At 35.6% G+C, this 141,839-nt stretch overlaps 14 protein-coding genes, 1 long non-coding RNA gene and 1 pseudogene across 23 annotated transcripts in view; 11 read left to right on the top strand and 5 right to left on the bottom strand.

The window, feature by feature from the left end:
• Positions 1-1,806, top strand: part of LOC125186332 (histone-lysine N-methyltransferase ASHH3) — a 4,140-nt gene extending 2,334 nt beyond the window's left edge. The window contains exons 9-13 of one of the 2 annotated variants that reach the window (XM_089058109.1): positions 357-387; positions 480-591; positions 1,003-1,051; positions 1,137-1,219; positions 1,558-1,806. In XM_089058109.1, coding sequence (XP_088914235.1) covers positions 357-387; positions 480-591; positions 1,003-1,051; positions 1,137-1,208 — 264 coding nt within the window. In that variant the 3' untranslated portion in view covers positions 1,209-1,219; positions 1,558-1,806. The remainder of the gene's footprint in view (positions 1-356; positions 388-479; positions 592-1,002; positions 1,052-1,136; positions 1,220-1,557) is intronic. The other variant, XM_048082682.2, reaches the window with a different exon arrangement.
• Positions 1,807-6,587: 4,781 nt separating this feature from the next.
• Positions 6,588-10,981, top strand: LOC125189183 (bifunctional purple acid phosphatase 26-like). The gene is made up of 10 exons (XM_048086440.1): positions 6,588-6,733; positions 7,129-7,305; positions 7,458-7,658; positions 7,789-7,900; positions 8,164-8,390; positions 8,985-9,123; positions 9,820-10,040; positions 10,121-10,233; positions 10,316-10,477; positions 10,797-10,981. Exons 1-10 carry the CDS (start codon positions 6,686-6,688, stop codon positions 10,840-10,842), a joined length of 1,446 nt encoding a protein of 481 aa, XP_047942397.1. The 5' UTR covers positions 6,588-6,685; the 3' UTR covers positions 10,843-10,981.
• A 70-nt stretch (positions 10,982-11,051) lies between these two features.
• Positions 11,052-18,168, bottom strand: LOC125189180 (synaptotagmin-5-like). Its single transcript, XM_048086436.2, has 13 exons — positions 17,800-18,168; positions 17,615-17,719; positions 17,483-17,533; positions 17,223-17,343; positions 16,277-16,398; positions 15,281-15,382; positions 14,947-15,021; positions 13,991-14,070; positions 13,092-13,242; positions 12,760-12,990; positions 11,869-12,165; positions 11,573-11,686; positions 11,052-11,404 (listed from the first exon to the last, which is right to left on the bottom strand). Exons 1-13 carry the CDS (start codon positions 17,902-17,904, stop codon positions 11,261-11,263), a joined length of 1,698 nt encoding a protein of 565 aa, XP_047942393.1. The 5' UTR covers positions 17,905-18,168; the 3' UTR covers positions 11,052-11,260.
• A 4,385-nt stretch (positions 18,169-22,553) lies between these two features.
• On the bottom strand, positions 22,554-27,157 carry LOC125189181 (calmodulin-binding receptor-like cytoplasmic kinase 3). Of its 3 annotated transcripts, none has more exons than XM_048086437.2 (8): positions 26,905-27,157; positions 25,925-26,373; positions 25,557-25,805; positions 24,521-24,804; positions 23,600-23,765; positions 23,427-23,516; positions 22,960-23,255; positions 22,554-22,836 (listed from the first exon to the last, which is right to left on the bottom strand). In XM_048086437.2, exons 2-8 carry the CDS (start codon positions 26,172-26,174, stop codon positions 22,627-22,629), a joined length of 1,545 nt encoding a protein of 514 aa, XP_047942394.1. In that variant the 5' UTR covers positions 26,175-26,373; positions 26,905-27,157; the 3' UTR covers positions 22,554-22,626. The 3 variants fall into 3 exon arrangements, with proteins under 3 accessions (XP_047942394.1, XP_047942396.1, XP_047942395.1); XM_048086439.2 differs by having other exon boundaries at positions 25,925-26,370; XM_048086438.2 differs by lacking the exon at positions 26,905-27,157 and adding an exon at positions 26,709-26,848.
• Positions 27,158-31,356: 4,199 nt separating this feature from the next.
• LOC125188736 (putative sucrose-phosphate synthase 1) lies at positions 31,357-38,700 on the top strand. 2 transcript variants are annotated; one of them, XM_048085762.2, is made up of 13 exons: positions 31,357-31,713; positions 31,802-31,891; positions 32,842-33,083; positions 33,359-33,422; positions 33,508-34,206; positions 34,847-34,960; positions 35,119-35,250; positions 35,336-35,512; positions 36,420-36,473; positions 36,555-36,617; positions 36,719-37,648; positions 37,824-37,951; positions 38,275-38,700. In XM_048085762.2, exons 1-13 carry the CDS (start codon positions 31,531-31,533, stop codon positions 38,549-38,551), a joined length of 3,153 nt encoding a protein of 1,050 aa, XP_047941719.2. In that variant the 5' UTR covers positions 31,357-31,530; the 3' UTR covers positions 38,552-38,700. The 2 variants fall into 2 exon arrangements, with proteins under 2 accessions (XP_047941719.2, XP_047941720.2); XM_048085763.2 differs by lacking the exons at positions 31,357-31,713; positions 31,802-31,891 and having other exon boundaries at positions 32,950-33,083; positions 33,349-33,422.
• A 3,604-nt stretch (positions 38,701-42,304) lies between these two features.
• Positions 42,305-45,560, top strand: LOC125187834 (uncharacterized). Its single transcript, XM_048084481.2, has 7 exons — positions 42,305-42,745; positions 42,922-43,416; positions 43,511-43,660; positions 43,839-43,970; positions 44,101-44,148; positions 44,247-44,683; positions 44,813-45,560. The coding sequence occupies exons 1-7, from the start codon at positions 42,370-42,372 to the stop codon at positions 45,425-45,427; spliced, it is 2,253 nt and encodes a 750-aa protein (XP_047940438.2). The 5' UTR covers positions 42,305-42,369; the 3' UTR covers positions 45,428-45,560.
• A 15,233-nt stretch (positions 45,561-60,793) lies between these two features.
• LOC125190837 (uncharacterized) lies at positions 60,794-65,892 on the top strand (annotated as a pseudogene). The gene is made up of 6 exons (XR_016130781.1): positions 60,794-61,170; positions 63,029-63,122; positions 63,565-63,621; positions 63,936-64,052; positions 65,226-65,390; positions 65,483-65,892. The product of XR_016130781.1 is annotated as an uncharacterized LOC125190837 (transcript).
• A 6,651-nt stretch (positions 65,893-72,543) lies between these two features.
• On the top strand, positions 72,544-76,776 carry LOC125189455 (uncharacterized). Its single transcript, XM_089057905.1, has 7 exons — positions 72,544-72,922; positions 73,550-74,035; positions 74,130-74,282; positions 75,096-75,222; positions 75,356-75,405; positions 75,488-75,924; positions 76,054-76,776. The coding sequence occupies exons 1-7, from the start codon at positions 72,547-72,549 to the stop codon at positions 76,663-76,665; spliced, it is 2,241 nt and encodes a 746-aa protein (XP_088914031.1). The 5' UTR covers positions 72,544-72,546; the 3' UTR covers positions 76,666-76,776.
• Positions 76,777-81,531: 4,755 nt separating this feature from the next.
• On the bottom strand, positions 81,532-85,480 carry LOC125186283 (uncharacterized). 3 transcript variants are annotated; one of them, XM_089059788.1, is made up of 3 exons: positions 84,732-85,480; positions 83,964-84,120; positions 81,532-82,796 (listed from the first exon to the last, which is right to left on the bottom strand). In XM_089059788.1, exons 1-3 carry the CDS (start codon positions 85,335-85,337, stop codon positions 82,552-82,554), a joined length of 1,008 nt encoding a protein of 335 aa, XP_088915914.1. In that variant the 5' UTR covers positions 85,338-85,480; the 3' UTR covers positions 81,532-82,551. The 3 variants fall into 3 exon arrangements, 2 of the variants coding, with proteins under 2 accessions (XP_088915914.1, XP_088915915.1); XM_089059789.1 differs by having other exon boundaries at positions 83,984-84,120; XR_016130969.1 differs by having other exon boundaries at positions 81,532-84,120; positions 84,373-85,480.
• Positions 85,481-89,525: 4,045 nt separating this feature from the next.
• LOC125189456 (uncharacterized) lies at positions 89,526-93,219 on the top strand. Its single transcript, XM_089059228.1, has 5 exons — positions 89,526-89,799; positions 90,996-91,478; positions 91,573-91,722; positions 92,082-92,515; positions 92,665-93,219. The coding sequence occupies exons 1-5, from the start codon at positions 89,526-89,528 to the stop codon at positions 93,217-93,219; spliced, it is 1,896 nt and encodes a 631-aa protein (XP_088915354.1).
• Positions 93,220-97,711: 4,492 nt separating this feature from the next.
• Positions 97,712-108,460, top strand: LOC125189457 (uncharacterized). The gene is made up of 16 exons (XM_089059463.1): positions 97,712-98,060; positions 98,505-98,572; positions 101,297-101,452; positions 101,537-101,704; positions 102,556-102,706; positions 102,974-103,053; positions 103,679-103,951; positions 104,043-104,186; positions 105,443-105,577; positions 105,690-105,788; positions 106,348-106,404; positions 106,535-106,739; positions 106,839-106,957; positions 107,393-107,461; positions 107,783-107,881; positions 107,956-108,460. The coding sequence occupies exons 1-16, from the start codon at positions 97,946-97,948 to the stop codon at positions 108,193-108,195; spliced, it is 2,178 nt and encodes a 725-aa protein (XP_088915589.1). The 5' UTR covers positions 97,712-97,945; the 3' UTR covers positions 108,196-108,460.
• A 2,432-nt stretch (positions 108,461-110,892) lies between these two features.
• Positions 110,893-115,794, top strand: LOC125190362 (putative clathrin assembly protein At5g35200). The gene is made up of 16 exons (XM_048087642.2): positions 110,893-111,143; positions 111,721-111,833; positions 111,921-111,990; positions 112,093-112,190; positions 112,740-112,881; positions 112,972-113,072; positions 113,259-113,342; positions 113,504-113,554; positions 113,641-113,706; positions 113,787-113,852; positions 113,944-114,024; positions 114,119-114,196; positions 114,273-114,425; positions 114,531-114,606; positions 115,066-115,175; positions 115,262-115,794. The coding sequence occupies exons 2-16, from the start codon at positions 111,735-111,737 to the stop codon at positions 115,604-115,606; spliced, it is 1,620 nt and encodes a 539-aa protein (XP_047943599.2). The 5' UTR covers positions 110,893-111,143; positions 111,721-111,734; the 3' UTR covers positions 115,607-115,794.
• A 142-nt stretch (positions 115,795-115,936) lies between these two features.
• LOC125190364 (Polynucleotidyl transferase, ribonuclease H-like superfamily protein) lies at positions 115,937-117,504 on the bottom strand. The gene is made up of 7 exons (XM_048087647.2): positions 117,192-117,504; positions 117,041-117,100; positions 116,850-116,962; positions 116,683-116,751; positions 116,554-116,605; positions 116,337-116,476; positions 115,937-116,230 (listed from the first exon to the last, which is right to left on the bottom strand). Exons 1-6 carry the CDS (start codon positions 117,450-117,452, stop codon positions 116,339-116,341), a joined length of 693 nt encoding a protein of 230 aa, XP_047943604.2. The 5' UTR covers positions 117,453-117,504; the 3' UTR covers positions 115,937-116,230; positions 116,337-116,338.
• Positions 117,505-117,639: 135 nt separating this feature from the next.
• LOC125190363 (uncharacterized) lies at positions 117,640-121,896 on the top strand. Of its 2 annotated transcripts, none has more exons than XM_048087646.2 (5): positions 117,640-118,074; positions 119,616-119,712; positions 120,624-120,838; positions 121,045-121,218; positions 121,615-121,896. In XM_048087646.2, exons 1-5 carry the CDS (start codon positions 117,877-117,879, stop codon positions 121,699-121,701), a joined length of 771 nt encoding a protein of 256 aa, XP_047943603.2. In that variant the 5' UTR covers positions 117,640-117,876; the 3' UTR covers positions 121,702-121,896. The 2 variants fall into 2 exon arrangements, with proteins under 2 accessions (XP_047943603.2, XP_047943602.2); XM_048087645.2 differs by having other exon boundaries at positions 117,643-118,074; positions 119,616-119,751.
• Positions 121,897-123,535: 1,639 nt separating this feature from the next.
• LOC125186907 (calmodulin-like protein 3) lies at positions 123,536-124,603 on the bottom strand. Its single transcript, XM_048083394.2, has one exon. The coding sequence runs from the start codon at positions 124,481-124,483 to the stop codon at positions 123,866-123,868; it is 618 nt and encodes a 205-aa protein (XP_047939351.1). The 5' UTR covers positions 124,484-124,603; the 3' UTR covers positions 123,536-123,865.
• Positions 124,604-135,748: 11,145 nt separating this feature from the next.
• LOC125187619 (uncharacterized) lies at positions 135,749-137,710 on the top strand. Its single transcript, XR_007170642.2, has 2 exons — positions 135,749-136,116; positions 136,484-137,710. It is a non-coding gene; the product is annotated as an uncharacterized LOC125187619 (long non-coding RNA).
• Positions 137,711-141,839: the final 4,129 nt, after the last annotated feature.

Here is a 141,839-nt window from a genome sequence, read left to right as displayed (position 1 = left end):
TTGTAAAAATAAGAAAAGCTAGATCTGGCTATAGAAACAAATAGATGGCAGGGGAACTAGGAATGCCGTTTACGGTGATACAGACAAAGTGGAAATACTAATGCCATTGCAAAAGCTGATTATGCTGCATAGATGGCTGTGGTTACATGTGATTTAGGTTGAAGCCTTACTATGCGAACATTTTAGGGGATTCTTTGTCTTACTTCATTTCCTTCTGAGTGTGTCTAGGGTGATTGCTATTTTATAACTTGGTGTTTGATTCACATATGCTCTATCATTATAATGAGTCCTTTTCTCCTGTTTTTGATGATTTCTTTACTGGGAATTTGGGACTGAATTCCTGCTTTTTTTGGAAGGTCAATGTGAATGGAGTTCCTGTCACAGCAGGTATACTGATCTGGCTACTCAATGCTCCATCCTCCTTTTACTTTTTAATTTCATCAAAAATAGCTTGCATTCACACTGTTTTAATAGTTTAGGTTGTCATGATTTGTTTTCAGAATGTTTGAGTCAGGATCCTTCAAAGTGGAAAAAGAGGCGCCTGAATTGCATTGGTTCCGTAATTAGAATTGATCAAATATCAGATAGAAGGTACACACTATGCAATCTTATAGGAGTAGTACTATATTGGTATAACTGGTTGAATTTGTAATATTTCTTCAAGTGGCACATTCTAATACATATGTAGTGGGCAGTCTCTACTCTCTAATAACTAATACTTATGTCATTACTCATTACCCAAGGATCATGTTGCACACAATTGCTTATAGTCTGTCTCAAACTTGGTATATTTACTTTCTGAGTCACATCCATGAAACCGAGTGTCTTCAGTTCGAAACATAAACTTCCTCATCACACAAATTGTCCCTGATCTACGATTACGAACTAAAAGAATGAAACTTGATGAATATACTATTCGATTCAGTGTCAATGCTCTCAGCTGCCACTCTGTGTGTATCTGTTTCATCGGTTTTCTGATTACGTATGCTGTATCTTGTTCAGGTCCTTCGGGATAATAAGACGCTTTGATAATGATAGGAGAAAACATTTGGTGAGAAAGCAAGTTACCTGTGCAAATTTTTTTTTTTTCAACTTGCATTTTTCTTTATTTGTTCTTTGCCTGTTGTGATGTACAGATCATGTTTGAAGATGGGAATTCTGAGTTCCTGGACCTCTCAAAAGAAGAATGGGAATTTTGTAATTTTTAAATATGATTCAGGTAACAACCATCTATGCCCATCTCAGCAGTAGGGATATTGTAGTTGACTAGTTGTACAGAGTTTGGTCCTGGTTGTTTGAGTTATAAAAAAAAAGTGAAACATAGTGCTGGTAAATTACTAAAGGTTAAGTCAGGATTTCGTTGAATCGTATACCAAAAAGCATCTACTGAACCTGTAAGTCGTACTGATAGTGAGTCTGTAGAACTGAAAAAGGCGAACGTTGAGTTATGAGACTAAATTTTCACCATGAGATTTATGATTAGTCGTTAATTACGTTTTATTACTGGATTGTAAGGTTAAGTTTGTTCTTTTTGGTTTTTGTTTTACTTTTTTTCAGGGGAGCATCGACTGTTTAGAGTAGAAGTTGGAAGATTGTTTGTTATACACACACAATAGGTATACTGTGAGCCCGTGAGGCCGTCTTCTAGTAAATGTCGATTTCCCAAAAGTTAGATGATATTTTCTGTACTAATGTCCAGTCCAATATGTTGTACTATTATGTACTTTGATTGTAATAGCATAGAGTGTAATATTACCTAAAATATTTTTAATTGAAACTACATACTACTAATTGAGTATTGTCTCATGGAATTTTGTCTTGGATTTGAATTTATATGATCATCCCACACATTTTAGTTGAATAATATTATTAAGTTAATTTGATTAATTTCATTGAACCGTGATACACATTGCAGTTGTACAAACGGGTGCTGCGGGGAAAGTGAAATGTCATGACTCGTGAGTTAATTTAACTTAGTTTCACTATTTTATTGGAACCAACTACCAAGTTATGTATTGCTGTTGGTTGGAAAGTGATTTAAAATGTTTTATTGATTAAAAAAAGAGTAGAGAGAGAGATGTTACTTATTCTCAAGTCTAAATTATGATATTAACTGTTATAATTTAAATCTATTTATCCTTATTACATATAACCATCCAAATTTCAAAATTTTAAGAAAGAAGCATACTGTAAAAAAAAAAAAAAAAAATTCAATGGTTGAATACACGTGTGTGCCTCCTTTATGGTGCAGTGATGTACTACTATGTAACTCATGTCACGTGATTAGAAAAGTGTTAACATTTTCTAAAAAATTTAAATTTCAAGTGTTAAAAAAAAAAATCAAAATAAGCGTATAAAGTAGTAGTGTGTACGTATTTTTTTCATTTTGCTATGTTTACAAAAATGGCTTATAAAATTGAAAAAAATATCGATAAGATAGCTTGTTTTGTTATAGTAACAATGTTTGTAGAATAGTACTTCATTTATATACAAAGTCATTATCAAGTAATTTTCAGAAATTTTCATGTTTGTTTAAATCATATGCACAAGGAAAGTTATATTTCTACGTCTAACGACTATTTTTCAGTTAGTCAAAAAATTTAGTGTTTTTGATTTTTTGTCCAATCACTATATCTCTGAATCATTATCATGCTACTAACATTAATAGAAATAAATTTGTACTATTAAAAATTGATGTTGATTATCTATACAAATATAAAGCCCCAGTTTTTATGGACCCCATCTTTGCCGTCCAGTTTAATGATTTTTTGTTGATCATATTTTATATTCTTTGACTCATACCTTATATAATTTTGGTTTATGCTTTAGAAGGCAATTTCGGACTCATAAAAAAAGAATTTATTACAAGTTATACCAAAGAGTAAATATTCTTGAGAAGTGTGATAATTGTATTGAGCAACGTGCATGAATCTGATCAATGTGAAATGAAAGGTGAAAAGGAGTCAAGTCAGTCTTGACTCAATGAATGCAGATTTATAGAAATGATATACTACTTGATTAATCAAATTAGTAACATACATTTAAACACACGTTCTAATTAAAATCTATAATGTATAATCTATAAAGCCACAGTTTGGCTATTCCCTTTTTCCCGCCAAAGTTCATAAGATGATACCCAAATCTTAGTTTAGAACTTTAATCATATCTAAAATATTATAATACATTCTTTTAGAGTGTCATTTAACACACATCAAATCGACACAAATAATTGTCCATAGACTACTAAACACACTGGATAATAACACATTTATTACAAAGCTGCCAATTTTATATATTGGATAATAGAGATGATAGTATTACAGAAACATTTATCAATCTTCGGCCATGTGCTCTGAATCAATATATTACAATTCTGTCAATCAGCCTGAACAATTGTACTTCAGGGGCTTGCGTTTGCTTATGAAATAAGCCTATCAGAAAATTATTGAAGGAAGAACTGAATTTATTAAAAATAAAATCCATTCAAAATGGAGGTAAAATAACTAAAACTTTGCCTATAAATACCAGCTCGCAGAAACGAGTGCGTGCATATTTTCAAAACAAGAAATCAACTTCTTTTTCAATTTGCTGTAAAAAAATTAATGGTTCAAATTTTAGAAGATTATGAACCTGTTTTAGTTGTTTTTTTTTCTTTCAATGCTGTTTTTTGCACTGATGTAAATGTAAATGCGGTAGATAATTAGAAAAATATTTACAAATTTAAGGAGAACAAGAGGAAGACGAAGATGTGTTCAAAAGGAGAACAGTCAAGATGAAAATTTTCAGATGTGGAAGAGGTAACTGGAAAAAATATTTTCGAAAGAGGTCAAAAAGAGAAGAATATCAAAGAGAAATACCTGCAAGCAGACTAAACATTATAAAGGTAAAGAAAGATCATTTTCAAAGAAATAGAATTGAAATTATATAATGATCTCATTTCCACTACATTTCTATGAAAAGAAGTTCATTATACTAAACGCTTTTATTTGGGTAGAATCAACTGGAAGAATGGCTAAAACAATTACCACCATGACAGATTTCAGAACAAAATCATCCATGGTAAGTCCAAAAGGCAAAAATAACAACCCCACAAGAAAAAAGATTATTTGGAAGAGAATAAGGATGAAACAAGAATTTTTCAAATTGAAAAATTTTACGTATATGAATGAAAAATAAATGAGAATATAAAATAAAAAAACTTAGCTTTGATCAATTGGCAGAGCACTTTGTTTGCCCTGATCGACATAGAGGGAATGTAGTGTAGATCTTGGTATATACAGTTTAGTGACAGGCACAAATAAGCTGTTGATAAATAACAGTAGAAAAATGATAATTATCAAAAACTACTATGATAATCAAGAGAAATACGAAAAAAAAAAATCGGATCAAATTCCTGCAAAAATTACAATACAATTTATTGTGCAGGGCTTGATCGAAACTCCAAATAATAAAATATTGAGTTGAAAAAATCAATATATATACAGATTAAAATGTATATTTAAAAATTAATTTTATGATCGAGATGGGATCTACTTTAAATTGGCATTAGTTGCCCAAGTTCCATAAAAATACAATTTCTATTGTAGATATTGACTCCAAATATAAATACAGTAGAATCCCAAATAAAATGAAATACAACTAAATGAAAAATAATACCCTAATTAAACGGAAAAACAATTCAATATATAAAAAGTAAGTAATTTTATAGATCTATGTTTCTTGGCATTGTAATTTGCCAAATTATATAATTTGGGCGTAGATTTTGAAGGGATTAGTTTTATGAAAGACGAATGCAATATTTAACCAAAAATGTGTAAGGATTGATCAGATCTTGAAATATATAAAACTGAAATAGTAGAATGGAACGATTGAATCTACAAATCGTCTGGTGATGAGTGTGTGTTGTATACGGCTGAGGAGAGGATTTGGGCGGCGCTTTTTTCTCACTATAACCCTAGAAAGAAAAAAACTTGGTATATATACTTGCCACGGTTATGGACTGATTGGTGTTTCTATCAAAGCCCAAAAATGAGAAAATAATGAAAGCCTTTTACTTATGCACAATAAAAAATTGTACTTTGACTTTATATAATGACCGTTTTAAGTGAAAGAAAAATGAAGATAGTGAACTTATTTTATTTATTTCTTTATTTCTCAATAAATTTAATATGAATGTATATTGGTCCACACTAATTGAATGAAATTATATGATTTCATGAAGTACTTATCATTTCTAAAATTCTAACTAATCTACACTAAATTCTGATTAAACAATACGAGTACTATTAATTAAAATTAAGTCTACAAAAATACATTATAGTCCACATAAAGTATTACTTTTATACGGTTAGTTGTCTACAAACGGAAAATTCAAGTCAAGAAGCCAATTATTATAAGACTAATTCAGTGGTTGTTTAATGATCCTCTCATTCTTCTTTAGTTTGATTAGTGCTTTCCTTCGAATTTCGAAATGTTTTGTTGTTACAGTGAAAAGAATAGTAGGCCAGAGGAAAGCAAAATGAATGCAAAGTATGAGCACTCACCTATTGGAACTGAATATCTCACCATCTCAGCTACCGGACATTAACTCCAATGCCGCAAAAAAACAGAAAATAAACAGACATTTGCTCATTAACCAAATTTGTAAAAGAGTAATGTCCAGGAGTTGTGATCTTTTATAAACACCAGTTCCAAAACCATTTTTATGACTATATTTGAAGTGAAATGGAAAGAAACATTGTACTATGTTGAATAGAGAAGAACAAGGAAGGTTATATATTAAGCCCTCCAAACTCAATGGAGGACTAAAAGCTGGTGGTTAACAAAAAAAATCTAATTTTTGTGCAGATCTCGAAAAAATTAAAGGAAAAGGAGAAGTTTACTAAATATACAATGAAATTTATGAAAGTACAACGAAATTTTGTCCAATACACAATCCAACATTACAATGACAAATTGTACTAAAAATCCAATTTTTGCGTAGATTCGAAAAAATTGAGGAAATTGCGAATGAAATAAAATAAAATATACCGATATTGTATATCAAATTTTTTTTCTACGACCCCTAAGTCATGAAATAAAATGAAAAACATCGAATAGAAAATGCTCTACTTAGAGTGAGACTGAAAAGGTAAAAGTCTTTTTTTATAACGCATGCATATTGATATTAGTGAATTATTTAGAATTTGTATTAATTAAGGGAAAATTACATGACTCGTGCATAGCACGGGTGCTAATACTAGTTATACAAAAAGTGAGAGTATATCCCCAAATTCCCAATTCCCAATTCCCAATAACAAAACCGGCACGTTTATGATGCTGAAAAATTCGACAGAAAAATCGGCTGGACATTTTTCCCGGTCCGCTACAGCCAGTGCCACCGCGACACGTATCTAGCTTCCCGCCGGTTCCGTCTCTAAAATGCGCCTGTTTACATCACCTACCTAACCTGCGCCTTTCTCAAATATAGTACTATCATCAAAGCAAACACTCCCTTGGCGTGCAATTTCAGGTATGCGGACTCTCCTTTTCCGACTACTATGCCTATTTCATTCGTTTGCTTCTACGTAATGCTGCTTCTCTTCCAGTAGTCCGTGTATATATGCAAACGATGAATGCAAATCGGTGTCCAGAACTGAGACTCAGATCAGTTGTGTGTTAATGTTATTGTCGATGTGAATGAGTAATGAATCCATCTTGTGCTGACTGTGTGCAGCTGCAATTCAATTTTCAGGTTCATGTCTGGTTTTTGGTATTGCTGTTTGTAGATTCCTACTGGTTTGGTAGAGATCGGAAGTTTTCTGCGTTTTTTATTTGGTTGATTTTTGCTGAGGTGCTGGTGATCGATGTAGATTTCTTATTTGTTGCATTGTGATTATTATTATTATTATTATACTTCTGCCGATTGTAGATTGTTTGTTTTTCTATTTGTTCTACTACTATATACTGCATTGTCAGTGATTGAATGATGTTGGAGCTTCTTAAAATGGTGTTTTCACCATGTATGTTTTGCTTGAAGGCATACAATAGTAACAATACCACTTCTGTTTTGTTGTAGTTAGTGATTGCTACTATTGATATTGTTTTCTAGCTATAGTAATCTTATCATGGTTGTGATCTCATGATTAGGGGAAAGAGTTGATGACGATTAAACTGCTGCTTTTGTCATGTCTTCTGTTGACCAGCATAAGCAGTGGGTGTGCTGGTCTAACCAGTGCCTTTATCCGTAATGAGTGGCCATCTATTGATATTCCTCTCAACAATGAAGTTTTTGCAGTTCCCAAAGGTTACAATGCTCCACATCAAGTAAGCCTTCATGTCCCTTTATAGTCTCATCAATTAGTTTGTAAAGAGGCTATTTTATTTGACAAGTTGATGATTTATTATCATGTTACTGAAAAACTCCACTGGTTTTAAGATCAGTCTTCGTCTAAAAGATCCATGCCGTGTTTCTTTAGGTGCATATTACACAGGGTGACTATGATGGCAAAGCTGTGATAATCACATGGGTAACAGCTAGTGAACCTGGGTCCAACATAGTTCGATATGGCTTGTCAGAAGGAAAATACGATTTCACTGCCAAGGGAACAGTGCAAAACTACACGTTTTACAACTATAAATCTGGATATATTCATCAATGTCTAGTTGATGGTCTTCAGGTAAAAATGGCTTCAACTGCTAATTTTGCAGTAACAGTTGATGGGTGCTGTTCATCAATGTATAGGATAGTCTTCAGGTTCTGTTTGATTACAGACCAACTATCTATTGAGGTGGGTGTTCTTTTTGCAGTATAACACAAAGTACTACTATGAGATTGGAAGTGGTGAAACCTCTAGAAATTTTTGGTTTCAAACACCTCCGGCAATTGATCCAGATTCTTCTCACAAATTTGCAATAATTGGTCAGTGTTTCATACATTTCCAAATATCTGTGCTCTGAATGTCTTTTTTGATAGAGAGTGATACTTTCTTAATTGATCTATCGAATTCAAAGTCTAAGTAAATGCTAATTTGGCAAACTAAGTTTTGATTGAGAAAAAAAAGTAGTTCGGTTGTCTATTTATGTTCCATGTATTTATATACTACTAATATTCTTGTCTCTGATGCATCTTTTAGTTGCAATGTCCTTCTGTGAACTAATATCTTCTATTGTTACTTGTTATAGGTGATCTTGGTCAAACATACAATTCTCTTTCCACCCTTGAGCATTGTATGCAGACTGGTGCTCAGACTATATTATTCGTTGGAGATCTTTCTTATGCTGATAGATACGACAATCATGACATCGGTGTCCGTTGGGACTCTTGGGGTCAATTTGTTGAACGAAGTGCAGCATATCACCCATGGCTCTGGTCAACCGGAAATCATGAAATTGAGTACTTCCCACATCTGGTAAACTGTGGAGACAACTCTTATCTAATTCCTTTGTTATATCTTTAACTTTTGCGATAGGGTTTTTTTTGAGTCTCGTGACTGTTCTTTTCTACTTTGTTGATTCATACTGTTTCTGAGGAGTAACATTTTGTGTTACTGTTGATCTTCATTTCCAGTTGCAAAATGTCTTCGGTTGAATGCATCAATGAACGAATGCAAATGCTTCTTTCTTTATTTTTTTCCTGTTCTGTATTTGCCTCCACATTTGCAAAATCTAGCCTAAGAACAGCTGAATCCTTATTTATTTCCCTAAAGCCTCGAGTAGAATGCCATGGAACCTTGGTTGATTCTGTGCCCTAATAGACAATTAGTAAGAAAAATTGCTCATACTAGTTTCCTTCAACTGCACTGCTTCTATATTTCTGGTGGAGAAATCTTTGTTGCTCTCTCATGTTTATATCTGAAATACTGGCACTAACCTTCTAATTACTCATGCTTCATCTGTGTACTAAACTTTGTAGATGCTGGATACTTTTTCCAACATTGACTTAATTTCACACCTATATAACTTCTGTGCATGGCCACTTATTACATGTTTTTTTTGACATTCAGGGTGAGGTTACACCCTTCAGAAATTATCTTCACAGGTATCCTACACCTTTTTCTGCCAGCAAAAGCAGTAGTCCTCTGTGGTATGCCGTGAGACGGGCATCAGCTCACATCATCGTCCTCTCCAGCTACTCTCCATTTGGTAATTTGTTTGCCAGGTTTAGTATTCTTGTTTTGGTGATCAGAAAGAAGCTGAGAATGCTGTAAGAACTTCACATCATAACTTGTGTATGCAGTACAAAGATACAATCCATTCATTCCAGTTAGATTAAAAATGATGAAAATCTCTTCCACCCTAAGTGATAACATGAAAATCCCTATTTTGTATTCTCCTACAGGGTTTGCAGGGTTCACAGGGGTAAATGGGGAACCATTATTGATCCTCCTTTTTTTTTGGAAAAAAACTACTGCATTCTCAGACTTAGTCTTTGGAGCCTTAGAAATGCTACATCGTGGTTTTCTCCAATAACTCTATTGCTCCTACATAAGCCTACTTGTTTCCATAGGCTTTCTAGGTAGCCATATGTTTCCTGGTACTTCCATATAATGTAAGTACATTGGTAGAAAAAAACTAGAAGATGGCTCAAACTCTTTGATATGTGCTTTATGATCATGGAAATCTCACATTGTTGGAAGCCATAACTCATTAGTAATTCCAGTCCCTGATTTAATTTTTTATATTCCTAGTTCCATACCGAAAACATGAGATGCTGTTCACGCTTGTGCACAAGTAGAGCTCTTGCATAGGTTAATTAGTACATGTCATCTCTGTATAGCTTTTGTCTGCATCATCCATACCTTCATTATGTAATTTGCATATTCCTCAAACTCATGACAGTGAAATATACTCCACAATGGAAATGGCTTGAACAAGAGCTGAAAAAAGTTGACCGGGAGAAGACTCCCTGGCTTATTGTTCTGATGCATGCCCCTATTTACAACAGTAATCAGGCTCATTTCTTGGAGGCGGAAAGCATGAAAGTGGTGTTTGAGAGCTGGTTTTGTCACTATAAAGTTGATGTTATATTTGCTGGTCATGTGCATGCCTACGAGAGATCGGTATGCCACGTCACACAACTTCCCTCTTTTTAAACACTAGCTTTCCGCTGAGGCCCTGATCACTCATCGTTTAATTTCAGTACCGTATCTCAAGCATACAATCAAATGTTTCATCGTCTCCGTCATCTGATAAGTCAGCCCCAGTTTACATAACCGTCGGGGATGGAGGAAACCAGGAGGGTCTCGCTAATAGGTGAATCTTGATTTTTGATATATTTTCCATTATATATTTACTTGACATAAACAGCAAACTTGGTGGTCTATCGTCTATGCAGATTTAGAGATCCCCAACCAGATTATTCTGCTTTTCGAGAAGCAAGTTATGGGCACTCTACATTAGAGATAAAGAACAGAACTCACGCCTTTTACCATTGGAATCGGAATGACGATGGGAAGAGAGTGCCAACAGACGAATTCGTGCTACACAACCAGTACTGGTTAGTGCACACTACTCGCTTCATACTCTCCTGCAGTTTATGGTTTGCTTCATCTATTACTCAATCACTAAGGCCCTTCTTGGTATGATGGAGTAGAATGTGATTCCTATATCCATTCTATTCATTTGTTTGTTACAATGGAATGAAATGAAAAAGCAAAAGAAATGCAAAAAAATTGTCATTTCATCCCTATTCCCATTCCATTCCCCTCATTTCATTCTATCATACCACGAAGGGCCTAATATTCTCGGTCTGTGTTAAATCAGTGTGGATTCTTATATAGCATTGGAAGAGACTTTTGAATTTGATGTTGATGCAGGGGAGACAGCCGTAGAAGAAGAAAACTGGAGAGAGATTCTATGTAAAGGAGTGTTATTTTTTCTGGTCAGCCAAGAAGAATTGCTATACACGTACTTCGCTAATAAGATAATCATCATTTGTAATTTACCTTTCAATATAATGTCACAGTACAGTCTTATAATATAAGCGAAGTTTTCCTGGGCATTTTTAAAATATTGCAATTCTAAATCACGTTATTGCAATATATGCATCCTTAGGAATGATATCCATCCAGTGTGCAACGCCAAATTTTGTACCATTGCTTGAATCTTTGTATATACAACAGAAGACATTTTACACACAAAAATCACTTCTAAAATCACATCACTAGACGATTATTGGTTCATGTATCTGGGAAGAATATGACTATGCCTTTCTCTCTCTGTATACATATATATATAGATGGGCACGTCCTATCTAGTGCTTGCTTGGATGTGGTAGATGCTACATTCGGTATATGGGTTGCGGAGTCCACTTGAGATTGACATTGAGCTTTCCTGACTTAGCTCCGTCAAGAGGGAAGCAATCTTTGTATTCGCCCTCCATTAGAACCCTCGTCAATGTTAAAATGCATCTTCCCATGTAATCCTGTAATTAAAACCAATCATGCTAAGACCACAATCTTTGGGCGCCAAACAAGAATCAAGCAGATTATCAGGCGAATTCATGTTTACGTATTGGAAATACCAATATTTTCATACTCATCTATGATTTACTGGTATAGCACACCAAATAATAGTGTAGCAAAGAAGGTACCTTCCCAAATGTATCATGGTCCCATACTTCGAGAGTGAGCATATCGTGTAGTCCATCCTCGACAACAAAATCAAAAGTCTGATTCCAGACAGGATTCAGACATTCGTTCACAACCTAGAAGCAAAAAGGTAATGCGCTGATTAGAATAATTGACACGGAACATATTGACAATCAGGATAGCCATGAATATCTAATCCAAGATATGGTACTATAAAACACAGAAAAGGCAACGAGGAGAGAAAAATATATGCTTGACTATATTTTTGGGTAAAAAAAAGCTCAACTAAAGAACATACCCTGGTTTTATTTTTCGATTCAGTTTTCTTCATAGTGAGAACTACATAAGGGTCAGCCTTCCCCATGAGGTCAGCTGGTGCCAAGTCTTCGGCTGAAATGATCGTGACAGAGAGTACCCCTCTTACGATGACATCCCTTCCATTGTTTCCTTCACCACCATTTCCATTCATATTATTTCCGCCATCTGCTCCATTTTTGAATACCTTCTCCAGTGAAGTCATAGAGTATTTTTGGGCAAAGGGATTGATTAACCCACTCTGCATGCCATTTGGGCAATACAAAAGCTCCAAGTGCACCTAGAACAGAGAACACGACACTTGAGAACTTTACACTAGGGGTGAGATGCTGGTGTGCACCTTTTCGAAGTGAGGTGCACAAAAGTTGATGGATAAACAAAATTTTAATACAATATGCATAGTAAGAGCTAAGGCCTAGCAGAAACAAGTGTGAGACAGATACTTATGTACTGAATAATATGATCAGTAAAGCACATCCAGTTAGAAGTTTGCTCATCATCATTGAGGTGAATATAGTTAATTAGTCATCTTCATTGTCTTCTTAATCAATTTCTTTGATTCCCCCCTAGTCAATTTCAATCCCATCATCATAATCTTCTCCGTGATCACTCTCTTCTCTGGTACAAGGGCAGCTTTTATAATCATCAGTCTGATTTTATTGTAAGTAAAAAGAATCAAAACAATCAAGTTTTGCCATAAAAAGCCTTTCTTTGATTAACAAAGTTAGCATGTAACCTATACGTTCAAGTAGTCCCTTCCCATTTTCCCCATGTTGTCTACACTCACTTATTCTAAACAGATAAATCTGCCTATTTTGTGAATAGAAAAAGAACTCTGGAAAAAAATAGGTGAAAAATATGGTTAATCTATTACCTCGCCCCTATTTTTAGTGTCTCTTTGAATCTCTAAATCTTTCACCAGTTTGAGCCACACATCCTTCACCTTGCCAGGCTGAAGCTCAGAAAGCTGCACTTGAGCGGCTCCAATTAGTTCAGCTGCCTGAAGCCCTTCGTCATCATAGATTTTTACGGTCAAATGTTGAGTTGCAAGATCTTCAATTACAAACTCAAAATGTTCATTCCAGACTGGACTCAACTGGTTGTTCTGCAGAAAAAGTAAAAAATGAATAAAACTAAGACTCTATGCTCTGGAGTGATGAAAGAATCATCGAGAGCTATATAACCTAAGCAGATTAATAGTCTTACAATAGTCCTGCTTTTCTTCATTCTATCACGCAAAGGCCGCACATATAAAATAGCATAAGGGTCAGATTTCCCTATAATGTCTTTATTTGTTAACTCCTTTGCCTGCACAAGCTTCACCTCCAACTTCCCAACAGGCTTCAGTTCAAGGTCGCTGAGGTACAGGAATTTGAATTTCAATAAAAGCTACTCCAAAAGTGGAAAAATGATATCTTTTGTGGGACAAATAAAAAGGAAAGTGAGACATCTACTTCGGGACGAATGGAGTAATTCATAAGAGCTACTAAACTTAATATTACCAGCAACCTTTACCCAAATAGTAATGCCTCTGATTTATTTATTTATATATTATTTTATTTGAGTTGGGAGAGGGGAGAGTAGTGAGGAATAATCTTGAAACCTCTTCTTTTAAAGGGAGGTTCACCACTTGGGTTTCCCAAAAGGATGTAATGGCCTCTAAAGCTTGTTGATGAGAAATTGTGACTAATGCAGGAAAACAAACTTTCATAGTAAAGGGTGTCAAACTGCTAGCTAGACAATGCATTACAACAACATTAGAATATCATCCCCTTGTCTTTGCAGTTCTTGAAAATAAAATGCAAACCAACTGAATTGAAAGAACTTCAAATATGGGCCTACTAAAATTGCCTAGTATCTACTTTAAGTTTTCATATATATTTGTTTCATAAAGCAATTCGCTTGATTGGAAAAATATCCATACATATGGACTACTAAAATTGATATGAGGCAGGTTTTAATCACTAATGGCACTGGTGCAGAATAAACTCTTGCTTTATTTCAGTTCTCTTTCAAGACCTTTATTCTCATATTGGACAATTTTTGTTACCATGGTTATTGAGAAAATAAAAGGAAAATAATAAGTTAATGAACATGTGACTTACCTGTAATCTCCAGGTATTATAGGGATTACTTTTCGAACTGGCCATGTAATAGAATCTTCTACAGCATCTCTTATTGTACTCTGTATATGAAATATTCCTCAATCATCCATTTGAAAAAGATATTCAAGAAATTCAATAAATAAATCAAAAGGAGAATGATGTGAAAGAACTAATAAGGTTGCAATGGGTTGCTTATGTCTAATTATAGAAAATACTAGTTCAGAAAATCATCAAGCAGAATCAGGCAGTAAAAAAACCAGACTTTTGACCATCAGCTATAGCTATTAAATGATAATAATTGTAAATGCACATCAAGTAGAGTCACTTTCTTTTGTTGTTTATAACACAAAGAGTCTGTACAACATATTCAACATTTTGGCAACTAAGTATATGCAAAAGAATAATCTAAAAACCATTTGCTGCATTTATTTTGTATGGCCCAATAATGAATACAGTACCCAGAATTTTACATGCATAAAAACATGAGAATGTACTGATTAACCACATCATTGACAAGCTACACATGCAGATTATTGAATTGGACAAAATAAAGAGAAACAACGGTGAAAGAATTATAATAGTGGGTGAAGACTGAAGGTCTATGGTATTTCAATTAGAAAAAAATAAATTAAAAATTAAGTTGTCAACCTTTAGATCCAACTACTAAATCATAGGAGTAATTTGAGATTTGGCAATTCATATGAAAAGTTCTCAACTTCGGCCTCCCTAAATTTCCTCATAAGTAATGATACCAAATCTTTTACATCTCTGTTAGCCTTTGTTTGCCCTACATGCAGTTCTTATATCCTGAACCGAGCCAGAAATAATGAATTAACAACGAGTTCAATATCTTGCCAATGAATTCCTTATATAGTTATATTTTATTAAAAACATCCTCAGCCCAATTAATGCAGACCTAGAAACAGTCATGCGAAATTAAGACAAGGTATACAGACCTCAATGGCATCAGAAAGGCCAGGTATTGTTGATATGTCTCCTCCCACAACTTTGAGTGTGAAATCCAGCTTTGTCTAAAAGTCAAAAAAAGGATTTGATTGAGATGCTTTCAAGTCATTAATGATCAACAAATCCCCCTACATATAAATGTGCAACATAATATCTAGTTGATTTTGCACTAGTGCATGCTACAAAAACTTAAATTATTATTAACATGACCACTAAGGTGTCATCATGGAGAAAGTATTGATATACCGTGCTATTTCATGATAATAACAATTCCAAAATTTTACATAAAGAAGAACCAAAAGACTGGATGGAAAAATACTATACCTTGTGACGTAATGAAAAGCAAACAGCTCCAAAGCAAGGAATCTCATCCACTAATGGTCTGAATATCAACCTGAAGACACCAGTGAACCCAATATTTTTCACCTAAACAAAGAAATAATTATTACATAATCAAGACTCTGCAGTTTCAATCAAAATAATACCTAATAAATTAATAGTGAACATAAAATGGTGAAATGACAGTACATCAAAATATAAAAGGCGCAAGTAAGTGACCAAATGGAAATGTATTGGGTATTTTATACTCATTCATGATGCAACATAAAAGTTGAATGAGGTTATGAATGAATACACTAGATCCTCCAATGTTCATGACTGATTCTATATGCAAACATTCTTTTACATGCAAACACACACCCAAGCTAAGTTGCTAAGTGCAAGCAGACTCTGATGGGAATCATGAGATAATATAATAAAAAGGTAGCTGATACTGAAGATATAACCAGATAAAGCAAAAATTGCTGACGAAGTTCATGAACGGACTAACTATATAATCTATGAATCATCCCTAATGACAAGGAATGATTTTCTAATTGAGCACCAAAGCAGTTCACCAATAATATTATTACAGACACCTACATAGAAAAGGAAAAAAAATCTTGGTTCATTTTGTACATTTAGAATCTTAGATTAAAGAATTTGTTATCAGTGTCAACATGACATACTGTGCAGATATATCAGGCTTCCAGTTGAAGAGTTTTTATATATGCTATCACCGATAGAAAGGTAAGACAAGGCATGAGAAATGCTTATAGGAACCAAAAATATATGTTAAGTAAAAGACCAAGATTACACACGCAGTTTGCACACCAAAAAAGCAACTGTTGGTTGAAAGCTGAAACTTGATACCACAGTATTTGTAACCACATGCACTTCAGATTCGGAAAATCCTAATGGTTTGGTCTTCAAATCACCCTGTTGGGCTTATTCCAACAACAATGTACAAAGAAATTTTGAAAGACACAGAATAGTTGATACCTGCACAGGAAGACCAACACCAAGATAAGTCTTGATATCAAGTACTATATTGGGGTTTCCATCCCATTGCATTTCTAACTCCATAGTGATTCCTTCACTTCCATCTTCAATTATTGAAACTCCTGAAGCATCATAACTAGTAAGTGTCTCATTGTAATTTGCAAAAACAAACCAAATGGCAGCACTTCAAATCTTTCAGCTTGAGCAGAGTGAACGAGATGAAGTATCATGATCATTAGTTGGAGACATTGCCACATGCATAGATCATTAGAAAAGAACTTGCATTCTAGGTTTATAAACCACCAAAGTGTGGCCTGTGTATTGAGCTCTAATTGTATAGACTATGGTGTTGCTAGGTCATATTTAAGTCAACATTTCATTATTGGCAATTAAAGGGCAGCGTTTTGCATCCACCAATACTACCTTTTTGCATGCACTATATGGCAGCAGATTTTATACAAATCAAAAGTCCATGAACTTATTATTCTCAAAATTCTGTTCTGAGTCATGCTCCATCAAGTTACTCCCTAGGGTAATAGTATATGCTCTGTTACAGCGAGAAAAAACATGGCATCATCAAATACTCTCACCAATGAGTTGCAGGTGCAAAAAAGTCAACAGCGAACTTCAATAATAACCAAACAAGACAGCTGCATTGTTGAGCAAACAGGCTTCTAATAAACCACATGAAGCTGCTGACTCAACATACCAGCTTATATGAATCTATTTACTTGTTTCTAGAGCAGAAGTGAAGAGTGAAAAAATTCATGGGTAAATATTGAACCACTTTCTTCGAATATCCTAATTTTTCACATTTCATTTTCTTTTTCCAGCCTTCAGCAATAACTCTCAACTGCCCACCCATTTTTTGTTGTGGTAGGGAAAAAAAGATCACGAATAAGACCAGACAAAGTTGATATCAAGAAAGGGAAATGCACAATCACACCTGTGAACTGCGGGGCCACAGTTCCAAGCGTGAACTTGGAAAAGGTCAAAGAAGCTAATATAACTGGCCTATATTGCTCGAGGACTGGCTCCACATTAGCCTTTATCAGCTCCGACGCAGCCTTGAAACCGCAATACAATCCAAACATCAACACAATGCAGCATCAAACGAAAACTCAACTCATCCTCAATAATTACAAAACAGGAATTAAATAAAATTACAAATACTCAAATAGTCAAATTGCAGCGAAAAATTCGCACCTCATTCACGTATGGCCAGATCTTCTCGAGCTGAACATTAAGCCAAGTCAACTGAGTTTCAATTAAAAAAAAAACATCAGCCTCAACGAATCCGCATCGATACGAATCGAACAAGCAAAACACGAAGCAAACCTTCTGGCGCTGCGAAAACACCACCCAGGAAGGATAGTACTCCGGCGACAACAACTTCCTCGAATCCTCCACCGTCATTCTCGCTAACGAGGTTACCGTAGCAGCCTAATTTTATTCAAAAAATTAGATGAACACATAAGCACAAAATCACATTTGCAGAGTGAAAAGGTCAAAAATGAAGTTACGAGGTCGGAGCGTTGCTTAGATCGGGCATTTTCGGAGCGGACGAAAGCAACAATGAGCGCTAAGCCGACGACCAATCCGATCACCAAACCAGCTACGAACGACATGTCAAAAAAAAAACAAAAAGTAGCTCTGCGGCTTCTGATTTCCGAATCCGAAGCAGCTGCCGCTATCTTCGTTGTCGCTGTTCACTTTTTTGTTTGCGACAAATGGAAGTGAGAGTTGTGGATGTGGACTTGATTCTGATTGCTGATTAATGGCGGATTAGAGTTTTTGATCGCTGATTAGTACAGTAGGTTTACCGATTCTAATTCCTCCGTTGCAATCAATGCAAAAAGGTCGGCCAAACAATAAGCAAACAGCCAAAAATAAGGCCAAATCATTTATTAGCAGCTGTGAGCCCACACACATTATATAGTCATATGCATATTAGTAGTTCACATTTACTACTCCCTCCATCCCCATAGATTATCACAATTTGACCCGACACTAAATTTTAAGAAATGTAATAGAAAGTGGGTTAAAAAAGTTAGTAGCACGTGGGTCCTATTTTTATATATTAATTTTATAATAAAATATGAGTGATAATGAGTTAGTGGAATATGAGGTCCACTATCAAAAATGGTAAAAATGAAAGGTGATAAATTTTTAGGGATGGACGAAAAAGGAAATATGTGACAAATTTTTAGGAAACGGAGGGAGGGAGTACTATAGAATTATCCATTGCTATGTTTAAGCTCATCAAACTTCAAATTATAGGGTAATTCTCACATTTTAAATTTTAAGAGATTTTATTATTGTTAAAAGTTGTAATTGTATCAGCAATTACAATAGGTATTTTAGAATTACTTGGGGTGAATAATATTTTAAAAGTTATAGCTATCTTACTTTAATGATCATTCTGTGTTTAAAAGTTACTACTACTAGAATTAAGAACCTAAAATACTGGTTAATGTATTTGTTAATTCCAAGTCAAGTTGGGGTCATTCAATTTCTTTTATTTATATGTATGATTATAAAGCTATACCATTTTTATTTCAAAGGCTATATTATGATTCAAGAAGAAAACCCTACAAAGAAATTCATATAAAAATCTTTTTTATTTGACATGCATGTAAAGATTAAGTAAACTTGAAGCCCTAAAAAAGTGAAGTTAAACTATGTCGACTGCACAGTATTAGATACCTCCTTTTTTTTATTTTTAGACTTTCTATGCTTTTTTTTTTTTAGATTTTCTATGCTTTGAAGTTTGAACAAAAGCCTTTTGCATTTGCCGACACTTGAGTTGACCACATACCAAAATTGTGAACACTAGCCATTAAGGAGCCGCCACCTCATCACTACGAGATAGTTAGAAAACTAAAAATTATTCCATTTTCTAATAAATATATTCGTCCCGTCCAACCAATAATTTTTTTTTCCATTTTCTTGACAAAAGTTAGTCTCTTACGTTTTTATAACAAAATTTAGTCAAACCCACAATTTAAAATGGACCGATTATTGAAATAATTTTGAGATTTTTCTTAATTATCACAATCTTGGATTTAGAAGAAGTTAGAGCACTCCCAATGGTCTCCCTTATTTCTCCCTAACTCCTGCCACATCAGCACCAAAATTTATCCCCAGTTTTTAGCCAACTTTTAGCCAACCTCTGCAATGGTTTCTCCCTTATTTCTCCCTTATTTCTCCCTAACTCAACATTTCATTTTTACATCATCACTAATTTAATTGTTTTATTTTAATATATAATAAAGCTAGCTTATTTAATTTATAAGTACAAAACAAATAATAGTAATAAAGTTCGTTGTATTAAACACGGGTACACATTACAACGAAGAAAATTAAAAAAAAAAAAAAGTACACGAATGGAAAAAAAATCAAAAAAAAAATTCAAAGAAAAAAAAAATCAAGGGCGGTGGGCGCGGTTTCTATTTGCCCACAATTCTTCGATGATATCGTGTTGTAGTGCTTGATGGGCCTCCTTCTGGTGTATGTCCATGAACGCCTGGAACCGTTCATGTTCGTTGTGCGGTACACCCTGGCGGGCGGACTCGGTTGAGACACCGTGACTCGATGATGCAACACTTGGGTCGTTGGTGACGTCGAGGACGCCTTCGTGTTCATCTTCGATGATCATGTTATGCATGATGATGCACGCATACATGATATCGGCAATATCCCCCTGGTAGAAAAAGCGCGTCGGGCCCTTTACCAGTGCAAATCGCGATTGGAGCACCCCAAATGCCCTCTCCACGTCCTTGCGCGCAGACTCTTGCGCTCGGGCAAAATACCTTCTTCTATCTCCGAGTGGGCATCTGATCGTCTTCAGAAACACGGGCCATTGCGGATAGATGCCGTCAGCCAGGTAGTACCCCATGTTATGCACATTGCCATTGGCCGTGAATTCGATGGAGGGGCCTAACCCGTTGATCCGCTCGTTGAAAAGGGGCGAGGAATTGAGAACATTTAGGTCGTTGTTCGACCCGGCTATACCAAAATAAGCATGCTAAATCCAAAGCCGTTGGTCGGCAACGGCTTCAAGAATGATGGTGGGATGCGTACCTTTGTAGCCGGTAGTGAACTGGCCTCGCCACGCGGTTGGGCAGTTCTTCCACTGCCAGTGCATACAGTCGATGCTGCCGAGCATCCCCGGAAAGCCGTGGGTCCTCCAGTGCCAATCCATTAGGAACTGGCAGTCAGCTGCGTCCGGCGAGCGAAGGTAGTGCTCCCCAAATATCTCTCGCACGCCCTGACAGAAATTCTTCAGGCACTCGTTGCCAGTCGTCTCGCCGCAGTGCAGATACTCATCGAACATGTCGGCGGACCCTCCGTATGCCAACTGCCGGATGGCAACAGTGCATTTCTGTAGGGGCGATAGTCCGGGCTTCCCTGCTGCGTCTCGCTGGAGCCGGAACTCGGGGTAACGCGCGGACAACGCATTAACAATGCGCAGGAAGAGGGAGCGGCGCATTCTGAACCGGCGACGAAATACATCTGCCGGATAACGTGGTTCCTCCGTGAAATAATCGGCGAACAGCCGATCGTGCGCACCAGTGTGGTCGCGAGGGATGTATCGGCGCCGCCGGCGGATTGGCCGTTGGGGGGGTGGCTGCTGCATTCGAGCGATCTCGCTTTGTATGCGGCGGGAGATATAGTTGTTGATTGGGTTGTTGGCGAAACCCGCTACATCCCATCCGGTGGGAGCGGGAGGTACCTCTTCTTCGGAAGAAGAATGTGATATTTCCTCGTCGGACTGAGCACGAGACGATGAATCAGAACTCATTTAATAAAGATGGAGAGAAAAAAGATTGAAAATTTGTGTGAATGAAGTTTGTGGGTGATGAATGGAGGAAGAGGATGAAATATTTATAGGGGTGGAATTTAGAATATGACCGTTGAAGGGAAAAAAAAAAAAAATTTTGATCATCGCCGGATTATCGCCGAACAGCTCCCCACAGTGGCCGGCGATGATCCGGCGATTTTTCGGCGATAAAACGCCGCTTGGCGTAAATTCGGTAGGAAATTCGCCGAAAAATCGCCGACCTTCTCCCAATGGCCGGCGATAAGTCGGCGATATCCGGCGAAAAATCGCCGGATTATCGCCGTCGCCATTGGGAGTGCTCTTATATATGACGTGGCAAATATTCTAGTTAGTCACATTTTTTAATTTCAGCACCCAAATCACGTAAATAAATCTAAACAGAACATTTAGGCCATGCTTGATATAATAGAATGAAATGAGGATAAAATGAAATGGATGGTTAGAATGGAACGAAGATATGAATGAAATATTAATTTTTTTGGATTTTCTTTGCATTTTCGTCTTCACCCATTCATTCTATCACACCAAATAAATAAATAGAATGGAAGTAGGAATCACATTCTATTCCACCATTCCATTCCATCATACGCAGGTGCGAGACAATTGAAAAAATATTAAAATTAAATATAATATGACAATTTACCCTACACATTTTTTAACATGGTCCACCTTATTTATATATCGTTTTTCTGCTTCTAATTTGTATTCCCTATTTAATACTGTACTAGTAACAATCAACAATAATTGTGTTTTCACTTCATCATATTTTACTTATTTTATCATATCTTTGCCCACCCCACTCTGAAAATTACCTCGTTCACATATGGCCAGATTAACTTTTATTTTACTATGTCCTTGTATCTATTGTTTGTGTTTCAATAAATTCCTTTTAACGCTAAAATATAGCTGCGTATGTGAATAGGGATCCAAAGATGTTTGCCCTAGAAAATAGTAGTATGCCAATAAAAAATAGTCTCATTTATGAATGCCGCATGTTTTAATGAGAATTTAGTAAAATAATAGATAAGGAGAAAAATTAGGTAAAATAGGAAAGATAGGAAGAAAAAATGGATAAATATGAGAGAGGAAAAAAGGTGAGAAAATACGAGAAAGAAACTTTCCATTTTTAAAAATTGAACTAAAAATGGCAAAATGATACAGAGGGAGTAGTAGTAGTAACTAGATTCAATCAACCTATTTGTAAATCAGTCACTGCATGACTTTTAACTAACTTGTCTTTATGAAAAATAATTAATAATCTATTTTCAAAATTTTAAATAATTAATATTTTCATTACCAAATCTGAAAATCTCATTCGGAGCAGGATAAACCACTAAACTTGACCAAACATATATCTATTAGCCTTCCATCAACAAACCTACAACATTATGAAATATGGAGAGAGCGAGAGAGAGCAGTTTATAAGGGCAAGTGTGAATAAAAATCGGTATAAGAAATAATAATAGTGGTTGAGCAGGAACATGAAAAGCATCCACCACAACTTAGTTCACTCTCTCCTCTCACTCTTGAAGTAGTCTATTCTAATCCCCCACAACTGCTCTCCCACGGCTTTCATATCCGGCCGGTCTGCTCTCGTTGGCGCCACGCAATGTATCGCCAAACCAAACATCTTCGCCAAGATCTCCTTATCTATCTTCTCATGCATCAGAGGATCCACCATCTCCCAAAATCTCCCTTCGTTGTACTTGCGAAAAACCTGCATCACCAACCATGTCATGCTCGCAAATGGAACGGGCGTAAACCTTGTCTGCATCCCCAAAATAAGTGTTCCGCAGAAGAATAAAAGAACAGACTAGTGCCGATACAAACATAAACTTACCCATTTCACCGTCACCCTCTCATCCGGCACTCTCTTGAGGTCCACAGGCCTACGCCCAGTTAATATCTCTATAAGCAGTATCCCGAATGAGTACACATCGCTCTTTGTTGTGAGTTGATACGTCTTCATATACTCGGGATCAAGGTAACCCACTGTCCCCTTTACTTTGGTCGATACGTGAGTTTTGTCCGCGTCGTCACCCAGCTTAGCAAATCCAAAATCTGCGACTTTGGCTCTCAAGCTCTCTGTCAGCAGAATGTTCGAAGACTTAACGTCCCTGTGGATTATCTGCTTCTCTGCAAAATTGTTAGCATCATCAGACATCGATACCTCCACAAAATCAAATGAACTAGATACTAAAGCAAGCACAAACTAACAGCAACAATACATGAATCAAGGCACGTGTAAATCGAAATGAACTCAGCTTTGAAGCTGCTAAATCTAGTCCATAGAATTGGAGCTGTTACCGGCATATAGATGGAGATACGTTAGGCCATGAGCAACATCGATGGCAATCTCGAGACGCTGATTGAAATCCAATATCTTTCCCTTGTTCCCTAACAGAAACATTGGCCAAACATTATGTATTTAACATTACCTAAGAAAATAATTGGTATTTTCCCAAGTCTAGAGGCTTTACCATCTAAATATTCCCTAAGGGTACCGTTGGGCACATACTCTGTGATGATCAGACGTTCATTTCCTTTCTCAAGATAACCTAGGAGCTTCACTAGGTTGCGATGCTCAATTTTAGCCAGAAGTTCGACTTCACTTCGGAACTCAGTCCTCAGGGCTTCAAAATGTTCCTGCGCTCATTCCCCACAACAAAAACTAAATATATTGACCAAAACAAGCATTAGTGCATAACATGGGCTCATAACAGGGAAATTTATGATTACTAACATTTGCTCATGATAGGGACGCAGTAGAATAGTCGTATAAATTAGATACTACTATTTCTCTAGCAGGTATTGAGTCGTTTATTAAGTTGTTAGGTTATATTATTGAGTCAAGCCTGTGAGCATATGATCCTAGGGAAGTTTTTCTTATTTATAGGGCTATGTTTCTTACATTTCATTCATTTTAGAGTTCAGCAAATACACGGTGGCCTCTTTGGAGTAATTCAGAGCTCATTTCAGTTACCAATTTATTGTTATTAAAATCAACAAAACTCCACTTTATTTTATCCAATCGCATTAGTTCAAAATAAGATTTACCATCTCATGAGTTCTAAAACAATTCCCGACCTCATAAGTTCTAACTTATATGACAGTTCGAAAAAATGAGAGCTTAAAATATCTCGTGCATAATCTTAGGCAAGAAAGAGAGTCAAAATTCTTATCATAGAAGTTAGCAGAATCACCAAAATGCGTATCTGTTTATGTACATGCAGAAAGACTTCTTTCTTTATTTTTGTAGTTCAGTACTTCAATCCAATGTGAACACAGCAATCAATTTAAGAAATTTCACTAACAATCAGAGCCACGTGTAGTTATCAGTAAACACAAAGCTAAGGTAGCATGAACTGCACATTTAACGCAAAAAAAAAATGATCTGATACCTTTCTTGCTCGTTTGATAGCAACAACCTGGCCATCTGGTAGTTCACCCTTGTACACAGTCCCATACCCTCCTTCACCTATTTGTAAGGAAGAAGAAAAATTTTGGGTCGCCTTCATAACTTGGTGCATATTCATATGAACAGATCCAAGCCTATTGAGTTTCGGTGACATTGAAAATCTTGAAGGACTTGGGGGAACTCTCAAGGGACTTGGCGGCACTCTCTGTGGGCTTCCGATAAACTTCTCAAGTATAGGATTCATTTCTAAAGATGAAACTGAATCAGCTGCAAGAACAGTGCCAATGTCAGTATAAGCAAATCCTTGCAATTTAGATATGAACAGATGCAAGTTCCAATGTGATATACAAAATCTGGAACAGCATATGCATATTTTGTGCAAGATAGATGACAAGATAATCATCAAATTACAGACTAACGAGTCAAGAAACATAATTATGGGCTCATCAAATCAAGGACATCAAATTTCAGGGCTTAATGCAAAACAAGGTGTGTAAATAGCTGTGCAAATTAAACTCCCAACATAAAGAAAAGCTGACAAAATAAGTATAGAATACCATTCCGGTAGACACAGTTAATGCAAAAGAGAAAGGTATGGGATAAAAACTTCCAGATTCTACCCTATGCACGGGTTTGCAACAGTTCAATACTCAGAAACTAGACCTGGAAAAAGTTTCAACAAAGTTCACATGTCAAAAATCGTAGATGCACTGATTGTTTATGTACGAATCCGTGGGTGGTTAAGTGTGCTTCCACTATGATACTCTCAGATAGAGACGTGGTAGAAAACCATACATGATTTTACTTTAGTAAATCAGTTATGAGAGTGCATGATGAAGTGAATCCACCAAACTCAATTATTCTGAAAAGATAGCTTAAGGTTTAAGTTCAACCAAACATAGTTCCGACCTATGCTTATCAAAAGAAAATGAAACTGGCAACAACCAACGTCCAAAAGAAACCAAAAAAACAATTGATAAAATTGCAAACATTGGAACAGAGTTGGTGATGTAACTCACTTGAAATTGGTTCCTTGGATAGAACAGTATGATCAGTATCCTTTTTCCTTGCTTGAAAACACGGACAGATCAAAGTACAACACAGAAGAAAGAAAGCCGGCACTGCCATGGCTAGCACTTTTGGTTTTAATAGAGGATTATCATACTTCTCCTTCCTACCCAAAGTTGTTTTATCAGAATCAATCTCACTATATCCATCTCTAACAACAGTGTGGAGGGATTTTCTACCAGACAGCAAATGCAGTTTCTCTGCAAGATACATGATCAAAAAAGTATTAATAGTATAAAAACAAAATCTAGGTGACTAAAGCATAAACCTCTTTTATAATGAAAAGCCGCAAATATGATATAGATAAGTTTGATGGTACCTAATGACTGGCAGTACTTATCTCTGACATTTTCATGAACAAAGCATTGTCTCTCACGATACTCGAGCATAGCCTTACAAAATAAATACCTATCTACCAATTTTCCGTCAATATAGAAGAGTTGGCTATTAGGATCATCCGAGTTAGTAACATGGTACTTTCCACAACCCGTTTCATGCTCCAGCGACCCAGAGGCAGCTGTTAACGTAGATCCCACGAGCAAGCACAATGTTAGCAAAACTAGTTTCATTTCCTTTGGAAGGGCAGACCAGAATTCTCTAAACAATGAATGTCCACAGCAACACCCAAGCCTAGCTACAGCTTAGCTAGGGAAGTAGTCGAAACAGATGGAGCCATAAGTTCAGTTGCAAAATTAAAACCGAATCTCCATTCAAGGTTCACAAAATCCTTTGCGGAAGCAGGCACAATCAGCCTGATACATCAAACTGCTGCAGAAACCAATAAACCAGACAAATAAGCACGGGTCAAAATTGCATATGCTTATTCCTTCACAATTTTCATGTACCAGTATAACATAAAGTTCCACTAAATACAAACCATAATCAATCAGCTAGAATCATAATTATAGTTTCAAAATCCAAATACTGGATAGAAACCATTAAACTATACAGAATTTCACGCACACAACAGATGATACCCAAAACCACCAATCAAGACTCCACCAGAAAATTAAGATTAGTCAAACCCACAAATAAACCAGACCCGAATCAGAGCACAAACCTTTGAAACCAAAGAAATCCAATCAAACAGAAACCACGCTTACCCGATTCAATATGCCAACCACACACAACTTTTTCCTCTTTAATTACACATAACTTGCAAAGCCCACATAAAATCACCCAATAAAGACTGCAACTTTATCGGAAACACATACTATTTCACTTCAAATTCCAAGACTGATAACAAACATTCTGAATTACTAAATAGGAAAACCATTTATTGAAGTCAAGGGATCAAACCTGATAAAAGGCGGCTGGTAGCAGAGATGCGATGGGTAATTTTATATACATATATACGCGTGTACACAAACGTACATCACTCTATGGCCAGTTTGAATATTATCTAATGATGATTGAAGTGATAATGTTAATGGGAGTTTACACAGACCGGCCGAAGGCGGATGGATCCCGGGAAATTGGTGGGCTCCAATTTGCGTGGACATTATTTTTATTTTCTTATTATGGTCTTGAAAATTCAGAGCTTGATTGATGGCGTACACATCCAAATTTCTTGACTCGATGGTGGAGTTCTTGGTCAATGGTATAGTCTTTGCCAGCTAATTCATGGTGTATTAGCTCAATTTTGATGCCAATTTCATTTTATGCATGTTCAAAATCTATCAAGAATCAAGATCATCCAAAAATAGCTTATCAATGTTTTAGTTTTCTAGACCAGATAGGTTAATTTTATAGTACTAAATACCTCCGTCCACTAAAATTTGTCCCACTTTGACCCGACACGAGTTTTAAGAAATGTAATAAAAAGTGAGTTGAAAAAGTTAGTGGACTGTGGATCCTACTTTTATATATTAGTTTTATAATAAAATGTGAGTAGGAATGAGTTAGTGGAATATGAGGTCCACTGCCAAAAATGGTAAAAATGAAATGAGATAAATTTTGGGGGACGGACGGAAATAGAAAAATGGGACAAATTTTGGTGGACGGAGGTATTATCAAATTAGAGCACATTTATCATTACATTGATTATTAAATTTTAATTATTTTTATTTTTATTTTCATTTTGACGATTAAATGTCGTCCAACTATTTTTAATTTATTTAAACTTATGAACTTATACATATTATAAATTATCATAACAAAATTTTCTCATTCTTTTCAACCTGGAGACTGGCCTCGTCCGATTTCATCTTGCTTTGGTAAGAGTTCGCTTTTGATTAGCTCATTCATAAGGATCTGTCAACTAATTTGCCTGTAATTAGACAAGATTTTGGATCTTTACTGAGAGCTTCTCGATTCTTCATCGAGAAAAGTGTTTATGCTACTTCATATGGCAATTTACAAACACATACCCATATAATTGTAGGTGGTCTTCCAGGTGGGCACTCTGGTACTGGAGCGGATCTCCTACTCCACCTTTCCTACTACGTTCTCGCTCAGCTTGAAAGCTTAAGTTAACAATAACTTCGTCTTCTTTCGATGCCAATGCATGAGACAAATTGTAACACCCAAATTCATATGGTGTATATAGTGAAAATATATAATAAATAAATAAATAAATATAATAAAATTGAAGTATATATAGAGTCATGGGTATAAGGAAGAAGAGTAATTTTCTTGCATAAGGTTAAGGGCTTCATGGTCTTTTAGCGTTGAATCACGTATATAGATTTTTAAGTGTAAAAGCATACTTGGAGTTGCCATATTTTTCATAAATTGTATTGATCAATCAGTGAGGGCACTGTTCGTCTAAAAGTCGACACAAACGTTATGTAGGATCATATTATCAATCAAGTTCGGATGACTCTTCACGTACCATGTAACCTTAAAATTATTGAGGTATCTTATAATCTTCGGGGATCTTCTTCGATCCTCTACTACTCTTGCGCACATACATTGATTCTGTTTTGAAGATTATGTCTCTCGATGGAATCATGCGATTAGGATCAGTGTGTATATATTTTTACTTGGATTTGGGTTTATCATAGCCTCATAGGCACTAAACCAAACACCTATGATATAATGTGTTATTAGGATTCAACCCCATTAATCAATGTTAAATGGATGGCATTGTCTGCGTTGACCGGACTATTATCCAGAAATATTTTTGAGACTATCATTTGGTTGTCAGACCGCATGACATTTCTTTTAAATGGGTTTGGGCTTAGTTCACTAAACTTTTGGTCCATTAATGATTGCTAGTAAATATAAATTCATATTTTATCTATTGATTTTAAGAGTATACCTGCTATATTTGATTAATTTTACTCTGTTATTCTCCATTTGTAGTCTTTTCCTATAGAACATGGAGTATTAGTTCAATGTAATTATTTTTTTTCTAATAGACCATTATATTGTGGAGTATTTGAATTTATGTATTTTATCTTAACCATTATGCTGTGGAGTATTTCAAATATACCATTTGTAGTCTTTTCTAATAAAACATACTAGTAGAGTACTAGTTAACTGTAATTATTTATCTTTTGAATGGGCTTGGGCTTGGGCTTGTTTGGTGAACTTTTGACCCAATATGTTTCTTACCTTTTCTACAGTCAGTATTCTGTATGTTGCCTTTATATAAAGTTCTCTAATTATAAATTAAGCTACCAAATAGTATTATATAGTGAATCTCTAACTTGATATCGCCACAGTTATAGATACATATAGAATCAAATTGGATAAACAATTCAGCATGTTCATTTCTTTTATATTCATGATGATCTATATTAATTATATAAACTTAGAAAAATGATAATTTTCCCTATAAACTTCACCGCATTGAATTGAACCACTGAATTTTGTTGAAGTAAAAGTATAATCGAGTACGCCAAATTTAGGTGGTTCAATCATTAATATATGACTTTTGAATGATAAGGTATTTTCATTTGTTTTTTTTATCTGACCCTCTTTCTTTATCATAATCTAGGAACGCCACAGTCTAGTCATGTAAATGAAGTGGCTAAATTATTAAAAACCCACTGTTTATAAGATCTTCTAACTCAATAATACTGTCATGTCTTCTAACTCAATAATACTGTCATGTCTTATACACACGTCAACTGTGATATTTCGATTAAAAATAAATCGGGTACTCGTTCCGTTTCTTCATAGTTGAGGCGGTACTTTTCGGTACGGAGTTTTAGAAATGAATGTTGGTTGTGTTAAATAAATAGATAAAAAAATAAGAGAAAGGAAAAGGTAGTGAGAATAAAATATAAAGTGAATAAAGTAAAGAGAGTAAAGTAAGAAAGAGGAAAAATGTTACCATATAAGGAAACGACTCAACTATGAAGAAACTTCCTAAATTAGTCAAACGATTCAACTATGAAGAAACTTCCTAAATTAGTAAAACGACTCAACTATAAAGAAACTTCTTAAATTAATAAAATAACTTAACTATGAAGAAACGGAGGGAGTACCACTTAGACGTCAATAAGGTAACGTGAAATTTTCGTATACATGATTGACATGACAAATGAATAAGTGTAGGTATCACCATTTTGTCAAAATTTTACGTGTGGATGTAATCAAATCATGTTTTTTTAATTATTATTATACTCCATTTATTAAACGATATAAGTCTTTTTAACTTATTCATTTACTATATTTATAATTTTAATATATAACTAATACATCAAATTATTAATATAACTTTATTTAAGTTGTACAAAATTTGGTTGTTTATCATTGCTCTTTTTAAAATGAAATTAATTTTCAATCATGGTTTAGATTTTAGCATTTCGTACTTGGAATTTCAGTCCACAATTATGATAATAGTATTAAACCATAATTTGTTTGAAGTACTTCTCTCTACAACAAGTTTGCCAAACACAAACAATGTCGACACATGTTAGATATTGATTGGTTAAGATTAGAACGAACACATTAGTGCCACCTTGGCAAAATTGAAAGAAAGTGAATTGGAAAAGGATGGAACGTAGTTGTTGAAAATGTTAGAACGTGTCGCTCTCATGCATGTGTCCATCACTTTTGGTCGTCATGTGATTTATGTCTCTTTGCTTTTCTAGAATAATTAATGATTTTACTAAACTTGATTTTGCCGAGATAAAAATGAAAACAGTTGGAAAATGGTTATAAGTGGGTACTATCATTTTAAATTGCCAATTATATACTTTAATAAGATCCAACTATTGTTCGTTAATCAATTATGTATCGGATTATTGAAAATTATGCCAATTTATTCAACGATAATTTTTTTACAATCATCTTGAATTTTATGTGGACATACATGTGTTAGAGTGACTTTTCTAATTCTTTTTGAGTTCATTTTTTCGTACTATAGATTAGTAAAAAAATTAGGCACCGAAGTGACGTGATTTTGAATTTATGTGGCATTAAGAAAAAGAGTGTGTTAATCAGTTATAGTATTAAAATAAATACTAATAAAATACTTAATGGTTTTCGAGGGTCACACAATCCACACATCTAAAAAAAATAGTAATATGAACATTATAAAAAGGAAATTGATGACTGTTGATATATTTTGAAATGTGTCAATCAACCTTAGAAAGCCGACCAATATGACTGCACTTTCAGTGGACAAAAACACGTTGCTTTCTCTTATTTCCAAATATAGCTATGCATTTTCGTATAATCATAAAATTCAGCTTTAATACTAAAAGCAGTATATAAAATAAAATTAAACTAAGTTAGTTTCCACTTTAAAGAATTTATACGCAAACTTACATAATGTATAATCCCTAACAACCGAGTCATCTCTCTTTCAATATTCCCAGAATCTTTCACTTTCTCTCTCTACAATTTATATTTATTTGAATTTGAGTCAGTCACCACCTCCAGAAACATCTTCTTCCCCCATCTCTCTTTACACTGATCACCATCATCATTCATCAATTCCGAAAACAGAACAGAAGAAGTGATAGATCGATGGCGGGGAATGATTGGATAAACAGCTACTTGGAAGCGATTCTAGATGTTGGCCCCGGGATCGACGAAGCGAAGTCGTCTCTGCTGCTGCGGGAGAGGGGGAGGTTCAGCCCTACCAGATACTTCGTCGAGGAGGTCATTACCGGATTCGATGAGACCGACTTCCACCGCACATGGCTCCGAGTATGTTACTACTAATTCTCACTGCGATTTTCCTCTCCGCTCTGCAAATGTGTATATGCGTCTCTGAATGTGCGGATTTGATTTGTAGGCGCAGGCGACGCGGAGTCCGCAGGAGAGGAATACGAGGCTCGAGAACATGTGCTGGCGGATTTGGAATTTGGCTCGCCAGAAAAAGCAGGTCCTTTTTTTTTCTTTTTCTTTTTTTCTTTCCTTTTTCTATTTTCAATAATGAATTAATGTTGATTAGGAGCTATTTACGGTGATCACTTTTTTTTTTCTTCCTGTTTATGGAAGCATGAATGATGTTTTTTTTTCCTGTATAATTTTTGTTTGGAACCATGAAATCGATGCTAAATCTGTAGTAATGCAAGCTAGTTAGTTCAAAATTGTTAGCTATTTAGTTCGGTGCTGCTTAATATCATAGTGAAATAAAAGTATGATTAGCTATACTGTACACTAAGAGAGCAATGCAAGTATGAAGGTAATCAAAGCAGAGTTCAGTTGCAATGCTAGTGTCCATGTGGAATAAATTGGAAAAAGCTCTGTCTATTTATTTCATGTGCCATGGTTAGCATGCTTCAACATTACTATTTTAGCTTCTTGTTCAAAAGATCATTGTGACCAAGTACGGTAGCTTCATATCATTATTGTCTCCGAATGTTGCTGTGAAATAGGCGATCACTGACTGGAAATACTATAGAATCAAACTGCTATGGCTGCTATTTTTTGCAGGATTACTACGATATATGTCTTGGACATTAATTATCTGTGTTTACATATTTGTTTATTGTAGTTGGATCCTGAAACTTATAACCGGGCGTTTTACTTACTACAAACAGTTAACAGACTAAAGTACGGGGTGGTGAATTATCTCAATTGTAGTGTAGTTTCTTAGGTGCTCCATAATCAATACTTGATGATTTCTGGAAATTTTCTCCCCATTAGGTTTATTTGTTCTTAGCAGTTATGCGAATTATTTTCATGTTTGCTTAGAAGTCAAATATTGGGCATAATCATGCCAAACAGATATAGGCGTGGATCTGTTCAACACTAGTAGATACTCTTCTCTTATAAGGCCAAATTTGATGTTGTGCATAAAAACCGTCTAAAAGTAATTATTGTTTTTAGCTCGAAGGGGAGGAGGCACAGAGAAGGAACAAACGGCGGCTTGAGCGAGAACGAGGTCGGAGAGAAGCAGTTGCTGATATGTCTGAGGACCTATCTGAGGGAGAGAAAGGGGATGTAGTTAGTGACCTTTCATCTCATGGTGAAACCAATAAAGCCCGGCTGCCTAGAATCAGTTCAGTTGAAACCATGGAGGCCTGGGCTAGTCAACAGAAGGGGAAAAAGTTATACATTGTTTTGATTAGGTATGGTTTATATTTTCTATTGGGATGAGAATGATTAATATAAATGTTATCATGTGTTGAGTAACTTGTTCGGCTCTCATGCTCTCCAGTTCAATTATCCAGTGTAAAGTTCAACAAAAACTATTACTACCATTTTTTGAGTCAGCAAAACTATTGACTGAGAGCTTTCTGAGTTTTGGGGCATGCAAGTTTCATTTATCTGATGCCTTAATCAAATTATTGTAGAAATTAATTTTGTTTAGTTGCATGCTTTCTTGACAACTAGACTCTTGCAGCCTTCATGGCTTGATACGTGGTGAAAACATGGAGCTTGGCCGTGATTCTGATACTGGTGGCCAGGTACGGCTGATCCTGCTGAACTTGTTCTCATTGATATTTGTTGAAGTTCTGTCTGTAAGGATGATATCTTCAATGTTTCCTTCAGGTAAAGTATGTTGTTGAACTGGCAAGAGCTCTAGGTTCAATGCCAGGTGTATATCGCGTTGATCTACTAACTAGACAATTATCATCACCTGAAGTAGACTGGAGTTACGGTGAACCCACGGAGATGCTGCCACCACGAAATTCTGAGGGTTTGACGGATGAGATGGGAGAGAGTAGTGGTGCTTATATAGTTCGCGTCCCTTTTGGGCCAAAAGATAAATATATACAAAAAGAGCTACTATGGCCATACATCCCTGAATTTGTAGATGGTGCTCTTAACCATATTATTCAGATGTCAAAAGTTCTCGGTGAACAAATTGGAAATGGACATCCAGTTTGGCCTGTAGCTATCCATGGTCACTATGCAGATGCAGGTGACTCTGCTGCCCTTTTGTCTGGTGCCCTGAATGTTCCCATGCTTTTTACTGGTCATTCATTAGGCCGTGATAAACTGGAACAACTTATGAGACAAGGCCGACTATCGAGGGATGAGATCAATTCTACTTATAAAATTATGCGAAGAATAGAGGCAGAAGAGTTATCCCTCGATGCCTCTGAAATAGTTATTACTAGCACCAGACAGGAGATAGAGGAGCAGTGGCGATTATATGATGGTTTTGACCCCATATTAGAGCGTAAGTTACGAGCCAGGATTAAGCGCAATGTGAACTGCTATGGAAGGTTCATGCCTCGCATGGTTGTAAGTACATTTTAGTATTTCGGAGATGAAGTTGACTAGATTTCAGCTATTTAATTTCATATGTTAGTGATTAAAGCTGAGAATTACTTAGTTCTGCAGCTTTGGTTGATTCATATTTCTTCTGGGAACATATTGCATAGGCTGTTGTATAAAGCTGCGAATGTGTTTGCTTGCTGGGTTTTACTTTGATTCAGATCTGCCACAGATCTATTGTGCACAACTCAATGTGGATTTCACTAACAAAACTGCCAGAGGCGTTTTTTGCATTCCTCTTTCCAAATGATTCCACCTCCAACTTCTTAAAAAAGAAAAGAAATTGCTTTCTTGCTTTAATCATTAAACATTCTGCAACGAAGTATCTTGCTTTCTGTTACTGATCTGAACTACATCATATGTCTCAATTTTGATGAAAATATTTCATACTCTAGTTTTGCTTCAGTCATGACAATTTTTAGAAACCAGTCTTTCCTTAAGCTTGAGAAAACTTCTAATGATTTATCTTGAATTTATTCCCCTTCATCATATGTTGCTATACTTTCAGAACTTCATCAATGAATTTAAAGATGTGTTTTCTGCACTGCAGTTGGAGGTATATGTTATTATTGGTTCTGTTACTCTGAGTGAATATATATTATTTCAGGTAATCCCACCTGGAATGGAATTTCATCACATTATTCCACATGATGGAGACATGGATGCGGAACCTGAACCAGACGAAGATGGAAAGTCTCCGGATCCACCAATCTGGACTGAGGTTAGACAGATAATCCATGCTCTAAACCAGTAGTATGGCAAGACCTTTTCTACTGATTCTATTGCTAACTATATGTGATATATATTAACCCCTTTCCTTATAGTTGTTTCTAAGTTCTGGTAAGTACTCTGTTAATGTGGATTGTATCTTTGGGACAGATAATGCGTTTCTTTTCAAACCCAAGGAAGCCTATGATTCTTGCACTTGCCAGGCCAGATCCAAAGAAAAATCTGACAACCTTAGTGAAAGCATTTGGGGAGTGCAGACCTTTAAGGGAGCTTGCTAATCTTGTAAGTAACAAAAAATTGGATTGGTGAATGCTTTCTCATCTGATTACTACTCTCATGTTTACATTTACTAATTTTCTGTCTGCAGACCTTAATAATGGGAAGTCGTGATAATATTGATGAAATGCCAGGCCCAAATGCTTCTGTTCTTCTGTCAATTCTTAAGCTGATTGATAAGTACGATCTCTATGGGCAAGTAGCATATCCTAAACACCACAAGCAGTCAGATGTTGCTGACATATATCGTCTAGCAGCAAAGACCAAGGTACCCTCATATTGTTTGGTTTCGAGCTGATTACCCATGCTAAGCAAGCATTATTATTTATTAAAGTTGGTAGCTTTCAGATTCAGTGTTTTCAGTACTACTGGACTTAAAACTGATTTTTGAATTGCAACAAGTTTCTAATTCTTTTTTGTGCTTTTTAATAACTAATTCGACCTAATAGATTAGCCTTTCTTGGAGGTGTTTGTCATGAGTGAAATGCCTTTGTTCGAGATGCTGGGGATATCTCAAGTACTAGTTATTTTCCCCAAAGAAACAATAGCATATCAGAATGTTATCTAGATAACATCTTCCTATTTAGTATTTACTCAAAGCACATTCGAGAAATCCTGTGCAACTTTTTCTATACTGAATAACTAACTCAGCCCTTTAATGTGGATTCCTAGAAGTGGGGCAGATGTGTTTTTGATCTTTCTGCACTTGACTCGTCTGCAATCTCTAAAAACCATGGAATGATGTTACGGAATAAACTTTTACTCCTTATGGAACTGATAGAAGCTAGAAATTGTAACCTTTTATTAGAAGAGCCCGTATGTTCTGGTGCCTATTGGCTATGATGAACCGATGACTTGCTTGCATGAGCTGTATGGTTAGATTATGCCAGAGAGGGTGAAGGAAGTAATACTTGTCAGTATATGAAAAAGGTAACGTAAATAAATAAGTTGCCAAAAGATGCAAAAGAGTGGAAATTGAAATCTCAGTCTGGTCCTTCAATATGTTGAGTACTTTGGAGGTTTTGTTTTTCTCATGTCAGTGAAACTTCTCCTTAATGTTATGTTACAACCTGTGTGTTATCTATTCTCTTGTATTCCCTTGGTGCTTCCTGGAACACACAACTTTTCCTGGTATCCTTTAATTGGTTAAAGCCTAAGTGTATTACTTTTGACAGGGGGTTTTCATAAATCCGGCTTTTATCGAACCTTTTGGCCTTACACTGATTGAGGTATCCCTTGTAATTACGAATGTATTTAAGCCTTGACATATACAATTTTTCTGCTGGTTACGTATGTGATTTCTGTAACAGGCTGCAGCACATGGTTTACCTATTGTTGCAACAAAAAATGGTGGCCCTGTTGACATAGATAGGGTAATTTACTTTCTTCTGATAGTTCTCTTTCTATAAGTATTCATGGGACATAGTTTTTTTTTTGGAGATTATGTATAATTGGTTATGTTTATTGGTTGTAGGTACTGGACAACAGTATCCTTGTTGATCCCCATGATCAGCAAGCTATAGCCGATGCTCTTTTGAAGCTGGTTGCTGATAAGCATCTCTGGGCTAAATGTCGAGCAAATGGGTTGAAGAATATTCATCTTTTCTCATGGCCTGAACATTGTAAAACGTATCTCTCCAAAATCGCAAGTTGCAAACCAAGGAAACCTCGCTGGCTGCAGAACAAAAATGACGGCAGTGATGATGAAAGTTCTGAGTCAGATTCACCGAGTGACTCGTTGAGGGACATACATGACATATCATTGAACTTAAAATTCTCATTTGATGGAAGTAAGGACATCCGAGAAAATATTGATGGTTCCTTAGACTCCGGAGATCAAAGAAGCAAGATAGAAAATGCTATGCAAGCATGGTCGAAGGGTATGGCAAAGAGTGCTCAGAAATCTGGTTCTACTTCTGAAAAAGGAGATCAGAAGTTCCCTGCACTTAGGAGGAGGAAACACATTATTGTGATTGCTGTGGACTCTGATGCAAGTTCTGGTTTTGCTGAAACAGTTAGGAAGATCTTTGAGGTCTTAGAGACAGAAAGGACCGAAGGCTCAGTGGGGTTTATATTAGCAACATCACTCAACATTAGAGAAATACGTGCCTTTCTGGAATCCGAAGGACTGAAACCTACTGACTTTGACTCATTCATTTGCAACAGTGGTGGTGATCTTTACTATTCATCTCTTCATTCAGAAGACAGCCCGTTTGTTGTTGACTTATATTATCATTCACATATTGAGTACCGCTGGGGCGGTGAGGGTTTGAGAAAGACATTAGTACGTTGGGCAGCTTCTATAACCGATAAAAAAGGAGAGAAGGAAGAACACATTGTTGTTGAAGATGAAGAAACTTCAGCTGACTACTGCTACTCATTTAAAGTTCAGAAACCTGGAGTGGTAAAGTCCTCATTACTTCACACATTTAATCCTTTTAGAGTATTGAGGCCTATCACATTTCAAGCTTGAAATATTAGTTTTTATTTAGCATTTTTTTATTGGCTTGTTCTGCTTGCCTTACCTATGTATCAATGATTAGCATCATGTAACTTGATAACTTCTTCTTGTTTTGCAGATCCCTCCTGTGAGGGAGGTGAGAAAGCTGATGAGAATCCAGGCATTACGCTGTAATGTTATCTATTGTCAAAATGGAAGCAAGATAAACGTAGTCCCGGTCCTGGCGTCTCGTTCCCAAGCTCTAAGGTAACCATTAATTTCGATAAATTTTCTTGTCATGCCTTTTTATCCAAATATTGTGAGGCAGAATAATATCAGCCTAGGGGTGTAATCTCTTGCCTAAAGTTGAAAACTGATTAATATTTAAATGTCCCATTTTCATTTTGAGATGAAAAGACAGCATATTAACCTTTGGATTTGCATCCCAAATAAATAGTTTGATCAAAAGAGGTCATTATGATACATCCTTCGTGCATTACACATTTGAATATACGCATGCTCAATCTCATTCTCAATTAGTTAGTAAGGGAAATGAGACGGTAAATCATTATAGGGAACTTGTTGTTCAGGTATTTGTATCTCCGGTGGGGTATGGACTTGTCGAAAGTGGTGGTCTTTGTTGGGGAAAGTGGAGACACTGACTATGAAGGCTTGCTCGGCGGCATCCACAAGTCTGTCGTATTGAGTGGCGTCTGCAGCAGCGCTAGTAGCCTCCATGCCAATCGGAGCTACCCGCTTGCTGACGTTATATGCAATGACAGCCCCAATATCGTCCGGACTTCCCAAGGATGCAGCAGCTCAGATCTCCGTGCTCAAATGGAAGAACTAGGGCTCCTCAAGGGTTAGCTTCCTTTTCCATTGTATAACCTTTAAGTTCATGCACTGTAATACCATATGTTGTGTATGGGTTTGTTCCTTATGTATTTGATTACTTTTATGTAAAAAATTTTGGATGCTCTGATCAAATTAAAATAAAAGTTTATGATTTTTCTGTACATGTATAAATTTTAACATAGCTCACCACCCACTAACACGTTGAACTTTTACAATGAAGCCCTTTTATTAAACCAGATCTAGCATGAAATAATGTGCCATATATATCTTTACGCAACTTTGCTAAGAAATCTATGTCTATATTTATATATGGATGTATTAATAGGAAAATTCTTTTTATCGTAACACTATACCACCATAGACCATTAGATCTGAAGATCGTGTAATTCTCAATTTGTCATGTGACAACCTATTATAATTAAATTGACACATGAAAAAACGCTGAAGGGCAAAATCGGTATTCTCTTTTCAGTCTGTTATCAGATTGCAGTGTTACTATGTGAATATTGCAATGTTATGCGTCTGCATCATCCGCAATAGTTTTTTTTTTTTTTATTTTTTTTTTATTTTTTTTAATTTTAGCAGATTGCAGCGTTACTTTTTGAAGCAGTTATACGTATTGCAAAATTGTAAAATTTTGCTCCATTTTTTGGCCTGTTACAAGTTCAAAAATGAGGTGATTGTTGGAATTAATTTTCATAATTGAAAGGCATTGAACTGATGCTGAAAGTAAGCAATGAATATCGAATTTGCGTGTATATCCATTGAAATATAATTATATAAATATAAAATGATAAATATCATTTGAGGTATTCAAACAATTACTCTCTTCGGTTCATAGTAGTAAAGTCATTTTATCATTTTGGTACGTTCCGTACTAGTAAAGTTATTTACTTTATAGTAAAAGTCAACACATTTCTTCTTGCTTACTTTACTCCCTCTTTACTTTATTATCTCTTCATCTTTCTACCTTTTTCATATTTGATTTTATTCTTTCTTTACTTAACTCATGCAACACAATTTTTCTTAAATTGCGTGCTGAAAAGAAACGCTTTTACTATTATGGAACGAAAGAGAGTACAAAATTACAATACAATTACCTGTTTAAACAATAATAATATACTTCTTCCGTCCCAACTATGTTGATACGGAGTACTACAAAATTTTTGGGCATGGAGATTAATAAATTGCGTTGAAAAGTAGGAGAGATGAATAAAGTAGGAAAGTTAAAAAGAGAGTAAAGTAGGTGATAGAATAAAGTAAGATAATTTTATTTATTTTTTTTAAAAAAAGAAAATGAATACGGTACCAAGTTGGTTTTAGCTAAGAAAAATAGTAAATGCTAACCAAACTCCGGTACCACACAGGCCCTACGGAGAACGCAGGCATTGCTTCTTTTTATTATTGAGGTACTTGAGGTTGATGTTTCCCGTTAAATATGCAAACATATTAAATATGAGGTTGTTGGTTTCAATTATGCATAACATCTTTAGTGACTAGGGATGAAATTTGTGAGCTATACCCTATTGGTTTGAGAAAAAGAAAATCTAATTTTGGGGATTCCATTATATAATAATGTACATATTTTAATATCTTAATCTAATTTTTGAAGATTTTGGGTCGCATTATGGTAATACTAATTTACATTAATAACTAATTAATTTTCAACACAAAGACATAAGTTTATCAATACAATAATATTGATAAATTTATATCTTTGTGTTAATATTTTTAACATACAAAATTGAAATTAGTTATTAGTTATACTATAAATTAGTTAGTATTTGATCACATACCAATTTTTTATCTCTTAATCTCAATATAGTTGAAGCATTATTTGAACCTGAGATGTAAGGATAAAAGAGGGAGAATAATGTATTGGAGAAAATAAAGTACGAGATAGAATGTGAGAATAAAGTATGAGAGATAAAAAAAGTAAAGTATAAGTAAAAATAAAATATTTACTAAAAAAAGAAACCACGTTGGGATAATTCGATAAAGAATACCAATCAAATATATTAAAACAGAGGGAGTATATTACAGTTGAACGTGTTAACCGACCTCCACTTCAGTGTTTAATTAAATTCATATATTGATAGTTGGATTTGGAATTTGATAGCCTAGACTAAAATGTATACTAGATCTGTATTTAAATGCATATTCATGATGAAAATATTTTCGGTGACTGTAATTGTACACTTCTGCAGTTAAGACATAACCTATTTTATTATAGACAAAACAAGTAACAACCCCACAAATGCAGAATGCATAACCAAAAAAAAAAGCTATTCTAAGAGCATCTAAAGTTTATTTTTACTTCGTAACTCGTAAGCATAACCTTAGATATTTCCTTATAATGATCTAGTATTTTTTTCGTTCTATGTTCGGCATTTAAAATTAATTCTTTATTGATCATATAAATATTATTTGAGCATAACCTTAGATATTTTCTTATAATGATCTAGTAACTTTTCGTTCTAGGTTCTGCATTTAAAATTAATTCTTTATTGATCATATAAATATTATTTGAGCATATACAGGGGTGTATAGGATCTTCACACCACCTTAGTATTAAGCATTAAACAAATCACAGTCCTTGGATCCTTGGATTGAATGGTTGGATCAAAATAGCCGAGCTACATTAATTGACGAAAAATCTACATTATTAGTCGGTGTACATTATTAGAATGAAAATCAACATTATTAGACTATAATGCTACATTATTATCCGAGCTACATTAATTGACGAACAATCTACATTATTAAATGACACATACCATTAATCTAACCGTTAGATGGCAAAATCGTGGGCCTGAGATTCGGTTGAATGTTTGGACAATATTTGCATGTTGAAGAGCTCCTCATACATTGGTAGGAAGAGATTTGAATTATATACATTGGTAGGAAGAGATTTGAATTATGTCCAAAATTTTCCTTCCTACCAATGTATGAGGAGCTCTTCAAGATTAGAAGATGGTCGGACTACAAGCATAGAATCAAGAATGCAATCAAAGATCAGTGAAGAGGTGACCTCCTTCTTGCCTTAAGTTTGTTGTTTTGTTGTGCGGTTTTGCTTGTTGTAAGAGTTTGTTGTGTGTTTTGTGTGCTTCTTTTGAAGGATTGTGTGTCTTTGTTTGATTTTTTTTTTTGCTTGTTGTGCGGTTTTGCTTGTTGTAAGAGTTTGTTGTGTGTTTTGTGTGCTTCTTTTGAAGGATTGTGTGTCTTTGTTTCATTTTTTTTTTATTTTATAGTTTTACATTGGCATTAGGCTTCTTATGCTTTAAATTGAGTTGTTTTGGTTTGCTTGCTCATCTCTTTAATTATATATAAAAAAAGGATTTAATTATATATTGATCATGCAATTTGCGATCATAGAATATTATATTAGACTCAAGTATTTCGGCTTTCAATCATACATATATAATCTTCCTTCAAATTTAAATCTATGTGATAATTCAGAAAAAATGTTAAAATTATGATAAACTAACGGACTATGTTTTAAAGTTGCGATATTGACCATACAGGACTAAACTTCTATGTTTTTTTTTTTTTTTTTACAATTTGCCCTTTTTATTCTAGCTGAATTTGTGTATAAATCCGATCACAAAAATACTAGATAAGTACAATTAAATTTAAAATTAGAAAATAGGTGTATTTAAACAGAGTGCCATGTAGTACGACATAAAAGTTGTTGGAAGATCATTTACTACATGCTACATCAGTGCAGCTGTATTGGTGAAAAGCTTTATTTTGTTCCATTAGATGCATGAATTATATATAGTACTCAACATTATAAAATTTCAAAGGCAATTTGAAACTTTGAAGAAGTAATGGCTCGTTCACCAGAAGCGAAATACACACGGCAGTGTAGTGTGAATGTAGCAAACTTTGTGACGGTGAGGCCAGGTAGTGAGGGAGATGATAAAATAAACAAATTCAATATATGGAAACAACAGATGATTTGCCTTCTGGAGAGCCAGGAGTTGATGGATTTCGTCAACGATGAAATCGTGGCGCCGGAGAAAGAGAAGAGTGAGCAGTACAAGCTGTGGAGAAGAACGGACAGTCTTGTCAAAGGATGGATTCTTGGATCGGTCGGTACAGACGTGCTGCACCAACTGCTGGACAATGAAACTGCAAGGGACGTTTGGGATCAATTATTGAACAACATTTTCAAACAACATCAACAACAACCCAGAGAGATCGGTCAGCTTTCATTTTCTCCAATTTCCCTCATTATAATTGAGTAGTAGTCCTGTATATATATTTATACTAAATAGTTTTTGGTTTTTCCATATCGATTTAAACATTTTTTCCCCAACCCTTCTCAAACATTTAAACATAAACATACATGATAAAAAATTATAGAGAATATTGTGCAGGTGAAGATTATAGTAGATATTTGCCACTATACCAAGCATTAATGAAAGATGAGTGGCAGACCGCATGGAATACCTTCCCAGGCATAAACAACTTAGGCACCACCATTATCACTTCGTCTTCCGAAACAATTCTCCACATAGCCGTATTGGCAGGAAAATCAAACGACTTGGTGAAACAGTTGGTGGAAGTGATGCCACCGACAGCGCTAGCCCTCAAGAATTCTGGTGGGGAAACTGCCTTACACAACGCTGCCACTGTTGGAAATACAGCAGCAGCATCTGTTTTGGTTGACAAAAATCCAAATTTGCTGCATATTGTATGCAATGACAAACAGTTGCCGGTGCACACAGCAGCCATAAATTGCCATAAGGAAACACTACAATATTTGATATCCCAACACCAACACGAGTCTAACTCCAACACTCACCCTTTTTTATTTGAGGGCCAGCTTGGCGTCGGCTTCTTGAATGCAATAATAGCTTCTGAATATGTTGGTCAGTTTTAAATTAAATGCTTCAATGCTCTAATATATATTATTCTTATTTCATATCATAACTTAATTATATGTATATCCTTGTTTACAATTAGATATTGCATTGGATTTGGCTCAGAAATATCCAAATTTGACTAAAATAGTAGACGAGGATGGCGATTCCGCACTATCAATCATTGCTCAAACCGACACCTTATTCCCAAGGACAGACACTTTCACCTGGTGGCAAATTTTTTTTTACCGTCGTAAGTACATAATAGTATTTACCATTACGTACGGTGGAGAGATGCCACTAAAATATGAAATTAAGCTATACTATCATATTTTCAGTTTTCAAATTTATCTTCGAAAACTTAATTTCTTACCTGTTGTCGAAGAGCAGCATTTGTTTAATGCATACAATTTTTTTCCCTATATATGTAGGTATTCCAATAAAAGCCATTTTTGAAGTAGAAACTGGTGACACGATACATGCGGATGCAACCCGTGACATTGAAAATGCAATTAAGCATGGTGCAGGGCAGTACTCCAACTCCTTTCACATTTTCTCTCGAGGAAAGCTGCACTTCTCATTTCCATTATATCTCTCAAACTTTACTTAAGTCCTTTTCAAATTTGTATTGATTATTAGCATCAGTTGTGGCTTGTGGCAAAAATCTAAGATCATTGTTGGACTGATTTACAGTAGGGAAGAAGTTGGAATACATGATTTGGTCTGTCATCGAATATTTAGGTAACAATCTGGTATGGGCATGGTTAGCGTTCCACACTAATCTTGCTTATGTGGTAATGTAATAATTAATTTTAATAATTTATTGGTTAATGTATCAGTGCCTAAACTGAAGGAGCTAAGGGAGAAGAAATCAACACATGCACAAGCACTACAACTTGCAAAGCACTTATGCAACAAAATAGTGACTTTGCCTGAAAATGAGGCTTTAACGATATTTGAGAAGTCTATACATCAGGCGGCAATCTATGGGATCAGTGAGCTTGTGGAAATGATAATAGACAAATATCCTTCGACTATTTATTATAGAGACCCTGACACAGACAAGGATGTGTTTCTGCTAGCAGCAACCTATCGCTTTGAGAATGTTACCAACCTCTTATATAATATGAACGACCGCAGATACATATTAGGCAGCTCCACGGACGACCAGGACAACAATTTACTACACATATGTGGAAAACTAGCCCCTTCTTACAGGCTCAATCTTGTAGCTGGTCCCGCTCTACAGATGCAGCGCGAATTGCAATGGTTTAAGGTATCATTTCAAATCAAATCCCAATTACTTTCAACATTTTTAAAATGTGAACTTGTAAGATTAGTAGCAGCTAACTAGAAATGGATAAAGAGTCAATCTACATATCAAAATAGTTATTTTGATATACAGGAGATGGAAAATTTTGTCCCTGCTTCACGCAGAACTTGGATCAACAAGAAAAAGCAAACTCCTCAGATGTTATTCACAAAGGAGCACGAAAAGCTAAAAGAAGCTGGAGAGAAGTGGATGAAAGACACGGCTAATGCATGCACCATCGCGGCAGCACTTATTGCAACAGTCATGTTCGCTGCAGCTTTCACTGTTCCCGGTGGGATTGAACCTACATCTGGCAAGCCACTTCTCTCAAAAAAACCTTCATTCATGTTGTTTGCAGTGTCGGATGCCATATCCTTGTTCACTTCCATAACTTCTCTGCTTTTGTTCCTCTCCATCCTGACTTCACGTTATGCAGAAGAGGATTTCTTGTATGTTTTACCAAAGAGGTTAAGCATGGGCCTTCTTAGCCTCTTTGTGTCCATTACATTTATGCTGGTTGCGTTTAGTGCTACGCTCTATCTGGTGCTTCAAAGAGATGTGGCGTGGTTTGTGGTGCTTCTCACAGGCTTCGCTTGCCTTCCCATTGCATCATTTGTGCTGCTACAGTTCCCACTCCTTGTAGACGTCATCTCTTCAACTTATGGCCCTGGTATTTTCGGTAAGAAGACCAACCGTCTTATGATCTAATAAACGATCATATGTGTTTTCTCTATTTAGCTCATATTTAATATTAGACCATTCTATTTCAATTTCCCATGGATGTTTTTCTTAAGAAGATTAAGTGGTTTGCACTTTATTTATAACTTATGGGTTTGTTTAATAGTACTATTGTAAATTATGGATAGTGATTGCATGTAGTTAAGGTAGTTAGAGCATCCACAGCGGTGTCTCTTATCCGTCTCTTAACCGTCTCATCTCTTCACTATTCATGGGCCCCACTGTACTTTTCACTCCATCTCTTAACTAAGAGATAACACCCACATCAATTCATCTCTTAACCATCTCATCTCTTAACTATTCATTCAATTTCATTTTTCATTTTTATTTTCAACAAATCCAATTAATAAAAAACACACTTCATTAAATAAAATAAAATTACAAATTAAAATCCTAAAAATAAAAAAAAATACATAATTAAAATCCTAAAAAAATAAAAACACACATAATTAAAATCCTAAAAAATAAAAACACACGTAATTTAAAATACTAGAAATTAAAAACACTTAAAAAACTACTCCGCCGGCGAATCATCCCCCGAAGCCGGTGGCGGTGCACCCGGCTGAAGACCAAGTTGCCTTGCCATAGCCTGCATTCCGAGAACATGATGTTCGTATTGGGTAGGCGTCATCTTGGAAGTGTCAGCCATCGTGGAGAGCATGTATACGGACCACAGGGAAGTGTTCGAGCCCATGCCCGCGCCCGCGCCCGCCTGGCTCGATTCGCCCCGGCTCTTCCCCTTCCCCTTCCCTCTCCCTCTAGCCGCCTTCGCCGCCTTGGTCCCTTGCGGCCGACGTCGTGAACCGGAGGAGGAGCCACCGGCTTCAGTGGGCGTGTCCCCAGCCTCATGTGAGGCGTTGCCTGATCCGCCGCCCTCACTAGACGAGTAGCCACCCCCCGTGTGCTTCGTACGTTTCGAGCTTGAGGACTGGACACCGCCAGCCCACCGATCTTCGTTTCTGACCAGCTGCCAAACATCGATATGTTTGAAATCTTTTTTGACGTCGTCTTTAAAGACGCGCATCGTCGCTCGCAGAATGTCGGCTTCACTGGCTCCGCTTTGGTAATGCTTCGCTTCACCCCTGTAGACCGCGCAAAACTTTTTGACATCTTTGTCGACCCGGTCCCAATGACCGTGGAGCATCTTCACGGTGCGGGGGCGACTCCCCCTCGGCTTTGAATCTGTGTTGTAAAGCTCGGTGACCTTCTGCCAAAAGCACAATTTGTTTTGTTGATTCCCGACGATGGGATCGTACGAGACGGTGAGCCAAGAGGTGTATAGAGCCAACGTCTCCTTGGAGCTGTATGGATGACGGCCTAGATCCTCCTCCACCTCCTCCTCCACCGGGGTCTCTTCGTCCTCGGTATCGCGGCTGGCGGAGCCTCTACCGCTGCTGAACGGAACGTATTCCGAAATGTGTTCCTCCTGAAAATTCTCCCTAATTTGGGACAATCCCTGCGTTTCCCTCGGAGGGGGGGGAGGGACGATAGTATGCATCCAGATCGAAATGTGGAGCTTGGTACGGCGCCGGCGTCGACGAGCCTTCGGTGCCCCGCGTTGACGAACGAGCCAGCGAGTTGTACATGCCCCCCCCAGTCGCAAACGCGTTTAAATCGAAGCCGCCGGAGCCGCTGGAGTTTCCATCACCGGACATTTTTAAAGAAATTGGAGAGGGAAAGAGAAGTGAATTGAGAGAAGAATAGATGTGGTGTTTGTAGTGTTTGTGTGTGGAATGGAGAATGAAAGAGAGTAGTGTGTATTTTATAGAATAAGAAAAAAGAAAAAAAAATAATAAAATTACCGATGAAAAAAACGGTAATATTACCGTTAAAAAAAAATAAAATTTAAATCGATTTTTTTTTAAAAAAAAAATTAAAATTTGCGTCAGATATTCGACGCCCACTCGCGGGGTCAGCGAGTGGGCGTCACGCACCAACGGCCGTGCGCCACGTCGCCCCAGCGCGTGGCGAGACCATCTCGCCAGCTGCCTCGCCGAGACGGGATGCGGGACGGGATAGCGACGAGCCCGGGACGAGATGCGAGCCACAACGGCGTCTCGCGGGCGTCTCGTCTCTCCGAGACGAGACCGGGCTGGATTTTGTTGCCGCTGTGAATGCCCTTAATGTGGTAAATTGTACCACTGGAGACAGGGAGGAACATGTGCTCCCAAAATTTGATTTTTTTGAATTGGCTTTTTATTTTGAGAGTGGAGACAATGAACAATTATCGATTATTGGTATCTACTTCTTCTAACACCTAACACATATTTTCCGGGCAAGGCCAAATGTTTGAAATGGTTTTCAACTATGTGAACAAATTGTTACAGCAAATTAGCAGTTTTGGGTTCATTTTGTTTAATATTAGAAGCTTAGGTGTATGATCAAATACTAACTAATTTATAGTAATAACTAATAACTAATATCAATTTTGTATGTTAAAAATATCAACACAAAGACATAAATTTATCAATATTCTTGTGTTGATAAACTTATGTCTTTGTGTTGATATTTATATTTACATGTTGTATTGATATAATTATATTTTTGTGTTGATAATTTTAATACATAGAATTGAAAGTTATGAAAGTTATTAGTTATTACTGTAAATTAGTTAGCACACTGATGAAATACAGGTTGAGCTTAGATTTAATTAAGGTAATGAGTATGTGATCACATGAAAAAGCTTCTAACTTAGTTCGCAAATTATGAGACCATCCACATCCCTGTCTCAATACCGTCTCATCCCTTCACTATTAATGAGCCCCACTGCATTTTTTATCCCATCTCTTAGATATATTCATGTATCAGATATATTATACACATTTCATACTGAAAGGTTGCTTTTTCTCTACGCGTGTTCAAATAGGAAATAGCAGGTTCCCTAGATCCAGCAAGTCCACCAGATCACTCGGTCTAGGAACTCGTGGGTCGCGAGGAATCCCGGTCGTCGGACACACATAACACTTTTTCTTTCAAAAACCCTCAACCACTTTACTAAACCTAGTATAGGGAAGTAGGGATCGATCCCACAGAGAAGGATGCGTAATACTCATGTTCAAGGATTTGGGAGTGTTTTTGGTGTTGGCTGCTGCCACGCATTTTCTTGGGTTGAGGAAAATCAAAATATAACTTGACTTGGGAACTTTTTAAAAAATTCTTAAACAGCTAGACCTAGGAAATAAACCTACTGTGGGGACCATGTCTGAAAAAGCAAGGTACGACTGAAAAGTTGGCAGAATAACTAACTCTTGTACCGACTGACAGTGACATCGTCTTCTACAACCAAAAGTGCGTAAAACTTCTTAAGAAAAACAGCATGCGCAAAATAAAAACAGAGCTACTGACTTGAAATCAAATTTATGCATAATAAACGAAGAACTTAACAGATCTGCATACCCTAGACGAAGTAAAATAGAAACCAAGAAGAAAAAAACAAGATCTATCGAACTACTATCTTTCCACACGTCGAATACAACCTCAGACGCTAAATCCACTCCGGATCCAAGCGTCCGACATGAACTCCAAACAGCAGAAACTCTCCATCACGTCAGATTTTTTAAGAAAAAAACTCCGAATACTCAAACAACCACAGATCTGTCACCAAATTCCACATCAAACACCTCAACATCAAAATAAACGCAGATCCACTAACGGTAAAACAAATAAGCATCATCAACATCAAGGTCGACTCCCAAAGGTGAAGTTCGACGGTGAAATCAAGCAAAACAACTGAAATTAAAGGTAATTGTATCTTCGCCCTCACTCGGACGGTGTTGCCAAACACGAGATTTTCTAGAAAACACCCTGCCGATCACGCCCACCCCAGATCCATTTCCAAGTGTGTGTAAAGTGTGTGAGCTAAGAAGAGTGAAAAAAAAAACTGTCTGCCTTTTGCGTTGCATGCTCTTATATATATATATAGGCGTTTGAGTGGGCCCAGCGAGGTATAGATAAGACTTTGTTGCCCTCAGCTGTAGACTCCTCTGTCACGCCAATTTTCCTTGTAAATCCTGCTCACTTCGTTCATTTCCTTCGCTAGACCATCTCCTTCAGTACTTCCTTGATCTAGCGATTTTCTTCACACACCTGGCTTAGGAAACGTGTTAGACCCAGCAAATTATAACATTTTTCGCACATTACCGATGCATGAAATTAGCCTTATCAAACTTCTCACACTTAAACCATACTTGTCCTCAAGTATAAAGACAAGAAAAGAAAAAGAATAAGGCAAATTTCAAGCAAGGTTATCTCTTGACCGACTCCTAGACCTAGACACAAAAGGGAAAAAAACTAAGAAAATATATGAAAATTATACAAACACGTAAAACACATATACATGAGCTAGTTTCAATTTTAGGCATCTGTCCCCACAAGATTAAGGTCAATCCAATAGTTTGCACTCCTCCAAATAGGCCCTTTCCCTTCCTTTACCTAGCCAATCTGTCAGCTTGTCAAGATAGCTTTCTACTTACCCAATTGTTGGGTTCACTCGATCACTCACTCCTCACCAGGGATGTTAGGATCGATTCTCTCTTAAGTTAATGCTACACCACTGAAGCGTTGGGTTATGAGAGTTTCTCCTTCCTGGGTCAGGCTATTATCATTCCTGTTTTTAGACCATTTCCCCCCCCGGTCTTCGTCCAGCTTATTCCTCCTCTTTTCTATTTTTTTTTTCTCTTCTCTCTTTTTTTTTTTTTTAAATTTTCCTCTGGACTTTGTCCAGCTTATTCCTCCATTTCTCCTTTCTTCTGGACTTCGTCCAGCTTATAACGCCTTTCCCTGGACTTCGTCCAGCTTATACCTTCATAACCCAATTCCCAATTTTTTTCTCCTTCATAGCTCTTCTCCCTAAGCATTCAGTGGTGGCCCTTAAACATGTGTTAGCTCAAAGTTATCTGAGGTCTATAACTCACTATATAGTAGGGCTTCACAACTAAGTAAATAGAGGCATTCTCCGTCGTTCTTGCTTCACTCAAATTAACTAGGCTTATTTAAGGAAAAAGCTTCTAAGTTGAAATGCCTCCTATCTTCAATTACTTTCACTAAGGGGATCATGCCGTATTATATCCACTGGCTCATATGACAACACTTAAGACTAACAGACTCTTAATATGCAATACGGGTAATGCATTGACTCCTCTCCCCCTCCCACTTCACTCAAGCTTGTCCCTAAGCCATCGTCGTGAAGGGGGGAACAGAGAGATCAATGCAAAATAAGAAAACAAAATAATAAAACTTCTCACACTTAGACCAAGCAATGGGCTAAGTGGGAGAAGAAACATAGAAAACATAGGAAAACAAACACAACAACAGAAAACACAAACTTCTCACACTTAGACCACGCAGTGGGCTAAGTGGGAGAAGATATAACAAATATTAAACACATATGTAACAGGTAAATGAAAAAAAACGAAAAGAACGGCATATTCAAAGTTACTTGGTCAAGAGATGATTGGTCACTTCTGGGGCTGGCTCCCTCGAGAGCCAGACTGGGGTGGGATTCTGGGTCGGGTCACTTTCACTTTCTTCTTGGCTGGCTGCTCCAGCTCTTCTTCCTCCTGTGTTGTTTGTTTAGGTACTGGCTTTCTCACGATAGACTTTGATTTTTGTGGGGCTGGAACTTGCACGGGAATGGTCGGGGAGATCAACTGGAGCGACTGCTGTGGTCGCTTGACGGAGGGACTGCTCTGAGTGGGCTGCTTGACTTCACTGCTGGACCCAGGAGTTGTCCTCGACTGGGTCAAGGGGAGCGTCTGCTGCATCCACTTCAACATTTTCATTGAAAGCTCCACCGCTTCCGTCATCCTATCAGACACACTTCTCCGCCAAATCAGCAATATTTCCCCTCAGGGTCTGTACTTCCTCCCGATTTCCCATCAATTCCTTCCTTATCCCACCGAGCTTCTTTATCATTTCTCTCCTCATCATCTGCATATCCTTTTTCACGTCCTGGACTTCCTTGCGCAGCTCTTCAACCTCTTCACTCGGCATGGCTTCATCGGCTTCCTCCGGCTCTGCCTTCACCTTGTCTCCCAACGAATAGAAAAGAGTCCCGGTGCCTTGAGTCTGCAGCAACCCCTTGTTGAAGAAATAATCAACACTAAACACCTCTGGGGGTTCGCACATGACTACTAGCGGAGCGGCCTTGGCAATTCTCGTGTCTATATTTCTCTGGAGGTAAGCGCCGATGAGGTGGCAGGTGTACATATGACGCCCCGGGTTGCTCGTCATTTGGTGGCACGCCTGCGCCAACCAGTATCCGAGGTGTACCTTAACACCCTTCGCCATGCACCATGTAAAGTAGAGATCGGTAGTAGTGAGGGCTGAATTCGCACTGCCCATCAAATTATAGCTGACAAATGTTTGAGCAAAACGGAGGACTCGGTCTTCGATGTGGGAGGCTTTGGAGTAGCTGGATTTAAACGCCCCTGATTTAGGGTGCGTGACTAGTTCCCATGCTGTCTGTACTTTGAAACCAGGCGTGTTCTTTGGCATCCCGACCATCCTGTCATTCCACGCCCCCTCTTCATCTTCTGCCTGGGTGAACAACCCCATCCGCAAAGACCACTCCCTAATGCTCAACTCGTACTCCTGATTAAAAAGTCTGAATGTGATAGAATCCGCGTCCAGGTCAGTGGTATTCTTCAACCGAAAAGTGGAGAAAAACTCCCTTGCTAAATCCACTGGTACCCTCTCCTGGCTGTGCTGCAACAGCCACTCGAACCCTATCGCTCGGATACAGGCGCGGAATTCTTTGTCACATTCGATCATTTTGAGCTCCCTTGAGCTGTACTGCTTTCCTGACTTAGCCATCTCCCCGGCGCTACACCTCTCCTTGTATACCGCGATCCTCTTTTGATCGTCGAACTGCCTCATCTCCTCTAGCAAACTTTTAGTCAGCCAAATTACCGGGCGTCCTAGAATCGGCTCTTCTTCAGCCTCCTCAGAGTTATAGCTGGGCTCAGGGATGGGCTCGTCGTGCTCCTCGACAGAGGTTTCCTCGGTCACAAGGGAAAGGGTCTCCTCGACCTCCTGGACGGAGGGAGCTTTCCTGGACTGGGTGGATGTAGTCGCTGGCGCCTTCCCTTTTCTTGCCCTTTCCTTGGCCAAGCGCGCCTCTGCCTCTATTGCGTCAGGCACTAAGTCATCGACTTCATCAAGGAGGCTTCTCCTGGTGCGCCTCCTTTCTGCCCTCTCATCAACCTTGGGCTCACTTTCTTCCTGGTCATCAACCAGGTCCACGATCAGTTTCAGCCCTTCTTCGGGCTCCGGTACTTCAGTTGAATGTAGATCTGACTCCGCCAAAAGCTTTTCTGGGGTTTTCCCCTCTCCAACCAACATTGGGGTTGCCCCCTCGATATAAATGGGGTTCTCCCCCCTGACATCTCCTGGGGTTGCACCCCTGAAATCAACCGGGGTCCCATCCCCCGTCTCCAGAATAGGGGTTTCCCCCTCAGCGATTCTCTCCAAAGTAGGGGTTTCCCCCTCAGTAGTCTTTTCAAACATAGGGGGTTTCCCCCTCAGCAGCCTTCTCAAACACAGTGGTCTCCCCCTCAGCCACTCTCTCCACCATAGGGGTTATCCCCTCCGCAACTTCATTTAACACAGGGGTTTCCCCCTCACGAACTTCAACAGAAATAGGGGTTTCCCCCTCACACATTTCCCTACCCTTAAGATTAGGGCTCTCAGTTTCTTTCCCTTCTGTCTCCACCAAGGTCTCGTCATGAGTCGGTTCACCATCCTCTGACTGTTTGTGTAATGCCTCATCTTCTTCCGCCTCTTGCGAAGCGGTTTCTGCATGCGGTGGTGTAGTGACACGCGATCCTTCTTCAGAGAGATTCGCCGATTTCGCAGCCGAATCTACCGGAATTGTCAGTGACGGTGCAGTCGGCGCAGACGGCATTAGACTGGCGGCGAATAGGGCATACACCTCCTTTGCTTTCTCTATACTTCCCACCTTCTGCGTCAGTTAGGCCAACAAGGTTGGGTCATACTCAGTGCCCTTGGTAGAGTCCATCGGTGTAGATCTGAAAAAAAAATGAAAAGAACTGGGCAATTTTTTGGTTAGGGTTTCGTCCGTTTTTAGAGAGAGAAAATGAATTAAGAGAGAAGGAAGAGCAAACAAAAAATTTCGTCTAAGTAAGAATGATTGGAGAGAGAAGGACGACGGTTGCTTTTCTGGTGAAAAGATGGTGCGGTTGCAGGCGTGATGTAAGCAACCGTACGTCTCCCATAATTATCGGCCAGAATTTGAAATTTGAAATATCTTTTCCCTCCTTGACTCCTTCCTTCAGATTCTCCTCCTGGCTAATTCCCTCGACTATGCCCTACAAAATAAAGAAAATGAAGGTTCCAGACCCCTAGGTCGAGGTTAGGGCATAAAATAACGGTTCCCCTTGGAGTCTGGTGCTTCGAAAATATATATATATATATATATATATATATATATATATATATATATGATTTTTTTTGATTTTTTTAAAGAAAAACAATTAAACTATTTACATCCGTGTTGTATTTCCGAGATTCCCTGGTTCAGTTTTGAATTTTCAAAATCATTAACTTACTCCTTGACCCAGGAATTCATCGGAAATTACCCCCGTCCTTTTAGGCAATAATAGGGAGTGTGTGTAGTGGAATCTCGTCCACAACACACAACTCGGAATTATCCCTATAGACTTTCACTCTATGACCGTTTACAAGGAAAGGAACAGAGTTTGGAGTACTTCCCTGGATCTCCACTACTCCATTTGCTCGGATGCCAACGATGGTGTATGGGCCGATCCACTTAGACTTCAGTTTCCCTGGCATTAGCTTAAGCCGAGACTGAAAAAGGAGCACCTTCTGTCCCACATGAAGTTCCTTGACCCGGAGGTTTTTATCATGCCATAACTTCGTTCTTTCTTTGTACCACATGGCAGACTCAAACGACTCCAGCCGAAGTTCCTCCAACTCTTGCAATTGTAACTTCCTCTCTTCTTCGCAAGCTATCGGCTTTATGTTCATTTCTTTCACTGCCCAGTACGCCTTGTGTTCAATACCCACAGGTAGGTGACACATCTTACCAAACACAAGTCTGTAAGGTGACATTCCAATAGGCGTTTTAAAAGCAGTTCTGTAGGCCCACAATGCGTCCCCGAGTCTTTTGCTCCAGTCCTTCCTTGACGGATTAACTGTTTTCTCCAATATCGCCTTGATCTCGCGATTAGAAATCTCTGCCTGGCCATTAGACTGAGGATGGTAAGGAGTTGACACTCGATGGTGTACATCATATTTCTTCATCAAAGCCTCGATGGTGCGATTACAGAAATGTGTTCCTTGGTCTGAGATGATAGCTCTAGGAACTCCGTATCTATTGAAAATATTATCCTTGAGAAATTTCGCCACCTCCTTCGATTCGCAAGTTGTGGTGGCCTTAGCTTCTATCCACTTAGATACATAATCCACTGCAACCAATATGTAAGTATTCCCACAGGATGACGGAAACGGTCCCATAAAGTCCATTCCCCACACATCAAAAATTTCGCACACGATCACTGGGATCAGAGGCATCTCATCTCTCCTCTAAATCCCCCCCGTCTGCTGGCATCTCTCACAACACTGGCAGAACTCAAAAGCATCCTTATTCAATGTTGGCCAATAAAATTCGCTGTCGAGAACCTTCCTCGCTGTTTTCCTTGGCCCAAAGTGGCCTCCACATGCTAACGTGTGGCAATGATTTAACACATCTCTTTGTTCCCATTCGGGAATGTAGCGCCTAATCACTTGATCTGAGCACATTTTCCACAGGTAAGGATCATCCCAAAAATAAATTTTGGATTCGCTTCTAATCTTCATCTTCTGGGCCCGGGAAACTTCTTCTGAAATTGGCATCTCTCCGTGACCAAGTAGTTGGCTAGATCAGCAAACCACGGTTCTGCATTCAGCGTGCGCTTCCCCTTATCCAATTCCCCTAGACCGGTCAAGGCCAAAACTGCTTCCCAGTCAGGTGGTCTAGGAAATTTCTCCAAAAGGTATAAATGTTCCTCGGGAAAGGCATCGAGTATGGCCTCTTCTGTTTCTCCTTGGAAGATTCTGCTCAAATGATCTGCTACCTTATTCTCCGTTCCTCTTTTATCTCGTACTTTCCAATCAAACTCCTGTAAAAGTAACACCCAACGGATTAACCTTGGCTTCGACTCCTTCTTGGCCAGTAAGTATTTTATCGCTGCGTGATCTGTGAAGACTATAACCCTTGACCCAAGAAGGTAGGGTCTGAATTTTTCAAAGGAATACACGATGGCTAACATTTCCTTCTCCGTGGTGTCATAATTCTTCTGAGCTTGATTTAGTGTTTTGGAAGCATAGAAAATCACATAGCTTTTTCCATCAATTTTTTGTCCTAAGACGGCTCCCACAGCGAAATCGCTTGCATCACACATTATCTCGAAAGGATGGTTCCAGTCTGGTGCCCTGATTATTGGTGCTGATACTAACCTGTCCTTAAGCAGCTGGAACGCCCTCTCGCATCCTTCGTCAAAGATGAATTCCACATCATTTTGTAACAACCGAGTGAGTGGTTGAGCGATTTTTGCAAAATCCTTTATGAACCTCCTATAGGACCCTGCATGGCCTAGGAATCCTCTTACCTCTTTTTGGTTCGTGGGGTATGGTAATTTTGATATCACATCCACCTTTGCCTTGTCTACCTGGATACCCCTCTCAGAAACCACGTGACCCAGGACAATGCCTTCAGTCACCATGAAGTGGCACTTCTCGAAGTTCAACACTAAATGCTTTTCCTGGCATCTCTGCAAACTAGATCAAGGCTGGCTAAACAAGTATCAAATGAGTTCCCATAAACGGTGAAATCGTCCATGAATATCTCAATGCATACTTCCAACAGATCCGAAAAAATGCTCATCATACATCGTTGAAAAGTCCCCGGTGCATTACACAATCCAAATGGCATTCTTCGGTATGCATATGTACCAAAATGGCACGTGAATGTGGTCTTCTCTTGATCCTCTGGATTAACGTAGATTTGGAAATAGCCGCTGTATCCATCAAGGAAACAAAAATAATGTTTGCCTGCCAATCTCTCCAGCATCTGATCAATGAAAGGTAAAGGAAAATGATCCTTCTTTGTGGCTTCGTTCAACTTCCTGTAGTCGATGCACATCCTCCATCCTGTCACTAATCTGGTGGGTACCAATTCATTCTTCTCATTTTTGACAACTTGTATCCCAGACTTCTTTGGCACCATATGGACAGGGCTGACCCACTCACTGTCAGGAATTGAGTAAATGATTCCTAAAGCAAGCAACTTCAACACCTCCTTTAGGACCTCCTCTCGCATGTTCGGGTTCAGCTTCCGTTGTGCATCTCGATGAGCCTTTGCACTTTCTTCTAAACGGATGTGGTGCATGCAAAGATCCGGACTTATTCCCACCAAATCTGAGAGAGTCCATCCTATTGCCTTTTTGTTCCTTTTGATGACCTCCAACAACTCCTTCTCTTGTTCCTTGGTCAAGTTGCTGTTGACTATTACTGGAAATGTCTCGTCCTCCTCCAAGTAAGCGTACTTAAGGCCTGGTGGAAGTGTTTTCAGCTCTTTTTTCGTTCCATTCGTCTCCTGGGGCAAGTGATTTTTGTTTGAAATTTCCGGTAAAGTCTCTTTCCCCGGCCCAGGAGATTTTTCCAAGCTGGCCACATAAGCTGATCCCTTGGACCTAGCTGATTCCGGGCTTCTGCAGAATTCCATAATGGCCTCTGTGAGCTCTTCATCTGTCAATTCTTCTGTGTTCACTGCTGCACACCATCCCACAACTTCTTTGTCAATCGAATGGCTCAACTCCGAGTTGTCGATTTATTCCTGTATCAATTCTGTCTCAAGATATTCTTGGACCAAAGGGTTAATAACATCAATAGCGTAGAGATTCTCAACATCTAAAGGTCTTTTCATCCCCTCATCTATGCTAAAGGTATATTTTTCCCCATTATAGTCCAAGCAAATTGTTCCATCAAACACATCGATAATGGTCTTAGCCGTACGCAAAAATGGCCTCCCTAAAAGTACCCCACTAGACTCAGCAGACTCATTATCATTCATCTTGATCACGTAAAAATCAGCAGGATATAGAAATTCATGCACTTTGACTATAATATTTTCCAACACTCCTTCAGGGCAAATGCAAGTTCTATCTGCTAGCTGGATCACTACCTTGGTATCAACCATTCTTACCCCAGTTAACTTCTTATAGATCGAAAGTGGCAAAACATTTATTGATGCCCCTAGATCACACATGGCATGCTCAACTTTGATATCCCCTAAAGAGATGGGTAATGTGAACATACCTGGGTCGGTGCATTTCGAAGGCATCCTTCTTTTCTGTATCACAGCAGACACAGTTTCTCCAATCACAATCTTCCCATCTAGCTTGGTTTTCCCTGCAATAAACTCCTTGATGAACTTACTGAAGGCGGGCATTTTCAAGGCTTGTAAGAATGGCAAGTTGATTTCCAACTTGCTGAAAATCTCCATGAGATCCTCTGTATCATCCTTTTTCTTCTTCGCCTCCCCTCGATATGGAAATGGTTTTGCTCGCTTTACTGCATTTGTGGAAGTCCCAGCCTGGGTTTCATCAACTGCTTTGTTTCCTTCCTTACTTACTTCCTCAGGTTCGGGGTCTAGAAAGAACGGATTCCTTGATCGAGGTAGGGATCCCCCTAAGTCTCCCTTCTGGAGGTCGTGCTGAATAAGCGTTACAGGAGCGGTGACCGTTCTAATGCAATTTGTGTCTTTTTTTTCTTTCATTTTTTTTTTAATTGAGATTGTATTTGGGTTGTTCACGTGTATTTCCTGTTTTAATAGTAATAAACATTATTAGATGGATACTCTTTTTCTTTCATGGTGCTTTTTCTAATGGTATTTTAAACGAGGTCAGCCTTGGGTGATCATTCTGTGATTTCCAAGCTTTAGGTTTTCTGTTTTTATTTTACATATTCATTTGGCTTGTTTTGATTGTGTAAATGATAGTACCTATTCAAATTGAATGGAGAATCAAAACTCTATATCTTCTGTAGCAGATGTCGAATGCAGTGAGTGAAACACGATTGCTTGAATATGTAGTATAAAATTATCCAAATATATACTGTCATTAATTAGAGTATATCACACACACTTTATTCTATAATTAATATGTGCCCACTCAACACAATTTGTATAAAATAAATAAACAAACAAAAATAAAATAAGATTAACCTCCAATTCATATTATTAGGTCCCTACTTCAAACTTATCAAAATAGATCTTGGTCCCAATTTTAATTTATACTACTTCTTAAATAGATTTTTAATATGTTAATATTCATTTCAATCTATTCTCTATATAATAAATCATTAACAATTCAAAATTCATCAAATATCATTCTTATCAAATGTTATTTTTAAAATTTGTATACTAATAGTAATTAATTGGTTTTTTGTTTATGCTTGTCAAACGATTAATATTTTGATTTTAATATAAATATGTTTGCATTATAAATGAAGAACAATTTGTAATAAAAATATATACTATTAATTATAATACTATTCAACTCATGATATGATTAGCTCGCTAGCTAATTCAAGAATAGAAACTTGTAATCCGATCAAATTTTAATTTAATTAGCCCACAGTTTGAGTAGAGCTGATTCAAAATTTAATATATTGACCCTATTAACCTCTCAAGTTCGGATGTGATCCAACGCAAATCATATACTCCCTCCGTCCCCAAATATTATACCCTTATTCCTTTTTGGGTGTCCTAATATATTTGAGTCATTTCTATTTATGGTAAAAATTTACTTTACTACCAATTCTACTTACACCACTAAACAACATCTCCTAAATTCTTGTGCCCAAAAGAAATGGCTCTAATATCTTGGGACGGATGGAGTATCTAATATAAACTCAAAACTTTAATCATAGTTATTAATTATAACAGATCTATGGTTAAGATTGCGTAGAATTTCTATCTCAACAAGAACATGTATTTTGTCAACATATGGTATTTTTGTAAGTTAAGTTTCTGAACGGTTTATGCGTTCTTTATTTCTCTTCCACCTTCAAAAATGAAATATTCACATCTTCGAAAAAATCTTAACACCACTGTAATTGACGTCGAAACTTTATTTGCGTTGATTCTTTGTTGATGTTGAATTTTGTGTTAAAATAGTGTTGATTCTAAAATCTGTGTTAATTTTATGAAGATTTTTTTGTTGAATTTGTGTTGAATCGATCATGTTGCTTTTCTATCGAATTCTGAAATGTGTGTTGATTTTTTGTGCTGAAATTTCGTTGTTTTCTTTGTTCTGCTGTTGGTGATTTTTTGTTGAAATCGCATTGATTCTATGTTGATTCTAAAATCTATGTTGTTTTTGTAGATTTTTTGTTGAATTTGTGTAGAATCGGTCGTGTTGCTTTTTTGTCGAATCCTGAAATATGTGTTGATTTTTTGCGCTGAAATTTCGTTGTTTTCTTTGTTCTGCTGTTGGTGATTTTTTGTTGAAATCGTATTGGTTCTATGTTATTCTAAAATCTATGTTGATTTTTTGTAGATTTTTTGTTGAATTTGTGTTGAATCGATCGTGTTACTTTTTTTGTTGAATTCTGAAATTTGTGTTGATTTTTTGCGTTGAAATTGCATTGATTCTTTTGTTCCGCTGCTTCACAAATAATCACCGCTGTAGCCTTTGAATGAGGGTTGAGAGAACGAGGAGGAGAATAGTCGAAAAGGAAAGAGAATGACGAAAAGGCAAAAAGTTGGAATGAGGGGGAGTATCGGTTTAATTAACATGTATAGTGGAAGGAGAGGGAATGACAAAATCGGGATTACACAATTATTCTATAATTAAATGATTCACCGTATTATGAAAATGTCTAATATACCTTCTATTGACAGATTCATAGAAATTATTAAAATTTTAATCTATAAGAGCAACTCCAAGGGAGAGGTAAATAGGAAGGTAAATCATGTTAACTGCCAAATTTACCTCTTTTTGAGAGAAAAACATTCTCCAATGGGAGAGGTAAACGGAGAGGTATTATACATTTTTCCATTTTGAGGATGTATCTTTAACTCTCCATCAAAGAGATGGTAAAATAGAAAAACTGTTTTTTGAGTCTGGCGAGAGAAAGAAGAGGCAAAATCTCTACAATAAAACTGAGAATATATTGAATTCTCTGATATTAGTTGTTAGCTTTATGAAATTAATTCCACCAACAAGAAACAGATTACAATTAGATTCTAAACCCTAATTTTCGAAATTAAAAGACACTTTCACCTCATTCACTTCTACTTCCAAAGCCAAACGAAAATCAAAGATATAAATTAAACATTATAAACATAGAATAAAAAAAGTTTCGAAGTCGCCAAAAACCTTAGCAGTCACAACTACTTATCCTGCCGCAAAAACCAAGCCAGCCGGAGATAATCTCGCCGGCGAAATCGAATGGCGGTGGCGCTGCCAATATTTCCACTATCATCCACCGTTCGAGCTTCCTCTGTCGACACTGAACAGCGCCTCCCTTACAACCGCCAGTGCACTTATCCGAAGATACCAGAAGCTCTGACATCGGCATCACCATCTACTCCAGCCAAAAAAAAGGCAAAAATATCCATTTCAGATATCCTCAATCGCAATATTTTGAAATCAGCTACTCACGGTAGACAATCAATTAGTCAATTGAACTGAATTATTCTCGGGTTTCGTACTTTTGCTGTGAATGTAATTGTGAACTACTGACATACTTGGATTTTACATGATTTTAGAGGGTAGTTTTGTATGAATTTGATCATATTTCGTCTATTATTAGGCTTGTTTATATCTACTTCTCTATTATGTTGGTATGTTGACCATTTTATTAAGAATGTGTAGAAAAAAGTACAAAATATGTCGATGTGCAACAGCCTTGGTTTGAGATATTTTTACTGAATATTTGAAGTCCAATCAGCCTCTAGTACATATCATTCTCTTCGTTTTCGAAAGAGCTTCGCGTGGATATCTTAAACGCCTCAATCGAAGTCCCGTAGAAGAAGTTATGGTCGTTTTACGAACACTGCATTGTCCAGAATTTCCAGTGGATTATTTCTAGTGGATTAATTCCACCCGGCCGGGGCCGTCATTTTGACCTTTTTTAGAGCTGAAATGCAATTTTTTGAAGAGGAAATAAGAAGGAAGAATTAGGTCAATTCTAGGCATTCTACACCTACCGCCAAACACCCACTCTCTCTCTTTGAAGAACTCTAAGAAGAAGATTGGAGATTCAAGCTTCAATTCCTCCGCCAATTGCAATTCGGATCATGATTTCCATTGTTTTGTTTAGTTTCTTTTTGTTTTCTACCATGAATATGAGTAGCTAAACTTTTCATGTAGAATTCTTGGTGAAGATGCATTGATTCATAGTTTTAATCCAATTGACTTCGTTTTTATCTTGCTCTTGCAATTGTTTGAATTATTCTTGTGTTTTTTCCTAACAATTGCTTGATCACCAATCGGTAGTGTTAGGGTTTCTTAGAGTAATCGGGAGGTGAAATAATTAATCTTGAAATAAGAATAATTCACACCTTAATTCAATAAAACTCGGGAGAGTTGAGGCTTTGAGTGGAATCTTTAATCTGATCGAATTATTAGGAGTTAGGTCTAAGAATTAGAAGGGGAATTCAATTATTACACCTAATCTACGGATTTCTCACCTCGGGAGGGGTTTAATCTATATTTGTGATTGATTCAATAATTCTGGAGACTTTAAATGGTAAATGTTTCAATTGGGTTAGTCTATGAGTTGTGCATCGGATCCTTGAATTCTACATATTTCTCCATCTCTGTCTGCAACTTGTTTCTTTGTTCTCTTGTTTAAGTGTTTACTTTTAATCTCTGAATTTATATGCTTTCAGTAGCTTACTTGAGCGACTGCATTTATGAGGTTCGCACTTACTTATGATTGTTGGTTAAATTGACTTGTGCCCTTATCCGAGCAGCTGTTTGATGTGCCATTTTTTGGCATTTTAGAATCTTGAATTAAGTACTCCCTTCGTCCCAAGGAATATGACCCCTTTCTTGGGCGGCACGAGATTTTATGCAGTTATATTTTGTGTGGTAAGAGGAGAGAGTAAAGTAGAGAAAGGGAATAAAGTAGAGATAAAGGTGTTTCCATTTTAAGTAATGGGTCATCTTGATTGGGACAAACCAAAAAGGAAAGTGAGTCATCTTCAATGGGACGGAGGGAGTATATCAGAAATTTATTACTATTAAGTATGCAGCATACTCTAAGATAAACCTAAAAGAATAGCTTCAATATAAGTTAGTACATAATATCTTTCACCCTCCACCTTGATATATATTTATTCTTTAGATGAGTTTGATTGGCATATTTGAAATCATTCTATATTATCCTCATGTTTTAAGTTCTAATCCTTGTGCTACCATATTGTATTGTATCAATTTTGATTGTGATGTTTCCGTATCCTAATGATTCATGATATTTCCATATCCTAATGATAGATTACTTTTTGGATTTTGATGTTGGTGCTATATCGGTTGGGTGCAGCTCTATGCTCGCAGGCACTTTTTGTTTCCCCCCCCCCCTAAATATTGAAGAATATAATGACCGAGTGATGGCTGTAGTACGTTGTGAGGCCCAGGTACTTATTTGTTCCTTTCTTTTAGGGCATCATATTTGCTTTGGCTACTTAAACTTGTAAAGCTAAATTTCCATCAATGCACACCATTCTTTTGACTATAGGGACATAATAATTTGTAATGGTCGTTCATTGAAGCTATATATGATACTTTCATGTTTCTTCTATAGTTCTATGTACATGGGGCTAATCTGTCTATGGCCCATAGTTACATACATTCCTTTAGCTAGTTTTGTGAATTGACTCATTCTTTTATTAAAGGGATTGTTATAGAGTCACAATGATATTTAACCAAGCATTGAAGTGTGCCTCTTTCATAGCCATATGTGTGTTGTAAGGTATTAAAACTGGAAAAATGTGCTTTGGTAGTATACAAACATTTATCTTATGCTCATTATCTGACTTTCTGAGGTTTCTAAAAAATCAATATTTTTCCATGTTTCAGGATGCAATGCTCCAAAAACTTATGAGTGATAACTTTTTATCACCAGAGGAGAGATTTGTAGTTTGTCTAGTTTCCTTTTTATCACCATTTACTTAATTTTAGCTTTCGTTTCTGTGAGCAATGACTAAGATAGATACTCTACAATATTGTGTGGCTTGTTTTTAAAGTCATTCAGCTTTTATATGTAGTATAACTCAAGTTGGGTGTATTTCAAATATATCCTCTAATGAGCCGATGGTCCTTTTTTAGCCCTTGGTTGTATACTAGATTATGCATTTCCTGCAAATTCTTACCTTACAAATTCATCATCTCATTCTTGTGTAGCTACTGATGTTAGTAGAATCTACTAGTATATTACTGATCTAAACAAGCATCTAATATCCAGGGATGTGCTGCGTTGGGGGAAAAATATTGGTTCCTCCAAAACGAGGACGAAGAAGAGAGCAGGTGTGGCAGTTTACAACAGAGCATCTTCGTTGGAGGCACTTGTAAATTTCTTCTATCGTCTACTTTCACTAAATCCTTAAGTGTCTCTTGCATTTAGTCCCTAGTACTATTATCGTTTCCCATCCAATGTCCTTTTAAATTTTGTAAAGCATTATCATGCAGAAGAGTGGCGATATTTGGTCTTCTGTGTTTTCCTCGCACTATGTTCTTATCATGTGTTGAATATTGATGGACTTTCTGCTGGGCTGGTTTTTTATTTGTTGGCCCAGATGTTATAAGTGTTGGGCTAGGCCCAAATGCCTTACCTCTTGCTCCAGATGCTGCCACGTGGTCTCTCACTCAGATCCTGTCCCTGAGCCGTTGGATTGTGAGTGTGTTTGTTATGTGAGTAGAGAGTCTCTTCAGACTCTCATTTTTTTCGACTAATCTCACTCTCTCTCTTGTCTCTCTCATTTTTTTGGGATCTCTCTCTGATTTCTTCTCTTCTCCGATGAATCTTCCACTGTTCTTGTGTAATCTCTCACGGTTTTATCAGTGAGTAGTCAAGTGTCGGTGGTGGTAAAGGCAACTACTTCGGTTGCTGAGTATTATGAGAATCTAGGGTTTGGTGTGTGAGATTTCTTGAGTGAGTTGGTGCTTGGCGCTTCCAGATCCGGTGTGGTTGAGCTGTGTGGTGTTGTTACCTGCGGTGAGAGGTCGATCTCTTGTCAGTTTCAACGGTGCTCCCTTGGATTGGTTTCTGGTTGAATAGATCTTGTTAGTGGCGGGTTTCTGAGCCATCTTTTGATCTATTCAGTTTCTCTCTTGTGTCTTGTGATGAAAGGATTGTGTATGTTGTTTCTGATCCGAGAGGATCTTGTTTGTTATCACTAATCCGTTTATTCAGTGTGCAGGCTTCTTAGGAGGACTTTGTTGATACTTCAAGAACCCTAGATTAGCATATTAACTACGGTTGTAATAGTTAATTGATCTTTGGTTGTAATCTTGATTAATTCAACAAAATCAGTCGCATGGTTAGAGTTTGACTGAGCTCTCCTAATGAAGAACAAAGAGGTCTTGGTAAATAGTGAATCCGCGCCTAATCTGATCCCTACATCATGCTTTGGTCATATGTAATATTTTAATCTTGCTATACTGATTATGTACACAGTGACAGTAGTATGTTCCACACTCTGTCAATTTGCATTTCCACACTGATATAGATCTCGTTTCAGGTAGGTTACTTGTATCTTACAAATGTTCAACGGCTAGATGAGATCATGGAAAGAATAGGCTTTTCAACTGATACTTCTACCGACTTAGAACAAGGGAAAGGAAACGTTAACAACAACACCGATCTTCCCAAGATATGACTAACCCATGAAAGGAACTCCAGCGAGGTACAGTTTCACATCAAACACCTTACCCCGTGACATGCGTTTTACACCTAAAGTAAAGAGTAAACTTAATGCTGTTGCTTTATACTAAGCAGCCGTTCGCATCATGTTCTCCTAGTGAACTCCAGTTGCTCCTTGCTGATTGCTCGCTGTGACGTGTAAGGTCCCTTGCAACAAAAGCCAAAAGGCCAATTAAAGAGAGCAAGTAAAGACTGTAACTGGGCCGGAATTCTTGATCGGGTACTTGATTACTATCCCCTTATTATAAATGGTTCACATAAATTTATTAAAAAATGATGGATATAGGGTCCCAACGAAAGATGCCTAAAGTTCGGGCCAAATATGTTTATCCATTTCGCAGATGAGGTGGGTCTCGTGTGAGATCGACTTGACTGCTGGGTCGACTACATTTAGTGTAGAGGTCCAGCTTGAAAGTGCATTTGGTTGGCTCCTTTTCTTCCCCTTACAAACATGTTACATCTCAATGTTTATTTTTTCTCATTAATAGTTTGATATTTCTTTTAACGAAAACAGAATTCCTTTGTTGTTTTACTACAAGAGGATGTGGAACAGGTAATTAAAAATTACTAGAACTACAATTTACCAGCCAGCAGAAGAGAAGAATGTGGAAACACAACTAAAATATACTGAACTCATAACTTTGCCTCTTAACAACAAGAACTGAAATCAAGCTCTCTCCATTCAAACATAACTTCAAAAACTTTCTAATTAGACTGCCAACTTAAGTCTATAATGCTCTCATTATGTTGCCAAATCAATGCCACTATTCAGACTTTTATAAATTCAGGTATTATAACATCGTTCCACTTCTAATAAAATTAGCAAGTAAATGTAGTAGTATATCACATTTATAAATAGAGACAAATTTATGACAATTAAATCCCAATTTTTTACTTATCAGGAACCCGAAACCCTAAAATCAATGCACAAGGAATGGATGGTTGTGTTGTTGGGAGACTCATTTTACAATTGAATTTTTTTGACAAAGTTACATACTATATTTTCTATTTTCTATATTTTATTAATATTGAATGAAAGCTTGTGTTGTTCTATCACGACCAAGACTATTGGTTTGGAATATGATCATATCAGTATATACTCCCTCCGTCCCTGAAGGGTATGCACTATTCTCTTTTTCGTCCGTCTCCAAAGAGTATGAACATTCAATTTGGAAACTCTTTTATCTCTAACAACGTGGGACCCAAAACAATACTTAAAAAACTTTCTCCATCTATCTCTCTCTCACTTTACCAATAATTCATTAAAACCAGTGCCGAACCCAAAGTTTATACTCTTTGGGGACGAAAGGAGTATATTTTCTTATAACTATTATATTCTTCATTTGAGTCAAATCATTAATTATTGCTCTATAGAATAAGTAAATATAGATAATAGCGTAGAGAAATTTAAACATTTAATAAAATTATTGATTTATTACAAATTTATATAGTAACTTATTCTGCTTTATGGTCACATTAGGAAATAATGGTGGTGATCTATAACCCATTCTGTAACAACCCAATCAACTACCGGTTGTCTTAAAAATATTGAAACAGAATAGGCTGCACAAACTTATTCTTTTTTATGGTCACATTGGAAAATAATGATTGTAATTATATTCATTCTGTAACAACCCACCCAAATCCCAATTGACTACTGGTAGTAAGGCAGATGAAAGCGTGTGAGTGTATTTCCACTAAACGTTAATTCTGTTTTAATTGAGGCTAATTAATTAGAGTGATCAATGGCCATATTATAACAACCACGTTCTTTTCCCACGTTTCTCAATTATTAATCTAGTGCTACCATAAATTGTAACAACCATAATATATATGCACGAAATTAATACAGTTAGGTTCATAATTGGCACAAAGTTAGGTACTCAGATTATAATATTATATTAAAAATGAAGTTTTACTATAAAGTAGCATGTGACTAACTATTTTTTAATTTAATTGCGTAGTAGTGCCTACTCCTCCTAGATTGTTTGTCGTCAACGGTTTGGGGCACAATTATCTGACGCTTATTTTGGTGTATCAATTCAATTAAATTTTACTTTCTCTCTCTTGTAAATAGAGATTTTAAAAACAAAAGTGAATAGAGTATTATCAATGGAAAATATTATTCAACTCATAAGAAATAAAATTTTATCAAAAGTAAAGGAGGAGTTTAAATACTCCATACATTTATCATTTGATTTTTGCACTTCATGGGATATTCATGCAAATTCCATATTCATAGCATACTTCCAACGTCTATTCAATGCCTTTTAATTTTGAACATTAATTCCAAAAATCAACTCATTTTTGAACTTGTAATAGACACAAAAATGGAGCAAAATTTTCCAATGCATACAAAACTGCTTCAAAAGCTAGTCAGCATTACATGAAATACAATTGGTGGGTGTAAGTGTAATTTTTTCTAGCAGAGTGCCAAAACAAGCGATGGAAATAGAAGTTGAAAGTGAAAGTTGTCATCAAGGTGAAGGATAGATCAGTTGTTTTAGCTGCTTGTACTTTATTTTTGCATTTTTGGGTTTATTGATGGGCTTGATAAACTAATTAGCTTGTGTTGTTAAGTTGTATTTCTTATAATATATACTCTCCAGCGATGACTTTGGTTTACTAGAGACGTCGGCATGTTGTTTTAGCTCGGTGGAAACAAAATATTTTTCCTTAGGATCCTCTGAAATAGAAATAGAGAACAAAGTAACTAGAAAGGTTGTCAGAATCACCTTCCCCTAGAAGGATCATCTAGAAAGCGATTCGTTTTGTTTTGTCTGTATTCAAATAAAAAGCTGACGTAGGTGTTATGGGTATAATTTTGTTCGTTTTGTTCACTTCTTAGATCTACTGTTCCAGGAAAGATGACTCATTCCTGGGACATCACGAGATTTATGTATATTTATTTTAAAAAGTTTAAGAAGGGAGAAAGAAAGTTATTCGGTTTTAAAAGTATGAGAGATGAATAAAGTAAGAGACATAAAGATTGTTGAGTGTTTAAGTAGGAGATATGCGAGAGTAAGAGAGAGAAAATATTATTGAGTGTTTAAAAGTAGGAGAGAAGAATAAAGTACTACCTCCGTCCCTGAAAATTTGTTATATTTTTCCATTTTTGTCCGTCCCCCAAAATTTGTCTCATTCCACTTTTACCATTTTTGGTAGTTGACCCCATATTCTATTAATTAATTCCTACTCACATTTTATTATAAAATTAATATATAAAAATAGGACCCACAATCCACTAACTTTTTCAACTCACTTTTCATTACATTTCTTAAAACTCGTGTCGGGTCAAAGTGGGGACAAATTTTGGGGGACGAAGGTAGTAAGAAACAGAAAAGATGATTGAGTATTTTATTTATTTCTAAAATAACAAAGAGGTCATCTTAGTTTAGACGAACGCAAAAGGAAAATAAGTCATCTTCGGTTGGACGGGGGAGTAGTTGACTAGCTTTTGAAGCAGTTTCGTTTCGTACGTATATTTGTAAAATTTTGCTCCATTTTTGACCTATTACAAGTTCAAACATTAGTTGATTGTTGGAAATAATTTTCATAATCGAAAGGCATTCAACTGATGTTGAAAATCAGCAATATCGAATTTGCATGTATATCCATTGAAGTCCAAATATGAAATGACAAATACTCCTATCAATTTAAGATACCAAAACAATCACAAAATTACAAGAACATGCAATGTAACAATAATATATCAATTTATTAAAAAATAGAAGTAGAATGAGGAAAGAGAAAAGATATACTCGTACATTAATATACAAGAACAAATTCGGTCCACTATTTGGCCTTTAATATCACTAGTATCACGCCGCCTGTGCACAGATTAAATTAATTAAGTATAATTAGAATTAATATTAACGATGAACAATAGGAGTAACAATTTTAGTTACATGAGAATAAAAAATCTACACAAATCAACATTGAAGCATAATAAATTTGAAACAAATCACATAATATAATATTTAAATATTAAATCATAGTGTAGGAAGATAAAAATCTATCACAATAAAGAATTAAACACAATGGATAATTACTCATCATTTTTAAAACTTATTTATACACTACATTAACTTTAAAATTAAAATCAATCTCATGATTATAAACTAAAACCTTCAATTTGTCACAATTCGTTACTCTTCAACTGAACTTCTAAGTAAAATAACTTGTTTGTCATCTTTAAAGACGTCTGCCTCACCTAAAACTACAATAAAATAAGGAACAAAATCAATTTGATATGTATTAAAATGTCATCCATAGAGCAAAGCATAAGATGAGACCCATGAAAGTACACAATCGAACAATTCACACCACATGCATTCGATGAAAGGGCAAAAAATATTTTTATTTGGAAATCTAGTCAAACGTTTAAACCAAATTTAAATGGCATAGAAAAACCTTTGACTCACTCCATTTAATCACACGTAACATTGTAAAACCTCCCACTCACTCCACTTAATCACACGTTTAATGACCTTTAAATTATATATATTTAATTTAATACTATAATTTTTTAAATTAAATAGTACTCTTGTAAATTTTTTCAAAACTTCCCTTTTATATATTGTATAGATTTCATGTGAGGGCATTTTAATGTTCGCGGCAAGTGGAAAAATGTGCAAAAATATTAGACTATCTCTGCCACTTTTTCCCACGTACACAATCCCCTTTTTAATAAAATATTCATTTTTCTCTTTCCACGTACACAATTCCCATACATGGAACAATTTTTACTCTCATTAGTGACCTTACCTAATTAAATATTTTCGTTTTCACATACTCTTAATGTATAGTATAAAATATAACACAAATTATTATATTTAAAAGGGGTAACTGCTTTAAAGTCACCAACTTTTCATGAATTTCAATTTTTTCCACCAACTTTATTGACAATATTTTAAACGCTACACAGCAATAGTATAAACGCTAGACAACAATCTATAGATTGCTGTCTAGCGTATTGGATATTGCTGGCCGAGAAAAAATTGTTGTAAATTGTTGTCTAGTATATTAGATATTGCTAGCTGAGAAATTTACCCTTGAGCATTTTTTATGATTCCGATATGGCAGCTGATTATTCGTCCACGTGTACAAATGATTGACTAAGAATTGTGGTATGGTGTTACTTTAAGAGGTGTTGTAATTTTAACGCACCCCTAGCCTAATATTACATAAAATGAAAGAAATGTTGTACGGTAATATCAAAATAGAAATGAACTAAATTACAAATTAAAAGTTAAAAATAAAAAAGTTAGAAACGAACTAAATTAGAGTACTAATTAAAAGTTAAAAATAAAAAGATAATTAAATCCAATATTGAAAAATAAAAACAACAGAAGAAAAATTTATAAGTGATACTCTACCCGTTCGGCATTAGGAGTCCCATTTTTTTGACGGCATGAGTTTTAAGAAATGTTAAGAAAAGTGGATGGAAAAAAGTTAGTGTAAGAGGAGTCCCACTTATATACTCCCTCCGTCCCAAGTTATTTGAGTTATATTCTATTTTGGGTTGTCCCAAGTTACTTGAGTCATTTCTTTTTTAGCTAAAAACAAAACATCTAATCTGACTCACTTTATTCATTATTTTATTTTACTCTCTCTTACTTTATTCTGTGCTCTACTGTATTTTATCATTACTTAACTCACTAAATACCACTTTCTTAAATTAATCATGTGCCGACAAGAAACGACTCAAGTAACGTGGTACGGAGGGAATATATTAGTTTTAAATGAAATGTGAGTGGAATGAGTTAGTGAAGGTTGGACCATATTACCATTTATGGTAAAAGTGAACCGGGACTCCTATGCACGGACGAACTAAAATGGAAAAACGGGACTCCTATTCGCGGACGGATGGAGTATTAAAGTTATATTCCCCCGTCCCTGAGAAGTATGAACTCTAATTTTTTTAGCCCGTCCCTGAAAAGTATGAATATTCTAATTTTGGAAACTTCTTTCTCTCAAATAAGGTAGGACTCATTCTCCACTAACAATACTCTTAAAACTTTTTCTCTCTCTCTCTTACTTACCAATTGTGTATTAAAACTCGTGTCAAACTAAATGTTCATTCTTTAAGGACAAAGGGAGTACATATTTTTCTTTTAAATCTAAATCAATGGGACAATTTAAAAATGTATCAAAGTTATGAAATAAATGACTTTTTAAGTTTAGGGATTGACCAAAATTTAATCAAAGTAATATTTTACCGATTTGCCCTAAAATATAATCAAATTAAAACTTCAAAATGTGTGTATTTAAATGGAGTGCTTTGTAATAAAGTTGTTGGAGGACCATTTACCACAGCAAGTAAGTGTACAACTATATACTATTATTGCGAAGAGCGTATATTGTTCCGTTAGATGCCTGGATTTATACATATTTAAGAGTGATGGATTCCTAACTAACTAATTAGCAATCTCAAACTCAGATTAAATCTTAGTCATTAGATTAGAAAATCTAATGGTTGAAATAATGGCTATTATATTTTTAACTAAGAAAATTAATAAATAAAATTAGAGGGTGTTAATGTCAATTCTCTCTTATTAAAATCATCTAAAAACTTTAAATTTACGTAACTCTCTCGATTTAAATTAGTTTTTCGCAAAAAATATATCAAATTAAAGATAATGTTATAGGGATTCCAACGAGATTTCAATTGCATATGTTCCGACGACGTTCGGATGATGAAATTTGATATTTTTAATTTTAGTTTTCGTAAATGTTGATAACCAGATTTTTATCAACAGATACATATAAAAATCTTAATAAAACCATGTAAAAATTTCAATAAATATGTGTTGATATTTCCTTGTACTAATGTTGATATTCTTATGTCATATCGTTGATATTTGTAATATACTATGTTGATATAAAAAAACATTCATGAAAATTATCATATGATAACATAATGGTCATATTACTCTTTTGTTGATATTTTGTCTACTATTTATTGAGATTCGTAAGATTTAATCTCATCCACTCATTTTAAAATCTAAGTGTGGAGATTTGATCTTGATTTTGGATTAGGGTGCTATAAGCATTAGAATATGATCTCGTACAACATATACGTAAAATTATAAATCCATAGTGTGCGTTGATTAGTTGATAGAGTCGCGTTTGAATTAATGACTTTTTCAGAAGAGAAATATGCATGGCAGTGTAGTGTGAACGTAGCAAACTTTGTGACAGTGCGGCCGAGCAGTGGGGGAGATGATGAAACAAACGAATTCAAAGACTGGAAAGAGCAGATGATTTGCCTTCTGGAGAGCCGGGATGTGATGGGGTTCGTCAACAGTGAAATTGTGGCACCAGAGAAAGAGGAGATTGAGCAGTACAAGTTGTGGAGAAGAACGGACAGACTTGTCAAAGGATGGATTCTTGGATCAGTCGGAACAGACGTGCTTCACCGACTGCGGGGTAGTGAAACTGCAAGAGACGTATGGCTTCAATTGGAAAACATTTTCAAACAAGAAGACGACGACGAAGAAGAAGGCAAGACCGGTCAATTTTCATTTTCTCTCCAATTTCCCTCATTTGAATTGAATAGTGGTTTGCTATTAGGATGGCTGCGGGGTAGTGAAACTGCAAAAGACGTATGGCTTCAATTACTAGACAACATTTTAGAAGAAGAAGAAGAAGAAGAAGAAGAAGAAGAAGAAGAAGAAGAAGAAGAAGAAGAAGAAGAAGAAGGAGGAGGAGGAGGAGGAGGAGGAGGAGGAGGGAAGACCGGTCAGTTTTCATTTTCTCTCCAATTTCCGTCATTTGAATTGAATAGTGATTTGCTATTAGGTGGGCTGAGGGTAGGAAGATTTGGTTTCGTTTCAAAAAATTCGGTTAACCAAATAATCAATTTAAAAAATATTTTATTTATATTTTGGGTTTATAAAAAACGTGGTGAAAGGGATATGAGGAGTTTATTCATCATCAAAAACAACATTTTATAGTTACCTGGTTAATCAATTGTTGCGACAAAAATTGGTTTATCAAATAGTACAAAATATTTTTTATATTTTTGGTTTTTTCATATCAATCCAAACATTTTTTATCCACCCTTAGATTATTCAGCATCATCTCAAATAATTAAACATAAACATATATGATTAAAAAATAACAGAGAATATTGTGTAGGTGATGATTATATCAGATATTTGCCAGTATACCAGGCAATAATGAGAGATAACTGGCAGTCCACTAAGAATAACTTCCCAGACTTAAACGACTTAAGCACCAACATTATATCTTCACGTTTGGAAACAATTCTCCACATAGCCGTTTTGGCTGGAAAAAACGATTTAGTGATCAAGATGGTGGAAATAATGCCACCAGAGGCGCTGGCCTTCAAGAATTCCCGTGGAGATACTGCCTTACACAATATTGCCATTGTTGGAAATACAGTAGCAGCAATTGCTTTGGTTGGCAAAAATCCAAATTTACTTCATATTATGAACAATGATAACGACTTGCCAGTGGTCGTAGCAGCTGTAAATTGCCAAAAGAAAACGCTAGAATATTTGATATTGCAGCACGAGACCAACTCTGGCGATCACCCTTCTATATTTCAGGGTCAAATTGGAGTCGATCTCTTGAATGCAATAATATCTTCTGAATATGTTGGTGAGTTCCAAATTAATTGCTTCAGTGCTCTAATGTATATTATACATATTTCATACCATAACTGAATTATATGTATATCCTTGTTTATAATTAGATATTGCATTGGATTTGACTCATAAATACCCAAATTTGGCTCAAAGGGTACATGACAAGTCCGGTAATTCCGCACTATCAGTCATTGCTCAGACCGACACCTTATTCCCAAGGACAGACGCTTTCACCTGGTGGCAAAAGTTTGCTTACCGTTGTAAGTACTCCCCTCGTCTGCGAATAGGAGTCTCATTTCTTTCCAGCACGGGTTTTATGAAATGTTTAGAAAAGTGGGTGAAAGTTAGTGGAATAAGAGTCTTACTTGTGTATATTAGTTTTAAATGATATGTGAATAGAATGAGTTAGTGGAATGTGTGGTCTCTACCATGTATAGTACCGACGGAATTACCGACGGAAAATTTTCGCTACGAATTACAACGGAATTACCGACGGAACATTCCGCGGGTGAAAATATTTCCTTTTTTAATTGATGTAATTTCCGTCGGTAATTACGTCGGTAAAAACAAAATTACCGACGGATTAGGGTCTTGGGTAAATTTTCCGTCGGTAAAGAGCTCGTCGGTAAAAAAAAAAATTTCGATGGAATTACCGACGAAAATACATTAATTAAAAAAGGAAAATTTTCACCTGCAGAAATTTCCGTCGGTAAATCCGTCGGTAATTTGTAGCGAAAATTTTCCGTCGGTAATACCGTTGGTAAATTGACATTTTTTGTAGTGGTAATTATGAACAGAGACTCGTATTCGTGGACGGACCAAAATAGAAAAACGGTCCTATTCGTGAACGGAGTGAGTACATACTTACCATTACGAGGTGCCACTAAAATATAAATTAAGGCTTTAAGCTATGCTCTTTTACCATGATTTCAGTTTTCAAATTAATTTATCCTCGAAAAATTATAATTTCACATATGTTTGTTGTCGACAAACAACATTTGTTTAATGCATAAATATTTATTTTCTGAATATATGTAGGTATTCATAAATATTTATTTTCTGAATATATGTAGGTATTCGTATAAAAACCAATTCTGAAGAGGAATCTGGTCGCACGACACATGATGTATCCCATGACATTGAAAATTTAAATTGCCATAGTGCATCGCATTGGAAGTACTTGTTTCACATTATCTCTCGAGGAAAGCTACACTTATCATTTCCATTATATATATCGCTCATACTTTACAAAGTCCTTTCCAAATTTGTAACGATTATTAGAATCTATTGTTGCTGGTGACATAAATCTAAGATCCTTGTTGGGTTGATTTACAGGGTGGAAGAAGTTGGATTACATGATTTGGTATGTCATCGAAAATTTAGGTTGGTTAGCACTCCACACTCATCTTGTTTATGTAGTAATGTAATATAATTAATTCTAACAGTTTATTGGTTAACATATCAGTGCCTAACGTGAAGGAGCTGAGGGAGAAAAAATCAACGAGAGCACAAGCACTACAACTTGCGAAGCACTTGTGCGACCAAATAATAACTTTACCTGGAAATGAGGCTTTACCGATATTTGAGAAATCTATTCATAATGCGGCCATCTTTGGGATTAGTGAGCTTGTGGAAATGATAATAGACGCATATCCTTTGACTATTTATTATAGAGACCCTAAGACGAAGAAGGATGTATTTATGCTGGCAGCGGCCTATCGCTTTGAGAATGTTATCAACCTCTTCCATAATATGAACGACCGCAAATATACGTTTTGGGGGCGTGCAGACCGTCAGAGAAACAATTACATGCACATATGTGGAAAATTAGCCCCATCTGACAGGCTCAATCTTGTAGCTGGTCCTGCTCTACAAATGCAGCGCGAATTGCAGTGGTTTAAGGTACCATTTCAAATCAAATCCCTATGGCCTTTCAACATTTTTAAAACATGAACTTGCAAGATTAGTAGAAGCTAAATAGAAAAAATAAAGAGTTAATATGTATAATAAAATAGTCACTTTGATATACAGGAGATGGAAAATTTTGTCCCTGCTTCACGCAGAACATGGAACAACAAAGAAATGCAAACTCCACAGATGTTATTCACAAGGGAGCACGAAAAGCTAAAAGAAGCTGGAGAGAAGTGGATGAAAGACACGGCTAATGCATGCACCATCGTGGCAGCACTAATTGCAACAGTCATGTTCGCTGCAGCTTTCACTGTTCCTGGTGGGATTGAAGAAGCATCCGGCAAGCCACTTCTGTCAAACAAGCCTCCATTCATGTTGTTTGCAGTGTCGGATGCCATATCCTTGTTCACTTCCATAACTTCTCTGCTCCTGTTCCTTTCCATCCTTACTTCACGTTATGCAGAAGAGGATTTCTTGTATGTTTTACCCAAGAGGTTAAGCATGGGCCTTGTTACCCTCTTCGTGTCCATTATATTTATGTTGGCTGCGTTTAGTGCTACGCTCTACATGGTGCTTCAAAGAGATGCAACGTGGTTTGTGGTGCTTCTCATGGCATTCGCTTGCTTACCCATTGCATCATTCGTGCTGCTACAGTTTCCACTCCTTGTAGACGTCATCTATTCAACTTATGGCCCTGGTGTTTTTAATAAGAAAACCAAACGTCGTCTCTAATAAGCTCATATATAGTTACGGTTGTTAGTATTGGACTTATTTTCTTGCACTTTACTCCCAATTTCCCTTGCATGTTGTTGTTAAGAATATTAAGTAGTTTGTACTTGTATTTTTGATGTATGGGTTTGTTTAATAGTATACCACTATTCTCTCGTTTCAGTAGATACATCAGTTGGTAACCGCAAATTGGTCTCGTTCCCATGAAAATGGCTTTTATATAGCCTAACGTATGTGGTTAGTTTTATTTGCAGATCTTCGAAAACAAGATTTCATCACTGGTGAGAATTTCAATCTGTTAGCTGCCATGTCTGCTTTAGAGGTAATGCTGCTTTTCTTTTGAATTGGTGTACATATTGCAAGTATGCATGCCACAGTAGAGCTGAAGTGATCTAAGGAAAAAAGAATATCAGAAATATCAGCAATAGTGTCAATTTTATTCTGGGAGAACAAACTGTTAATGCATACTTACTATTTTCAGGAAAATATATTTTTTTAAAGATTATGGTCGCTTTAAGAACTCTGTTTTGGCCGGTATGCCCTTGGCTTGTTTCTTCTATCCTCCGTGCCTAAGCTCAATTTATTTTTATGTGTGACCTTTGACCAAAGACATTTTTTACTAGTGGGAAGATATATCAATATTTTGAATTTTTTTCTTATTATCTCCATCATATAATCCCTCTTTGTTCTCCTTAGGCACTAGGATTGTTGTGCTTAGATCATGATCTCTAATAGTACTCTAAAGTCCAAAATAGAATAAGAAAATAGCTTCAATGGTACTGCAAAACTTATTCCATTTGGATTTTCGAACAAGATATATATACCCATTTTGGGTTAACATTAAAACAGACTCTACTCACTTTTTTCAGCTTTTGTGAGTGTAAAAAGTAAGTGAATAGAGAATATTCATTTAAGTTTGAGCTTGGTGTAGATGGTTAAAGTAAAAAATCACTATTTAATGTGACATTTGCACTAAAAAATGGAGTTTATAGTGTAAATAGTTAGATATGCTCAGAGTCTAATTTTCATGTTTTTTTTTAGAGTGAACTACATTTCAAGGATCTATACTTTCACCGATGGACATTTGCGATACGTATACTTGAAAAGTATCTATTGCGGTCTCCAACTATACACTTTGCTCGTTTCAGGTGCTCTTGCACGTTTTTATCATTTTTTGGGATGAAAATGTCCCCAAATGTATAAAGGGCATTTTTCTGCACTAAGAATCTCTCTCTCCACTGGTTGCATGTAACGATCTTCATAAATTAATTATGCTCAACATAGAAACCTGTGCTCCATAGGAGTTGTGGCTCAGTATATAAGCTAAAACAATTTTCTTTATATAACTCAGAAAATAGGCAGTACGCCCAAGTAGATCAGTTCGACTTGTAATTCAAAGCAGGTTAATGAATGCATAGTTTTAGGAACCATAATCAAAAGCTAATATCCAATCGACTTCTTTGAATTACGATCTCTAAAGTTATTAAGCTATCACAGATGTAAAACCTTTATCTTCTCTCGAAGCATACAATTTGTAGATTACTACCTAGAACCGAAGTCTCCTTGCTAGAACTAAAGCAACAACTCCTAAAAACTCCTAAGATAAATTTGCTTCATTCAAAAGCTCAAATCTCCTAATTATATTGGCAAAGACCTCAATTTCTCCTCTTTCTAATTAAACTGCTCATCTCTCGATTATTGTACTCTAATCCACATGCATTTATAAGATTGTCAATCAAAAAAATATATAAGCACAAGAGAAATTGAAATAACTACAAGAGCTAATAAGGAAAAACAATTAATAAATAACTCAAAATCATAGCATGTTTACCAAAAATTCCACAAAAGATGTTTACTACTCATAGACAAGTAAAGACAACAATTAAAGTACTAGACATGAAGAAAAACAAAACAAAACAAAACCCAAGGTTGAATTATGCAGTCTTCGGTCTTCTCTTGTCTAGATCTGCAGAGCTCCGCTCTAATGGAGGATGAAAGAATTATATGTGGAATATAGGATGGAAGAAGTACATAGAGGGAGAGGATTGGAGGCTCTGAGATGAATATTATGAATTAGGTTATATGGTATATTTAGGCTTGAAAAAGGTTTATACATGGTAAATAGTGTTCTCCAAGTAATGTGAAAGATGGTAAATTCTAGCCCTTCAATTAATAGGAAAGATTTGGCAACAATTTCTTTCCTCCCTTAATTTCTGCTAACTTTTTACTGCACTGCGCAACGTTCGTAAAATGGCCATAATTTTTTTCACCGAAATTCGGTTTAGATGTTCAAGGTACCCACGCGAAGCTCTTTCATAGACGAAGAGAATGTCATGTAGTAGACACTGATTAGACTTCAAACTTGATGGCAGATTGGCTCGAACAGAGGCTGTTGCACCTTGAAACTTTTGCACCTTTTTTCTGTCTTTTTCTATCATTTATCAACAAACATGTCAAAATACCAAAATGTATAAGATATGCAATTTAAGAACATAATTTTTCATGATTGACATTTAAAACGAGCCAAACCTAGGCCTTAAAAACATGCAAAATCGTTGTTTATCAATGCTTATCTGAACTTGCACTAGTTGATCAGTTGTGAGAACAAACACAAATTTCGAGTTTGTATTTTTCAATTTTATATACATATATTAGTTTTTTTTTTTTTTTTTTAACTATGATGTTTCTTAAAGATGGTAATCAAGAGAGGTATAGCAAGATTGAGAAGGCATATTGGAAGTAGAGAGAAATAGTGTTGTGTATTTTCTTATATTTTTTATATGCTCATCACCCTAGTATTTATAGGGATATTTGAGTCTCCTTTAGTACACCAATCAATGAGGATTGGAACTCTACACGTTTAGGAACTATACACAATCTAGGAACTCCACTGTAATAAATGATGGGTGGCTATTTATGGCTCCTTTTTTCAACACTCCCCATCAAGTTGAGCAACGGTATCTCCGATACTCAACTTGCCCAAAATTTCTTTGAAGATTTTAGGACTCAAAGCCTTGGTTAACATGTCTGCAAGTTGTTCCTCTGATCGAACGAATGGAAATTCGATGATGCCGCTTTCGAGTTTTCCTTGATGAAGTGACGATCAACTTCGACATGTTTCGTTCTGTCATGTTGTACTAGATTCTATGAAATGTTGATTGCTGCTTTATTGTCACAAAAAAGTTGACTTTTCCGCGAAGGAGGAAAGCCGGTTTCTGTTAACAACATTCTAAGCCAAAGTATTTCCATCAGGCCACTTCTGATCCCTCGAAATTCTGCTTCTGCACTTGATAATGCTACAACTTTTTGCTTCTTGCTTCTCCAAGTGAATAAGTTACCCCCAACAAAGGTAAAATATCCTCCAGTGGATTTTCTATCGACTGGATTGCTTGCCCAATCGGCATTGGTGTATCCATCAATTTCCAAATCTTCATTCTTTTCTAAGAATACCCCATAGCTGGTTGTTCCCTTTAAATATCTCACAATTCTCATGACAGCATCCATATGGTCTTCCTGAGGCTGATGCATAAATTGACTGACAACTCCGACTGCTGACTCAACTTATTTTAACACAAGTGATACCCGCAAGTGTACGGGGCTAGTGTAGCAATTAGCAAGCAAGAGTATCGTATCCCACAGAGACAAATTCGTATCAACTTAACTACCACGAACAAACGTTGACTACTATCTAGACAATCGGAAAAAGTTTGGTTTTTTTCTAACACTACGAAAAGCATATAATAAGCAAATAAACAAGTAAAACCAAATAAACACGGAGTGAAAAGATAATATGGAGAAAATTGTAGAACTCAAGGATCCGATGCACAATTCCAAGCTCTTATCCAATCAAATTGTCTTACCTTTTGGTGTCTCTAGAATTACTAAGTCGACCACAATTATAGATTAAACCCCCTCCCGAGGTGAGAAACCTGCGGATTAGGTGCTAGGATTGAAGTCCCCTTCTAATCCTAAAACCCGTAACTCCCAAAAGCTCGATTAGGTCAAAGACCTCACTCAAAACCTCAACTCTCTCGAGTTTTATTGCATTAAGGTGTGAATTATTCCTATTTCCAGATTAATTATTTCATCTCCCGATTAATCTAATTAATCCTACACAATCAAGTGGGGATCAAGCAATTGAAAGGAATAAACCCAAGAATAATCAATTAACTACAAGAGCAAGGTAAGAACAAAATCAATTGGATAAAAACTATGAAATTAATGCATCATCACCAAGAATTCTACACAAAGGGTTTAGCTACTCATGTTCTTCATAAAAACCATGTTCAAAACAAAAGATCTATGAAATACATGAAGAAAAGATTAAGATACTCCTGTGAGAATGAATCTATGGAATGACAACTTCAATCTTCAATTCTCTCTCTCAAAATGTTCTTGGGAGTGTGTGTGAGTGTTGGAGGCGGTAAGCGTAGAATCTCATGAACCCTAGGCGTTTTTCCCTTTAATCCCCCATCAAAAATCGCGTTTTTGGCAAGAAAATACGCCAAAATAACGTACCTGGCCGGGTAGAATTATAAAGAGTAAAATTCACCCGGCCGGGTGATGATTTTCGACCATTTTCTGACCTTTTCAGCGCATAAACACAGTACCCGGCCGGCTGGTTAATTCACCCGGCCGCGTGTAATTTTTTGGACAGCGCAGTGTTCGTAAAACGGTCATAACTTCTTCTACGGGACTCCGATTGAAGCGTGTATGATACCCACGCGAAGCTCTTTCAAAGACGAAGAGACTGATATGCATTTAAGGCTGATTGGACTTCAAAATCTCCAGTAAAAATTGTCTCAAACCAAGGCTGTTGCACATCCACATAGTTTGTACCTTTTTCTACACATTCTTAACATAATGATCAGCATACCAACATAATAGAGAAGTATATATAAACACGTCCAATAATAGACAAATATGATCAAATTCGTACAAAACCACCCTCTAAAACCATGTAAAATCCAAGTATGTCAATTGCATATGTGATGTCAGGCCTAGTATGAGAAAGATAAATAAGTTTATCTACTAGCCGTTGATATCTTTCACGGTTTGTGGGTTTAGCTCCATCCACAATCTTCAACCCATGGTTGGGTACCATTGGAGTTTCAGCGGACTTACAGTCCAGTAGGCCAGTTTCGGCTAACATGTCGAGTACATACTTCTTCTGCCTTAGGAATATTCCGTGCTTGGATCTCAACACTTCAATTCCTAGGAAGTACTTCAAAGCTCCCAAATCCTTCATTTCGAACTCCCTGAAAAGATTCTCCTTTAGATTTTGGATTTCTTCGGCATCATCCCCTGTTATGATCATGTCATCAACATATATTATTAGACATGTTATTAATCCGTTCCTTTTCTTTAGGAATAGTGTGTGATCTGAATGGCTCTGTTTGAAGCCATGTTTGAACATTGTCTGGCAAAATCTTCCAAACCACACTCTGGGGGATTGCTTTAACCCATAAAGGATCTTTCTCAGTCTGCACACCTGTCCTTCTCCAAATTTTCCACAAAAACCGGGGGGGACCTCCATATAGACTTTCTTGTTTTTCTCAAGTTCTCCATGAAGAAAGGCATTTGTAACATCAAACTGGTATAATGGTCATTCTTTATATGCAGCTACAGATAAAAGAGTTCTTATTGTATTTAGTTTGGCCACAGGGGAGAAAGTTTCTTCATAGTCTACTCCATACACCTGAGTATATCCCTTAGCAACCAATCTTTCTTTGTATCTCTCGATTGAACCATCTGCACGTCTTTTTATGGTGAAGATCCAACGACATCCTACTGTTTTCTTTCCCGAGGGTAGAGTACACTTCTCCCACGTTTCATTTTTTATCAGGGCATCAATGTCCTTCTTCATGGCCTCCCTTCAGTGCTTGTGTTTCATTGCCTCTTCGAACGACTGCGGAATCTCTTCTTCTTCATAAAGTGCAGCTTCGAATGCCCTAGCCATTTCGGTAAGGTGTCCTTGGGTAAGATTTGCAATAGAGTATCTAGATTTCCGCCCTTTCCAGTCTGACGAATATCTTCGAGGAGGAATGCCCCTTGTACTTCTTTGGGGAAATCTGCCCTGCCCTGTCTGTTGCTCCGTCGGTGGCTTATCTGTATCACTTCTGTTTTCCCTGTCACTGTCAATGGTTTCAGGTATATTATCAATCTGGATCAGAAGTATTTACCTTAAGAATTAAAGACTGGTCAGATAGTTCAGCAGTGTCCTAAGGCGACATGTTCTGCTCTTGGGGTTTGACTGCCCGGTGGTACTGCTAACTTCCTCTGTTGGACTGACTCCTATGACAGGGTTTTGGTCTGGTTGACTGGTTTGGTTATTCTCTCCCTCTCCCTGAATGGTTTCTCCCTTGTTATTCTCTCTCTCCCCCTGAATGGTTTCTCCCCAAAGAGGTAGCCAATTTAGAGCGTCACTACTCGATTTTTCTGACTCAATCTCCCCTTGACCGCTAGATTGGCTATAGAAGTATTCGCTTTCAACAAAATCGCAGTTCATAGTGGTACATACGATCTGTCGAAGGGTCATAGCACTGATAACCTTTTTTATTTTTCCCATAACCTAAGAAAACACATTTGACAGCACAAGGTGAGAATTTGTTACGGTCATGTTTGGGGATGTGGACAAACACAATACAGCCAAAAATTTTGGTGTCGAGATAGAGGGAGGATGGTACCGAGTTTTGGAAATAGAAGACATCTAGATGAGTTTTGAAGTTAAGGATCCCTGTGGGGAGACGATTTAGAAGATAGACGGGGGTGGCGATGGCTTCTGGCCAGAAGGACTTTGGGATGTTTGATTCAATGAGGAGGGCACGGGTGATTTCTAGGATGTATCTGTTTTTTCGCTCGGCAACCCCATTTTGTTCTGGTATATATGCACACGAAGTTTGGTGGACAAGGCCATTTTCAGTGAAGAAAGATATCATCCTAGAGTTCACGTATTCCCTCCCGTTATCAGATCTAAGGATTTGGATTTTAAAGTTATACTGGGTTTGGACAAGACGATAGAACTCAGTAAATTTCTTTAAAAACTTCTGATTTTGTTTAAAAAAAATAAATCCAAGTCATACGCGAAAAATCATCAATAAACAACCAAAAATATCGAAAACCTTGTCCTCTAGTAACCGGAGCAGGACCACACACATCAGAGCGAACCAAAGCAAAATGTGTTTTTTCTCTAGTTTTGTTTAATTTGAAAGAATGTCTGTGACTTTTTGTCAAAACACAAGTTTCACAATTTAAAACATGTGTAGAAGAAACTAACTCGGGAAATAGTAAGCGAAGATAACTTATAGATGGGTGCCCTAACCGACGATGCAAGAGCCAAATCTGTCTGTCAGTTAGTCCGTGAGTTAGCATCGCAGTACTCTGTTGGGCTATCTCATCCACGTAGTACAGTCCATATCCCCCAGTGCCACGTCCAACTATCGTCCCAGTCTTGTTATCCTGTAACAAACAAAAATGAGGTTGCATTAGCAACTTGCAGTTCAGATCTCTTGTTACATGACTAACAGACAAAAGTTTGTGGGACAAAGAAGGAACATAAAGACAATTCGAGAGGCAAAGGGTGGGTGAGATAGTGACTGTGCCCGCCCCCTCTACTTGTGCTAACTCCCCACTGGCAGTTTGGACAAAACTTTTTGTGGATTGGGAAATATTGAGGAAGTCCGATGCATCAAAGGACATGGTATCGGTTACCCCATAGTCAAAAATCCAATGGTGGTCTTTAGGTCCTATGTTTGATGAAGATGAGTACGCTAAAGCATGGAATGTGTTTGTACAGGTGATGGAGGGCTGAAATTCAAAAGGTTGGGGTGTGTTCTTGGAATTTTTGAGAGTTGGGGGCGTATTCTCGGAAATTTGGACAAAAGGGGGTTTTTTCTGCAATTTTTTGGTCAACTGGGGCGGATTTGGTAATATCAAAATTGACTGGGGGTTTTGGAATGGAGTTTATTTGCAGATTTTCTCAAGCTTGAGGGGCTTATTTGCAAAATGGAGGGGGTGTTTTTAGAAAAACCCCAATTTTGCAATTCCTTCACAGTAGCCGCCTCCCCAACCTTCCTCTTTCTTTCGGAAGGCGTTGGTGCATCGGTGCTCCGCCGACGCTCCGTCGGTGCGCTGGCCTGGCGCCTCCTCTGCTTCTTCCTACTTCCCAACCACACAACCTCCGACGCCGACGTTCCTTCACTCTCCACCGGAGACGCTGAACATGCCTGCATCTGTTGGTTGCTTTCCGACACCGCAAATTCCATGATTTCAACAATCTCTGGTGCTTTAGCAATCGTACTCCGTCCGTCGACGGTTGGGCCACGGGAAGCAGCGGATATAGATTGTGCAGCGGCCAAAAGTCCATGAATTTCTTCACTCCGATCATGGCTGTGTGTGGCGGACTCGGTGGCAGATTCGCCGCTGGAGTCGGTGGCAGATTCACCGTTGGAATTCTTCGGAGCAGTGACAGATTCGCCGCTGGTCTTCTTCGGAGCAGTGGCAGGTTTACTGAAAGGAGAAGGGACTTGATTGAGATTTGGGGATTTCTTAGGAAGGCAAGGGCTCGTGGCTGATTCTGCAGTCTGATACCATCTTAAAGATGGTAAAAATCGCGAGAGGTATTGCAAGATTTTGAGAAGGCATATTGGAGGTATAGCAAGATTTTGAGAAGGCATATTGGAAGTAGAGAGAAATATTGGTGTATTTTCTTATATTTTTTATATGCACATCACCCTAGTATTTATAGCAATATTTGAGTCTCGTTTAGTACACCAATCAATGAGGATTGGAACTTTACACGTTTAGGAACTATACACAATCTAGGAACTCCATTGTAATGAATGATGGGTGGTTATTTATGGCTCCTTTTTTCAACAATGTTTTTAAATATGTTTTGATTTATGTTTTAATTTTATCATAGCACGTGAAGTGTATATTAATTTTTAAGATAATGTTGTAGATAAATGTGTAATTCAAATAAGTATGTGGGTAATTGAAAAGGTATAAAATGTAGGTAGGCATGAAATATTTGGATTTGAATTTGATGTAAATGATCGGAGTAAAATTACTTATGGGATTAAAATACGAAAAATTATATTAAACTAAAATGCATATTATTATGGATTCATCACAATATTTTCATTTAATGCTACAATATTATTTTTAAATAATCATCATGCTCAATTTTAACTAGATATTCCCTCCGTCCCGTTTAAGAGTCATATTTTACTATAAAAGTTTATCCCAGTTTAGGAGTCACATTTTGAATCTTCCATATTTGGACATAAAATTTTACCTCATTATTCATTAAAATTACACTCAAATGTCATTATCTACATAAAAATAAATTCAAAAAAAAAAAAACCAAAAAGTCAAAGCATCTCACTTTCCACCAACTCACTTCATTTATTACATACTCCACCAACTCACTTCATTTATTACACACTCCACCAATTTCTTAAAATCCGTACCATAATGTACTCCTAAACTGGGACAGAGGGAGTAATTGATATAAATATTTACTCCATATTTATAAACAAAAGTAAAATATAAAAAAGAACTAAAAATTAATAGAGAGAAGAAACTATAAAGCGATTGAGAAATTTTAATTCTTATTCAACAATAGACTCTATTCGCCAACTTCGTCTTCAACGTGTTAGAACTTAGAACATTAGAAACTCTGTCTCCATTTTAATGGAGCAAGATTTCTTAACAAATCTACCATTAGAAATCACCACCGACATCATCTCACTCCTTCCTATTCCATGTGTTGCAATTAGCAAGTGCGTTTGCAAACCATGGCTCAATCTGCTCGGAGTTCGACGATTTCGAAATCAAAACTCAACCGGCCCTAGCTCTCATCCTGCAGCATTATGGGTCACCAGGTCGCACGAGATACAAAATTGAATACGAAGATGAAGCTGATCTGGAGAGCCATGATATTCTCAAAGATTTCAAAACATTATACATATCATCAATTAAAGGTGTCGCTGCTATTGGGTCGCTTCTTCTATTTGTTTTGATTAAGCAGGGGTTTATTGCAAAAAAATGCATTCACATATGTAATCCGGTCACTCGTAAATATGTTGACCTTCAATTACCTAAGGTTGACGTCTGCTGTTCGAGCTATGGAATTGGTTTGAGCAAAATAAGCGGGAAATATAAAGTGGTATGTATCAATCCACACAAAGGATCATATCTTGTATACAGAACATGAAAGTGGAGGCACCTTGAAGATGGCGCTCTTTTTGATTTAGAATTCCAACATTTTACTGCAAAATCTGCAATATGGCAACCCCGTTGGATCTCATTTGATTCGAATGGAAGAATTTGGATTTGTGGTTTTGATGTTGAAACAGAATGTTTTAGCATGTTCTCTCCTCCTCCTCCTCCTCCTCCTTTTGTAGATGGGCGTAGCCGTCCAATCGGGATGTTGTCTGTTTTGGGGGACTGCCTCAGTTATTCATACACATGGAACAATGAAATTGTCATCTGGATGATGAAGAAATACTAAGTCGAGGAATCTTGGACCATAGAGTACGAGTTGAGTAATATTCATTTTGATTTTGATAGGACTAAAAATCTTTATGTTTCTCCTATCAAAATTTTCAAAGATGGTGACATTTTGATGTTGTGGAACACTAATGATCTCATCTACTACTCCAACAAGACTAAAAAAGTTGATATGATTAAGAATGGATTTATAAAGCTTACATTTGCCGTTATTTTCACTCCTAGCCTTATATCACTCGAGAGTTTTGGATTCAAAACTGTTCTCTCGTTCTAGTTTATACTGTTAGCCTCCATTTGTGTGTTACAGTTTATGTGGGTTGTGTTCGTATCTAAGGTTTCTTTGTTTGTAATATTTGGGGTTGGTCTTATCATGTAGACCGGACATTAACTAGCATATACTCCCTCTGTCCTATTAGAAATAAAACGTTTTCCTTTTTAGTTTGTCCTATTAAAAATGAAACGTTTCTAAAAATGGAAACAATATCCTCTCTACTTTTTCTTCTCTCTTACTTTATTCTCTCTTCATTAACTCACAAAATAACACTATATAAAATCCTTTGCCGAAAAGCAAACATTGCATATTTAATGGGACGGAGGGAGTATATTTTAAGGAATGTCGTAGGTAATCTCCTTATAGTTCGTAACGGTAAGTATATAATTGTAATTTATAATTATTTGGTTGTATTTGACTATAAAGATTCTTAATGGTGTGGGTTCACCTGAAAAAATGTGTTCGGCCCGATAGCCCATTTATGACATTTCTAGTTAAAGCCTTATTCTGTTTTCCAGGCCTAATATACTGTTTCTTTTACGTTTCTATTGTAGTGGCCTAGTGGGTTGGCTTCAAATGTTTCTTCTTTAACTTTAGATTAATTTATGGAAAAAAGGTCATTTAAATCACATTAATTTTTGGTGACTTCTGTCTTTATGCCAATCTCATAACTTGTGAAAATATCAAATTCCTTAACTTTTAGAATCGTCCCATAAACGTTTAAAAGTTAATGATATTTGTTTTGACTTTGATATCGTTTATCATTATATCTTCTTTGCATACATAATAATAATAATAATAATAATAATAATAATAATAATAATAATAATAATCTAAAATCGATCTCTATGATTTAGAACAATGCCAAATTTGTTTAGAAGTTAACCAAAAATTATGATTTAAATAACAAATTTCATTGAATTTTAATCGTATGGAACAATTACAAAAGGTAAAAGAAATTATAATTTAAATCTCTAAATTTAAAGGTTATTGGATTGGTAGAAGTCAACCAAAAATTATAACGCAAATGGTAATTCTTCCTTAAGTAATCAAACCCCTTGATTATTAATAAAAAAAAAAATCATATACGTACTGCTTCCAATACTTGCGTGTATCAACAAAGTTGGACCAGAATAACTGAATAAGATAAACGTACCCCATTATTAAACTAATAATTAAATAAATGAAAGTAAACTCATCTTACAGTCAAGTTGGAATAGAACAAGAGTTACCTACCCAATTACTAAAACTAATTAAGTAGAATGTCAACTCAAACGTAATAACCAAAGTTGGATTAGAACAAGAGTTTACCTAATTATTGAAACTAATTAAATAAATGAATGTAAACTCAAATGTAACAACCAAGTTGGAGAAGAACATGAAGTACCTACTAAACTATTAAAAACTAGCTAAAAAATACACAACCTTTTAGTCAGTTTAGGCTTTTCCAGTAAACTTTGAAAGTGATTAAAAAAATATAGGAACTTTGAGTTTGTAGACAATTTCCCACAAAATTCACTTTTACTCATATTTAATCCTACGTAGCGCACCGGTGTCATTGTAATCTGATTGCGGTTTGTGGGAAAATAAACAAACTTTGAATGTTGAAAAGAAAAAAATACGCCAAACTTTTTGGGTTGCAACATGTTAGATCTAATACATAATTGGGCAATTTTTTGTTATTTTTTTGTACAACCCACATTTCGTGCTTAAACAGATCATACAATATTAATATTCATGGCTAGAGTTTGTTGGCTCATATATGCATCAAAATCATAAATACAAAGGTTCTAGTATCTGGAATATAAATTGAAAATTATACAAATTCAAAGCAAATTAAATGCATTGAAGAAAATTAAAATGCTTTACAAGAAAATTTATAGTAGTAACAGATACTTTTTCATTTGAATTATGGGAGTATGAATATTTTATAAGATTGTTTTGTGTACAGCTGCACCACGATGTCCTGATATAGTGGTTCCACATATGGTGGATCCTGAATGAGGCCAAGAGGAGTCGAATATATATGCATGTGTGTGTGCGTGTGATGCTCGTTTAAGGGTTTAACTTTGAAGAATTAATGGCTTTTTGGCGGTGTAGTGTGATTGTAGCACACTTTGTGACAGTGAGGCTGAGCAGTGAGGGAGATGATAAAACAAACAAATTCAAAAACCGGAAAGCGCAGATCAAGCGGTGCAAGCTGTGGAGAAGAACGGACAAACTTGCCAAAGGATGGAGTTTTGGATCAGTCGGTACAGACGTGCTTCACCAACTGTGGCGCAAGGATACTAGAAGGGACGTATGGCTACGATTACTGGACAATTTTGAAGAAGAGGAAAAAGACGACGAGACTGGTCAGTTTTCATTTTCTCTCCAATTTCCCTCTCATTTGAATTGAATAGTACTCCCCCGTGACTCCGTCCCACCATAAGCGATGCGTTTCTTTTTTGCACTCGTTTGGAATAAAATGATAGAAGTATAAAATAGTTACAGGGGAGGAAAAATTGGTTTGGTTTTAAAAATTTCGTTTAACCAAACTACCAATTTGAAACATCTTTTATTTATTTTTTGGGTTTTTCATTGTTGGAAAAAAGTGGTGTGAAGTGATGCGAGGAGTGTATTCATCAACAACTACATTTTCTAATTAGCCGGTTAATCATATGTTGTAGGTGATTTACCGCAACAAAGGGAGACTGATCAGATTTCATTTTCTCCAATTTCCGTCATTAAAATTGAATAGTTGTCCTATTTGCTATTGGGAGTATAAATCTGTTTCCTTAAAAAAAGACGGTTGATCAAGAAAAAAAAATATACTATCTCCGTCTTTGAAAAATAGAAACATTTGAAACTATATGGGTTTTAATGCACAATTAGTAAAATAAGAGAGAGGGAGAGAAAAATGAGTAAAGTAAGAGAGAGGAAGAACAAAAAAGTAGTGGAAATAGAATTAGTGGATTATTGGGTCGGTCCTCTGCCTAAAATTCTATTTTAAGAGACGGGCCAATATGGAAATAATTTTTATTTTTAAGAAACTAAGGTAGTATTTTATACTAAAAAAATATAAACTTTTGAAAGAACGTGAGTTTTAATGCATAATTGGTAAAGTCATTAGACATTAAAAAGTTTCTTAAATTAGAAAGTTCGTAATTTCAAGGGACGAACTGAAAAAGAAATGAGTAGTTCATACTTTTAAGGGACACAACAAGTACGTATTTTTTTTGGTTTTCCATATTGATCCAAACATTTTTTCCAACCCTTAAATTATTCAGCGTCATCTCAAATAATTAAATAGAAACATCTACATGATTAAATATTATTTCCGTCGGTTCGCCAATAAATGTGTCATTTCACATTTAGTACTATTTTTGGTATATGGACCTATATTCCACTAATTCACTTCTCTCATATTTTATTACTATAAAACTAATATACTCCATAAAAGTACAATCCAAAATCCACTAACTTTCATTATCTACATTTTTTTTCATAAAGTTAAATAATTTCTTAAAACCCGAATGGGCCAAAGTAATAGAGAATATTAATTGTGCAGGTGAAGTTTATAGGAGATATTTGCCACTATACCAAGCTATAATAAGAGATCAGCAAGCTGCAAGGAATTTCTTCCCAGACATAAACAACTTCAGAACCACGATTATCTCTTCACATTTGGAAACAGTTCTCCACGTAACCGTTTTGAAAGGAAAATCGAACAATTTGGTGAACAAGTCGGTGGATATAATGCGACGAGAGGTGCTACACCCCAAGGATTCCAAGGGGAAAATTGCCTTACACTATAATGCCTTTGTTGGAAATACAACAACACCTGCTTTGGTTAACAGAAATCCAAATTTGCTAGATATTTTGTCTGATGACAACCGGTTGTCGGTGCACACAACAACCATGAATTGCCATAAGAAAACTCTACATTGTTTTATAGCTGAGCCTGAGACCAACTTCCGGCATGACCCTTTTAAATATGAGAGCCAACAAGGCGTCATTTTCTTGAATGAAATAATAGCTTCTACATATGTTGGTCAGTTCCAAATTAATTCGTTCAATGCTCTAATATATATTATTCTCATTTCAAACCATAGCTGAATTACGTGTATATCCTTGTTTATGATTAGATATTGCTGCGTATTTGGCTCACAAGTTCCCAAATTTGACTCAAAGAGTAGATGACGATGGTGATTCTGCATTATCAATCATTGCTCAAACTAGCACCTTATTCCCAAGGACAGACGCTTTCACCTGGTGGCAGAAGTTTTTTTACCACCGTAAGTACATATATATATACCACATTACAAGCAGTATTTCTTTAATGCATACAAATTTTTTCAAATATAATGTTTGTATTCTTGTAAAAATTATTTCTAAAGAGGAAACTGGCAAATGCAACCCATGACAATGTATTTAAATAGCCATGGTGCAATGTAACTGGAAGTACTCGTTTCACATTTTCTCTCGGGGAAAGTTTCCAAATTTGTATTGATTAGTAGCATCTCTTGTTGCTTGTGACATAAATCTAAGATCACTGTTAGGCTGATTTGGTCGGTTAGCATTTCAAACCCATCTTGTTTATGTAGTAATATAACAATTAATTACTCCTATTATAGTTGATTGGTTAATGTATCAGTGCCTAACGCGAAGGAGATGAGGGAGAAGAAATCAATGCGTGCACAAGTACTACAACTTGCAAAGCACTTGTGCTACCAAATAGCGACGTCTTTGCATGAAAATGAGGCTTTAAAGATATTTGAGAAATCTATACATCTTGCGGCAATCTATGGGATTAGTGAGCTTGTGGAGATGATAGACAAATATCATTTGGCAATTTATTATAGAGATTCTGACACGGACAAGGATGTGTTTTCACTAGCAATGGCCTATCGCTTTGAGAATGATATATACGTTGTATATAATATGAATGAATGCAGATATATGTTTTGCAGCTCCACATACCATCATGACAACAATTTACTACACATATGTGTAAAACTAGCCCCTTATCGGCTCAATCTTGTAGCTGGTCTCGCTCCACAGTTGCAGTGCAGATCGCAGGGGCTGAAGGTACCATTTCAAATCAAAACTCAATTACCTTTCAACATTTTAAAACATGAAACCGACACATTAGTAGCAGCCGACTAGAAAAAGTAACGAGTTAATATAAACAGCCTCTCTCTCTCTATATATATCAAATTAGTCATTTTGATATGCAGGAGACGGAATATTTTGTCCTTGCTTCACGTAGAACATGGCCCAACCACGAAAAGCAAACTCCACATATGTTATTCACAAAGGAGCACGAAAAGCTAAAAGAAGCCGGAGAGAAGTGGATGAAAGACACGGCTAATGCATGCACCATCGTGGCAACACTAATTGCAACAATCATGTTCGCTGCAGCTTTAACTATTCCTGGTGAGATTGAACCTGCATCTGGCAAGTCACTTCTCTCAAGCAAACCTTCATTCATGTTGTTTGGAGTGTCGAATGTCATATCATTGTTCACTTCCATAACTTCTCTACTCTTGTTCCTCTCCATTCTGACTTCACGTTATAATAAGGAGGATTTTTTGTATGTTTTACCCAAGAGGTTAAGCTTGGGCCTTCTTAGCCTCTTCGTGTCCATTACATTTATGTTGGTTGCATTTAGTGCTACGCTCTATCTGGTTCTTCCAAGACAACGAGATGTGCATGATTTGTGGCGCTTCTCACGGCCTTCGCTTACCAGCTCAATGCATCATTCGTGTTGCTACAATTCTCACTCCTTATAGATGTCATCTATTTCACCTATGACCCTAGTATTTTTAATAAGAAGACCAATTGCATTCTCTAAGCTCATACGTGTTGTTTTCTCTAATAAGCTTATATGTAGTCATAGTTGCTAGCATTAGATTTTTTTCTTTGCATTATATTACCAATTTCCCATGCATGTTGTTCTTAAGAAGATTAAGTGGTTTGTACTTGTATTTGTAATTTATGGGCTTGTTTAATGCTAGTACTATATATTCTGGTTTCAGTAGATATATCAATTTGTAACCACAAATTATTTGACTTTTAAATAGCCTAATGTAGGAAAATGAAAATAACTGTTACATAGTACTTGTCTCATTTAATGTATGTTTAACATTATTTTTTTTATTATTCAATTTATTTAAATCCATGATTCTTCAATCCATTCAATGATCATAAACCCCAAATTAACACATAAATTTGGAAACAGCTCATTTTCCTAATTTGGTAGAATTCTCAGATTTTAAAAGTAAGTGTGAACTACACTATTAGTCCCTGATCTTGTCGAAAAATGCACCAATGGTCCCTTAAAAAAAATTTATATCATTTTTGGTACGATAAAGCTAAAGTAACCCTATGCACCACTTGTGTATAGGGATGTCAATCGGTAGCCCTCCGGGTTTCGGGCCAACCCTATTCGGGTTGTCGATCAATCAGGTTGTGATTTTTTTTTCGGGTTATAAAAGTTCAACCCTAACCCTAAAAGCTCGGGTTGCGGGCTAGCCCAACGGGCTAATCGGGTTGCTACCGATAAAATTAACATGCGGTCAATCCAATAACTAATGGTGAAAATTAGTTATATTTATAAGTAAAATATTTAATTATGATATATTTGTGATATATGCTTAAACTCAAACGTAAACACGATCATATACTAATATTTGAGAGTTATGCAAAATAAAACATAAACATCAAGAAATTTTAAAGCATGTTTTAGAAATTTAAATATATTTTTTAGTGAATTTGAAGTTTCTAATTTATATATCTATTATTATGTTAATAAAAATTTAATATATAATTTATATATTTAATATATAAAATTGAAAGTTATTTTTTTAGTAATTTATATCATAAAATAACCAATAAAGTGTTGAATTAGAGTCAAACAAATAGAACGATAGAAATTTTATCGGGTTTCCGGGCCAGTCCATCGGGTTTTCGGGTCTGGCCCTAACGGGTAGCGGGCTAATCGGGTGCCGGCTAGTCGGACTGAAATTTAATCGGGCTATAAATTTTCAGCCCTAACCTGTTGGGACTACCGTAGCGGAAGACACGGAAAACAAACAGGTCCTTAACGGATCTATTTAGGTGATTATGCAATCGATTCCAATTTCATGCAATAAACATAGATCTATAGATATAACATCAAATAAACACATAATCATGAATATTTGATGTAGATTCAATTGTTACCTCATAATCCGACATCGGATTGACGTTGCTTGCTGCACCTCCGGGCGATCCTTGGTTTACCGACCATGTATCTTCCGTACTATTCCCTTGTCTTTGATCATCCATCCGTGTGGGTGGATCTTGAATAATCAACAAATAGCTTTGAAGAGATCTAGGGAAAACCAATCACAAACTCGATATTGTCTTGATCTAATCCTATGAATTAGGATAGAACAAGAACAAAACAAAAACCCTAATTATCCCACGTGCCAAGGCACGAAAATCGAGGCAAGGAGAGAGAGACAGAGCCGACAACGGCTACTAGGGTTTAGGGGAGGAGTGTTGTGTTGAATGGTGTGCTAGGGTTTTCCATACTCCTCACTATTTATAATAGACTTAATGGCTAGTAAGGGGATCCGTGGAATGATTTAAGTGTTGGGCTCACCCATTAGATAAATTACTAATTAAATCAAATGACCCATGATTTAATATATTATCAATGGAATATTATTTTGTTCCACTAAAGAATAATATTGCACTCCCACTTAAATCACCAAATTACAAATAACTTGGGTCCAATTTATTTTATAATATTTCCCGCGTTTAAGATTATCTTGATCCGTCAATTTAATTATTTTGTCTTCTATGTGACTAGAATTAAATTAATTCTCCAAAGAGTTTTTCTAGTTTGAAACTTTATTTATTATTCGTGGAATAAATTCCAACTGCGCAGATTTCTGAATAATAAATTTCTCTTTCAAACACCTCATTGGGGATCACCCTTTTAGGGATTTAATCATACCACACTGGGCATGCGAATTCTATGAAATAATATTCCAATACCTTCATGTTATTCAATTACTACCACCCAAGATATCATGAACTTGAGTTACGTACAAACTCTCACATATTGATAAGTCAAAGTGGCGTTTGATTGAATAAACAATATTGATATTAATATCATAGACTAGAAAATACTAAACTTTCTGAAATATATTCTTTCAGTAGATAGCAATAAAGAATACATTTCAGATTAGATCATTTCAGTGCTTTACCACACCGGTGTTATTAATCTCTTCTTAGGTAAGAGAGAATTATCACAAACACCGCAACCGTACCAATAGGTAGCCAAAGCCTATCTAGGTTGTGAATACGTTTTTCTTCTTACTAGATCTGGCCAAGTCCCCTACTGGAAAACTCATGAGGAGATTCATCGAATTTCCCTACTTGACCTTCTTAGTAAAAAGCCTCAGACTTGTTTATTATATTTCAATAATAAACCATTATATTATATTATTTATTCTCATAAATAGGTAAACAAGTGGACGTGGCGTTTCTCGTATACATGCACAAGCTGACTGTACAAAGGCATGTACGCTCGAAGCATCTTTAGTATACAAACCCCAACATAACCCTGTAAATTTGGCGGGCTATTCAGGCTGGCCCACGGGTTGCGGGCTACACTGACATCCCTACTTGTATGAATATTTAAAGATTTAGGGCATTTTGGACCTTTCTACTCTCCTTTTAATTTTTTTCATTTTTCATCCATCACCATTTTCTTTTATAAACTCAATTATACTTTCATTTAAATAATATTTGATACTTTATGATTTCAAAAATTTAAATAATGAACCATATATTTTAATTTTGCTTTATTTATTTTTAAAATTAAATATTATTTTTATGCAGATTTTTCTATATGTTTGCGAAGAAAATATTATATTTAATAGTAACATTTTTAAATATAAATATTAAAGTGCATTATAGAAAATTCTTTGTGGGATTTAATTTTACTTAAAAATTTGATTAAATTTTTTTACATTTGAGAAGAAATAATATTATAGTGGATGATGGTAATGTTTTATTTAAAAAATGTTACTTAAGTGAAAAATAAATATTTTAATTACGTTAATTAAAATATAGTATAGTGAAGAATTTTTTTTAAATATAATAATTAAAATTTAAGTAAATTATATCTAACATAAATTAAAGCGAACTCTTGCAAGTAACATTTTTTCATTAAAAATATTAAAGTGAACTATAGTAACTTTTTCATTATAAAGCTTAATCTATACACTATTCAAGTAATTATTTAAAAAATTTAAGTGAATTAATTTTAAAGAAAATATTTTTGTTGTAAAAGGTGCTTTTATGTATGTCTAAAATAATTGCATGATTGAAGAGGTACTAAAATTGTAATTTCCAGATACTGAAAATGCCCTTCATGGCATTTAGTTGATTTTTCAAATGCTGAGAGGTATAAAAGACCGACAGGTACCAAAAATGTAATTTTTATAGACCAAATAGGCTGTAAAATTTTTTTAGGGATCATTGATGTATTTTTTGACAAGATCAGAGACTATTAGTGTAGTTCACTCTAAAAGAAAAAGAAGATGCCCTTCCTTCGTGCTCAATCTTTTGCTAAAATTAGCATGAACCGCTATAAACGAACCGAAATCTGAAATGTGAAAGATTTGGTAGCATCAGATTTCATGAAAGCAGAAGAATTAAGGGTAATTTGGTCAATTTGTAAATATTATTGTATAAGAGAAATAATAAGGAAAAAGAAAAGAAAATAGACAAAAATTAAAAAATCTCTTATTCCTAAAATTCGCATGACATGATCCCATATTTTGAAATATCAACGAATTTAATCTCAAAGTTGAAAGGCCTACGAATTGAGACATTCTTTACGAAATCTCTCACTTTTATTTCATACTCTGATTTATTTTTGACGATTGTGTGACGCTATTTAATGGTGTGTAATTAATGTACTATTTCAGATAGACTAAAGTTTCCATATTCATTGCATTGCATTGTTCCACTATGTTTTGACTTGCAAAAATGATGATGTAGAATAAACGATCGTCCCAACAAATTGCCGCAAAATAAATCACAATAGACAATTGAGAATGTTATAAAATTTACAATTATCGGGTTTAAAAGTTAGAATTGACTGAGATTTAAAAATTAAAAAAATTATGAAAAGTTAGAATTGACTGAGATTTAAAAATAATAATTATTAAAAGTTTTGATTTAAATGGCAATTTTCTGAAAATTAAAATATCTTAGGTGTCCCGAACCTCTGGTGCGACTCGGTTACTCTCTTCTTAGCGGTTCGGGCACTCCACGTGCCTCCAATTGCGTTTGCCCTAACACAGTATTGAATTCGGATCCATACCCGGGTCCCAACCCAGCAGTTGCCCTACCGAACTCCATAGCTGAGCAACACTCTCACTCACTCTAGAATCTCCCCCTCTCTCTCTCACACACGAACACAGAACGGGATACTGAAAACGTAGGAATCCAATTATGGCTGAAGCTGACGGAGGAGGGGACGCGAGAGCACCTCTAAGCTCTTCCATCCCTTCCGGCAAGGACACCGCCTGGTTTGACGTCTCGTCTCTCCTCCATCGCGCCTCCAAAGGTCCGTTTCTCTCTCAATTGCGATCACAAATGTTTTCTGGCTTTTATTTTACTTTTTTTGTTTTGAATTTATAAATTGGAATGAGAGGGTTGCCCAGGCCGGGTAACATTCGCTGTTTTCTCAGTTTATGTTGTTATTCTATTCAATCGCAGCAGTATTTATTCCCTTCTCAGGCTAAACGATCTATTTTATTAGGGATATATGTAATATGTTTTTCTTATGCAGCAAAATTAAGCAGAAACTTTCCATATAAATACAAGCTGGTGCGGTTTGATTTGAAAAAGAATCAACTTGGAGATATATATGTAGTTTCATATGTAACTCTATTCTGTACTCCCCCTTCCACCTTCCATGCCCAAGTTCCACAAATTCCACCACCCACCCCAGAAAAGTTAATAACTACTGCAGCATCTTAATAATTTTTTACTTGTACTTTATTCACAGACCTTCGAAATGATGAGCTTATCACAGGGGACGATTTCAATTTGTTTGCTGCCATGTCTGCTTTAGAGGTAATACTGCTTTTCTTCCGAAGAGTCGAAGACCTTTCATGAAATTAATTTTGAATTAAGGTATACTGCTAGTAACGGTATAGCTCAAGTGATCCAAGAAAAAAAAATCAGAAATATCGGCAATAGATGTCAATTTGATTATGTGAGAACAAACTGTTAATGCATCCTATTTTCAGTAAAAGAATTTACTATTAGATTATCTTCTTAATGATAAAAGAAAGGTGATATATGTATTTTCTTGTTGCATTAGAAGTTATGACAATATTGTCTTTAGAAATGGAATTTACTATTATCACGAGACATGGGGCAAGAACTATGTTAAACACATTCCTGTTAATTGGCTTAGGCATGAAGTTTTCTAATTGTTAATTGCCTATTTTAGATAGTTGATGCTCTATTAAACTTTGGTTTTGAGCCTATTCTGTGATCAGTGTGCTTTATTTAGAACTCGGGATTAGATATGTTGGCTTTATTTGTCTAAACTTAGCATTTACTACTAGGTTGATTGTTGATGAAACATGTAGTTTGATAATAATCCTGAACTTTCACGCCTTCTCCTCCTCTTTATAAACCTTCCTTTATCATTATGATTTTGCTAGCACTGAGTGAATAGTAGTGTAACGCTCTGCATCGTCACTAGCTATTAGCTAATGAGTCCCATTTCAAGTAAGAAAGTTTGGAAATATTCAGATTTCTTTCATCTCCTTGTTTTTGATATTTGAATGAAATGCTTAGCATTTCTATATGTTTTGTATCATAAGTTGAGACATATTATGAAAACCACCCACGAGGACTAGTAAAGAGACTTTGGAGGATAGAATAGGTACAAAAGATTTACTCATTGCTCCTGCACTAAGTCCTTTCAATATATTAAATTGGTAGACAATTTTAAATAACCACTTTTAGAACAATGTGTTATTTTTGTCACTCCCATAAAGAAAGCTTTTAGTCAGAATATCAACTACACCCTTACTAAAGGGTCCCCTCTATTCATTTAAATAGCACATCAAAAGATTACCTGATAGGTCATCACCCTCTCTATCCCAAACTCCAACCTTTCCTTCTCCATTTCAACTCTCCAATTTTTGACCCCCATTCCCCCAACCTTTCTCTCAGTTTACTTGACCATATGTTTGTGTAATTGGAATATTGGATAAATTAAAGTATGTGATTGATGATCATAATCTTTTGAGTCTCTTACATGTAGCAACTCATTGAAACATCCAATCAACTCTCGGTTCACTAAGTATTGCCAGGATGCAGGGAGATGGGGAATACTAGCAGTTCAAAAATAGTCAATCTACACTAGATGAAAAAATAAAAATTACTAGTAGTATTCTTCTTTAGTCTATACAAATTCTCAGATAAAATGGGATACAATTTATTTTCGATCTGGAAAAGACATTACTGACTCTAATTAAATCATAATATCCAATAATTGCTACTTGTTAAAGAAATAGGGTGGCTAAGTTAACGTAGGTCAATTTTCTTTTCCCTTCAAAAAACAAAAGAAAACTACACATAGGAAATTTCAAACATGACTTCAATTTCTATAGATTGGCCATTGTGGATATGCCTTGTATTCAAAAGAGACTTAGAAAACAACAAATCCAGAAGCAGGTTCTTCTTTTCCTGCAACGTCCATTAGGAACTTGATTTGAAGATGGGGAAATTAATTGAGATGAAGAGAAGAACTTAAATGAGAGAGGAAAGATTAATTTTCTTGAGAAGTGGAGAAGAGCTGGAACGTTCATTATTTTTGGAGGAATGCTAGAGTAATTAATTTTGGCAATTTTAAGGGTTTCTGGCCAGATTTAAAGGTTACTTGTATTTGAGTTATTTTAGGAAAAAACGATTTGATAAGATTTGAATGGTTTACTGTTTAGTGGTTTAAAAGGTTATAGATCTCCAAAGCCACCCTGGCTCGCCCCCTTAATGTTGCTTGCTGCAGGCTCGCCTCAGCCAGCTTGGGCGATTCCAGTCAAGCCCCTGGTGCACTTTTGACACCATTGGTTCCACTATTAGATTGGATGTTTCTATGTTTTTCATCATCAATGTTTGAAATTTGTATTTTTTGTGTTCTAAGAAGAAAAAAAGTTAGTAAAAAAGAATACTGATTAAATTGAAAAGTAATTTTATTCTAGACTTTGTATACCAACATGGCTAAGAATAACTATGATCTCATGTTGGAAGTTGTCAAAAAGGAAAATTTTCACTAGCTATTTTCTATGCTAATAGTAATTTGGCACTGTCATTGGTTTGCTTAATCTGTTTTTCCTGTCCTCAAATTTTGAATTAGATTTAAATAAACTGGGTCCAATGTAGCACTAGCTTGTTTTAATAGTGATATTTGGTTTATTCAGCTCTTCTTTAACTTGTGATTCCTCATCTTATAGAAGTTTTCTTACAGAGAAAAAGTACCAACAGCGTATTAAGCACATCTTCTTGTCTTTGGTATGCAGGACTACTTGTTCATCATACTTATATGGGACAATTTTTCTTCCTTTTTAACGTTAAATAGCATGGCGTGGCATGCAAAATATTTAACATCAGATTGTATTTACGTTATCTTAATAAAATTTCTGTTTTTACTACAATATTCAGCTGTAGTCTATGCATAATTTTATGTTAAATGGTGTGGCATGGACATTTTGCTCTGTATTATGCTGTAGTTCCTACTATATTGTGGTTATGTTTTATTGATAAACCTTTTGTTTTTACTAGATAATGGACCCGAAGATGGATTCAGGTATTGTATCTACTTATTATTCCGTTGATGAAGCCATTGAGAATGGTGCTGCTCCTATTCCATTGAGCGTTGATAGAACAAGTGATATTCAATGTGTTATTGATATAATGGATCATTTCCTTGCTTGTGAGGTATCGTCGATCAGTAGCCATTCTAGATAGCACTCATAAGCGGTGACCAATATACCCCTCTTAAGTTCATTTCTTTTGATGCAGGCAACATGGCATAAAGGAGGTTCATTAGCGCAAACAGTGTTTTCTTGCATCTACCTGTTGAGGCCTGAGAGAATATCATCTCATGCCCTGCTGCATTCCTTCTGCAGTGTTATACGTGCTACTTGTAGTGCTCTTGTTTCAGCTGTTTCAGAGGCACGCACAAATGAAGTAAAGTACTTCAACGAATCTTTGCTCGTTATTTTCTAAAGATACTTTTAGTGCTTAAAAAATTAATTTATTTTTTCGTAAGAACTAAAATGAATCTTCAGCTCTTTCTTCAAGGAGGTAGAATTGTCAGAAGTTCCCTAGTACCTACCTCTTTAGAAAAAAGAATAAAGTTGTAATTGTTTCAGCATTAAAGATAATAGCTTACATGTGTTTTTAGAGAGAGGGAGAAACGAAAGCAATCACAAAACTAAGTAGTCTCTTTGGCTTGAAATGAGTTGGAGGACTTTAGAGGGTCAAGAGGAATAACTAGAGGAGATCTGGGATATGGTTATGTATAGACTAGCTCGGCAAATATCAAGTCTGAGTTAAGCATATTTTGTATCAGATTTAGAGATGGAGTTGTATAATCTAAAGAGGATGATATTTATATTCAAATGATGACTCGTCCTATTTACTACTTTAATGTCTACTAATAAAATATCTTTGTTTCTAATTTTCTTTTTTTTAAAAAGCTAATAGATTCATACATTCTGTGTCAATACTTCTCTTATATCATAAACTACCCAGTATGAAGGGAAGCAGGATATTGGTACTGGAATTCATTATTTTTGTGTGTGTCTATGCTTCATTCCTTGTCTGAATTTACTGTGGTTTCTGTTCATGGGTAGCATGCCCTCGCTTGCGATGTTTTACATCTGGGTTGAAGATACTGAGATAGCGTCCTTACTTCTTTTTTTCAGCAGCACTTTGGCCTGATTATCAGTCCTTGTATTCTTTTCAATCATAAATGTCTTAAGACTTTCTGGGTATATATTGTTAATCTTGTCCAGTAATGAAGTATGGTTGTTCAGGAAGAAGATCTTTTTACCATGGCTTATGGTCTACCGTTAAAGGCCAATGGAGATGAAAAATGCTTATCTATGATACATGCGGTAGACGAAACACTCTGTCGGCAACTGAAGGCATGTAAAGCACCAGTGTCGAAAAAAACAGTCCTCGAAGGTATGAAACTTAGAATTTTGTACTGATTTTCAAGACCTATCAGAGAATTACTAGACCTCCAGTATGGTTCTGTACTGGCTTGTGGCGTCTCAGTTGCTTGCAAATAAGTACACATAGGAAATTGGGAACAAGCTAGTTTTGGCTTAAAAAATTAAAGAAACACATACAAGAATTACATGATATGCTCTTTTTGAATGGTTGTGAAATAGCTTATATTTTCAAAACTACTATATACAAGTTTTAGGTTAATGTGGTTGCTTTGTGCAGATATAGAGCCTCTGCAAACTCATCTCGATCTTGAAGAAGGTTTTTGCAAAGCTGTTTTGTGCCGCATACGTTTTCGTAAGGTCTTATCTTGTATTTCTTGTATTATCTTGAATAGTATTTTCTAATTGTGAAAATGAGATGCATTGGGATACTTTAAAATTTATTGGTAATACTGTCCACATGTCCACAGGCATACAACATACATGCCTTCAGTTCCGACCCCCAATATTCTTTATAAGCTATCACATAAACTTGTTTTCCTCCTCTTCCCCTTTTTGCCACACCTTCAAAAGATAATACTCCCTTCATCTCATCGAAGTGTCACATTTCCTTTTTTAATTGTAGCATTTGATTTAGCAAGCAGTAGGGTTTTTTTTGTTGTTTAATTGCCAATTCTTTTTTCCCTCTCTCTAAAAACACATGGGGGCTATTATCTTTATACTGTAATCACCTTTTTCTTAACACCCGTGTCCAAAAGAAATGAGACACTTCGAGTCACTGAGTGGGACGGAGGGAGTAGGTAATAATTTGTTTTTTTTACCTGCATTCATTACTTTTATCATTTATACTTTTCAGGCATTGGGTTTATTGTCCTTTTGTCTAATCTTAAAATGTCTCTCTTTCCTATTCTAATGTGACTTCTTTTGCATGTGATGTCCATCATTTTTCCTCCAATAACATTTAGGGATTCTTCTGTGTGTTCAGCACTTTTACCATGTATTAACATGCTTGAGGAAACCCCAAGGAAGAGGCTTGGAGTTGGCAAAGAAACATATTATTTCCTGCTTATCTGAGCTAGATTCCATGCTTAACACTGAAGAATTTCTGAGGCACAACTCTGCATGTGGAACTGTTGAGAATGAAGATGAGAAAACAACTGCCTCAGGTTGTCAACCAGTTGGTTTTGATTCTACATTAAACAGCAGGTCAGCAGCCCCAACTCCGCCCCGTGCAATTAAACTACTAAGCTGGAAGAAGGTAGTTTTATTTGCTGTTTAATTAACCTTTTAATCATCCATCCCAGACATGGAAGTAACTCTGTTATTCTTTTCACTTCTGTTTCTGTCAGGCAGTCAATTATTTCCAGAAGCTTCTGCATGATCTGGATGTTATATGTTCCTACCCTTTAGATCCTGTTTTTGAAGGTGCCATGCGCTTTGCGGTTGATGTTCAGAAGTTTCAACCAGATTTGGTGGCTAGAGCTCATATCCAGGTTCGAGTCTGGTACTTCTCCTTTTTGTCATTTTGCATATTGAAATTTGGATCCCATATTTATATTATTTGATTCTTCTTGAACTGTACCACTCAAAGAACAGTAAGAATAATTATTAATTTGTTGAGAGCATGTTTCACTGGATAAGGGACTAAATATAGAATGTCAAGTTCTGGCTCTTGAAATGTTCTTACTGAAAAGATGGTTAAGGGGATGTATATTAGCAGCTTTAATGCAAGTATTCTGAAGGTTTCCCTGAGAGCTTGGAACTAAGATCAAGAGTCCAGCATAAAGTGAGACTAGTATCTTGATGGCAAAACATCAGATGGGTTGAGGTCCTACAGTCAAAATATGCTATCAGATGGCTACTTGTTAAATTTATGAAGCATAATCTGGTGGAGCAACGACCAAGATATTTGATAAAATGACTACTTGACATAAATATATGTGATACATCATAGATGTGTGGTGGAAAGTGTATAGTGCGGCTGAAAATTGAATTCTAAAGTAATGCCTGTCACCCAAAGTTCAAACACTTTTACAGTAAAGCCAAGCTCACTTGCCACCTCTCTTTCTCTCTCATTTGTTTTTGCTGCAAATATCCTGCTGCTGTCTTCATTAGTCTGAATTAACGGTACTAAGTGAGTCACAAAGTTACAATTTAGTTGGTGGTACCAGGTTTAATATGGTTGGTAATTTGTATAAAAATACACCCGGCATACCCAAGCAACACAAAAAGTTGCCAAGTCTGTACAATGATGGAAATGGACTACTTAGAATTTCCCTAAGCAACAAAAGCCAGTGGGATAAAGCAAAAAGGCCTCAATTGACCAAGTAGATTTGCCTCCTCAAACACATTGGTAACTGTACACCAACTGAACACAAATGAGTTCAAATGTTTAGGATGCATATTTGGATGCAAATAAGTTAGTACTACGTGGAAGAGGATTTTAGTTAATATTTTTATTAAGGTTTCTGAATTGAATTCTTTCTGTGCTCTTGTTAGAGTATAGATAATTTTTTGTGGAAGAGAGACTTATGACTCTTTAGTTATCTGTGGTGGATTTAGGATTTTACCATTTTCTTGAGATTTATTTCAAACTAGCAATTTATACCTTATGTTTCATTTTCTTATTGAGATCTCATTTTTGAATATGGTTAGTCTTCAGTAAGATTTGTCCTTCTGCTGGTTTACTGATTAGTGATTTAAGTCTTATTTTATGCAATGGAATCTCATGCGAATAGCTAATGAACAGCTTCTGCTGGTACAAGATGGGAAGCTTTATGGACGTGAATCTTTGTTTGCCGTCATATGCAAGGCTGCCCTATTACCTGAAGGAGCAAAGAATCATGATATCCAGAAGAATGAGAGTGTTCAACAACTAGGGCAGGTGGACTGCCAATTGTCTTCCTATATTGGCATAACATGGGCTTTTATAAAAAAAAATTCTCCCGACATTGTTAGCCTCTAAAATTTGATGAAAGCATACCTTGTTGATGCAGTTACTTGTCACTTTGTTCCGAGTCCTATGTGCTAACACTGCATGGCAGAGGCGTAAACTAGGGAAGATCTTACAGGATTGGAGAATAATATATGTCCAGGTTTGCCGATAGTCTCAATAAAACTATAGATCACAAAGTACTGCTTTCCATGAACCTGCTGATTTGTTGTCTCGTATTGGTGTTGCATCCATGTTCCCATTTAAATCTTAACTTTGGTTCTTAAGTCTCTTGCATGAGGTTAATGTAGTTAACCCCTAGACTTACAGGTGGTAGCTACTATGGTATTCCAAACATGAATATTGCATCTTCTGTGAAGTTTTGGTTTGTTTAGTTGTGAGTGTTTAGTGCCAAGAAGGGACAGACATTTCTTCCCAAGAATGAGTTAGATGAAATAGGTGTATCTCTTCAGAAGTGAATAGATGCAGGCATGATTAAGAAGTTTGTCATGATTGTTGTTTAAATCCAAATTCTGGGGTACCCAGCCTTAATAGCATTCTCTATCATCCTGACGTATAACTGAATATATAGCAACAGTTGTCCCTCTTTGGTGTTTTTGATTGACTAGCATTGCTGCTGCCTCAGTCTTCACAGCTTTATCTGATTGCTTACCTATACTTGTGGCTGATTGATATTTTTGTTTGCAATTCCTCTCAAACAGCTTGAGTTAGCTTTTAGAAAGGAGTTCGGGGAGGCTGCAAGTACGACGGTTGAACAGGTAGATATCTGCATATTTTCTGATCATCACATCTATTTTCTTGACAACTGCATGCCCGTACTTATTTTAATTTGGTAAGTCTTTTAAGAGTCTACTTGCATGTCCTTGAATCTTTGCTCCCTTCTTGCAGGACTTGTTGTTAAGGGTCTGCAAACATATCCTTATTTGGGTAGAGGAGCAAACATATTGGATAGCTTTACGCTTCCTTATGCTTGGTTTTGAATTAGATCTATATTCAACCGATGAATATTGCATGGTATATTGGTACATTTATATCTACCTGATCAAGCTAGCCGAGAAAACTCATCTCAAAATAATGCTGAGCAATGATTCTAGTGAGTAAATGCAAAGATTCTCTTCTTTTCTTGTCACATTATGATGCAGAACATTCACATTTTTTATGAGCTTTATCAACTATTTTGCTTCATGAGCAGGTCGACGAAAATCGAAAAAGAAGAAGGATTTTGTAAAGGATGTTGGCAAAGACTATCAAGTTCCACCTGTGGTCCAGTTAATTCAGTGCTATATATACGTTGCACAAGGTCTTATGATGGTAATTATACTCTTTGTAGTATCTCAATCCCCAGTTACTTAGGTCAGCTAATTCTTTTTATGCCTGATTGTGTTAGATTCGGTAGAATGTGTATGGATTTGAGCAACAGTGGTTAGTTCAGTCAGATGACAGATAATGCTATTCTTATCAACTGTATATAGATTGACACTAATTCCTAGATTATGTTACAGGGAGCTATGGTCCCCATACGTATTAATCAGTGGACTCTATGATTTTGTACTTTAACCTTAAAAGATAAGATTAATATTTGCTTCAATTAGTCTAAACCTGCTCAGAATGGCAAAGCAGAACTTGGATATAGGAAACCTCAATCTTAGAATTCGAGTGCGTTACTCCAAGTTGAATGACTTATCTTTTACAAAAACTATCATTAGATGCACACAAACTGCTCTAATTCTTATTCAAAATTTTCAGATGCTTGCTTCCTTACGGAACGAAAACAAGATCTTCTTGTGCCAGGGTCCTTTCAACAGCGAGCATGAGGTATTTTTATTATACTTGTTCCATTGTTTGCGCTTAAGTTCTTTAGTTGGAAAGTAGATACTATATCCATTAGTGGCTAACTCAAAACTTTCCAAGCTTCATACCCTTTTGTATCTTTGTTTTCTGCAACTATATATCAATGTAAGAGTCTTTCTTGGTAGAACCTCATCTTCCCTCCCCTCAACTCCTTAGTTTTGATATTAAATAGCATGCATCAGAGGGCTGTGTCAGCAGCATTCCACAATTTTCTTTTACCCATTTTTATATTCATGAAAGCCAGTATATGCAATGATGGTTCCTTGACGTTCACAATCTTTGCAGAGATTTGTCCAGCACTTTGAGCTGTTGCAGAAGGCTTGCCTTCCTGATCATGCATCCTTCTTTTCCTTCAGTGAGACTGTAGCTAATATTCGTTTTTCTGTAAGTATTTCTCATTGTACTATACCTCCTTAAACTATCTTCTTCCATATATTGTGATCCTTATCTTTTCCCAGACCGTATCCATGCATAACTGCTTCAAAGATGCACAAAAAATTGCTAAGGATCTGCGCGGTGGTTTTGCCAATGATCCAGACAGACTGGCTGAGCTTCGCCAGATAGAACAGGTAGCTGAACATAACCATGTTGCTCTAAACCTTCTCTGCCGGTTAGGAAGTCTTGAACCATCGCTCAAAATTTCCTTCGATTTTATTCACCATCCACATTTTGCCACAGCTTCTGTGAAGAGGTCTTGATGACCTAAAAAATTTTGATACTAATCACCACCCACATTTTGAGCCTATTATTTTTTGGACCTTCACCCCAAAAATTGAAGATAAGAATTGTACTATTATTAGAAGGTGGAAGTTATTAAATGAATATACAGCAACCATAGTTTAGAAGCTTCTCTTGCTAGCAATTTTGTGATATTGGAGTTTGTTTATAAGAGAACATATACTCGGAAAAGTCTTGTATCTTGTTTTTCTTGATTGCAGTTTCTATCCAGAAAGTTTTTATATTTTTCTTGATGGTTGATTTCTGTTGAATATTACAAGCTTCTTTTTGGAGTTTTTTTGTGGAAATTCTATGTATATATCCTATATACTTGTGGAATCAATTTCAAATTGTCAAGATATGTTTGTGTTGGATTCCCCTCGTTAAAAATGATATGCATGTGTTTGACTGTTCTCTTTATAATAATGAAAGCTTTTGAATTCAAATTAAATTAATGACACCGTGTTAGGTAATTAGCATTTATTAATTCTATAAACAACAGCTATGCTTAGGGGTGTAAATTTGTGTGTTGATGGGTTCCTATAATAATTATAATGTCTACTTATTAATGGTTAATAGCTCAGTTACAACTTATAACCCCAATAATTATTGGAGATTAACATCGGTAGCTCGGTACTTTAAAATACTGTAAAATCTCATCAAATTAATAGTCTTAAGAGCTTAAAATTTAGTACTTTCTTTAAAAAATTTACAGTGCAAGTATATTCATTATTAACTCAGCACTTATTTTGGATTAACCTGACATTTTTTGTTGAGTTAAACGCGCAAGTAGAATTATAGCTTCATTTAATTTTTTTAATTAGGTGGGTGACCTGTAATTGTAGTTGAATATTTGATAGCCTAACACAAAGTTAATACCCTCTGTGGCTCTGTTTTAATTACTTGACTCATTTTATTTTGGACAATCTCAAGTTATTTGAGTCAATTTTTTTTTAATTTAAAATAAATTATCTAATTTTACTTATTTTATTCTTTTGTATTTTATTCACTCTCTTATTTTATTTTTATTTTATTTAACATTAAATACAAAAACACCTCAAGTAACATGGTTTGAAGATAAAGTTGAGAGAAGAACTAATTCAGCTGTCAACGTGCCTGTTGACCAATATTATTAAAACAAACGCACATTAAATTAAACAAATATATTGTCAAATCTTCTAGATTGTTTGATCTATACTTTAACCTATTACACTACTGGGGTTAAAATATTAAAATTTTTAATTATAAGTATATATTTTAGTTTAGTCGTATATAGGTAAAGCAGGAGGCCTATTTTGTCTGCGTTCCGATCGCTGTAGTAAACATACTTATAATATAAATCATTGCAAATCCTTTAAAATTAACTTAATATTAATAATGACCAATCAAATACTCTATAATTCATCTGCTCCGATTATGTATTTACTGAGTCAAAAAACACAACATACATGATTTATAGTAAATTGGTAGCTCAGGCATAATAATTTGGATTTTTAATTAGCTTCCAACAGTCTTCGATTTTGAAGTGCAAATTCAAGACGAAAATCTTTAATAAATATAAAAAACATGTTACGATGGGATAAAATTGGTGGTCGAAATTCTTAATAAAACAAAAATCATACTATTGTACAAAATGATTTTGTACTAATGTACATGTTCTATTTACGTATATTATCAATTATTGTCTAGTTTTGGTGCTCTGTAGTTTAAATTTCTGACCATAAACAAAATCGACTGGCTTCAAACCAGTTATAAAACAAAGTGCAGAGTGCAGAAGACCTTATATTGAGACCCACATATTTCATAATTTGATATATGTGTCACTATCAAGTATCAACCGACAGATTTAGATTCATCCAAACTTTTGAAATAAAAATAAAATAAAATGGTAGTAATTCTTAATGAGGTTAATAAGTTAGTGATCGATATTAAAAGTCCAAATTAAATTCTCCAATATTTAATACATAGAGCACTTTGGACGTGACGCTAATGTAAAAAATTCATGAAGCCATAGATTTATTTGCGCTGTATAAAAATACATCATATATGCAAAATATACATTTTCACCTTATTTCGATAATTTTAGGTGAATCACCATAATCACATAATTTTATAAGTACTCATTTCGTTCACTAAGAATGTATTCCAATATTGGATAAACATGATTTTTAATAAAAATATGAGATAGACATTTATATATTGTAAAAATTTCCCAATCAAAAGAAAATACTACTCCATTAAAACTCTGAGCTACAAATAAGTTTTCATGCAAACACCATTATTCAAAAAAAAATTTGCACACTCTTGGAGTATAAAGTTTTTATTTGAAGCACTTTGATAAAAAACAGATGTGGGGCATAAGATGCAAATATAATTAGATGGAGGATTTTAGTTAATGAGAAATAAATTTTCACAAATGACCACTCTCAAAAAATATATTTCTAATGATTATAACAAAAATGTAATATGTTTATCTTAAAAGTGAAGTCCACGAAATACTTTTACTAATATTAGTGGCAGAAAACGATTGATTTAATATTCAAATTACAATATAATCCAACAAAAGTATTTATAAAAACAAAATAGCGACTGACAGTGCGATACAGGTATAGAATAATTGGTGTTTGCAATTAAATAAAAAAATAAAAAAAAAATGATGCCGACGGCCAACCAGAAAAGATTCATGGAAGTCTTTTTGCAGACTATTCTTTTTCCAGAGACAACAAACAAATTTATAGGACCATCTCTCTCTCTCTCAATTCCAAGCTAATAGTCAGAACATTTTCTGCTCCTGATCTCTGTATTGCCATCTCTCTTTCCTTGTCTTTTTTCCTTTCCTGGCTGTGAAGGATTTGAGCTGAAAAAGCTGAGTGTTTGTGAAGAAATCTGCTCTTGTTTTGGATCCTTTCTCATTCTTCTTTGAATCACTGTTAGTTGCTGATTTTGCTATTTAAGTGTTTAATTCATGTGGATTATGGTTTATTATGTCTTGTTTTGTGGAGAAATGCTTTCTTAATTCTTATTCTCCTCTTTTTTTTCTTGGCATATGAGGTGATATTTTTGCTAGTTTTTGAATTTTCAGTTTTATATATGTGTGTTTCACTGATTCGAGTATTATGCGATGTTTATGGTGATGAAATTTTGTTTGTGATTCAATCGCAGTGTGTGAAAGCATTTATGAGTAAATATCAGCAAGGTTTGGTTATGGTAATTGAAATTTGGATTTTGAGTTTGATTAGGGTTTATTTGTAGATTGAGTGGAGTGTAGCTGGATTTTTTAGTCCATTTTGTTGTGGAAATGATGTGGGAACATTTTACTTCATATTTCGTTATTGTTTGAATCTTTCATGATTTATTATCTGGAGATGTTTGCCGTTTTAAATGTGCTTGATTGTGGATTTGGTAGTATGTGCTTTTCTTATAAGTTCATTTATGGTGTAATTAATTGAAAGTTGAGATATACTTAATGAGGTAAGTTCTATAGTTCATTGGATCTATGTTTGTAGAACTTGCAGACACAATGTCACGTGGCGGTACACAGAGCAGTATAAGAAAAACCCTTGGTGCTCTCAAGGACACCACTACGGTTAGCTTGGCGAAAATAAACAGCGACTACAAGGTACTATTATTTAGGTCCTATTACGTGATCAAAACTCAAATTCTATTCTGATTGCTGACTTTTTTTTTTCAATTTCTTGTTTCACAGGAGTTGGACATTGCTATTGTTAAGGCAACGAACCATGTTGAACGCCCTGCAAAAGAGAGGCATATTAAAGGTTGTTATTCACAAAATATTTTATTTACTTTTATTCGTTGTGTTTACCGGATTCCAATTTTGAAGGAAGCATCTTTAACTGTATCTTCAATCTAACTTCCAGCTGTCTTTGCTGCTGTATCGGCCACCAGGCCTCGAGCTGATGTTGCCTATTGTATACATGCTCTTGCAAGAAGATTGGCAAAAACTCATAACTGGGCGGTATGTAATTATGGCCATGTTGAGCATTGCATGATAATGGTTTCATGGATAGTTGTAATAATAAATAGGCATATGAAAAGATGGATCATAATTTAGTTTGTGGCTCCTTTTCAATTCAACTATGGCAATTATTTGTTGCATCTTTTGTTAGAATCAACAGAATGATTATGCATTATTATAACTTATTAATTTAATGAACTTCCGTATGAGTTTATGCGGGGTAGTTAGGGGCTATCCTTTTTCGGCCCTTACCTTATCACCCTTTTTGTTTTTGATAGTTTCAAATTATTCATATTATTATCTGGTTGAAGATCTGTGTGACTCGGATAAGGTATCCATGAATGATTTGACACTGATCTCGAGCCGCTTATACAGTGACGTCATAAATTGCAATAGAGGCTCTAATTATTAGGATTTTGATATGTTAAATACAGATCTTGGTTTTTTTGATGCTGTTTAATTCATGAAAGCACTATGATGCTTGTCTTGTTATAAGAAATGAACTGCCTAATTCTGATATATGTATATCTCTTTTGTTGAACTGCATAGGTTGCCTTGAAGACTCTAATTGTTATACATCGTGCGTTAAGGGAGGTGGACCCAACATTCCAGGAAGAAATCATTAATTATGGTAGGAGCAGAGGTCATATGCTTAACTTAGCCCACTTCAAGGATGATTCCAGCCCTAACGGTATGATTTTGTTTGCTTTTTGATCATTGGCAAAAGTTGTTAATGGAACAAACTTGTCATTAATATATTGCATTTCATTCTTTTGAGCAGCTTGGGATTATTCTGCTTGGGTACGCTGTTATGCACTATTTTTGGAGGAGAGGATGGAATGTTACCGTGTGTTGAAATACGACATAGAAACAGACCGTCCGGTGGGTTTCTCTTGCAAACACCGATTTACATTAATTTTATCTGTCCAAAATTTTATTTTCTTCATTCAGAGATTGATGTTACTATATCTCGTCATGATCTAAGTGTATCTTCCAATACAAAACTTTATTACATGGATAAATTTCGTTAATATTCTACATTTTTTGATATATTTCATCGAATTGCAGAGAACGAAAGACGTCGACACTCCGGATCTACTCGAACATTTACCAGCACTACAGCAACTTCTTCACCGTGTGATTGGCTGTCAGGTAGATCTATAGTTAATCAGTTCAATGATGGTAGATCGTCTGTAAAAATGCTTCTTTATTGATTTTCAAATTGGTGCCATTGCATTGTGGAGTAAAAGTAATGTCCTCGTTTAGCTCCTCCCTGACATAATAACTTGAAGTGCGACATTTTCAAAATGCAGCCCCAAGGAGCAGCTCTTCATAATTTCATCATTCAATTAGCGCTTTCCATGGTGAGTCCCGGTTTTACTCTGCTACATATAAAATGGCTTGTTTGTACTTTGTCTATAATCCTGTACCTTTTTTCTCCCCTTCGTAGGTTGCTTCAGAAAGCATAAAAATTTACAGTGCGATAAGCGATGGTACCGTTAATTTGGTCGACAAGGTATAACTAAGAAAGCATCTTACTACTCTAAATATTTCTTACTTTGGTGGCATCAAACTTACAACCTTCATTTCCAACAGTTCTTCGAGATGCAAAAGCACGATGCTCTTAAAGCTATGGATATATATCGAAGAGCTGGAAATCAGGTACAACCTTCAAATAGTTATTTCATGTAGGATCGACAAATCAAAGCTTCTTTCCAAATTAACTGATTTTGTTGCAATGCAACTTTTCTAGGCCGAGAGATTGTCGGAATTCTATGAAATATGTAAAAATCTTGATGTTGGGCGTGGAGAGCGATTTATCAAGATCGAACAGGTTTGACCTCCACATACTTTTTTGCCAACTATATCACTTCTATTAGCTTTGGCTATGTTTCTCACGTTGTTTATTATGGTGATGAATGGTAAAGCCACCGGTGTCATTTCTGCAAGCTATGGAAGAGTATGTTCGAGAAGCACCACGCGCTTCCACAGCCCGCAAAGATCTGGTACTCATTTCTTAATTCTCCGATTCATATATAGGCATTTCTAAATATGGAGTTTAAATATGTTCGAATTAAACAGGGTGACGATAAGCCTAAAGCAGTCTTGGCTATTGAGTACAAACCGATTTCAGAGGTAAAAGAAGAGCATCTGCAGACGCCACCTCCAGCTGAACCTGAACCAGAGCCTGTCAAAGTGGAGACTGCAGCTCCTGAGCCACCGCCTGATTTACTGGTGATTATTCATATACTCAATGCATGAAACTACTGATTCATTCTGCTTTGCCATCTTAATATTTCCAACATTCAAGCGAGTGACTGTGTTTGTCGTTGTGCATAGGGCCTGAACGAGCCCACCCCTGCTGCAACTGCGTTGGATGAGAAAAATTCTCTGGCTTTGGCCATTGTTACTACTGGTAAGTTTTCCTTCACTCGAGTTTAGACATGCCGGGCTTAGGCTTTTCTGCATCTAATTAAAGAAATGGTAATTGCTGGAATGGATACAACTTTGGACATTTTAACATGATTTTTTACAACCTTGCAACTATAAACACCAAGTTGTAACTTTTTTGCAAGGCCTAGTTTGCTAAAAGATTCTTGAACTTTGATCTGATTTTGAGCAGATTTCTTCTAAATGCATTGAATGTGTCTATTTTTACTATAAGTCAAAGAGTGGTGTCATTGTTACTATATGTAAAACATTTTTAAAAACTTAAATTAGGTTAACGTTCGTGAAGTTTTAAGCAATTAATCCTTTGTACAATGGGGAACTTCACCTATTTTACTCGACTCGCTTTAAGTTTTCGGATAAGGTTGATATATACAAATCGTCGTCTTTGTAACTCCTTACTTTCTTGCCAATACGTGTGTTGCAGAACAACCAGCCTCAACCGGACCAAGCTTCTCAAATGGAGCCACCGGCTGGGAGCTAGCACTTGTCACAGCCCCAAGCTCCAACGAGACCGCTGCTGCAACGAGCAAACTGGTATGTTTCCCCACTCCCGTGAATGAGTTTTCCATCTACAATCAAAAGCGTCCTTCACTGACCAAACGAACCCTTTGTTTCCAAAGGCTGGAGGGCTAGACATGCTCACGCTGGACAGTCTATACGACGACGCAATCAGACAAAACAACCACAATCACCAGGTCGCGAGCTACAACCCGTGGGAGCAAGGCCCAATTGGGAACTCCATGATGGCACACGACCCGTTCTACGCGTCCAACGCAGTGGCTGCACCGCCAAATGTACAGATGTCAAACCAGCCTAATATGTTCATGTTCCAGCCGCAGCAGCATCCGATGATGATGATGGCCCCGCAGCAACCCATGAATCCATACATGACCGGTGTTCAGCCCCACCCGTACGGAGCAGGTATGCCCGTGCAAGCCTACAATCCTTATTCGGGCCTCATTTGAACGAAAATTCATCATATTCATTTGTTGGAAATACTAGGATTTTAAGATGGTTAGCTCTCTTGATTTCTTATTATTTTATGTATTGCATCGGAGATAGATATGGTTGTTTGTATCATATGTTGTGCGAATGAAGTAGATTAGATCAAAATTCATTTTTGAATAATCAAGTAATATAATCTTTTTTTGTATTTTTTGTAAAAATTTCTATACCATGTTGGCTGGGGTGGTGGTTGATTTTTTTTTGGACCGTTTATTACTTTTCTTTGTTTTTTTCAATTGATAAATGAATCGAAATTTGGTCACGCAATAAATCTTGCGATAGATGATATCTTCTCCTCAAATTATATTGTACCATTGCTCTTGGATAAATAAACTGAGACGCTTACTGTTTCCAAAAACGGTTATACTACTTAAGAATTCTATAAAGTAAAGTTGTTTAAAAATGTGATTTTTCATTCAAGAATTACGAAAAGAAGAATACTCCATTTTTGCTCTTCCCGCGCCAAGACAATCCTCCACGTGGCAGCTTATCCGCGGCCTGGCATAATGCTTCACAGCCTAGTCAGAAAATTTGATCTCCTTGTCATGAACTGAACAATAATAGTGGACAATTCTTTTTCCATCCTGCTCAGGAAATTAAACATTTCAAAGGAGTAAGAAAGCATGAGGTTGATTTTGCAAGAATCAAGCTTTTCAAAGTAAAATAAAAAGGAAGATTATTGCAACTCACTACTAAGAGTTGGTGGTGGGTGAGTAAAAGTCTAAATCCTTAGGGGGACCTTCCCTGAGCTTATTCTGAAGCTCTAGCTGCTTTGGCACAACAGCCTCAATCCCCTTCCCCTCTTCTGAAAAATATCTCTCAAGCACCTTCTGCAAAACCAGCTTAACCCCATCACTTTTACACTCTACCATCATCATTATCATAACCATTTGCCAACCTCACTCACCATAGCTGCATAAGCATCAAGTTTTCCATCGCGCGCTGATTTACTCACCCCTCTGCAATCAACATCATCATCACTAATATAACAAAGCTTAAAAAGTGAGAGGAAATGGAGCTTGGAGGAGATTATAACTGAGCTATCATATGCTCCATCGCCTCGGAAGAGGTCCCGTGCTCATCCTGAAGGTAGACTCTCCAACCCCTGCATCAACACCTCATTAAACCTCCATTAATTAAGCTTTTCTTATCTATGCATTTACTCAGCCACACAAGAGTCTTGATACACAATGAATGGTGTACCTCTCTGCAGCTCGAACTGCAAACCTTCCGGCCACGCTACGAACTTTATTCGACTGCTCTGTTTCCTTCCCATCGCTGCTCTTCGGAAGCCCAATGATGAATTCATCCACTTCCTATTGTAATCACACAAAACTCAATCCATCAATACGGAGCTGATATTAGCTTTTGCAATCTCACATTATATCACAAACCTGCTTTTCAGCAAGATCAAGAAGCCTAAGCTCGAGCTTCTGCCCTCGTAATTCAAGTACCTAATCACACCAACACAACACATTTGCACGACTAACATCTACAATTTAACAGATTATAATCGAATATTTCTATTAACAGTCACGGCATTACCGTTAAGGGGCGAACCGTGAAGCCTTTGCTAATGGCAACGCCCGTCCGCGACAGCCCTAAATCTACCCCTAGGCTAAAGCCGCCGCGCCACGATGGATCGCGTTTCCGGCGAACGGCGTTTGGGGGAATTTGCTCCTCCCACGCCACTGATGCTGCCGCGGACACCGATAATTGCGATCCTCTGCGCAGCGAAATTGAATTTTTGCATTGAGGAGGGAGAAGAGGGTTTAGGGGTTTTAGAGCGATGAATTGAATCGCCATGGTTCAATTTTGTCATTCCCTCCACGCCAAAAGGGCAGGCAGATAAGAACGCGAATTCGGTTTATAAATCGCTACTTGAATTAGACGCGCTTTCGAGAAATGGATGAAGATGGATGATGACGTAACACGTCTTTTTCGTAGCAGTAAATCTGTGTCTCCACACTTTTTTAATCCATTTCTGTATGGTATATGGTGCATAGAAAGTATACACCATTAATTTATTCAATTCTAGCAAATACAAACAGTAAATTTCCCAATTTAGTAAAGCTTTTTGAGTATGGTTTTGATGGAAGGTTTTGGACTGAGATAATCTCGATTGAACTGATTTGATTCCTTTTCTGGAGATTAATTTGCTGAATCTGCATGAGAAGAGTGGTGGTAGAGAGAGAGTAGAGAGAGAGTATTTTGTTTCTGGAAGCGAAACATGTCTGCCGTAGTGTGCGGAAAGAGATCGAACATCTTTGAGGAATCTCCGTCGTCGCCGCCTGTTACTAAAAGGATCCGCTGCTCATCGTCGTCGTCGCCCGGCCGTACTTTTTCTCCGCCGAGGGCTGCTGCTTATACCTCCTCCACTTCTGCGATCGATCATCTTGTCGCCCTCTTTCCTGATATGGACAAACAGGTTTTTGTTTTTCAATTTCTTCTTAATTTGATGCCACTGTATTTGAGATTTTCTGGTTCTCGCACATGCGTTCTTCCAGCTAATTGATTGGGGGAAAATGGTGGTGAAATTTGTTCCTGGTTGGATCTTAAATTAGTACACTTGTTGTCGTGAATTTTTCTGATCATTTTAACTGGTAATGTTGAGTTTTGTAAATTTCATGTTTGAGGCACTTTACTACTATTATTGATTGCTTGGCCTCGTACCGTTCATTCTCTTTTCACAATTAGATTGTGATTGTTATACCGTTCATTCTCTTTTCATGGTTAGATTGTGATTGTAAAGCCTAATAAACAGCGGATATGTTCTCAGGAAATATTTCATGTTACATTCTTGTTGACCTACATTGCTATGCTATTCTCCACACCACAGTTTTGTGCTAATTTTGAACTGGTCAGCTTAAAAAGGTTAGATTTTGATATCAACTGGTTGTGAAACCAGTTACATTCATTACTCTTTACCAAGTTTGAACGAACAAGGAAAAAGAGTGAAAGCGTGCATCATATTAGCAACTTAGTTTTGAATTTGTATGGTTGGGTAGTATACTAGTATTCAACTTTCTAGTTTTTTCTCAAGTCACAGTGGCGCTCATACACATTTTTACCCCTTCTTACTTTCTGGAGTGGGTTCTTGATTTTTGGTCCACAGGCCCTGTTCTGCCTTTAATTCTTGAGAACGATCAGGGTTAGTAGCTTTTATATGTGAGAATCTGATGAGCACTACCAGATGTCGATTGTTAAGTTGTCACTTCCTGTTTGTGGTGATATCTTTGATAGTTGTAGTTTTATATCTTGTGGCTATTTTAATAGTGATAAGTAGCATTATCAAGAATATGATTAAGTTGGTGCACAAGTACATGTTAAGATTGTCCATTTTTCTGTGATGTGGTACTGGTATCTACTTGAGAGATCTTGTTGCGCAAGTGAGACAAAATTTTGTATGTTAGTCTTCAAATTGCAACCATTATTTGCCATGTAGTTACTCATAAGGGAAGTTTGATTCCCTTTCACAAGAAGTGATGAATGTACACGCTTCTGCATTTCTCATCATAGTACCACACGTGCTTTACTTCACATTTTATTTCTCCCTTAAAAAATATGGACGAAAAGAATGTGGATCTCATAATTTATTGATTATGATGCCTTCTCGTATTAATTGGATTTTATCATCTTCTGGATTTCGATAATTTTCCAGTGCTGACAGGGCACTTTCCTTATGTAATCCATCGTTATGCTTTCTTGTTTTATATACCCAATTGCTTTGCATAACACCCATTACATGTTCAGTTGAATCATAGTATATTTACTTCAACAAACATCAAAATATGGTATGAAAATTGCTCTTCGTTCTTTGTGAATGGATATGCCATATGTGTCATCAAGTTCTGATTTACTCTCTGAATGGAAGTACTGTTTAGCGACAGTCTGATATACGTTATTCTTATTTCTTGTGCTTAAAATGTTAAAACTTATTAACTCGTTATGAATGGTTTTGGCTTCTAGTTTCTGGAAAAGGCCCTGGAAGAGTGTGGTGATGATTTGGATCTAGCTATCAAGAGATTAAATGATCTTCAACTGAGTGTTGCCGCAAGTTCATCAGGTCTTACCCAGGATATTGACAATCAGTTTTTGGCTAAAGGTGTTTTTCTCAATTTTAATGCATCGTTTGGTAACCCATGCTTCATACTACCTCCATCCTTGAAAAATAGCAACTATTTCCATTTTGGTCATTTCCTTAAAATTAAGCTCTTTCTATTCTAGGAAATTTTTCTCTTACTTCTAATGAGGTGAGACTCATTCTCCACTAATAATACTTCAATAACTTTTTCTTTGTATCTCTCTCTTACTTTACCAATTGTGCATTAAAACCTGGGTCATTTCAAAAGTGTCTATTTTTAAAGGACGAAGGTAGTATGTTTCGATATGTTTTCTGAAATAACACTTCCCTGATACTTGTAAATTCATTGATAGTATATAACAGTAATTTAAATTTCTGAAGATGTGTAGGCTCCAGGCCTACTATATGAATCGTCATTGGTTCTCTATATATCCATTAAGTTCTGCTGCCATTTCCGAATTTCTGTACGACATGGAGGCACATGTTCTTGGCATAGCCTACCTCATTTTAATTATTCTAGTTCTGCTTTATTTCCTATTGTTCTAGCTGACTCCTGAAGCTTGTTCTATTGGAGTCCTCCTGGATATCTCCTGGTGGCCCTGTCCCAAGTGAACAGAAACACTGGACTTGCCTATGATTTCTGACATCTTAACCGAGTTTATCTTTGCCCAGTTCTTTTTGCTGGATGACTGAGTGATTCTAAAACGCACGTTTCTTTGTTTAGTTATCCACCTGCCGTATGACATTTGATTTTCTCATCCTTCATATCAAACAAAAGCACCTTATTCTTTTGCTAAACTTGTACCTCATTTATATCCATTTCTGTTATGTGCTTTGTTTCTGTCCAAATGAGTACTTTATCATGAATAACTTTATTCATTATTCATGTACAGTGGTGAATGATGGGGGCCCTGCTTCAGGAGAGGAACCACATGTTGTAAACAATCTTCCTGTAGATGGAGCGGAGTGGGTGGAGCTTTTGGTTAGAGAAGTCCTGACTGCAGACACTGTAGAGGATGCTAAAGCACGTTTGTCCCAAGCACTCGAGGCATTAGAGAAGTCAATTTGTGCGAATGCTAATGCAGAGGCTGCCAAAAGCTTCCAGAAGGTGAGTTGTTTAATCACTACCTACCACAGATTCATTTAATATTCAATTTCAACTCTGCCCGTCACATGCGAGTGGATTTTTTTTATGCAAGCTCATCTAAATACTTAAGCTAGTCGAAATGAGTATCACTCATCAATTAAAATGGAAGTTGATTCAATACTTGGTAATTTTTCTATTTGCATTTACATTTTATTATTGGTTTTTAGGAGAACACAGTGCTGAAGCAGCAACTAGAAGCACTCATACAGGAAAATACTATTTTGAAGCGAGCAGTTTCTATACAACATGAACGACAGAAGGAATTCGAGGAAACGGGCCATGAGTTGCATCAGCTGAAGCAGCTAGTGTCTCAATACCAGGAGCAACTACGGACTCTCGAGGTCAGTTTTACAGTGTAAAACATGCATAAGCATGTCGATAGTTTAGTTAGCTAGCGATACTACTTTATTGTCAACCTTGCTCTAATCAATCAGGCTCAATGCAAATGAAAAAAAACATTCATTTCAAATACACAAAACATAACTAAGAGGTTGAGGCCACCCACCTTAAATATGCAATATTCCAATATACTGGGAACTATTTCCTCAACAAAAGGTTTTATACTTCAATACCAGAACATGCCAGACCCCAAAAACATGCTGATGAAAGAATCTAGAAAAAATGCAATGATTTTAGGCATTACCTTATCTGAATTTTCAGATTGGGTTATCATATTTGAATATGTATTTTTACAGAAAGTAGGTCCAGTATATGATTCATTCATATTTTTTCTCTAGGTAAACAACTATGCTCTTACAATGCATCTCAAGCAGGCCCAACAAAGTGGTTCACTCCCTGGACGTTTTCACCCGGATGTGTTTTAGTTATTCATCCCGGTGTGTATCGTGTGTGCTATAGTAGAATCAATAATACAGGATCTAGCCTAGATTCCTGGCCCTAGCTGGTATGCGTAATTTGTATGAGTGAGACCACATTATAATATTTGCTGGTTTTTGATGCCGCTCTCTGCTGACATCTGTTATACTTACTAAAGTTAATTATGGCTCCATTTGGATTTCTCTCTTCCTCTCCACACCTCCCCCTAAGTGTGATATGGGCGGTGCATATGCCCTTATAATCGTCGTTACTTTTTGTATAACATCTTCAACATTACAGCGACATACATCGAGCTTGAATATTCTCTTTTTGATTGATGTTAGCATGATCTCTTGTCGATTTGCGTCCGTATGGTTTTATGCGTTTCTCTTTGGAGAATTTGTCTTTGTATCAAAGCTACAGGGTTTGGATGCCTCTTGTAACACGTTATGATATTCGCAGCTGCAGCTTGCCTTCTTTTTACTCAAACAGCTTATATTATATTCCTATTGCCTTTTCTTTTCTGGGTGCATTTTCTTTTTCTTTGTCTTTTCATGATGGTGATTTTTCTTTATGGTTGATCTCCTATTTACCTAATTGGGTGTTTCGTATGAAACTCATCTCATTAATTGTGAATCTTTTCTCTGAATTGGATTCTTGACCTAATATTTATGCGACATAATTCTTGCAGATAATGGTAGTATAAGTATTTAATTTATTTGTGTGTGTGTACCAATTTTCATACTACATATTTACTGGCCAAATATTCAAGTTTGTCCTATTCCTATCATTTTAGCGTTTTGGTGAAAACATCTCAAGTCTCAATCTTTAATGTAATTGCACAAGGGTATCTAACACTTTAAAGGTGTCTTGCAAAAATTTTCCAAACAAATATTCTCTTAGATTTTTGAAAGAAGATAAAATGAAGAAAATTAGAATCTAACTTTGCCAACAATTTTTTGAGTGCGATTGTTCTTCAGGTGTTCAGTCAAGTAGTATCCCATGATTGTAGCAGAACTCTCCTTGGTCGTTGTAACTGATGTTGATATGATCACGAGCTAAAAGATTAAAAATCACAGAACGGTGAAATCTAAATACAACTCAACAAAAAACTTTGGATTGAGCTTTGATTTTTGGCGCATCTCCTTCACTAAATTTCAAATTGAATTGAATAAAACTGTGGACTGATTATTTTCTTTTGTTCCCAAATCTGTAGACGATTTTGCCAAAAAGTTTGTCTGGGACATTTTTAGGCTATTTAAACACTAATACAATCATATAAAATTGAATATTTACCTTTTTATTTTACAATCGTATCTTGTATCTTTAAATAAATCTCCTCTCTTTTCCTTTATTATTTAAGAGCCCTGTCATTTATTATATTATTTCAATTATTTTCTCATAGTTTATCAATTATACATTAAAACTTATATTAATCTAATTAAGTCTATTTTTATCAAACGGATAGAGTAATAAGCAAATAAGCAATAGTGTATCCAATGAGTGTGGGGCACACTAAAACCCGGCAATTTTGGTTGATAACAAGCGATCTTGCATAAAACTGGCCGGTTTTCAACTTTTGTTTTTTATTTTCTTATTTTGGAAATATGATATTTAAAACCAGATTATCCAATCAATTATATTCTTATTTATAACTAGCTAGCCACATTTATTACTGCGCGTGCGTGGTGAGTGCTGACACTAATTAAGTAACAGTAATTGTACCTTGGTTATTGCATCTTATTAGTAGCACACCATACCATAATAGATCAAATCTTGATAATATCATCTCTTCACCAATCTCGACCCTCCGATTCATTATCAAATCAATCAACATATCGGTAAAGAAAACATATGTATCCTCTTTCCAATAACAATATAGTAATATCAAATCTTGTGTGTCCAACTGTACTACACTTACTACAAGTACAGTAATAATGTGAGACACAAAGTGCAGATCTAACAGAGCCCAGAGGATCTCTCAAACCCCACATGTTAAGCCATCTGTACATCCAATTAATAATCCAAACACACTAATCAAGATTCAGGAGTGTCACTAATCAAGTTTCAGAGATGATGATGAAGAGTTAGACATGCTATATTGATGGAAAATCAGTAATAGTAGCAGTTGAATCGGAGTAGAAGAAGAATTCAAATCCGTAAAAAACCCCATCAAGAAACTGCAATAAGCCTTCCAAGGCCCTCTCTCATCATCTTCTTGAACTCCTCAAAATCAACCATCCCATCTCCATCAACATCCACCTTTCTGATCATCTCCTTGCAGTCCTCAATCTTGCTCCCTTCACTGAATCCCAAGGAGGACAGAACCATCCCCAATTCCTCCACCGTGATCCGCCCATCTTTATTCCCATCAAACACATCAAACGCATCTCTCAAATCCCCATCCCCTCCATCCGCCGCCGCTGCTGCTTCACCGCCATCCATGGACTCGTAGAGCTTGCAGAACTCGTCGAAATCGATGAGGCCGTCGCCGTTGAAATCCACCTTGTCCACCATATCCTCCACGTCCTTCTCTCCCGCCAAAATCCCCATATTGTGGAGAGACTCCCTCAGCTCCTGCTTCGTGATGAATCCGTCCTTGTTCTTATCGAACGTCGCAAACACGCCCCTCAGCCCTCCGATCGGCGGCGGAGGAGGCGCGGAGGAGGCGGCGGGAGCGGGAGAGGGGAGTGAATTGAGCCATGGAGATAGGAGGTTCTTGGTGGGGGAGAGGAGGGTGTAGAGGAGGCCGAGGATGAAGAGGAGAGAGTAGAGCACCACTGCAATCATTTGTGTTTGCTTTCGTAATAGCAACAACAGCAACAAACACAAATTTAGAGAGAGAGAGAGGAAGAAAATGGGGGTTTGGAGTGGGAAAGATTGAAAGGGGGAATAAATATGATGAAGCGTTTGTTGATCCCACAAACCGCGTCAAACTGTCGTAACTGTTAAAAAAAAAAAAGAAAAATAAAGAGATGATTAGTGTTGGTGGAAGGGGTGATTTAATGAGATAGTGGAACTTCCTCTTCTTATTTAATTTGTGCTAATAGTAATTAGTTTGGCTTCTTTTAATCGACCGGTAATGAATGTTGTGTAGATTGATTGGTATGGAAGTTGAAAGAAGACCAGCAATGAATGACAAAATAGAGATGCTAACACACACCACACAATTAGAAATTAGAAACACAACAGCCACGAATAAGCAATAGGAAGTTCCAAGCAGACATACCCTTGCTAATTCACTCAAAATACCTGGCCACTTCATGGATTCTCTATGCTCGGTCAAACACTTGATTATGCCAAAAATTGCCAATCATCTGACTCGGCAAGAAGTGAAAGTCTGGGCACCATCCTTTAACCCCAAGTATCAAGACAGGTTACTCACTTCTCCGCTCCATTCACACCTTAATACCATATTCTTCTTCTAATTGCTTCTCAATTTTCTTCCATATTCTACTATTCTTCTCATTTTCTTTTAAATTCTCCCGTCATTCTCAATTTCTTTTATTTTTTCGGATTGATCCGATTGTGGGTGTCAGTAAACAATTCGAATAGTGTCTTAGGGCAAATGGCTACCCGTCGAACACTGTCAATGCCTTGGGTAAGAGTTGTTTGATTGGACAAAAGAAGGTTAAGCTCAAAGCGAATGAAAGGTGGCGATCACAAATATAACTCTCCTAATTGTGGACGAGTTTAGGTATCACCAAACACCTTGAAAACGTGAATACTATAATACTACTATAAGATTTGTACGTCAAAGCGTACACCAAAAAACACAATTAGAATGAATGGAACTCAATTATAACAATACATTCAATTTCTTGCATCTCGAAAAACAATCGGTACTCCACAGTTGTACTTGTAACTTTCTTTTAAATTTTATTTTCGCAATAATTTGATTAGAGAATATAAATATGCATAACTACAAATTATATGATATAAGAACGAATTAAAAAATATTCGACATATTAATAGATTAATTGATGAGATAATTATACTAAGATTGTGAGTATTAAGTGAAGAAATGTAATAATGTAAGAGATGAGATGAAAATGATGCCATATCACATATAACGACAGTTTCTTCATGATATCAAGATTCTATTCGAATAAACCTTTAACATTGGGCGATTCCCATTGTCCCTGAGGGGTATTTTGGTCTTTTACATATGCGGTTTTTTGTAATCACAATATACAACTCACAAAGTCACCAATGCAGATCAATTGTAATTAACATTGTTGCAAATTGGAATTCTTTATGACACATTAATGTCGTTAAAAATTACGTTGACATATGTGATACCATAACCACATGCGTATACTCATCCGCATATATATTAAAATAGTAAAATTTTAATGTTGTGTCTCTCTATATGTGTGTGTATATTATTAAATATAAAAAATATATTTAAAACGTAATTAATATGTAAGATTTACTAACTCGCACCATAATTAAAATGTAGTTCTCATCTTAGACTCCCCCTTTCATTGACTCGTAATTAATAAGTCTTGGAAGACTTGACATGCTTATAATTTTTAATTCAGTTGAGGTCAAATGAAAATTCCTCATACAAAAGTATTTAATTCAGATTGACATTGTCTTCGAAACATAAAATGGAATGCCACTTTTTGAATATTTCATAGATTCTAGATAATGGTTGAAGAAACATGAAAACATCAAAACAAGGCATAGGCCAAAAAGTAGAGATCATTTAAACAGCCAAATTTGGAACGCGATTGTAATTAGTAAATCACGTAAAGGATTGTGTAGGATAACTTATTAATATTTTATTGGGATCTCACATATATATCAATGTATTTGTTTTGTTTCCCAAAATTAAACAAAAACTTGCATGTGTGAAACCATGCCATGCTTAAGCATTTGTTATTTTTTTTTAATTCGATAAACAAAAATCTTCAACCGTAAAATGATGATCAAATATTCTAAAACATGCCAAGCAGATAAATTCACCACTAAGAACAAATCACAAGAACAAATATCTATTGTCAACGAACATAGACCACTAGATAATATTTCATCCATCCCTGAAAGTTTGTCACACTTTTTATTCTGCACTTGTTTTATAAATAGTTAGAGTGAAAAGAGTGTAAAGTAAGAAAGAGAATAATTTCATTAAGACTTTTCTCTTACTTTATCCTCCCTCCACTTTAACTATTTGTTAGTATTATTTTTATAAAACGAGTGCAGAAAAAAGGTGTGCAGGGACGGAGGGAGTAAAAGAAAGATACATACTCCTTCAAATGAAACGCACAAAACAAACGCTAAACCCTAAATCCACAGAGCAAGCAAGACCGAGGAACAAAAACACAAACCAGCTACCAAAGACAAGAGCAAGGTCACCTCATCAGTGGTCTTTCATTGAAGCCTTAATCCATCGCTTATTATCCAACAATCTTCTATTCTTGATAAGTGTTTTTGAAACCGTAATCCATCACTTAATCTCCAAATAATACTGTTTTTCAAACTCTTGATGTGGATTCATATTTTGATAGATAATTTTGTTCTTAAACTACTAGATAGACCGGCCCATCACGTAGGAGAGGGAGTTCCATTACTTTTTTTTATCAACTTGATCAGAAACATGTGTACATCCAATTGAGAAAGCATAAGATTGGGTCATTAGGCAAGCAAAATGATAAACTCCCACAATTGTAGAAAAATTAGCAAACACTACTAAAATGATAGTATGATCGAAATATATTTATTTGTTTTCCCCATTATATAGTACTGAGTTACCTAGGGGAGTGATCAATTGCTAACTCATCGTTTAATTGCTAACTACAACTAATTTAAGGCCATAGGATTTTAAAAATCGTGTGGTCTACAATTTGCCACGTGTAATTTTCGTTTTTATTAATAAAATCAAAAAAGATTAAAAAAAATGCCAAATTAGGGTTTTAGATGAAAATGTCAATATAGTGTTACGGAAATATCAACATAATGCTTTGAGAATGTCAACACGATGCTTTAAGAATGTTAACACATTGCTTATATTGGCATTCTACATGTATTATGTTGACATATTTTATATAATATGTTGACATTTCTGCTTTACGAAAAAATTGAAAAATTTTCGAATTTTGTTTCAAATTTTGACATCGGAACATATGCATATATGATATCGTTGGAATCCTTATAAAATTATCTTTAATTTGATATATGTTATATGAATTTAAAGTTTTGGGATTTCTTTTAAAAGTTAGTTATAACTAAACATGTAGTTAATTGACATTAATACCCCTATTGATATTTTATGGAATTAATCCTATGGCTTTATTGACGTTTTTTGTTTATCGTATTGATATTTCTTGGTTGATAATCTAGACCCTTAATTTAAATATCTAATGGCTATTATTTAGTTGTAGTTAGCAATTAGGTATTGAGTTAGCAATATAACACTCCCCGAGTTACCTATATAAAGAAATTAGAAACAAAAAAAAGCACTAATTGAATGCAAGCACAAACTCATTTATCACTTTCCCTCTCACTTAGTGACGTACAATCCACGGCAAAGCAGATGCGTTAACATTTGTATAGTGTTTAATTTCTTGTATTTTGTGACATGTTTCATCCTTTTCTTTAGTAATTTTCCAGATAGAACATAATCACACTGTGAGTATGATTTATTCCTTGTCAACTACTACTCCAATTTCACATAAATTTTAGTTAGTACTAGCATTAATGGCTTCAAGTGAAATTCGTGAAGAACATATATTCCTTCTACTAAACACATATATTTAATAATGAATAGATATCAAATGGGTCCTGAGCTTTTCTTATGTGGATCTCAATTACTCAATTAGAATTCACATAAAAGTACACGATTAATGCCAAATTCATAACTTAATACCTAACGCCACTATATGTTTTATTTATTACTACCTAACTTAGTATCTATATACCAGTGTAGTATATGATTTTACATGCATGATTTATATTAATAAATTAAACATTATAACCCATATACCGATTCATATCCAAATAATCACAATATATTTTATTTTTTAAACACATAATTAAGTTTCACACTTTTCATAAATTCCAAAACATTTCATCATCTTACGTTTTCAATATTCTATGGTTTAATTAGGCAATGACTTAGAATTTATGCCCTGAAATCGGGAGCGTGTTATGTTAATTTAGTATATACTCTACTCCTATAATATTGGATGTGAGTAGGAAAATTAAAAAAAAAACGAAGAAAAGATTGGAAATGTCAATTTCTACCAACTAGATTTATTCAAATCCTAAAATGTTCACGAGAATTAATGTATCCTACCAAGTCTTGGTCTTAGGTTTTTTCTCTCAAAAGTCAGACATTAACTACTTAATTAGATAATTCACTAACAATTCTACAGTTCTTTGTACATACATCATGCACGTGATTTTTTTAAGAATAATTGTTTTTTAAGTGTATAATTTGCAGATTTGTACTTATATATGAGCAATGCTTCCCTAAATGCGTACCCGAATGAATTTCCTTTTTTTTTCATGACACTGAAAAAATGACAAAAAATTATGATTTGCTCCATACTTATATTTTGATTAGTTGGGCATTTAAGAAACATTTCCCAATCTGAAGTCTCAAGTCTTCGACGCGACTAAATGAATTTTGAGGTTATGTTTTGTCAGCCAATCAAAATTAACTATCTACAACCACTTATTTATTTAAAAGATAGTGAAGCTCAGCTCATAACCACTCATCATAAACTACTTCATATATACATTTTTTTTACACCATATACTACTTCATATTTAAATGGAAAATTCCTTAGAATATCACATACGTAAAATATAATTGAGACACCAATGTCTAATGGCAGAGTGGACGATTCCATTATTTTAGTGCATGAATTCTAATTAAAAAATACAATTGAAAATCCTAAAATTTGGCTCATCGAACCTATAATTAAGTTGCTTAAATTTCAGACACTAGTACAATTAATTACTTTAAAGTCGCTGTAATGGACTATACTGTACTCTGTGCATAGAGTTAACTAGTAGTATAATTTAATTATTCTCATTTTAATTATCAACTAATTCTTACCACATGATCAATTTAATTATCAACTAATTCTTACCCTTAGGCATGAAATTTTAATTCAGCACAACCTAAGCAAAAAAGGCTATTATATATTTCACTCAAGCTTTAGGACTGAGGTTAAATTTGTTTGAAATCTAATGCGGAGTTAACTTTTGTATTATAGTATGTTACTAGTAATGCTTGAACCTATCCGAAGATTAAGATACTACAACTATTTAATTGGTTACATGTCAAGTTTACTTTTATTTTAATCAAATCAAGTTAAAGGGATATAGTACAATTTATCTCACGTTTAACAGTAAATAGCTAGGTTCATATATTGTCTCAAATATAATCTAATTTGTATTGAAATTAATTAATTTAAGTAACCAAAAGAATGCAACTTAGTTGCATTAATCCTAACTTTCTAGAGATTATTATTGCAATAAAAAACTTTATAGGGATTAACAACTATGGTTAAAAAACAAATAAAAATCTATATCAATTGAAGTAAAACACAATCAGCTTCATGAAAGAATTTGTCAAATCATGATTCATGAATATATAGAAGTACCCAGTAATAAAATTAATACAATTTTAAAGCAGAATAAATAGTTTCTTCCCCAGAGCATAAACGGGCCGTATGAGAGTGCCAAAATATAATAGTATAACCCATTAGCCATATTAAAAGGCCCATTTATTACTCATATGGGTCTTTGGGCCTATGATGTTCCAGAATTTAGGGGTGCATGGAGTTTATTAAACTTAGGAAATTGAGGTGATTATAATTTATCAATGACGGTTCTTGCTATTATATATGTCGTGTTTTCGTATGAATATTGCTATTCATTTAGCATTCACAATAGGAAGAGGCCATTTAACTAATTTATTCTCTTCACTGAAAAATCATTATGACTTCGTATTTATCAGTTGTATTGACAATAATGATATCTTATAAGAATAATATTAGAGTCCATTAGGCCCACAGAAAATGAATGGAATTGGAATTAAAATTTTATGGAATTGAGTTTGAAGAAATTGAATTACACAATTCAATTCCAAATCATTTATTCTGTAAAAATAATGTAGTAATTAATATGAAAATGAATTTAAAGAAATTATGTATACACACTCACTGTAATGTATAGTGTGCATAGCATAGCGCATGTAGTGTGTGTGTTGTGTGTAGTATGTGAAGATACCCAATTTTATAACTATTTGTAATTTCGATGATCTATTTTTTATATATAATTTAAATTGCGTAGTTGAGAGAAATTAGAACCATAATTCAATTTCAAATTTGGATACTTTAGAATTGAAAACTCAAATTCCACATCCCTAATTCTGTGATACATAAGCCTTACAGATTTATGACCAATTAATGTCATCATATTGCGATGGAATAGTAAACTCACAACTGAAAGATCATAAATCTGAATTCTACTAATATTTGTAGATCGAAAAATACTATGCTTCTATATTTATGTCAAACCAAACTTACATTTGGAAACACAAATACAATTGTCCCAACTACCACACTAAATCAATCGACAACTTAAGTTTATATAGCAAAAGAAACTTTAGCTAGCAGTATTCATAAACTATAAAATGGTAGGCAAGCTAGAAAAATAATTGGACATAGATTTGAATTATAATGTGATTATCATTGTATGATTGGTTGCAGAGAAAAAGCAATAATATTAATAAGGTAGTAGGAGTTGGAGGAATTTCGCTTTCAACAGGTTGTTGCGTTGTTGAAGAAGTAGACAAAGGATTAAAATGGGCAGCTTTAAGCATAACTTTTTTGTACAAATTAATAATTGTGGGCAACTCATACCCTAATACAGATTGGCATCTCTACTAAAGTTTGTGGTCCCTTTTTAACTTTTATTTTGCATTTTCAATTTGTTGATAATATTGTTTCTCACACATTACTATAGTAATGCATTGATAAGTGACACCTAAAAAGAAAAGGGAGAGTAATAATTAAGCTAAACAACAAACGAAATGTTAGTATTTCTCCAATTATTATAATAATTATATGTATCTTTATAAACTTATCATTGCCTTTCCTTTCTTTGTTTACTTCGTGTCCTATATTTTTGAAGGGTAATTTGCAAGTTCACTATGTCTTTAATTTGTTCTTTTCCAGAGGGTCCATTTTTCATCATAAATGTAACCAAAATATGGAGATTCCACTACCAACTCAATAATTAGTTTTGTAAGTATATGGAATTAAAGTGAATAAAAAACTAAAATTAAAATTCATAAATCTAACATAGGTATACATGATATTCCCTCCATCTATCTCAAGTTTTGATCAAGTATAGGTAATTAATTAAGAAACACAACTTTTATGGGCTATAAATTTAAAATGAGTCCCACTTCTTGTGTTCACAAATATCGTATCAACAACTCTATGGGGAAATTAACGTAGTTTTGAAAATGGTATTGGTTGCTGGATTTTCAATTTTCGAATTCAAATTTCGATAACTCAAATTTATTTATATCTAATTAGGTGATTTGCTCGAGAAAATGCATAAATTTTTTTGATATATTCTTTTAGAATAATAAGAAAAATAATTGGTGGGGGCCGAAGCCCCTAACCCGATTCACCTTTGGTTTTTGTTTTTCTTCATGAACTACGACTGAGATCCTCAGACGTTGGAGCTCTTTTTCGTTTTCATGTTTCACTATATATAAATAGTGCCTTTAGCTTTCTCTCTAGCCAAATGACATTCCCAAAATAGAAATAACATAAAAAAAACTATGCTTTTAATGATTCAATAGATGATAAATTGTTAAAGTGTTTTTTTCCAATGAGTGTTAAAATGCTCAACATTAGAAAATGAGCCTTCATACGTTGTACTTTCTCTTTATATAGATTTTTTGTAATCTTTATTTTGTGTAAAAACTTTTTTATGGTCGCAAGTGATCCGTTGTGAGGTTTAATTTCTTCACAAATGTTCCTGGTAAAAGTGACAACAACTTGAAAATCTCGTGGGTGTGATCAGTGGTGGACGCAGAAATTTTATATTGGGGGGTCCAAATTATAGTTAATATTTGTTACATAAGTTTAGTGTCAACGATGCCAAAAATACTTACTCCGTAACAATATAGAATCAAGAAATGGATAACAAGATATCAATAATTAGAGAATGAACAATATAAATTAAAGGTACATTGATAGTGTCGTCGTTCAAAAAAATTTAAGAAAAAACATAGTATCGTCGAAATAATTTAAGAATAATTACTTTAGAATAAATTTACTTTGTATAATAATACATATGCATGCTAAAGAATTATTTTTATTCTTATAAATTTTACAAATAGTTATGAATGATGTACAAATGTGCAAAAATAAAAATGCATAGCTGGCAAGTAACAAGATTTGAACCTTTCACCTCAAGATTGAGAGCCATAACACTCTACCACTTACGCCACAACATACTTTATCAATTAATTTTGTATATTAAATATATAGCTTAATGTCTAACGGGTGGGGGTTCCAAGAGAGCCCACATAAGTCCGCCATGTGATCCTTACATCCTCATATCTCTTTTAGAAAGGTATCAATCTGACAACACTACAATCACTTCAAATAAAACACCCAAAGAAGGATTTAGCCATTTTACTACATCGATGCCTAAGATCAAGACATCATCATACCTAAAACGAGTTGACTTGCTGATTTAAGAAGACGACTAAGGTTGAGGTAAGCGATTGTTTTCGAGAGTATAAATAAGCGATAACAAAAATAGTAAGAAAGAATCACACGAAGGCAAACAAAAATGCGATATATTGCTCCAATTGGCAACAACTAGAAAATTTAAAAGTGAAAATGATTAGCCAATTTAGCTTAGTAATGTCTAATATTGAGACATTGTCCTGAGGCGAATTAACTTGACGCAGCACACATAAACTTGAGGCGAATTAACTCGATTTGAGCTTGCCAAAGGCAGGTGCATAAGTCCGAGAACGTGGAAGCAGCAAAAGACATCATTAAACTCATAAGAAAAACACAAATTTAAGGCGAACTAACTCGGTAAGGAGCCCATGTTATGTCTTATAGTTATTTTTGTTTCATTTGACAACCCCATCCCTCAATCCCTTCATTGTAAACCTTGGAGAAGTTGAACTTTATCTGAAGTTGGATCAATCAGCCATCGAACTGAAATTTAAAATACAAATATATTGTTGGGGTCATTTTTTTTTTATTTCGGTCCAGATATATAACTAGACGGGTCAATTAAATTTAGTCAACAATCATCGACCCACTCAGATCCCATGTTATAAATTCATACGGTTTCATCCTAAAATAAATTAATAATAGAAGGAGTGACCTATTAAAAATATAAGTTTCAGATCTTCCTTTGCACTTATTTTTATTTTTTGCCAGCACATGGAACATTGCATGTATCTTAATTACGAATTTTATATCGAGCATGCATGTATCGATCAACTAATATTCATCTTTAATTATTTAACGTAATCAACTGATATTCATCTTTATTTATTCATTTGTTTTTTCATTCTTATTAATTCATTATTTTGATTGTATTAATGTAACAATTATGCAACAAATGCTTCGTCAAAGCAGCTCCGGCGGTCGGGCGCCGCCGTTAATTTATTAGGGCCTTCTATGTATATTTATGAGTAGCACTTAATATATATACTTGATTAAAACTTTTATTTCATTTGACATTAAACAATTAATTATTTTTTATGTCAATAGCGAAATACAAGATGCACCTACTCCCAATTACCAAACAAACATGTAGAACGAATATATATATTCAATAAATGGTATACAAATCATGCTCAAATATTTGGGATTCTACCAAAGACCATAATATTGCTATTATGTTGTGCTAAGTTACAATTACTTTATATATTAAGTGTAATTGATTTACTTTTAGGTTAAAATGCGTTTCTGTATAATTCTAGCCTTATATACATATATTCATATTTTATTGTATTTTTCATTTAAAACCGAAATTCGATGAGATATTTTATGTTTCAAATCCAATTTCTCTCCTCACGCACGTGTGGACAATTCAAAATTATTCATAAAGATATCGAATATATTCAAGTATAAAAGCTAGCTCCCAATCGACAAATATTATTAGCAAAGATAACATATGATACTCACATGAATGTATATATATGAATATATTAATGTGTATGACAAGAAAAAAACCACAAATATTGGGGTCCATAAACTCCCCCCATACCTTTTAAACCAAAAATAAATTGGTGGGAGATCATATATATCATGCCCACATGCAAGCATGTGAGGAGGGATGGGATGGTTTTATCATTTTGCCCTTTCTAATTCCACCTTTTAAATATAATGCCGTTGCACCTCATTTTATTTTCTACATATATTCTTGTTATTATAAATCACACACATTTAATGAATATCAATATTTAATAGTCTCTATATATAAGAGGTTGGTCCAGCAATTGAGCATGACATGTGATATGTAGGATCAATTACAGCTATTCATATCCTAATTACGCCAATTTCACTCAACCAATGAGATTTAACATTTTTTCTCAAGAATTTGGTCCCCACTAGGATGCTACTTCTTAAATAGTATCAAATGTCGGGGATGCTAATAATGCAATGTATCTATATATGACTTTTAATCTGTGAGTACGATAAATAACTACATAAAAATTACGAGAGGCTGCTAGTGGAGTCATGTCGCCTTCAAATGGTTGTTAACAGACCGTTGTTCATTCTTTCGTCTCTCATTGATGGTGTAACGATATGATTGGACACGATATATATTCAATTAATTAATCAAAATTGTACCATCCATATCTTATGACATTAGTGATTAATTAATTTGCATTATGTGGATGTAAATGTGGAAAATTGATGTATAGTTGTTGTTACAAGTAGTTATGATGATGAGGTAAGTAGTGTAGTGTTGATGCATATTTATACCCCACAAGCACTCACAATAAAAGCAGACTACATGTGGGGAAAATTGGGCTTGTTTGTGAGTGAACCCTACTTTGCTTCCTCTATAAAGCTGCTTTCTCACACACACACCTTGTGTTGTAGTGGTCCTTCCTTCTCACTATGTATGGGCATGCCATTTTCATTTTCTTCCCTCCCTCTCTCTCTCACTCTCACTCTAACACTCTTCCTTCCTCCATTTCTATAAATTTCTAGCTAGTTGAAGTCTTGAAGAAGCATTACAAAGCCCACTTCATGCTTTTCCACAGCTTTCTTGAACTACAAATTGCTTCACTTCTCTCAAGAATTGGGGTTTTAAGTTCAAGAAAGCTGTGGGAAAACATGGTGATTATGGGCTACTTCTTTCTCCACCGCGGCCGCCGCCTCAATTCCACATTCTTGTTAAAGGTATATACACTTTTGATATAGTGCATACAATTCTATATGTGATATACCGATTCAATTTGAAACCTCTAGCTAGATTTGTAAGTTTTTATATAGTATATGTTACATGAATTAGTGATGATGGGTGAAAACTGGAGTTTAATTGTGGCAGAGAAGATTCCCTGCAGCTCTTTGTTTCCTCATTGTCATCAATAATTGATATACACTTGATCTTGTTTGCTCTTTTGTTTTTTGGCCCCCTCTCCCATTTCATACATTTCTGTGGAAATAATCGAAAGGCTTCATTTTGTCACCATCATTTTATCTTACAGTGAAAAACTCACTTATCATTACACACTGAAACTCATGTAAATTTGTTTTCTATATGCAGAGGAGACGTAAATGCTCCCTTGCATTCTCAACTGTCACTGCAGCTACACAATTATGACTCTTTTATACTCTCAATCTACCTCTTTTATGTATATATACTTGCTTCACAAAATTCAATGAATAAAGTTATAATGATTACTTTTCAATCAATATAATAATAGCAACTAATTAATTGGTTCATAAGTACTATTTGGTGGATAGCTATTTTGAGATGAGTTTAGACAATCAAGATTAATATCTATTGGATTTGGCTACCAAAATCCAAAAATTGAAGGAGGTGTATATTTTCATGCAAATGAGACAGTTGCTTAGTTGAAAATGAGTGACTTAGTTTTAGAAGATCAGACAAATAGGTATGGCTTTTATTTTGCAAAGTCAGAAAATAGTACTAATAATAGTTGTGTTGCAGAACGCAATCCCCTCTTTTTGTTCGAATTTTCCCTCTTATTTTTGAAGGGATTAATAATTTGTTGGACCACTTGATATTCAGTTATTACTTTACAATTAATTGTGTTACTACTTCTTTTCATATTTTAAAAAGATTTATTGGGTTAGAAATAGGGAGTGTAAAATGCTTCTTCATGTTTCAATAACCTGCTAATTTGAAGCTAGCAGCAATTATTTTTCTTCTTCTGGTTTGATCTTGGACTGAGTTTCGGCGGCACGGTAAGGACACAAGGGGGTGCTAGGTGGAGCTTAGCACCCCCAGCCAATTTTACACAATTTTAAAACTTTATTTTTATAAAATTGGTAAAACTCAATTTTAGCTCCGTTGCATATTTGTATGTGTAAATTAATTAATATGAGCACAAAATTATGATAAAAGCTCATATTTCGGTGATATTTATCTCTTCTACAGTTTTAAGTTGGTTGAATCAATGTATTGGATTTTCAAAAGGTTATATAGTATTATTGGAGATAATAACAAGTATAGTATGTGGAGTGGAACACTTATTTTTGCCAAATTTATCCAAACGAGATTTCAAGCATTATATCTATTGGCTTAAATTACACGAGCATGAATTGGCCAATAGATTCAACTTTTAATTTTATTTAATGTTTTTTTGTTTTTCTGCTTTCCCGAAATGGTCCGGATTGACTATTTATCACAAAGTCAACTGCATTTACTGTCCCAATAGAATTTGAAATGGTTTACATTTCTTTTTGACGGAAATGTAACACAAAATTTAAACTGGATTTGAATTTAATTCTTGATAGCGCACATAGATATGGACTTTGATGGCTCCTATTAAAAATCTAATTTTAAAATGTTTGCTTCTATTAAGTTGTTTGCATAAAATAGTGAATTATTGTTCTGTGAAATGTTGTTTTCATAATTATAAATTGTGTAGGCTCCTAAAATGTTTGCAGTACGAGCTCATCTATCGCACCTATAATTACTAATTTAATATCGAGTTTACACACGTGATCAAGGCTCAAAATAGTTGGCTCGTATTATGAATAAATAACCTTGCTTTACATTATTGGTTTTGAATACTGTCAATTGGTGATATGGAGTACTATATATTCACCTATATTAATTATTATCATTATTATTATAAAAAGTGTGTATTGTTAATAGTTTTGATTTTAGTTTATAAGTTTTGGTTAGTTGGAATTATTTCTATCTAACACTATTAGCTTTAGCTAGTTTTCACACGCATAATTAAATTGACAAGTATAGTAAAAATGGGAAATTAATTTGAAATATAACGGTGAAAAACGACGTGGATAATGCCGACGGAGAGCCAATAATTCCGTCCCAATGTGTTTGGAACGATAGCACAGAGTCATTGTCACACCTACTCATCCATCCAACTTGTAATCATTCACCAAATTAAGCCTCACAAAAATTATACCCACCACAAATTTAATTATATCTACATATTATTTGGTTGTGGTGGACCATACTACATCTACATATGTAGTATTCGAAATTTTGAAAATAACATATTGAGACAAAATATCACTACCCATAAAAGCTTTTCTTTAGAGATCTATGAACTTCCTACGAAATTATTACTACTAGTGAAAAAAATATCACTTGAAATTGATGATCAACAAATTAAGGGAACTAATATATTCACAATATATAAAAGATATATTATAGTAGTAAATAATTAGGTAGCTTAAATGACAGCAAACCAATAACAAGAATTCATTATTCAATTTCAATCGATCAAAATGCTGCCTCTGGTTAATACAAAAATAAATGGAAAAAGGTAGATAATCAAATTTTCAAACCATATCTTTCAAAACCCTACAAAGACATCTCTCTATCCTAAGCAAAGGCACCACTCTAATGCAATGGTAAAGAAACTTATTGTTAATTCCTAACTCATTTCTGCACCATGAGAAAGGGTGAAAATGTACAATAATCGAAAAAGTAAAACATGAAAATATAATTGTACAGCGATTAGTCTTAACAATAAATCATGAAATAGTACAGAAAACTAAGAAAATATTGAATATGGATGAGATAAATAACTTAAAACAGAAATAATTCATAGACTCAACTCAAGTTGTTCATTTTGAAATTTCAAACAAAAGAAGCGAAGATTCAAGTGTTTAGCAACTGAATAAGATATGACAAATATTGCAAAAACAGAAATCTGCACAAAACTATATAATGCTGTGAATTAAATGATGTGGAGTACTAATAATAATCAAGATTTGTACAAGTAGGAACTGAAATTAATCAAAAGCAAGTCATTTAACATAATACTATATTCCAGCCTGGCTTCAATACAAGTGAATCAAGTTGTACATTATTATCATACGGAATAATTAAATCAAACCGATTATATATGTTTGTCATTTAATCGAAATAGTGGACAGAAGCATTAGATCAGATCCATAGTCATGACAGCCTCATCAAACAAACAAGATTAGGATAAAAATTTTAGAAAAACCTATAATTTTGTTTGTTTATTCTATGCAATTAGAATTTGTCTTTCAGTTTCCCAATAAATCGAAGATTTTTGTGCACCACATTTTCTTCTGAATGTTAAAAATGCTCGGAAATGAAGGGCAGTGGTTGAATACAAAAAAGGCTGTGCAATTGTGTGGTCCAAGAGACATATTTATATACATATACTAGCCAAAAATTATTGAGCAATTTATGGGGTTTTATTGCAATTTAGTTGATGAGATAAATTGGTGCAGTAACTACGAAATTCAAAATCAGCATAAATTATACATACAGTATGTTGGTTTTCTGTGCCGTTTTTAGTAATTTTTAAAGTATATATGTATACATAAAATACATGTAATTAAAAACCATCCATACTTCATTGCAGCTACCGAGTCAATTCATAATTAGCCCATTTTATCACATAATTGAAGATCTGAAATCACAATATTGGTTGTAATTTAAAATGAAAAAATAAATAGTAAATGTAAAATCAAGATGAGCATACAAACATTAAAATTGCATCTGCTATCAGCATAGGAAATTGATCGATAGAAGAGGGCCTTACCAGATCTGCTCTGCTAGAGAGAGAGAGAGTGAAAGGTATGAATTGAGAAGGAATTGTTGTTAAATTTGACCATCATCGTATCTTCCCACAACTTTATTGAACTACAGAGATGATTGTTGAATGATCAACTGCAAATCTAGAGATCTGCAGTTCAAGAAAGCTGTGGAAGAATAAGAAGAGGGCCATTGCTATAAAGTGCTGCAACCCTAAATAGGGTTTCTACTCTCCCATATATATATACATGTATAGAAGTGGAGAGAGAGAAAGAGAGAGAAGTGTAGGTTAAAGAGTAGAAGAATAGCAGTATTTATAGGAGAATTGGAAGTCATTTCCACCAATCCCGAGAAGAATATATGGCCTATTCAAAAGCTGACTACTTGATCCATTATCACATGTATTTTTATTTTTATTTATTATTATTATTAGTATTATTATTTTCAAAATGCTATTGCAGATTTTAGCAAAACTTATTATTTACTTATTGTAGATTCTTTAGCGTTGTAGGGTTTTTCATCAATTTAATACCTATCTCTGTTTTCTAAAAATGGTAGTACTGCATCCGTCCATAAAAAAATAAGATTGTAAGTGACACGAATTTTAATGTATAATTAGTAAAGTAAAAGAGATAGAGAAAAAGGTGGTGGAAGTAGTGTTAATGGATTGTGAGTCCATATTTAGAATGATGTGTAGGAATAGTATTTGTTTAAAACTTTCCATATTTAGAATTGGTCTAATTTTGGTGGACACCCCAAAACGGTAAAATTAGTCTATTTCTTTACGGACGGGGTAGTAACTTTTGAAACGGCACGGTTTTAATGCAAAATTGGTCAAAGTAAGAGAGGGGAATGAAAAATGGATAAAGTAAGAGAGAGAAAGAGAAAAAAGCAGTGGAATAATGTTAGTGGATTGTTGGTTCCATCAAAAATAGAGCGTTTCTATTTTTAGGAAACTGACCAAAAACTAAAAAAACTTCTATTATTAAGAAACGGAAGGACTACTACTCCCTCCATCCCCAAAGAGTATGAATTATTTTCTTTTTCGTCCGTCTCTGAAAAGTATGAACTTTCAAGTTTTAGAAACATATTATCCTTACACATCATTTTATTTACATTTATACCATTACCATTAACAACTTATATCGTTACAATAGTGTGGTCCTCACTCTACACTAACATTATTTCCACTATTCTCTCTTATTTTTCCTTTTATTTATTAAAACTCGTGTTGAATCCATTGTACATACTCTTTGGGGTTGGAGGGCCGAGTATTATTTTAAAGATTGTAATTGTAACAAATTAAATAATGCGAATATTTTTAATAGGAGTATTTTATTTTCCAAAAGAGAGTGACAGGCAAATGTGTGTAGGATAATTATATGTGTGGGTAGGATCGATGCAAGGTAGCGGATCCAACGGTGGCTAATGCTTCACTTTTGGGACACATACAAAAAGGTCCCTACATAGATCTGTCCATTCGTGGGCTTGCTGCGTATATCTAAGTATATATATCACCTTAATTTTATTATATCTAGCTATATCTAGGGCGCAGTGTTTAATTATATCTCTATTATAGTCTTATAAATGTGTCTTTAATTTAAATTAATTCTATTTACATCTACCGTACGTTAGTATTCAAATTATCAATTAGAACGTGATCAAACGGCGACCTAGTATTCAAATTGCTTGATTTGTGGGAATCATAAAATTATAAATTATAAAATGGAGCTGGTTTTATAAATAATCTCTCATTATGTGATATATGTGTCTGCTCGAATATTCAGATTAATGTCTTAATTACACAATCTAACCATGAATAAGTCATAGTATTGTATACTCCATATATATGTTTGTACTATTATCGATTTGCATTAGTTGTCTA

Source organism: Salvia hispanica, chromosome 5, assembly GCF_029641045.1.
Source record: "Salvia hispanica isolate PSC_SH4W2 chromosome 5, Shi_PSC_v1, whole genome shotgun sequence".
Classification (NCBI taxonomy): Eukaryota; Viridiplantae; Streptophyta; class Magnoliopsida; order Lamiales; family Lamiaceae; genus Salvia; species Salvia hispanica.
This window is presented reverse-complemented; position numbering and strand designations above follow the sequence as displayed.

Coding starts and splice junctions, on each gene's coding strand:
- LOC125188736 (XM_048085762.2), top strand. CDS start 31,531: ATGGCGGGGAATGATTGGATAAACAGCTACTTGGAAGCGATTCTAGAT. Junction 34,207..34,846: donor GGTTCATGCCTCGCATGGTT/GTAAGTACATTT, acceptor ATATTATTTCAG/GTAATCCCACCTGGAATGGA. Junction 36,618..36,718: donor GCCCTGTTGACATAGATAGG/GTAATTTACTTT, acceptor TATTGGTTGTAG/GTACTGGACAACAGTATCCT.
- LOC125189457 (XM_089059463.1), top strand. CDS start 97,946: ATGGCTGAAGCTGACGGAGGAGGGGACGCGAGAGCACCTCTAAGCTCT. Junction 98,061..98,504: donor CCTCCATCGCGCCTCCAAAG/GTCCGTTTCTCT, acceptor CTTTATTCACAG/ACCTTCGAAATGATGAGCTT. Junction 107,462..107,782: donor CTTTCAACAGCGAGCATGAG/GTATTTTTATTA, acceptor CAATCTTTGCAG/AGATTTGTCCAGCACTTTGA.
- LOC125189183 (XM_048086440.1), top strand. CDS start 6,686: ATGAATCCATCTTGTGCTGACTGTGTGCAGCTGCAATTCAATTTTCAG. Junction 7,901..8,163: donor TCACAAATTTGCAATAATTG/GTCAGTGTTTCA, acceptor TACTTGTTATAG/GTGATCTTGGTCAAACATAC. Junction 9,124..9,819: donor CTCCAGCTACTCTCCATTTG/GTAATTTGTTTG, acceptor AACTCATGACAG/TGAAATATACTCCACAATGG.
- LOC125190363 (XM_048087645.2), top strand. CDS start 117,877: ATGTCTGCCGTAGTGTGCGGAAAGAGATCGAACATCTTTGAGGAATCT. Junction 120,839..121,044: donor CTGCCAAAAGCTTCCAGAAG/GTGAGTTGTTTA, acceptor ATTGGTTTTTAG/GAGAACACAGTGCTGAAGCA. Junction 121,219..121,614: donor AGCAACTACGGACTCTCGAG/GTCAGTTTTACA, acceptor TTTTTTCTCTAG/GTAAACAACTATGCTCTTAC.
- LOC125190362 (XM_048087642.2), top strand. CDS start 111,735: ATGTCACGTGGCGGTACACAGAGCAGTATAAGAAAAACCCTTGGTGCT. Junction 112,191..112,739: donor CAAAAACTCATAACTGGGCG/GTATGTAATTAT, acceptor TGAACTGCATAG/GTTGCCTTGAAGACTCTAAT. Junction 115,176..115,261: donor CTGCTGCAACGAGCAAACTG/GTATGTTTCCCC, acceptor TTGTTTCCAAAG/GCTGGAGGGCTAGACATGCT.
- LOC125186283 (XM_089059788.1), bottom strand. CDS start 85,337: ATGCCTTCTCAAAATCTTGCTATACCTCCAATATGCCTTCTCAAAATC. Junction 84,121..84,731: donor CTTCCGAAAGAAAGAGGAAG/GTTGGGGAGGCG, acceptor TGTTTGTTACAG/GATAACAAGACTGGGACGAT. Junction 82,797..83,963: donor GTTAGGGCACCCATCTATAA/GTTATCTTCGCT, acceptor AACCATTGACAG/TGACAGGGAAAACAGAAGTG.
- LOC125189456 (XM_089059228.1), top strand. CDS start 89,526: ATGGCTTTTTGGCGGTGTAGTGTGATTGTAGCACACTTTGTGACAGTG. Junction 91,723..92,081: donor GCAGAAGTTTTTTTACCACC/GTAAGTACATAT, acceptor TTAATGTATCAG/TGCCTAACGCGAAGGAGATG. Junction 92,516..92,664: donor GCAGATCGCAGGGGCTGAAG/GTACCATTTCAA, acceptor TTTGATATGCAG/GAGACGGAATATTTTGTCCT.
- LOC125190364 (XM_048087647.2), bottom strand. CDS start 117,452: ATGGCGATTCAATTCATCGCTCTAAAACCCCTAAACCCTCTTCTCCCT. Junction 117,101..117,191: donor TCACGGTTCGCCCCTTAACG/GTAATGCCGTGA, acceptor TGGTGTGATTAG/GTACTTGAATTACGAGGGCA. Junction 116,477..116,553: donor TTGATGCTTATGCAGCTATG/GTGAGTGAGGTT, acceptor CTGGTTTTGCAG/AAGGTGCTTGAGAGATATTT.
- LOC125189181 (XM_048086437.2), bottom strand. CDS start 26,174: ATGAAACTAGTTTTGCTAACATTGTGCTTGCTCGTGGGATCTACGTTA. Junction 24,805..25,556: donor ATCCAAGGAACCAATTTCAA/GTGAGTTACATC, acceptor CTGTTCTTGCAG/CTGATTCAGTTTCATCTTTA. Junction 23,256..23,426: donor GTATCTCCATCTATATGCCG/GTAACAGCTCCA, acceptor ACAATTTTGCAG/AGAAGCAGATAATCCACAGG.
- LOC125186907 (XM_048083394.2), bottom strand. CDS start 124,483: ATGATTGCAGTGGTGCTCTACTCTCTCCTCTTCATCCTCGGCCTCCTC.
- LOC125189180 (XM_048086436.2), bottom strand. CDS start 17,904: ATGTCGTTCGTAGCTGGTTTGGTGATCGGATTGGTCGTCGGCTTAGCG. Junction 17,720..17,799: donor CTAAGCAACGCTCCGACCTC/GTAACTTCATTT, acceptor GAATAAAATTAG/GCTGCTACGGTAACCTCGTT. Junction 11,687..11,868: donor AATCGAAAAATAAAACCAGG/GTATGTTCTTTA, acceptor TTTTGCTTCTAG/GTTGTGAACGAATGTCTGAA.
- LOC125187834 (XM_048084481.2), top strand. CDS start 42,370: ATGGCTCGTTCACCAGAAGCGAAATACACACGGCAGTGTAGTGTGAAT. Junction 43,971..44,100: donor CTTTCACATTTTCTCTCGAG/GAAAGCTGCACT, acceptor ACTGATTTACAG/TAGGGAAGAAGTTGGAATAC. Junction 44,149..44,246: donor GTCTGTCATCGAATATTTAG/GTAACAATCTGG, acceptor TTAATGTATCAG/TGCCTAAACTGAAGGAGCTA.
- LOC125189455 (XM_089057905.1), top strand. CDS start 72,547: ATGACTTTTTCAGAAGAGAAATATGCATGGCAGTGTAGTGTGAACGTA. Junction 72,923..73,549: donor CGAAGAAGAAGGCAAGACCG/GTCAATTTTCAT, acceptor AATATTGTGTAG/GTGATGATTATATCAGATAT. Junction 74,036..74,129: donor AATATCTTCTGAATATGTTG/GTGAGTTCCAAA, acceptor GTTTATAATTAG/ATATTGCATTGGATTTGACT.